The sequence below is a fragment of the Carcharhinus amblyrhynchos genome, chromosome 11 (genome assembly GCF_965287045.1).
Source record: "Carcharhinus amblyrhynchos chromosome 11, sCarAmb.v2.hapA, whole genome shotgun sequence".
NCBI classification, from domain to species: Eukaryota; Metazoa; Chordata; class Chondrichthyes; order Carcharhiniformes; family Carcharhinidae; genus Carcharhinus; species Carcharhinus amblyrhynchos.
The window spans coordinates 47,392,322-47,517,426 of NC_137334.1; the positions used below are offsets into that span (position 1 = coordinate 47,392,322).

The window sequence follows — 125,105 nt, forward strand, 5'->3', positions numbered from 1 at the left end:
CAAGCGCTGGAGTTACAAAACTACTGCAGGAGTTTTGTAAAGAACTATTCAAAATTTGCTGAACCCTTGCTGGAATTGACAAGGGAGAGTAAACAATCTCGGGAATGGGTAGAGTGGAAATTGGAATAGGACTCTGCCTTTGAAAAGATGAAGCCCTCACAGTGGGCTTACCAGACCTGACCAAACCTTTCCATATATATTGCCACAGTGAGGGGGCACACAACACAGCAGTAGTGGGCCAGGAACATGGGGATAAGATGCGACCAGTAGTGTATTATTCAGCAAAAAGGAGTCCTGTAGAAGCAGAATTACGCTGGTGCACGCAGGCATTGGACTGCGCCACGTGGGCAATAATGACCTCAGAATCGGTTACGCTTCTGAAACCGATTATAATCCACGCCCTCCGTAGTGCAGATGCTAGAAGCAGGAAAGTTAAGGGCAGTTTCCCTCAGCCACCGAGCAAAGTGCGAGAGTGTGTTACTCTCCGCAGTTAAGCACATAAAAATAGTAAAGGACTCTGGCCTCAGTCCTGCATCTGTGTTAGTTAGTGAATTACGGAGCATAGTTGTTTGGAGGAAATTGATGCAGGCGAAAGCGGCAGGATAGCAAAAGAACCGTGAGAAAGAAAAGACGTAATGGAATTATATGTAGATAGCTCTAAGAAGTATCATGAGAGGGTCCCATGTATAGCATGGGTGGTAGTGGATTGAACAGGCACTGTACTAAAGGGGAGCCAGATCCCAGGGACCAAGAAGCTCAAGTAGCAGAACTGATTGGAGGCATTGCGACTAGCTGAGGGAAAGAGGGCTAACAGCTATCCCAATAGCCGTAACGCATTTGAGGTAATTCACGATTATATGGTAGCTTGGGCTCGACAGGGATACATAACTTCCTCAGGGGGACATGTATGCATGAAAATTTGTAGAGACAGTTAAAGAACCAGCAGAGGCTGTAGTAATCAAGATAAGTGCACACAGAAGGATACAGGCACCGCAGCAGCAGGGCAACGATTACACAAACAGGGCAAGCAAAACCCTCATAGCACAGACTCAGAGTGCAGGGTGGGAAAGTAAAACTAGTTGCTGCATACGAGCTTGATTCAGATAGCGTAGGGAAAGTGCCACTAGCAACAAAAGAGGAAGAACCAGAGGAGTGGAAGAAAGAGGGGGCTGTAAAAAATTCAGATAACATCTGGAGAAAGGTTGGGTGTATAGTAACACCGCAATATATATGGCCAACCTTACTGAAAGTTTACCATGGGCTAGCACACATCAGGAGAGATAAAATGATTAAACAAATGAGTAGATGTTGGCTGTGAAAGGGCATGGGGAGAGAGATAGCCAGACATTGCCAGCCATGTGTAGTGTGTGCCCAATGTAAACCTGGGAAGGCTCCCAAGATAAGGCTGAGCTATCAGCCCAGACCATAGGGGTCATGGGAGCAATTGCAACAGACATCACTGGACTGCTTCCCCAATACCAAAGCAAAAGGTACTGCCTGGTGATAATAGACCGGTTCACCCGACATGTGGAGGCATTCCCCTGCAGGGACTATTTGGCCAAAATAGTGGCTAAAATATTAGCAGAGGAAGTAATCCTGCGATGGGATGTCCCACTTCAATTAGACTCACAGTAAGGCACCCATTTTACAGGGAGAATAATGAAGCAGGCTTGTGCCCTGCTGGGAGTCAAGTAGTGATTCTATGTCCCACACTACCTGCAAAGTTTAGGAATGGTAGAGAGGATGATCAAGGTTCTTGAAAACAGTCTGATACAGGCTTTAGTGGAGACAGGACAGGGTTGGGTAAAAGTCTTGCCTGCTCTGCTAACGAAAATGCAACTGTGAGTAGAGGGACAGGACTGACACACTTTGAACTAATGACTGGGAGAGCCATGGGGCTTCCCAAGATGTAGTGACCAAGTGCGCAGAGGTCTATAATGCAAGGGTGAGGGTGTTCAATTTCATCTGGCATCTGGCTGTACAGCTGCATAGTTTAAAAGGGGAGGTGGTAGATGTGCAGAGAATCAGGGACTGGGAAAGAGAGAAGGAGAGTATCTGACCCCAGAACCCTAAGATGGAGGATAAGGTAATGGTCAAAGTTCTTCCTGAATGAGCAGGTTTGCAGCCTGGGTAAGACCCCACAAGGTGATTATTTCAGGGGACACATGTGCATTGGTAGATATGAAAGGTTCGCTGATGTACACGATTAAAACTGCATAAATAACCTAAAGAGACTTAACCTTCCCCTCACTGGTGGGGATAATGTTATTCTTTTTCCCCAGATTCATACTTTCATTGGTGAGCCATAAGGGGACTTGGGAGGCACCGACGATCCGCGCGGAGGGGGACACCTGCCTGCGTCCAGAACAATACGTCCAGCTCCCCGTGAGGTGGGACAGGCAAATAGATTAAGAAACCAGACACCTGGATTTCAGACCGAGTGACCCCTGCTAGCCATGGGACATCAGTATGGGGGAAAAAAACTATGCTAAAACGCATTGTCTACACGCCCCTCAAGAGATCTGGAATGCCAATTAGGATCAAAGACCCTGACTGTAGATGGCTGACACAGATTGGGGATCGAATGTTGTGAGACTCTGTACAGGATGGCACTTCCTGCACGAACTGCAAAGGGGACACTGGTTCCTCACAATTTCTGAAGTGGGACTAAAAGCAGAAATGCACTCAGTGGGACACTTGGTTATTAAGGAGTTATATGATGCACACATGGGATTGGATATGTGGGTTTATACATGTAACATTATGGGACCAGGACAGGGGAAATGGATATTTGGGCCATATTTAAATTTAACGGTGGAGTGAGCCAATCTCTCTCCCTTTGCATGGGAACCCGGCCTTGAGGGTCAGTACTGTCAGGAATACTGTATCCACATAATAGATAGACTCAGATGTAGGGGAGATTAGATGTTATAGCCTTAGTACTTATGGATATTAAAAGCCTACCCAATACCTTCAATTTGTTGACCTCCCCTCGGACAGAGTTAGGATAGGGAAACCTAAAACCCTACTACACGATGTCACAATAGTATCCTAGAAATAACGTATAATGTCTCCAGGTTGGTGGACGCTTTACACTCCAAGTGCCACAATCATCTCAGCGCCATTAAATGGGCAAAAATTAGAGACTGCAGGACACCATAGATAACTATAATTATAGGATAACCCCAGAATCTAGGGTATGCAGGCATTGTAAAAAGGAGTATTTTAGGAGACATTGGACAGTTATTTGGCAGCGCAAACTCAGTCATGAATCTGGTGCAGCTAGTCAAGAAAAACAGTTATGCCTCCTGGGTAGCTGCGGATGTCGGAAAACAGCTACAATATGGAGCATATGGACCGAGTTTGCATTGACTGCCATAGACCTACAAGGAGAGGGACTCCTGCGGGCCTTGGACAAGGTATCTGTGGGTATAATTAACACCACCCAAGCATAAACAAAGGGAAAAGCCTGTGATACTCTTGCTAGAGATTCAACTGATAGTACCCAGGCTGACATTGAGAACTTGAGATTCAGGACTATCCTGCAGCACCTATTCATCTCCCTATATGAAGTAAACCTCCTTAACATACACAGGGATAGGCACGAATGGTGATTCGACCAGGCGGCGGGCCAGTAGAGGAAGGATAAAATTTATTTTGGCAGTCCCACAAGAGAACCCATCCAAAGGAATCTTTAGGGACAGCTATAGGTTTGAGTCAATGGGAACCGTACAGGAGGGCTGGGAATAAATAGGTTGGACTAAAACCTGGTGTTGTCAGACTTTTTACTGTGTTTACGCCAGTCCAACGCTGGCATACCCACATCTTTACTGTACTGGATCCAGGGGATATATAGCCCCCCAAAGTGACCTGGCATATATGAGAACTGTGGAGTGCTGTTCAGAGTCAGCACATTACAAAAAGTGTGTCTCTATCAGATCCTTGAACTCTTGTCAAATAAAAGCAAATAGTTGATGTTCTGCCATTAAAAGAAGTTTTCAAAGCCATACAGGTTGGCCCAATGCAGTGGTATTTCATCACACCAGAGACGGAGATAATCACGGGAGGCTTCCTGTGTGACAACAATCACAGCTTCTGTCTGCAAGTAACAGCGTCTTTAACAGTGGGGGAATTTCACCTCTTCGGACGAATGTCAGACTACATATTTGGGGATGGCTCACTGTACATTGACAAAACACCAGGCAAAATAATCCAACAGGCCATGCACCAAGCAACAGAGCTCGCTCAGGAGTATATCAATCAACAGATCAGGTAAGCAAGGGAAGGGTCCAGGTGGACTTAGCTAACCAGACTGCCACACAAATGGGAGTCTTTGAGACACAACTTTGATGGGATATATTCATTCCAGGGTCAGCAGGCAAACAATTGACAGATGGGTGGGAGATAATTAGAATAGGGAATGACCATCAGTGTGGACATAATGCTGGTGTGGACCACGGTTATGTGTTGTCTAACAACGGAAAAATGGGTAAAACTCAGACTGTCCTTCAACATACCCCACTAACAGTCCTTAGCATTCGGGAAGGGGAGAAGCTAGTGGCTGTTACTCACAGCAGAAAGACACTTTCCATGATCTGAAGAGCTGCCACTCAAAGGATCCGGTACCATGTCCTCAACAATGATCAAGGCAGAAGAGCTTCTATGAGGACAGGCAACAATATCCATAAGGTATAGTTTGGAATACAAAAGGATACATGGACTCCAATAGATGTCTGTTAGTGGCTTTCTTGGGTATGACCAAGAGCCATTGGGGGTATTGTTAGAGGGCAATATCGGGAATTGTGTCTTTTATATTTTATGCGTCCATTCATATTTTATTTAATTTCATTATAATATCTGCAGGGATACATAGAGCAAGCCCAGAGAGCCAGGCTTCACCAGCGGGAAGGAAAGGATTAATACAGACAGCTAAAGGCCTGCTCCGCCAACAAATAATGATTAACACATGCTATCAACTTTGGATGTGCAGGAGGTTGTTCTGAATTATATCGACAATGCGAGAACCAGCATTAAGACAGCCAGGCTCCATAAAGCTAGGGAGGGTACAGTCTTCTGTAATACACAATAATCTAGCAGAGGGAGAGGGGGGAAACAATTAACATATCAGTGCAAATCGGTTGGGCAAATACAGTGCTTTTACATTATAATCAGGTAAACAGAACTGTCCAAGAACTAATTAACAAAGTTATATTGAACAAAGCAGTCTGCATAATGAGGTTAGAAGAACCCCCTTGTAGCCAACTCGATGAATTAATACGCTAATGTAAACCTCTCTGACTCAATAAAGTATATGAATCTGTACCAATCTACCAGGGGCAAAGGACTCACAGGAAACTTGAGATTTCAAGCTGGAGTCTAGGTCTTCTTCATGCATGTGGAATAAAAACTTTTCTTGAAATTGGATACAGTCTCCAAGGCTCGACTCGTTTTATTTCCCTCCTACAAGGACACACCCCCATTGGCACTGCCCAATGCCCAGTGTCTCCTGGGCATTTACACTTTGTCTCATGGGCAGTACCAGGTAAACTAGACTGGCACTGCCAACATGGCAATGTACAGGGGAAATCCCCCCAGCCCCTAACCCTCTGGGGAGTGGGGGGGGTTTCAGTGGCACTCCTTCATTCCAGCAGGTTTGGGCCACCAGTTCCCCATAAGTGGGGAGCTATACTAAACCCCGCTGAAATGAAATATTCCTGGCGGTGATGGAGGGGGAGGGGTGTGGGTGTGGAGGGTGGTGAAGGCTAGTAGGGAGATTTCAGTCCCGGGCCCCCTATTGGGATCAAAATCATAGTCAAAATATTGATTTAAGTAAATTATGCAGCTTTGCCAGAAATCAGTACACAGTTTACAGTGCCAGAAATCCAGTTGAGGAGATGTGAGGAGACCATGGCCCCAACGGGCAGCATGCAAAACAGCCTCTCTCTTGGCCCACTATGCTCCAAAAACAGCGCAGCAAGCTGGGAGGATCACCCCCATCTTCTCTTGATTGATGTAAATTATTTGGATATTGGAATACACAGTAAAATTTCAAAAAAAACTACCAATGAAACCAAATGTGTTAATGTGGCAAACAGTGAGGATAATATAATTGCCTACAAGAGAGCATTTATAGATGAGTAGAATGGGCAGAGAAGTGGCAGATAGAATTTAATGCAGAGAAATGTAACATGGTCTATTTGGGCAGGAGGGTCAGGGAAAGATAATCCATACTTATAGGCACAGTTCTAAAGAGCATGCAGGAACATTTAAGGTTGATAACTATGTACAATTATTTTGTACTTTAGTGATGGGTATTAGTCAAATAATCAAAGTACATCAGTCCAATGTGATTTTATGCTGAATTTTGGGACTGTAGCTGATCACATGACTTAAGTCTTAGCATCATATTTAAATTTGACAAGGGAGAAAAAAAGTCAGTGGTGCAAGATGTCATGGTTGAACAGTACTGGTGTGGGACCATTCACCTCCTGAGCAATTAACACGATCAGCTGTGTTATCTAAATTCAGAGATATATTGTGCAAAGAAAAACAAATGTTAAAACTTAAAGTCTTGTGCATCAAATTAGTGCAGTTTAACTTGCGATGTTTAAAAACATCACTTCCTTTCACACTATGTAACCATCTTTGGTTTTGTGCATTTAAAATTAAGCTGTATAATTAGCTTTTGTAACTCTTCAACATCTGTTTGTGGCATGTGTTATTTTATAGTTAACACAACATTCACTTTCAATTATTGACTTTATATGTGTCTTATATATATTTGTGTAATTTCTGTAACTTTGTAAGCTTTGTAAAGTTATTCTGTACTTTAATTGACTTATAACAAGCACTTAAAGTTACAACACACTATGACAAAGCAGTTGTCTCAAAAAAATTGATAAATGCCTGTTTTAATGAAATTCTACAGGACATACTGATACCTATCAATCTATTAGATATTGCATGCTGTCTTACCTCAAATAAAGCAGACATCAAAATCATTCTCACTTATTACATTCTGTACATACCCTATATAACATCTAAGCACAACTCATTTTGTAATCTTCTTTATTTGTTCTAACATTATAAGCAACTTTATCTTTTGTTTAAAAAGTGATAAAATTCATTCCAAGTAACTACAAAGAGAAACACCCAGCAAAATAGCCTCTAAAAATTGTTACTTATAGGGGTCTGATTTAATACCAATTAAATAAGGTCTGAGACAATGAGCTCAGGATATCAGTTATGAGGGCATGACAGCATATTTGCCCCATCCTGAAAAAATGAGCTTGAAATATGTCATAAATAATTATTTTATCTGACCAAGAAGTAACAGAAACAAACTTTAATGAGGGGGTGGTCCCTCAAATAATTGACACCTTTGAGGGCCAGTCAGGGCAATGGGAAATGAAACCAATAGATGATAATCACCTTTGAGAAACCAATTAGAAATTGATTGTGCACCATCTAGACCAGTCACAGATTGATCACACACCTCAAATTAATTCGGAAATAGCTTTGTATCAATAACATAAGTGATGTGGTTTGGAAAGAGTTAATAAGCAGCAGCTTTCACTGACCAATAACACAGCAAGTCTAAAACTGAAAGCTGTAATGCTTGCTATCCACAGGGAAGCAGAAGTTACAGGGAGAGAACAGAGATTTCAGTGGCTGCACCCAAGGCTGGACCAGAAAACAAGAGCTCTAGAACGCTTGTCAAGTCCTGTCCTTGATAAATATTAATCTGCCATTTATTTTAATAAAGTCCTGAGTTACTTCAAACTGTCTTCTGTTGCCTATATGGTTGTAATTTCAAATGAACAAAATAAGCTATAAGTTAAAATAATACTTAGGACTTACAAGAGATCGTTTGAAGATGACTAAACATACAGAGTGGTTAACAGCATATGGCACTGTGGACTTCATGCATTGAGGATTGAGTACAAAAGCAAGTTTTGTGCTGAATGTTTATATAGTTACGTTTTAGGTAACAATTTGTTCAAATCACCACATTTTAGGAAAGATATAAAGGTCCTTGTGAGACTGTAGAAATGATGTACCAGAATGATTCTAGGATAAGGCATTTTTGCTATCAGGTTAAATGGAGATGCTTGGGTTGTTCTCCTTGGAATAAAAGAACTTGAGGAGAGATTTGATAGAGGTGTGCGAGGTTGCTAACGAATTTAGGTAAGGCAGACAAAAGAAAGCAGTTGCTGTTAGTTAATGATCAAGGACTGGGAACATGAAGAATCTTTCACATAATGTGAGGTAATGACATGAAACTCCCTGCCTGTCAAGGTGGAAGCAGAGACAATCAGGGATTTCAAAAGGAAATTGGAAATAAAATTTACCAGACCATGGAGATAAAGAGCAGGGCAGACAATCATTCCAGAGAGTTCTGGCATAGTCTCCTCCCGTGTTTCTATGGCAAGTAATCTCACAACACCAAGTTAAAGTCCAACAGGTTTATTTGGTAGCATGAGCTTTTGGAGCATTGCCCCTTCATCACTCAGCTGATGAAGGGGCAACTCTCCAAAAGCTTATGCTACCAAATAAACCTGTTGGACTTTAACCTGGTGTTGTGAAACTACTTACTTGGCCTACCCCAGTCCAACGCTGGCAACTCCAAATCATGTGTTTCTATGATTATGGCTTTTAGCTAATGCTCTTAGTAGTAATGAATCTGAAGCAACATCCATGAAATCTAAACAGATGCAAGTTTTCATTTCATTTAAATACCATGGTGCTTCGAGTCTCTTTCATGGTAGACAGTGAAGAACTTTGGGGGTGGGGCAGTTGACGCTTATTCTCAGAATTAGTAGTGCCAAGCCCTAAAATCAGCCCTGAAATTAAAGATCTTCAAAAACTTTTTGCAAGTTTTTCATCAGGACTAAAGCCAAGTTCTGTGAAATTCTGAGTTTAATCTCCAAAATGCAATTAAATAGTGATACTTTACTAGGAACAATTTCAGAAGTTGCTGCACAATGTGGCTCATTAATTTTCCCTCGTACATGGTGTATCTTTTTTTGTTACTCGTTTGATCATTATGCATGAAGGTTCGAATATAAGGAAACTGGCAAACTGACCACAATTCAGAAACTTGCTAATACTATTACTTAACGGCCAGAGTCTGTACTAACACACAAGCTCTTTTGTTTTCCACTTCAAACATCCAACTTGTAGGCTGAAATAAAGTCACACGGTTTACACAGCTAAGGTAACCTTGCCGGCCATTAGTCTCGAAAGTTGTGTCTCTGTTCACACACACTCTTTGAAAAGATTACAGAAATTATGCACTATTCTATTGTTGGAAAGTACAGCCCCTTTCCACCACTTTAGGTTTTATTTGGTACAAGTGTTCTAATGTGAAACAATACTCCACAAAAATCAGTTTAAATCACCACCTAAAGTTTATAAGAGGGCTTCGCAATGTAATTTTAGCGAAAGACGAGGAAAATCTGTCGAAGTGGCACAAGCATTAGATGGAGATCTGCAGAAATCCCAGGCAATTTAGCGTTGGCAAAACTGTTTCAAAGTGATGGAACTAATGTCGCCTATCCCTACACAAACATTTGAAAGGAGCAGAATGAGACTCCCGGAGGTGGGTCATTAGTTGTGCATTTGTACGGTTGCTACGCCCCGGTTGATCTGCTTTATTCCGACAGAGTTTGTAATGGAAATACATCCCTGAACACGAGTCCTTTCCGAACAATAAAGCACAGAAACGTCAGTTTAATCCAGCACCACGCTCAAGATGTCGCTGGGTGAAAATGATCTCCAGGACTCAGTGTAGCTAGAAACTGGCTGTGGGATTTAACAAGTCTGTTTATATTCAAAGCAGATCTCAGTCTGCCACCACCATTGCATTGTCTAGTTGAAGGTCGGCATCAACACTTGCGATTTGCTGCTCGACGTGTACGTGCTTCAATGTCCTGAAGTGGAAGGAATGCAGCACGAATTTGACACAGGGCGGGGTTAGAGCAGCTCCTAAAAAACCCAGGAGCGCGGACCACGTGCTCAGTTTTGCTCCGGAGTGGGAAGAGACTGGAAGAAAATCGTTGTGGAAGGAAGATGGCTTTTTGCGTCCACAATCTCCTCCTCAGCGAGCGCGTAGATGCCAGCTGCAAGAAGATTCTGGAAGAAAATGGCATCAAAGTGGTCCAGAGGGAGGGTATGAGCAAAGAGGAACTCCTAGCTGAAATCAAGGTATTTTTCAAAGAATCTGCTGGTCGCAGTAATCACCGCGGGTAATAGGTGAAGTCCGTCAGTTATTACAGACACGGCGCTGCTCTGTGTAAACGGTGAGATTTTTATTTGGGGGAGGATGCAGTCACCACCCCCACCCCCCTCCTGTGTTGCAAAATTAATCTAAAGACAAGAGTGAAGAAAATACTATTCTCCTCTCCTTGTGTCAGAGCTGGGATCTTGGTGTGGGAGCAGTGTACTAGTATTTTGATTTGAGACACATTTGTTGGTATATTGATGTGTACCTGATGGCGTCTCCTGGATTACCAAACCACAACATCCCACTCCTCTTTTCTGATGCAACCGCGCCAAGAGGTTTCCGGGTGCAGAGAGACGGGCTGCAGTCAGGCTGGCGTTTGTCCAAACGCATCAATGAGTTTTTATATATAAACTTAATATTACAAGTGGGAGTTGTATCAAAAAGAAAAATCATTACGAATTGAAAATAAATTCGACTTCTTTCGGCATTGCCGAAGGTAATTTTGAAATGGCTCAGTAGGCCGGGGTTCCAACACGAACAACCGAGCTCTTCACAATCTTCTGGAGTTTAATCATTCCATCTTCGCCTCTATTGTCCGTGAGCGGAATCCTGATCAAGGCGCAGTGAAACATGTATAGTCCATCTTCCAAACCTCTGGAGTTATAATTGCACTTGATTTGGTGTGTGACTTCCTCTCAAAATATCTGCCTGCAATAAAGAAGCCAGTTTGTATGCACTTCTCATTTTAAACTTGCAAGAAAATGGAGACCAATCCCTCTTTCCTTATAATTGACAGTAATTATAATTTCCTGTGAGGAAATAAAGTCTTCCTTTGTGTTTAACTCTTTGATCTTGATTTACACACGCATTCGCAATTCATTTTTATAATGCTATTTTATCTCTGCCTGTACTATTCTTTGGGAAAATGAGTCAATTAATTATGCCCAAAATATTGCTGTAAAAAGTCTGACAACACCAGGTTTTAGTCCAACCGATTTATTTGATAGTAAACGCATCATGAATACTATCAACACCGCTGTGCGTTTACTATCAAATAAATCGGTTGGACTAAAACCTGGTGTTGTCAGACTTTTTACTGTGTTTACCCCAGTCCAACGCCGGCACATCCACATCAAAATATTGCTTCCATGACTGTTAAATTCGTAAAAGTTGATTTGCTTCTCCCCCTGGAAATCATGCAGGTCCTTACCCCCAATCCTCTCCAGGCAGAAGCAGTTGAAGGATCATCCTCTTGTGTCTCGGTTTTCTTCCATATTTGTTTTCCTCTTTTATTTCTTTTTTTTCCCACTTGTTTTCTCTTTCCAAATCTCATTTGATTTCTGCTTTCCCCATCAATGAAAAGGTATGATGTTGTAAGGTCACAATCACAGCTTCAGGGTTCCTCAACATTTAATTGTCACTTGAACATGTGAACTATCATTGGGAACAGCTGTTTAACATTACCAAGCCTTCAATCTTGCAGTGAAGCCAACTAATTAAATAATAGTCTCTCACTTATTGTCGAATAACTGTGAAAGTAAAACTGACTGTGTTAGAAGCAGTTCAGAGAAGGTTCAGTGGAATGATACCTGGGATGGGGAATGGGCAGGGGGTTATCTTATGAGAAAAGGTTGGATAGGTTAGGGCTTCATTGGAGTTTAGAAAATTGAGCACTGCTCTTACAAGATCCTGAGGAAACTTGACAGGGTGTACACTAAAAGGATGTTTCCCTGTGTGGCAGCGTCTAGAACTGACGGACACAGTTCAAAAACTAGAGGTCTCCCATTTATGGTGGAGATGAGAAGACATTCTTGAGTGTTGTGAATCTTTGCAAACCGCTTCCTCAGAGATTGGTGGGGACAGGGGTCAGTGAATAATTTTAAGGCGGATATAGATAGATAGATTCTTAACTAACACAAGTCAGAGGTTATTGAGGTAGTTGAATGTACGGTTGAGGCTGCAGTCAGATCAGCCACTATCTTACTGAATGGTGGAGCAAGCTTGAGAGGCCAAATGGCCTTTTTCTCCTAATTACTGTGTAATAATTTTAAAATATTATAGATATGTGAAAAGTGTACTCTATGATGCTCTTTGGTAACCTTGCAGTAAACACGCAGATCTGGATGTGAGTGACAATGAGTTTTTTATTATAGGACTATGACGGCCTTATTATCCGTTCTGGAACGAAGGTTACTGCTGATGTTATAGATGCTGCAAAGAATCTGAAGATATTAGGTAGAGCTGGAACTGGAGTGGATAATGTGGATGTGGACGCGTCAACAAGGAATGGAATCATTGTGATGAAGTAAGAACAGTTAAATTAATTCTAAAATTGAAAATATGCTCAAAATGACAGATTTGCATAACATGTCTGAAAAAAACTAGTTTTGCTATGTTAGGTTTAAAAAATCATTTTGTGTATAGCATCTATTTACTATCTTTATGGAATATTTGAGAAAATCAGAACTCGAGTGGGGACCAGACAGATCTCTTGCCTGCCATTTGGAATTGGAATCCCTATGGCCCTCCTGCAAAACAGGTGGGAGTGGTAGCAAAAGGACTAAAAGAATTAGGATGATAAAGTCTGGTTTCTGATTCTCTGAGCCCATGTAGAATTAACAAAATGATTGAACCAGTTTAAAAAAAAACAAAAATTACCCATTCCTAACAATAACTGATCAAATTAAAATAATTAGGTTGAGGAAGAAAACAAAATTAGTAGATAAAGTTTAAAATCAAGTTTGGTTGATAGAAGTGTTTTAAACTTGTGTAAAGTAATGTAATTGTGTGCCAAGTTTTCTCTGCTCGCTCCCCCACCCCTTTAGGTTCTGTAAGTTTAGGTTTAGAAAGTTAACCATTTCTGCAGACAGTTGATTTGTTTTAAATTGCCTGAAAACTGATGTTTCTATTTGAGTTTATAATTGAGGATTTATGGGAACCAGTTAAATGTGGAAATTTTAATTGTAGCCTGGAGGAATTTGGAATAACTATGGAATGTTTGAAGATGCAAGTTTTTCTGTGTCATAACCAAAACAATTAATTACATTTTAACATAATTCTGCACAATGGCATTTTTGTGAACAGGAACGTGCTGAAGTGTATCTCTGTCCTGTATTCCAGGTGCTGCTTATGAACTGGAATGGTTTTATTCTTTATATAAACACTGGTTAAAACTGACTGAAAAGTCCATTAGGAAATTATATTAACAAAAGTTCTTCAGAAAACATGTAAGCCCTATGACTAGAGAAAATCACCAGTCTTCCAGCACGTGTCTACTGTTGATAATGTAGAAAACCTATTTTAAATAATTATCTTTGACTTAGCTGTTAATTCTGGACCAGATGTCTAAGAACGTATGATTAAGTTTTCAGGTCCAAAGAAACAAATTCTGGAATCTGTAGGGACCAAGCGGGCAATCTGTGGGTGGAACCAGAGGACAGTGGTGGAGTGTTGAATGAATACTTCACATCTGTCTTCACCAAGAGAATGAGGGCAATGGTATGAAATTCAGGAGAGAGACTGAAGTTCTTGAGCAAATTGACATTGGGAAGGACAAGGACCAGTTGTTGGCAGCCTTAAAAATGGGTAAATCTCCAGGTTCAGATAAATTGTGCCCTCAACAGCTGTAGGAGGAGATTGCAGGGACTCTTATTCAAAGTATTCATTGTATTTGGTCTTGTTATATTTTGAAATTAAAGAAATAGAACTGGTAAAGCTTTATTTGGAATCAATCACTTTACACAACAATATTTCATAACACTTAAATACCAAAGCATGACATAGAAACTGAGAAACACATTTTAATTCATATTATTCTCCCAACAAGCAAATCCATGCTTTTCTTAGATGAAAGCTTACTGCTGCAATCCTCAAAAGATTAGCAATTGAATTAATATTAATCCTTTTTTGTTCTCCAAAGCACGCCAAATGGAAACACTATCAGTGCTGCAGAAATGACCTGTGCGATGATCATGTGCCTGGCACGGTAAGGATTTTCAGCCATATTTGTATTCTAACAAAAATTATTGAACCCAAGGCACTAAGTTACCAAAAAACAGAAAAAAATGTTCTTGCAATTGATTCATTGAAGAGCATACACCACAAATCAGTTTATAATGTGTGTGTGTGTGTGTGTGTGTGGCCTAATGGTATCTTTGACAGAACTGTGGTGGGGCTAGAACCCAAGATTGGGCTGAGGGGAGGGTTGGTGAAACTGGTGGGGTTGTAATCTGGGACTGGAGCCCAGAAGGCCAGGCACAGTGGGGCCAGCAAAGACTAAAGTTTTGTCATTTTGGCAGGACTGCAGAGGAGACTAACTGACTGTGGGAGGAGAGTGGGTGTGTGACTGAGTGTGGGAGGAGAGAGAGTGAAATAGTGACAGAGTGAATGTGTGGAGGGAGCAAGTGACTGTATGTAGAGGTTGTGTATGTGTGTGTTGGTGGATCTGATTTAAATGACAATGTGTTTATGTGTGGGAGTGAATGACTGAGTGATAGTGGGTGGGGATGAGGGCGAGTCTGCTTTATACCCTCTCGTTCTCACTGCCACACACTTTAATACATACATGCATTCCCATCCAATACACTGATCCTCTGACATTCTGGCCATTTTTATTGCATCATCTTTTTAAATTTGACATTTATTGCTATGACATTGGTTTCCATTTATTTGGCAATTGTTTCTTTCTTTAGAACCTCAAATTTTTTTTGAAATTCAGTTTATTCTGCTACACCTTACCTTTCGGATATTTGCTTATAGGCAACTTTAATGAGAACAACTTGCAAATGTGGCCCCCTGAGAGAAAAGATTGTAGCGCAGCCCACTACAGAGTTCCCAGGAGTTTCCCCTCCCCTGATTGGAGCCAGTATTCAACCCCCTCCCTCCTAAGATATTCTAAAAGTATATCAATGGTAAGAGATAAACCAAGGAAAGAGTAAGGCCCAAGCGGGCAATCTGTGGCTGGAGCCAAAGGACTAGTGGAATGTTGAATTCTTCACATCCGTCTTCTCCCAAGAGAGTGAGGACAATGGTATGGAATTCAGCGAGAACTCCACACATACAACAGTCCAACCTTTTTTTGTTAGATATGGGTGGGGAAAAGAAAGGAGCAGGATATGGTCTCATTCTTTTGACATTCCAAATGAATTCACATTTTCACATCTGAAATTTGTTCCACAGTTTTAACTACATTTATTGGGAGTGATAAGTGATGTGCTCTAGTGGGAGATATAGCTTTCCTTTGGCAGTAATGAGACTTGCTCTAATTGCTGCTCAAACCTGATAGATGGTGGTCCACAGAGCTCAAGAAGGGGACAAAAAATTAAGTTATACTTTGTGTTCTTGGCACCAGATTTCAGTAGGATAAACGTAGAACATAGGAACAAATGTAGTTTAATGAGGTCATGACTGATCTGTATTACTACTCTGCTTAGCCAATGTGGTTCCATACTTCTTAATATCCCTTAGCTAATTAGTTTCTTTCAGTTACATTCTTCTTTTCCTCTATTGTAAAGAGTGTGCACAATAATTATTCAATAAGTCTGCCGTTTCTTTGTTTTTATTTGCAGTGTTACCGGCATGTATTTTTCAAAAGATCACCCTTTTCCTTCTAATATAAGTAAAAACGTGTGTTAGTCTTGATTAAGTCTTGCAAGTTTGACTTTCTATTTGTTTTTAGTTAGTATATTTTAGTCTCTGTTTACTCTTTATATCTCTCCCAGTCTCCTGTATCCATACTATTCTTTACACATTTGTTTATCCTACTTCTATCTTTCATCAGCCTTATCAACCAAGGCTGTTTTACTTGATAACTGAAGATATTGTACCATAGTTGATTTTATTATGGTCCTGTATTGATATTGATTATTTTTGAATACTTCCCAGTGTTCACATGTAGTCAGTCTCACCCTATTAAAAGTTAGTTTTAATCTGGAAACTTGGTAACTATGGTGTGTTTCTCCTTTTCAAATCTAACATTGAATCTGATTATGTTATTATTACATAAACAAATTCTCCTTTAATTATTGCTGAAAAAAGAGAAATATTGCCAAAGCTTTTTGCCTTGCACTCATTAGGACAGAGGTAAAACTGCCAAATTTCGAAGGCAGCAACAATTTCCAGAAGAGAGGGCTGATTAAGTTTGAAGTTTATTTATTAGTCACAGATAGGCTTGAAGTTGCTGTGAAAATCCCTTAATTGGCAAGTTATTCTGATGGAACATGTGCCATTTGAATGAAACAAGGTCCTGGGGGAACAATTCCCTGGACTATTCTCTATGACAATGCCTTGAGCAATCAGAGTTGACTTGCTAATCAATCAGCATCCTTTCATGCAATATAAACATTTTTTTTTCCCATTTGTCCTGATGAGTGCAAGACTAAAAGCATGGACAATGTGTCTCCCTTTTTCTCGCAATTACTTTCCCTCATTGTCAGATTATTCTCCAGATCTGGCTCATTACTAATTATCAAATCTAGTGTGACTTGCCTTCTTGGTTCCAGAACACGTTGGCTTTGAAAACTCTTGAGTGCACTCACTTAACCACTCTTCCCATCTATATGAAAACTAAAGCCTCCCAGAAAGTTCATTTCCATGGCTATATCTGTGTCCCTCTGGCTGTAATCATCTGGCACTTAGAACTTAGCAACTTGTGAAAGTTGCTAAGTTCTATCTTTACTGTATGATTTTTGTAAAGGGTTTTCGTGCTGGTTTAAAGAGAGCAACTTCCAAATCTAATTTCTGTCTTGATCTCTAATGTCTCTAAGTTTTGTGTTTTTGCTGGATGTTTGTGATCAGTTTTGTTCACCTCACATACTGTGAATTGAAGAAGGCCCTGGTAGAGATTCAGAGAAGCTCCCATATTAGGGCAAGTTTAGAGAGCTGAGGATTTTGATTCTCAGCAACAAAGACTTCAATTGTGTAAAATTCTATCCGTGCAGACCTATTTATAGAGATAGGCAGTGAGGAATTAGGAACATCAGTATATCGTTATGAAAGAAGAGAAATTGAATGCTGGGAAATAGTTATTTTCAGAGTGACCAGCCTTGTAATAAATTGTCTAATGTGTAGTGATTGTGGATTCTAAAGGGAACTGGGCAAGAATTTGTGAATGGAAGATATTATCATGGGCCCAATTTTACCATCAAGTTGCACCCGTTTTTGGGCATGAAAACTTGGTAAAGTCAAGCATGAAGCGAGTAGTGTGATCCGCGCCCACCTCAACAACTGTTTTCCCCCTTTACCAATGGCTAAAAATAGCTGCAGTTGGGATTGAGCCCGAAACAGGCATGACATCAATTTAAATTGCCTTAATAAGCTGCATGCCCAAACGTACCGGCACTTCCTTCTTTACCACTGTTTGGCCATCCAGATTCAGTGAGAAACAGACTTGGTGCCTGACTTAACTAAAACGCCCTACGCTTCCGGGAACCATATCCCTCTACTCCCATCTCATTCATGTATTTGTCAAGATGCCCCTTTAAAAGTCAGTACCATATCTTCCTCCCCTGGCAACGAGTTCCAAGCACCCACCACTCTGTGTAAAAATAAATAAATAAATCTGCCTCGTATATCTCTTTTAAAACTTGCCCCTTGCACCTTAAACCTATTCATAAGAACATAAGAACATAAGAAATAGGAGCAGGAGTAGGCCATCTGGCCCTTCGAGCCTGCCCCGCCATTCAATAAGATCATGGCTGATCTGTCGTGGCTCAGTTCCACTTTCCCGCCCTCTCCCCATAACCCTTAATCCCCTCTCTTATCAAAAACCCATCAACCCGCTTCTTAAAAATATTTAGCGAGGCAGCCTCCACCACTTCAACGGGCAGAGAATTCCAGAGATTCACCAGCCTTTCAGTGAAGAAGTTCCTCCTCAACTCCGTTCTAAACTGCCCCCCCTTTATCTTGAGGCTGTGCCCCCTAGTCCTACTGTCTTTTTTGAGTGGGAAGAGTCTCTCCACCTCTATCCTATCCATCCCATTCATCATCTTATACGTCTCAATGAGATCTCCCCTCATTCTTCTAAACTCTAATGAGTACAAGCCTAGTTTATTCAGCCTCTCCTCATAGCTCAACCCCCTCAACTCCGGTATCAGCCTAGTAAACCTCCTCTGCACTCCCTCCAAGGCCAAAATATCTTTGCGCAGGTGCGCAAATTTACTCCAGTAAATTTGTCAGACACGACTTCCCTTTAATGAAACCGTGTTGCGTCTGCCCTATCAAGCAATTCCCTTCAAGATGCCTCGCAATTTCCTCCTTAATGACTGATTCTAACATTTTACCTACCACAGACGTTAAACTAACCGGCCTATAATTCCCCGCCTTTTGCCTGGCACCCTTCTTAAACAACGGCGTAACATTAGCCGTTTTCCAATCTTCTGGCACTTCCCCGGAATCCAGCGACGTCTGGAAAATAACCACCAAGGCATCCACTATAACCTCCGCCATTTCTTTCAGAACCCTCGGATGCATTCCATCCGGTCCTGGGGACTTGTCCACAATCAGCCCCTCCAGTCTGTCGCGCACCACCCTGGGAAAAAGCTTCTGGCTGTCCACTCTGTCCATGCCTGTCATAATCTTCTGGACTTTTAACAGGTCTCCCCTCAACCTCCATTGCTCCAGTGAGAACAGATGTTGTGGGGATGGGGCAATGTCTGTGGGGGCCAGGGCAGAGGCATTATCTGCAGCATGATTCAGAATTCCTTCTATTCTTTCAGGCAGAGTGCGTATGGGGGTGCCTGAGAACAGGTCTAAAAGTCGGATCTGAAACACTCCCAGTTTCATTGGCCCAGCACTTAATTAAAATGGTAAAATAGGGCCCCATGAATCACAGATGTAGGCTGGCTAACAGGAATAGTGGTACCAGTCATCATCTCGAAAAGCTTGGTTGGTTGGAGTAGATGAGAGAAAAATTTGCCAGCACTTTTCAGGAGCTTTCACAAACGAAGGCATGGAGTTGGAATGTGTAGAATGATGTGTGTAGGTTACATCATGCAGGGTGGCACAGGCTTGTCAAACAAATTGATCTTGTATTGTCTGCCATTTTTATATGTTCATACAATCTTTAGGCCTTTTTCCAACAATGGATATTAACCACGTGCATTTTGATTCAATTCTATTGTCGTATGCCGATTTGCTGCGGATTGCAGTTTGATTTCAGTAAAGTTTAACAGAATGGTGTTCTGTTTTTGCAGCTGTGGTGAATTAAAATAAGATTTAACTTGTTATTGCAGGCAAATTCCACAGGGAGTTGCTTCCATGAGAGCTGGAAACTGGGAGAGAAAGAAGGTAAGGCAGTGGTGTGGATGGTACAAATACACGCTAGGAAGTGAAGGAAGAAGATTGCAAAGAATACAACAGAATAATAAAACATTCCAAGGTGCTTCACATGTGCACCAGATCTGAAAGGACAACATTAGGGCAGATGACCAAAAGCTTGATCAAAGCAGTATGTTTTAAGCAGTGTCTTAAAGGAGGGTAGGTAACCAGAGAGATCTGGGGAGAAATTCCAGAGCTGACAGCTTGGGAAACTGAGGACTTTGTTACTTTGTTGGTGTGATTAAAATGGGGACACTCAGGAGGCCAGAATTGGAGGAGCACAGGCATTTTGGAGGTTGAGGTTTGAGGAGATGACAAAGATTAGGGAAAGGGACTAGGTCATGCAGGAACTTGAACACGAGAATGTGAATTTTAAAATTTTACCAACAAGCGCAGGGGTGAAAGGTAAATGGAACTTGGCACAAACTATTACATGGACAGCAAAGTTTTGGATAACCTCAAGTTTAAGAAGGGTAGAATATGTAGGCCAGCAAGGATGCGTTAGAATAGTCAAGTCTAGAGGTAACAAAAGCATGGATTAATTCTTTCCTGGGATGTGGGTGTTGCTGGTCTTGTTGCTGATCCCTAATTGTCCTTGAGAGGGTGGTGGATAGCCATCGCCCTACAATGTGGTGTAAATACACACTGTGCTGTTAGGAAGGGAGCAAGGAAGTTACACAAGTGGAAATAACTGGTCGTACTGTTTAGGCAGATAGTGGTCATAAGCTCATCTCAAGCTCAAATATGGAGTCAATGATCATTTATTTGATATAATTTTATGAAATATAATTGATTGCAATTTTGCTAATAGTCACTAGAAATCTCTCAATTATGATATGGAATGTATTCAAGTTAATATTTTTATAAATCTACATTTTAACCATTTTTATCTGCATTAGCAAAAAAAATAATTGGAGGAGTAGTGGTGTATATAAAATGGGTGATCAACACACTGCTAGTTGCTGTTTTGCTTTATTGACCAGATATATCCAAGTTTAATAGCCAAAGTGTGCTGTTCATTGTTTTCAGCTATGCTATATGGGGCATTACATTTTGCCATGGTAATTTGGGGTGAAGGTGGGAATAAAATCAAATCCTGTATTCAGTTGCCTTGCTGAGTTGTGCCTATGTATTGATGTCAGGCTCAATTGTAATGTCCCCAACATTCCACAGTTTAATAGTATGCTGTGACTCATTGCCAAGGCAATAATGTTGAATTCACCAGTAGCCATTAATGGGGAAAGATTTTCCATGTGTTCCATTTCTTTGGAAAAGAAAGGTAGCTCATGAGAAAACACAAACAGCAGAAGATGTATTAGTTCTTTTGGGTGAAATCTTATCAAAAAATGGCATTGTTGGTTCCGGTGAGGAAAAATGACATGTTCTCAGACAAACGCACCAGTTTTCTTTCCAGATATTATCATGCAGTACCAAAAAAAACAGCTTAGCGTGATTCATGCTGGGGGGCTTACTTGACAGCATGAGATCTGGGCACCATGTTTGAAAGGTGCCCAGGATGAGAACAAAGAATAAATCCCTAACCTCCCAGGCCAACGCAGAGGTTTCAGGAGATCCCCACAATCAGAGCCAGCATTCAACCCCCTCTTTCCCAAGTATCAGACTCCCCCACCCCCGAATAGTCAATGCTTGCATTGCCCCCACCTGCAAAATCACCATCGGTGGCATCCCCAGCTTCCCACATCTGCTCCTGAACGCCACTACATATCAGTGGATCTCTTCACACACACACACACACACACACACACACACACACACACACACACACACACACACTTTACTGGGATCTCCCTGCCCAGGCTGGCAGTGCCAGATTGGAATGGACATGGTGCCAACCTGTGCTGGGGGCATTGCCAGGGCACTGCCTGACTGTGTCTCCCTCCACTTTTACACCACCAGGGAGATCCCCAGAACAAGTTGATGTCTGGGTGACATAAAATGCATTGAAGTAACGTCAAGTTGGTTCAGTTTGAACGTACATTGGTGTGGGGTGAATTTAATTTTATTTAAATATTTGAAAATGGGCGTGAACCTGATTGCACCACTCCTCAGTTGTGACAAATCGGAAATCATGGATGGCAAGCAGGGGCTGAAGATTACCCCCATTATTCCTGTTTGAAATTCAATTTAAAGTTCGTGACCTAACCAGATGTTGATCTTGATGTTTTTTTAAAATATAGTTCATGGGCATGGAGCTGTTTGGGAAAACCCTTGGAATTGTGGGGCTTGGTAGAATTGGCAAGGAAGTAGCAACAAGAATGCAATCATTTGGAATGAAGGTAATGCCATTGCGGTAAGACATAAGGTTAATTATATGTCAAATCCTCATAAATGAATAGCTTATGAAGGTTGCAGGGTGCACTTTGTGAAATGGACAGCATCATAAAACCATCTTTTGTTAAGAGATGATTTGCTTTCCTGTGTTACAGTTCAAGGTGAGAGGTTTTTTAACAGAAGGTTGAATATTCAAATTGTTGTGATGTGATTTGAGATTCCTCTGTGTTATTACTTTATATGAAATATAAAGAAGTTAAATATGCTAACGTTTATTTGAGATGAGCAACAGGTGAAACAATAGATTATCAAATATTGCCTGCCATTAAAATAGATCAATGCTTTGAATTTTAATTTCTGCTCTGCAAGTGAAGTATTCCTTTTTAGCCATGCAGTAGCTGAGTGCAGCCAGTATCAATAAGGGAGCATTGCTAAATCAATGGCTGAAATTCATGGGGATATTGCTTATCACTCCCACACTCAGTTGCAAATGTCTGTTGCCAGGCAACTTAAAAATTGCAGCAAGGCTGATAATGCATTGCTGGCAGGCTAAACTTGCAGAGACCAGGACCTCCCAGAGAGTGGAAGTCCTACCCTCAAGAATTGCCAGAGCTTAGTAGTTAGCACTGCTGGAATTGCGAGGAGGCCCTGCAATGAAGAGGACATGGCCACTGGACGCAAGTAAGCTTTTGGACAGGGAGCCTAGGGAGAGGATCTGGGGAGTGGGAATGCCTCTGATGCAAAGTTCACCACCTCCACACCACCCCTGTGCATTATGGCACTGGCAGCATGATATTCTAATTATTGGGCATGTCAAGAAGCTCACTTGATGATTCCTTTTAAATAGCTGGTGGACTGCCAATTTCAGCACTTGCCTGCCCAGTGCTTTGTAGGGACTATGTAAGGGGCTGGCAGGAGGGTGGTGGGCTAGCCACCTGTCATTATCTGCCCCCTGCTGCAAACATGACTGGTAGGGGACATAAAATCCAGCCCTAAATGTTAAATTAATATCCTGATTGTTAAATTTTCATGTAATAAATCTGATTTTGAATGTACTGATCTTACTATTAGCTTCCACACGTCATAAGCTACGAAATTACTTCAAGGTATTTGCAGAAAAAACAAATAAAGTTGTTCTGAGGACCTAACTTCAACTTATTGATTGTCCTGATTCATGTAACCAGCGTACAATGATTAAATGATGCATTACTGAACTTGATATTCTCGTCCCAGAGTTACGTGGAGGTTGTAAGTGCTTGGTAACATTTTAAGGTAGAGATCGATCAGACAGACAAAGCTGAATATTGTTTCTCTTTCATTGAAAAACAAGATGTCTTTCATGATATTGAGCTAAAATTTTGTGTTACCAATGCCCTGTTTTCAAATAGCACTATAAATACTGCACTGTATGTGCAATTGGCCACATTTTGTGGAAACCTTGCTTTGAAATATGTGACTTATAGAACATTAACTGAGTTCTGACCTCAGCAGAGATTCTCAGCTTTCTTCAAACATGAGCTCAAATTTAATTTATAAACAGATCATGAAGTACCAAAATTTTTTACACATGACAGGTTCTAGGTGAACTTGTTGGAAATGGCACCGGCATCATGGCACAGCGATACTGAATATCCAGTGGTGGGTGTGGGTCCCAGAGAGAGTGCTTGCTGATGTGTATTAAATTGAGCTTTCTTTGTGATCCCACAGCATGTTTCGAGCCACTCCACCGGCGACGGGTTGGTAAGATTGGAGCTCAGATTTGCCAGTGCAATTTGTGCCGTTATTTCCACTGAGTGCAGGCTCAAAATCACCCCCATTATGTCTAGAGGCTTAGGAGTTTGGTTGAATCACTCAGGTTGTGTTATTCTCCAGACTGCAGCTGGAATTTTCTGAAGTCTGATTTCTGAAATGCTGTGATCAGCCTTTGTTTTCCCAGTGAAGTGTGAACAATACTACCATTGACACATTATGAACGTAAGCATCCAGTAACATTTTTAATCAGTTGGCTGATTAAAAAGTAGGATTGAGTGATATTAAAACAATTGTTCTATTATTTTGGATGACTGTTGCAAGGGTTCTCCAAAATATAATTCAGCATTCAATACCTCCATTCCCCTGTCTTTGTATAGGCTATTGAACTTAAACCCCCCCCGTCTCTGCTTCTCTTCCCCCGCCCCGTAGCCCCCCCCCCCCCCCCCCCCCCCCCGTCTCTCTCTCTCGTGCACATGCTGCATTCCTCTGCGTGCTCTGCCTATCTCTTGCCATCTTTCTGTCTGTCAGTTTTTGAAGCTGTGTTACTGAATAGTGCAGTCCATATTGAAAGCATTTCTCTAATCCAGTTTATTATTGTCACAAACAGGCTTGCATTAACACTGCAATGAAGATATTGTGAAAATTCCCTAATTGCCACACTCTGATGCTGTTTGGGTACACCTGCAGGAGAATTTAGCATGGCCAAAGCACCTAACCAGCACGTCATTTGGACTGTAGGAGGAAACCTGAGTACCGAGTAAACCCACGCAGACGTGGGGAGAACATGCAGACAATGCACAGTGACCCATTGCTGGAATTGAGCCCAGGTCCCTAATGCTATGAGACAGCAGTGCTAACCACTGTCACCGTGCTGCCCTTGCATTCCTACTGTAAATTGCAGCAAAGCAAACTATGTTTACAAACAGTGCTTTCTTTGTATTTCTGCATGCGAGAGTCACATTCGGAGTGAGTATTTTTAACATTTTGGGCCCGATTTTACCATTTGCTTTGTGCCTGTTTTCAGGCATGAAAACGCGGTAAAGTTAGGCATGAGGCCATTAACGCGATCCACATCCGTGCAGATTTACAGGCCATTCCTGGGCCACTTTACCGGGAATGGCCACGATCTGATTCATACACAAAACGGGTGCAACAACGATTTAAATGCAGTTGCATGCATTTCAGTTGAATTAATGAACTGTCCACCCAACTTTATTAGCATTCCTCCTTTTATGATTTTGCATCCAGATTCGGTGCAAAACAGACATGCTCGGCAAAAAGTTTGTTTTGAGCGCTCCAGCTGCTGAAGAGGTAAGTTCAGAGGTTCTAATGGCTCTCTGACTCAGATTGGTGGTGGCGGCCAGATTTGCCACCACTCTGCGGGTGACCTGTGTGGGGGAAGGGGGTGGGGGTTGCAATCAGTCGGAGGGGGGTGGATAAAGGGGAAAGTTATGTTGTGAGGGTGGGATGATGACTGTGGCAGCCATCGCTCCTGCTTTTTGCTCCCAGGCCACTTTATCCACTTTTTGTGGCCCAGGAGCAATGTGACATGCTTTTTCAAATTTTTTTTCTCATTGTGTGCGCTCCAATCATTTCAGATGCAATAAGCTCTGCCCACAGCACGATTCAGACTTGCAATTTTTTTTTTCAAGCTAAGTGCATATGGGGGTGCCTGAAAGCAGGTTTCCAAGTCCAATCTGAATTGCGCCCAGATTCAGCACTTAGAATGAAAATGATAAAATCAGGCCCTTTTGTTTCAAATTTAGTTTGATTGTTTTGTAATTGGAGTATTCGTATTGCTGATTTGTGAATACATAACCCCAGTGTGAAGAGCTCATGAATTGTTTGGTCTCATCAGTTGAGACCATCTACTTCACTTCATTCCCCTTCCCTCCCATATCTTTGTCCTGACTCTGACTGGAATTTCACCCCTCTTGCTGTGTGGGAGAAGGGGTGGGTGGTGAAACATTGGGTGCCATGGCAACAGCCCTGTACTTCTGCTGGGATTTTAACTGTGGCAAGAAGGGGTCAGCCGGCCTACCCAAACTGGCCCTCTCTTCTGACAGTGTTAGAACTTTCCTGTGGCAACGGGTTCCAGGTTCAAGCAGGCAGTCAGATGGCTTTGTTGTTGGCTGGGAATTGTGTGCCTCCTGTCACTCGCACATTCCCCTGCCAATCCTTGATCCGCAGGGCTGTGCAGCCTGGCACTGATGAAACCTGGACACATGAAATCTGAAGCCATGATATTGCAGCTGATGGCCCTTTTGGGACCAAATAGCTGCCAGCCATATGATTGGTCAGTGGCTCTTGGAGTCTCCCGGCGGTTATCAAATAGTAGGAGGGATTACTATTTAAAGAGCAAAAAGCTGCAGCATGCTACAGTGCAGAGCGACCTGGGGGTCCTTGTGCAGGAGTCGCAAAAACCCAGTCTGCAGGTGCAGCAGGTGATCAAGAAGGCGAGTGGGATGTTGGCCTTTATAGCGAGGGGGATTGACTATTAAAAGCAGGGAGGTCGTGCTGCAACCGTACAGGGCACTGGTGAGGCCGCAGCTGGAGTACTGTGGCAGTTTTGGTTGCCGCACTTGTGGAAGGATATTTTGGCCTTGGAGGGAGTGCAGAGGAGGTTCACTAGACTGATACCGGAGATGAGGGGGTTGCACTATGAAGAGAGACTAAATAGACTGGGTCTGTACTCGTTGGAGTTTAGAAGGAAGAGGGGGGATCTTATAGAGACGTATGAGATAATGAATGGGATGGATAGGGTAGAGGTAGAGAGATTCTTCCTGCTCAAAGGATAGCAGGACTAGAGGGCACAGCCTCAAGATAAGGGGGGGTTCAGTTTAGAACGGAGTTGAGGAGGAACTTCTTCACTCAAAGGGTGGTGAATCTCTGGAATTCTCTGCCTGTTGAAGTGGTGGAGACTACCTCGCTAAATATATTTAAGTCACGGGTAGATAGGTTTTTGGTAGGCAAGGGAATTAAGGGTTATGGGGAGAAAGCAGGAAAGTGGAACTGAGCCACTTCAGATCAGCCATGATCTTATTGAATGGCGGGGCAGGCTCGAAGGGCTAGATGGCCTACTCCTGCTCCTACTTCTTATGTTCTTATTATGTTCTAAATGTCTGCAGGGTGATACACGCAAGCAGTGGAGGGGCTTTCCTTTGAACTTTTAGCCAGGAGGGTGGGACAATCCACAAAGATTTGTTCTTGCCCTTCTCAGTACACAACAACCACTCTTGGCCTAGTGTTTACTGAGTTTGTCAATGCCTCCCTCTGCCTGAGTTCTCATTCTCCATCATCCCTCTGCAATTTTCTACCCTATCTTCACACTCTCAAAACCTTCAACTTCCTCAGTTATGCACTTTGGATTGCACTCCCGAAACTAGTCCTGCATTCCTGTCTCTAGTCCATCCTTCAATATTCAAGTAACCTGATTTTTGCCTTTTGGTCACTATCCATAACCATTCAACACTCCATGGTATCGGAGTTTTTTCATCTTTACTTGGAATGTTTTATTTTATTAGAGACATTATATTAAGTAGAAGAAGTTGTTTTAGCCATTCAAAGAAGTATAGTTGTTGGACCTCTGAATCCAGAACAAAAAATTTTGAATTGGACAAAAATTAAAAAGCATCTTGTGAATTAAAAGCAAATACATTTTGAAATTATTACTTCAGACCATAGGCTATGATCCAGTCACTTCTGCTGAAGTGGCAGCTACATTTGGAGTAGAATTCCTGGATCTGGAACACCTCTGGCCACAATGTGACTTCATTACTGTCCACACTCCTTTAATTCCATCTACCAAAGGTAAGTCTATGGTTGATGCCTCAAAAGTGCTGCATGATGATTTTAAAAGGACATTTTCATTTTTGTGTGAGCTTAACAGTTGATGCAAATGCTATATCATTTATTTCAAATGTTTAACCTCAATGGAGATCTACCTTGTCATCCACTGCAGTAACACCACTAGATCTCTGACTAACTTCATTTTAATGCAATTAAGGTTGCGAACAATAAGTTATTTGGTGGGATTTATTAGTGTCCTTTTAAACAATATCAGACTCCAAATGATCTGGTTTGAAGAGAACAACTGAGAAATTCTAAAACTGAACAAAGAACAACACAGCACGGGAAACAGGCCCTTCGGCCCAACGAGCCTGCGCCGCCATCTTTAAGCATTTTCCTACACCTCCCTTGACCTGTGTCTATGCTTATGGTACCCCCATTGGAAACCAGATTCAGGGGAGAATAGGGACAATTTGTTACACCAATCAGCCTAAGAGCACATCTTTGGGGTGTGGGAGGAAACCGGAGCACCCGGAGGAAACCCACGCAACCACAGGGAGAATGCGCAAACTCCCACAGACACTGGCCCAAATCCATGTATCTGCACAGCTAGCAGTGATAGTCACTGAGCTGTTGTGGTGCCCATCTGCTGGTCCAGTTTTAAGCATACACAAACGACGCGAAGTACTAGGCCACTCTCGAAACATCCAAGAGCAGCCCACGCACGACCCACCATGTGCATGCCCCTCGTTAGACAACAAGGTGGACTGACGCACCTGCGGAATAAAAGAGACAAAACATCAACACATGTAGCATTAGATTTCCAGGAACGTCCCGAGGCTCTGACCCTTATTTAAAACCGTCTCCTGTAACCCTCCATCCCTGTTTCGCTCATGTGTCTATCTAAGTAAACCTTAAACAAGTCCAGCATGCCTGCATCCACCACCTTACTTGGTAGTGCATTCCATACCCCCACGACCCTCTGTGAAAAACCTCCCTCTAGCATCCAAATTATACTTCTCCCCCCCTCACCCTAAGCTCGTGGCTCCTCATGATATTTGTCTCCAATCTAGGAAAAAGCCTGCCACTGTTTATCTATACCCTTCATTATTTTATACACCTCTATCAGGTCCCCCCCTTAATCCCCGTCTTTCTGAGGAGAAGAGCCCCAGTTTACCCAATCTTTCCTCGTAACCCAGTCCTCCCATACCAGGCAGCATCCTAGTAAACCTCCTCTGCACTCTCTCCAGGGTCTCCACGTCCTTCCGGTAGTAAGGTGACCAGAACTGGACGCACTACTCCAAATGCGGTCTAACCAACGTTCTGTACAACTGTAGCATTAGACACCAGTTCTATACTCTATTACCCCTTCCTATAAAGGCTAGCATACCGTAAGCTTTCTTTGCAACCATCTCCACCTGAGTTGCCACCTTCAGAGTCTTGTGCACTTACACTCCCAGGTCCCTCTGCATTTCTATACTCTTAATAGGTCTACCCTTTATCACGTAACTCCTCCCTACGTTATTCCTTCCAAAATGCATCACCTCGCATTTATCAGGATTAAATTTTATCGGCCCAATATACCAGCCTATCTATATCCTGCTGTGTCACCTGACACTCCTCGTCACTATCCGCCAATCCTGCCATCTTTGTGTCATCTGCAAACTTGCTGATCACACCACGTACACCCTCTTCCAAGTCATTTATATATATTACGAATAGAAGAGGTCCCAGTACTGAGTAACTGAGAAAAATCTGGATGTGCACAGTGAGTTAGTCAGCATTTGCAAAGGGTAAAAAACAGATTAATGGTTTGGTGAAGGATGTACTGTCAAATCATTAACTCATCTTTTTATAAGTTGACCAACAAGATGTGTACTGCTGATACTTTTCATTCTGAATATTGTGCTTGTAGCAGCTTGACTCCAAATTTTCTTTTTATTTGGGTAAATCAAGATTACAGTCCAATGCCCACTTGAGCAGTTACACAAGTTTGTAAACAGAAAAGAAAAAGGACAAGACAAGTCAAGAAATGGTGACAAAATTTGATGACAATCTATTATTTTAAAAGCTTGAAGATTGTAATGAAGGCAAGACTGAGGAAGGACAGAGTTGCCTAATTTTGAAATCCAATACAATCATATAGAAATTAAATGGTAGTAAACCTTACTTCCAACATTGTGAGGATATAGAGTGAAAGAAGATTATTTAAAATGGTGCATCTGAAATTGAGGAAAATTAATTTCAGAGATACCGATCATACATTAAATACAGGTGAAGCAAAATGATTGAAAGAATAGAAAAGTGGTATAGAGATTGATTGCAAAACTCAGTGGTACAGAGGGATTGGGGTATCCTGGTACATGAATCATGTAAATTTAGTATTTAGGTACAGCAAGTGATTAGGATGGCAAATGAAATACTGATTTTTATTGAAAGGGCAATGGAATGTAAATTTGGAAAGCTTTGCAACAGTTGTACAAGGCTTTGGTGAGACCACGTCTGGAGTACTTTACACTATTTTGGTCTCCTTTATTTACGAAAGGATATAATTGCATCAGTGGATTGCTGAAATGAAGGAGTTATCCGATGAGGAAAGTTTGACCTGTAACCATTGGCGTTTAAAAGAATGAAAAAGATGTTTCACCAGTGGGAGAGACTAGAATGAAGAGATACAGTATAAAAATAAGGGGCCTCTAATTTAAGATGGAGATGGGAAGAATTTCTTTTTCCCTCCAGAGGGTCATAAGTCAGAGTCTTTGAATATATTCAAAGCCAAGTTAGAGCCTTGACTGAAAAGGGGGAAGGATCAAAGGATTTAGAGGCTAAATGGGGTAGTGAAGTTGAGGCCACAAGCAGATCAGTCATGATCTTACCAAATGGCGGAGCAGGCTCAAAGGGCCGAATGCCTACTCTTAATTCATACATATGTTTGTATGTCCCTGCTTCTGTTTTAACTGGTATCACCTTATTGGGTTTAGCTCTTGGGATGATCTTGGTCTGTATGGCTCAGTGACATATTGGATGAACTTACTGAGTCTTTGGTTGAATTAAGTTATCTTTTTCAGATAAAGCTTCTTAATGAATCCAAACTATCTTAGGATTTTGTTTAAATCAGCAGTTTGGAAGCATTCTTCAAGTCTGACAAAATTATCTTATTGTCTTGCTTTTGTACCTTTTTTAATCTTTAGGACTCCTGAATGATGAAACCTTTGCCAAATGCAAAAAAGGAGTCAAGGTTATTAATTGTGCTCGAGGAGGCATTATTGATGAAGAAGCATTGCTTCGGGCATTGGAATCGGGACAGTGTGGTGGGGCAGGACTTGATGTATTTGAAGAGGTATGAAGAAACTGTATATTTCATTGTCCTTTGTTAGGGTTATTGGTTTTTCTCCCCAAACTTAACATTCTGTAATAATTTTTAAAAATATAATCATTTGTTGCAGTTGCATTTACGTTGCTCTTCAAGTTGAAACATCTTAAAGTGCTTCGGTGAATTTCTGTTGGAGAACAGTGACACTTGAGTGGATCTATTTGTCTGCTTCTTTTAGAAATAGATTTTTGGATACTAAGAATTAAGGGATTAGTGCAGAAAGATGGATTTGAGATAGAAGATCAGCGTGATCATCTTGAATGATAGAGCAGACTCAAAGGGCCAAATGGCTTACTCGGGCTCTTATTTTCTATGTTATTACATCAGATTTTACCATGCCAGACTTTGGGTTGTATTTTTCTTCTCTGACTATCAGCCTGTGTGATGTGGAGATGCCGGCATTGCTGGGAGTTCTCTGGCCCATAGTGGATCGCATCTGGGAGAACTGCCAGCCACCTGACGAAGGGAAAAGCTGTCCCGAAAGCTTGTGGCATTTGCTACAAATAAACCTGTTTGGACTTTAATCTGGTGTTGTGGGATTTCTTTGTGTATCAGCCTGTCTGCCAGTGTCCCACCATCATCATCTTGACACAATTTCTGAGTAAGTGCTGATTACATGTACAGGGTATCCTGTACCAAGCCACTGCAGGGGCTTGGAAAATGCAGGAGGTGCCTCAGCCTAACCATTGTCACAGCATTTAGAAGGTAAGGAAAGTGAATTCAGGGAGTGATGGGTTAAAATGCCCAATGATCTGACAATGGCCTTCATATAATGCCTCAATCAATTGAGGCCTATAGGTCAATGTTTAGAGTTTAAGGAGAACTGTTCACCTTTAGTGCACCCTGGCCAGCTCAGGTTTATAATTATACCAAGAAACCTTATGGTTCAGCATTCATTCGACAAACTTGCTGGAGAATACTATTTAAAAATTGAGACTTTAAAAAACATGTACACAGGCAACAGTCTGTGAATGTAATAGGAAATAATTTGGTAAATATGGTCAAAAGTAATGAAATCTCACGACATGAACATTGTGTTTGCTTTATATCACATTATGTGGATTTTTAGCCTTTGTCAAAACTAGCAGCATGGAGCGGCACAGTGCCAGGGACCTGGGTTCAGTTCCCAGCTTGGGTCACTGTCTGTGCAGAGTCTGCACGGGTTTCCTCCAGGTGCTCCGGTTTCTTCCCACAGTTCAAAATACATGTTAGTTAAGTGCATCGGCAATGCTGAATTCTCCCTCAGTGTACCTGACGGGCACCAGAGTGTGCTGGCTAGGGGATTTTAACAGTAACTTCATTGCAGTGTTATTGTCAGCCTACTTGTAGCACAAATAAACTTAGTGAAATGGACAATATAACCAAGCTGTTGTATCTTGTGGGTATCTGGAGCCTAACCAAGCAAATTTGATCTGCTGCATCCAATGTAGAAGGGACTTTTATAACAATTACAGGCTTGTCTCAAGGTAAGTGGCAAATCATTGTAACAACTATTCTAGAGACTACCCTCCAGCAGTGATGTTATCCTCCGGGGTTCAGGATATGTATCTTTTGGAAAGCTCTGAAAGCAGAAAAGAACAAATGTTCCTAAACAAAATAATGATGAGTTTGATAAGTGTCTGTGTGGATTTATGAAAGCAAAATCATGTTTGACAAACCAGTTGGAGTATTTTTGAGGATGTTACACTCAAAATAGATAAGTGAGAACCAGTAAATGTGGTGTATTTGGATTTTCTTCAATAAAGTCCCACGTAAAATGTTAGCAAACAGAATTGGAGCTCATGGTATTGGGGGAAATATACGGGCATGGATTGAAAATTGGTTAATGGGCAGAAAACGTTGTGGGGATAAACATGTCATTCTCAGGCTGACAGGCTGTGGCTGACTAATATGATATCCCGGGGGCACTTTGGCACGATGCATTGAGCAGGGTTTAGGGCAGCGGCCTCCAAACACCGATCTGGATGTGGCCCACTATGGACCAGATGTGGCATGTGGGCTGTAGTTTGGAGACCTCTGGCCTAGGGCATGGGCCTTAGGGACAATCATAGAAGCATGGCAATCATTCCGGACTAGAGGGAGGCCAGCAATCGGGGGGGGGAGGTGGTTGCTGGCTAGCCCGGCAATGCTGGTGGGGGCCTTGATCGGACTATGGTGAGGGGGCTTGTGGGGGTCAGCACTGCAGGGGTCCTGGACTGGCCAGCGATCGAGATATACACCCAGTTTTCCCACAAATTCAGCAATTACAACTTTTTTGGGAGAATCACCCTCTTTGTACGTTGTTCTCAGTTTGTATTTCCATTGTTATAGCAGATGAAGCTTGTAAGCATTGATGCTTTCTAATAGGGCGCACTTTTTATCTATACTTCAGAGTGGAATTTGCATTGTATTTCAACCATCACAATTGGAAACAGTTCTGCTTTTAATGCTTGGTGTTTTATGTTGCTGTCGTCAGGAACCGCCGAAGAATCTTTCTCTTGTGAAGCATCCAAGTGTAGTCAGTTGTCCACACCTAGGTGCCAGCACCCACGAAGCCCAGGAACGCTGTGGAAAGGACATTGCAACTCAGATTGTGGACATGGTGAAGGGAAGATCTCTTGTTGGAGTGGTATGTATTGCTGCTACTTTAAAGCATTTCGAACAGGAATTCTCATCGAGTAAAAATTGAAGGAAATCAGAAAAAAAAAACTCTACCTAAATTAGCCATGCAAGAAAAGTCGTTCAGCATTAAATTCAAGAGTAGCAGAAAAGCTTAGTTTAGTTTACCTATAACCAAAACAACTACTTAGAGAAAAGCTATTGCGAATGCTGGAAATCTGAAATAAAAACAAGAAGCTGTTAAAACTCAGGTCAGGCAGCATTTTTGGAGAGAGAGTTAATGTTTTGAGTCTGACTTCTTTAGAGCTACAGACTTGAAATATTCTGTCTTCATAGATGCTGCCAGACCTGCTATCTTTTTCCAGCATTTTCTGTTTTTAATCACTTAAAGAAAAAGTTGCCTCAGACCTTTGCAATGTTATGAAATATTTGAGACAACATTACTGTAAAATCTATTACAATTAACCCCAAGTTTTGCAATGGTGAATGGGGGAGGAGATTCTTTGTGATCTGATACTACTTGTTTTTTTTCAGTGGTAAAGTTGACCGACTGGTGTTTTTCTTTTTCTCTTGTCTTTTGTTAGATTAATGCACAAGCCCTTAGCTATGCCATGGCCCCTGAAACCAAACCCTGGATCCAGCTTGGGGAAGCACTGGGTTCATTGGCAAAAGCATGTGCTGGACAGGAAAATGGTCAAATAAAGGCACAAGTTACAACAGTTGGTAAGTAACACAATTTGGACAAAGTGTTATCAGCACTCCTTTTCTCTCGAAGGATTCTGCAGTTTTGGGGGAGCAATCAACTCATGGTTGAAATGAGTGCAGTGGTGTGGCAGTGTTTGAAGGGAATGGCTATATGAGAAATGTGGCATGGCCTAGTTATAAGGTGGTTCCATTCAAGTCTTAGCTTGTATTCTCTGGGTCCTGACATGAGAATAGATTTTAAATACAATATCAATTCTTAGTATTCTTGCAAACTCTGTGCATGTAAGAGTCGACTTGTTTTGAGGTCTGTGATGCCAAGCATTGGGCAGGATCTTGTGTCCACTCTCGCTGTCCACGGGAATGCTGCTGGGGGCTCCAGATCCAGCAAAACCCGGAAATTGCGAATCTTGCTGGCATGATCGCGATATCCAAATATTGAGCCATGGGTATGTTTATAAACCATGCCATTGTTACATCGACAAGATTTATAACAGGTTCACCCAGGCATGAACATGATGTGGGGCTCCACTGGGGGCATAAAGATGAGTCTCTTCCAAGGAGAGAAGGAGGTAGAGGGGAGGCCCTGAGACCTTCATGGTGGTGTCAGTGCAGCCGGGCTTTGGTGGCATGTTTAGGCCCCATCCCTCTCCATGTTGGCATGAAATCAGCAACTTTTTTTGGCAGTGTGTCATAAGATCTGGAGTGAAACACACTTTCTTGCCAGAACAATTGTTTTGCCAAATTCTGGTAAGATTACCCCCATTGTGTTGCCCTGCACTGTTTCACTGGTTACAGCTGGCTATGAATTTCACTATACCTGAGATAATCAACTAGAATTAAGTTTGTCTAATAAGTTTCTGACTGAGATGGAGAAAATTCATGGCTGATTTGTCTTTCTAATCTGTATGATGTAGAATAATCCAATGTGTTTTCCATAACTTTATTTTTTTGCCATTCTTTTGATTGAACTTCCAGGTCCTGGAGTAAGAAAATAAAGAAGTTTAATGCTAGCAAAAAATATTTTTTTTTGCAGTTTGGCTTGCAAATCTAAAACGCAGATCCTGAAACCAATGATGTTGCAGTATAAGGAGATTGGCTGTCTTGGAATTGTGATTAACAGCTGATGACATGAAAACAGAGAAAAAAAATCTGTAAAGGAATATATTTATGATTTAAATTATGACGGTATTTTTGAATTTTCAAGGTGCATCTTTGAAAAATGCTGGGAATTGTGTTGCCACAGCTGTGTTGGTAGGGCTGCTTAAAGGAGACATGGCGAATCATGTCAATCTCATCAATGCTTCATTGTTTGCAAAAGAAGCAGGACTTGCTGTAAGTTAGCTATTTTGTCTTTTTTTCAGAAAATTATGCTCATTGTTTTAGCCTTCTGCATTTAACTGTCCTCCTGAGGATGAATTTTGTATTCATGGCCCAAAAAGCTGTTTCCCTAACATAATAATGGTATAAAGAGGTGTGTAAATACATCTTTTATTGACATGTGTTAATTTTATCAAGGCATTTAAAAAGTGCATCACTAAACAGATTTTAGGATACATTTTCAGCTATAAAATAACCTTTTAATGAAATTGTAGATGCTGCCTGGAGAAATAGTTCCTGCACAGAATGTAAGGTCAGCCTGTTTGCTTGGATTCACAGTTATCCAGCCTATGATCTATATTAATAGAACAAGCTATATTGTGTTCATAACTTTTCAAGACCAGTTAGTTGTCCTTTATCGCTCCTTCTGGTGAGGAGGAGAAAAGGCTGAGGTAAGCAAATGAAGCGGAACAGTTCCATTTAATGAGGCAGCTCAAAGGTGGAAACTGTTTTTTGGCATTGATCCTTCCCTTCAGTAATGGAAAGAACCTAAGCAGCTTTAATGGAGAAAATTGGATGAGTGAATGCAGTCTCTACTGTGCACTGAACCTTGGAGAAAGTAAAGAAGAAATCTCCTGGTAGCTGTTAAGGTAAATTTTGAATACATTGAGCTTTGCTTTCTAATAGTGTAGAAGGCATGTTAACAGCCATTCCATTTTGTATTTGAATTAGAGTAAGTTTACTTATTAGTCACAAGTAAGGCTTGTGACTAATAAGTAACACTGTAGTAAAGTTACTGTGAAATTCCCCTAGTTGCCATAGTCCTGTGCCTGTTCGGGTCAATGCATCTAACTAGCTCGTCTTTCAGAATGTGGAAGAAAACAAGAGCACACGAAGAAAGCCCACCCAGACACAGGGAGAATGTGCAAACTCCATACAGACAGTGACCCAAGCTGGGAATTGAACCTGGGTCCCTGGCATTGTGAAGCAGCAGTGCTAACCACTCTGCCACTATGTTGCTCCACAAAAGGAAAATTCACAGCATTCTGATAACTAGCCAGATGTACAGATTGCATGTGTTACAGAGCACTGGGTATTGCTGCTCAATAATGATAGTTACATTATGGCAAAAACAGTGAACATGTGACAAGCAGCTGTCTGCATACTGTGTGTTCACAGACTAACCTGCAAATTATTGGCTTGGATATTTGGCTGGATAGTTTCCTCTTTCCAGTATGTGTTACTCTTCTATCTACAGGAGAAACAGCAGGACGTACAGCTCGGGTGAGGAGGTGGGTTGCCTAATATTAAATATCTCCATAGAAGCTCCTATTCAAAGTATAACGTATCATCATTTATTCTAAACCTGTCCTTCTGTTATTGTAGGTACCTAAGAGAGGTAAATGGTAGAGACCAATCTGTAGACGCTGTTGAGCATCCTGCAGCACTTTGCATCACCCACTCACACAGCAGAAAGCACATGCATCGAAACATCCACTGCAATATCAGTTAGTGAAACAGACCAGAACTACTGAAGACCAGGCACTGCAAAATTGGAGGAGCAGCAATCCATTGGTTAAAGGATCAGTTTGAGGGCCTCTACCAATGAGTCGAAAATTGAACCTCGGGGCCAGGCTACAGATGTGATTTAATAACTCAGCATCAGCAGATCACAAAGCCATTGTGGAATATGTTTGCAACATACACAGTTTGAGGACGCTGTAGAGTCCACAACCCATAAGTGTGCATTTCTGCTTTATTATTGATGCACTCTACAGATCACCCATGGAATGTTTGAACATTCCTGAGCCCTATACATTTGCTCAGGTCCCTACTTTCAACCATAACTCATGTAACAAATGCTATGTTTGAGGCTTGAGACCTTGAGCAATCTACCTTTGTATTTACTGAGACAGAGAACAAATCATGTAGTGGGCTTCAGTATCTCATCACTGCCTGTTGATTTGATGCCATTCAGATCTCTATCCACACTAAGGGAGTATCCAGTGGCATCAGCCTGGCAGGAGATGCTTGAGATAATGGGGGTGATTTTACCATCAATTTGCACCCATTTTTGGGCACGATGATGGCAATGGCAGCTTTTCATGCCATGTAGTGTGGCACTTAATGCCAAAAACCTTCCTACATGGGTTCCATGCTGTATCACTGATGGGTGATTTTGGATTTGCCCAACTCGCCAACCACATTTAAAGGCCACCCCTGCACGCAGCTATGATCAGTGCTAACACCTTGTGGAAGAGGACAGCCATCCAGTGCCGCAAGAGGCTGAATTATCTAGAATCGGAAGACACACTCCTCCTCAATCTCAACTTTCAGTTACACACCCAGTGCATGTTCACTGGGATCTCATTTACTGTCAGCTTAAGGGTAATCACCACTTTCTCGCGCACACACACATCATCTCCCTTGTGGATTGTGTTCTGGATATTTTGATGGTGGGTATGATTTTTTTTCCATTTGTGGTACATGGGCATCGCTGGCAGGCCAGCATTTATTGTCCATCCCTAGTTGCTGTTGAGAAGGTGGTGGTGAGCTGCCGCCTTGAATCGCTGCAGTTCTGAGGGTTGACCCACAGTGCCGTTAGAGAGGGAATTCCAGGATTTTGACCCGGCAACTGCAAAGGAACGGCTATATATCTCCAAGTCAGGATGGTGAGTAGCTTGGAAGGGAAGTTTATCTGCTGCCCCTGTCCTAGATGGAAGTGGTCATGGATTTGGAATATGCTGTCTTAAGGATCTTTGGTGAATTGCTCCTGTGTACCTTGTAGATTGTACACACTGCTGCTACTGAGCATCGGTCGTGGAAGGATTGATTGGCACCATATCTACAATCAATCAAGCAGGCTACTTTGTCCTGGATGGTGTCAAGCTTCTTGTGTTGTTGGAGCTGCACCCATCCAGGCAAGTGGGGAGTATTCCTTCACACTCCTGACGTGATTTGTAGATGGTGGATAGACTCTGGGGAGTCAGGAGGTGAGTTACTCGCCACAGTATTCGTGACCTTGAAGCCACTGTTTGTGGTGAGTCCAATTGAGTTTCTGGTCAATGGTAAACCCAAAGATGTTGATAGTGGGGGATTCAATGATGGTTACACCATTGAATGTCAAGGGGTGGTGTTTTGAATGTCTCTTATTGATGATAGTCATTGCTTAGCATTTGTGTGGTGTGACCGTTACTTGACGCTTGTTAGCCCAAGCCTGGATATTGTCTGGATCTTGTTGCATTTGAACATGGGCTGCTTCAGTATGTGAGGAGTCGTGAATGGTACTGAACATTGTGCCATCGTTGGCAAACATCTCCTACTTCTGACCTTATGATGGAGGGAAGGTCATTGATGAAACAGTTGAAGGTTGGGCCCAGGACACTATCTTGAGGGACTCCTGCTGAGGTGACTGACCCTCTATAACCATCTTCCTATGTACCAGGTATGACTCCAACTAGCAGAGAGTTTGCCCCCGATACCCATTGATTCCAGTTTTGCTAGGGCTCCTTGATGCTACACTCAATCGAATGCGACCTTGATGTCGAAGGCTATCGCTCTCACCTCATATCTCTAGAATTCAGCTCTTTTGTCCATGTCTGAACCAAAGCTGTATTGAGTAACCCTGGTGAAACCCAAACTGGCCATCGCTGAGCAGATTCTGCTTGATATCACCATTGGTGACCCCTTCCATCACTTAACTGATGATCAAGAGTAGGCTGATTGGGTGGTAATTGACCAGGTTGGATTTATCCTGCTTCTTGTGTACGTTTTTCCACATTGTTGAGGTAGATGCCAGTGTTGTAACTGACTTGAAGAGTTTGGCTAGGGGAGCGACAAGTTCTGGAGCACAAGTCTTCGGTATTATTGCCGGAATGTTATTTTGCAAGCCCAGGCCGTGGGGGTTACAGATAGTGTGACTTGAAGCCATCCTCGTGTGTGGAACTTGACTATCAGGTCCTGGCTGGAGACAATACACATCTCTTTAACCCTCTCTCCACTCACCATTGTTTGTACCTTTAAGACTTGATTACCTGTAAAGACTCACATTCCAACCATTGTCTTGTAAACTGGGTTTGTGTCTATATGTGCCCTGTTTGTGAACACAACTCCCACTCGCGTGATGAAGGGGCTGTGCTCTGAAAGCTTGTGGCTTGTGCTAGCAAATAAATCTGTTGGGCTTTAACCTGGTGTTGTGAGACTTCTTGCTGTGCTTACCCCAGTCGAAAGCCAGCATCTCCACATCATGGCGACCTTTCTCCCTCGTATCTACCATTATCTGGTAACTTATACAGTTGTTGCTTGAGGGACCGTTGCAAATTGGCTCTAACATTTGCCAATATAATTTCATTGATCAGGGTGTGAAGTCTTAATTAAGATGCTATATAAATATACATTCTCTCTCGTAGATAACCACTCAGCACTGCAACTCAATGCCAGGACCTCCCATGAATGTGTGCACACTGGAGATCTCGACTCCTTGTGTCTCCCATAAATTCCTGGGTTCTGTACAAGCAGATATTCCTGTACTACTGGAACTTGATGGGGCAACATTTGGACATATAGTTCCCCTGAAGGGAAACCTATTGATTTACAAAGCTGTGCAAAATCCTCAAACGTTGCCATCTGTTATAGGTGAGTAATGTTCTCATCGTTTAGAAACTTTTCTTACCTTTTTTGACTTTCAGCATTAGTGTTTGTTTAATTGTTTATGATTATTTCCTCTTGATACAGTTAAATATGAAATAGTTTAAATTTAAACCGATTGATGGTAGATAAGAGATATACCTTTGCATCATGTGTATGCTTTGTCCAATCTTAATTTTACTATTACTGGTTATAGTCAATTTTTATTTTATATTGGTACTTTAAGCTAAATCTGGAGCCTTTTCTAAATTCTAGGTTTCAAAATACCTACCTACCTACATAAATTAAACAGATTTGCAGTAGGTAAATGAAAGTGTTGTGCTTTACTGTGTCTAAAGCCTCTAGGTTTAGTCCCTGGTCTGTATTAATTTGGCATACTACGACAAGAACTGCATTTAGCTCATTCCTACATAGATTGTGGAATTATCGTTCCTAATCACTATCCCTTAAGTCGTGAAGAAATTACATGAATGAACTAGTTTGATCCCCGCTGTTACATTTCCTATAGTTTATAGCATGTCCTTGCATATTTTATAAGGAAGTTACTTTTGATTGCGACATAGTTATGAAATAACTTGAATATTTGCTCCATTAAGGTTCTGTCCAAAGTCTAATTCTCCTTAAATGGAAACAAAGGTTACTGAATATATTTTCAGCATCCTGTGAGAGAAACAGTTCATTTGTGCTTCCATCCATTCTGACAAAAGTCATCGACCTGAAACATGATCTGTTTCTCTCTCTCGTTTGATGCTGTCTGACCTGAGTATCTATCAGCATTATTTCAGAATTCTGTGGATGCTGGAAATTTGCTTTTCAATTATTGTCTTTGGAGTTTTAAGTGATGTTAGGGGTTGAGTTGGTATCAGGATGACATGCTTGGTGGTAGAAGAGTTGAACAGAGACTGCCATGTCATCTTGGTTCTGGAACTCTTACATAAACAATTTGTCACTTTGTAGTTTGTAGGGCTGCTTTAAGATTCATAATTGTAATACGTAATATCCCTCTTGAAAGCCAGAGCTTTTTTTCCCTATTTCACTACTTGATCCGAATTGCCCTTCTAACCAGTCCAGTTAGCAGATATTCAAAGAGGTCCATGGGCAGATCTATTGATGCTCTCCTGTGGCCACCATAATACCACCCCCCCCCCCCCCCCCCAGGCCATTTCTCCCCCTGGTGGGGTATTTTCTGCCATTTAATGATTGGCCTGGCTCAGCTGGAGGCAAGAATGGATCAGGAGGCGTCAAACAGATTTTTTTTTGTGTTCTGTGCTGATTGGTATTCATTCAAAATGTTTAAAGATCCAATTAAAAGAACAGTTTAAATGACCAACTTTGAATAATCTTGTTGTTATGCTTTTAGCTGGTGACTGATTCAGGTGAAAATAAAAATGCTGCCTCTTTTTAATTCAGGTGTGCTTGCTTCAGCTGGAATTCAAATCGAGTCATACAGTGTCTCAGCTGTTTTGGATGGAGAACAGTGGAGTATTATGAGCATTGCTTCATTATTAGTAGATCTGAATCCTCTCGGACCATACGTGAAAATGGTGACACAGCTGGCTATATGAATAACCATGTTCCATTCTAAAAACCTGCAGCGTAATTTAGAAGCAGGTTCGATCAAAAAGTGGTGGATAATTTGAATTTACTGTGAGGAAAAACAGGATTGCACTTCAACCGTGATGCCTTACAATTTTTTCAAAAAATAAGATTGTCGTTATGTTGTTTGTCAGATCTATTGCAGTTAAGATAAGCTAATATCAACAGAAGCTATTGTATAAAATATACATTGTCTAGTTGCCAGCTTGTCTGCTTTTCGGCTCCATCATTAAGTTTTTTTTATAAAATCTTGTTGCAGTAATCAGTATCGTTCCAAAGCTGTTGGACTGCTGAAGCTCTTCAATTCTAATTTCCATTGCTCACACTTACTACTATCGCAACCTTTAAGCAAATCATTTTTCTGCCTTGCCAACTGAATCATTTCTGAAGGAGGATCAGGCAGTCATCAGCTTGAATATGACCAAATCTAAATTTGTGAAGGCATTAAATAAATATGTTTAGTGTAATGAATCACTAGTCATTTGGTGTTACATTTCATACTCTTTTCCAGCGCTGTACGTCGCACAAGACAGCTTCTGTGGATGGGCCTGCACTTCCTATTGCTCAATACTTCAGGAGACAATAATGTGAAAGTGAAAAAGACTCATAGGGTGGCACGGTAGTTAGCATTGCTGCCTCTCAGCCAGGGACCCAGGTTCAATTCCCGGTTTGGGTGACTGTATGGTTTCCTCCCACAGTCCAGAGATGTGTGGGTTAGGTGGATTGGCCATGCTAAATTGCCCCTTTAAAGCCCAATTTTACCAAATATTCGTGCCCGTTTTTGGGCGTGAAATCGCAGTAAATTCAGGCATTGGGCCTTTAACACAATCTGACCTGAATCCAAGCACATCACGGCTTTACTGACCTCCAATTCAGAGGCGGGTCCAGTCCGCGCCTGAATTGGGCAGCCGTACAGGTTTTAAATGCATTAGTATGCATTTAAATCAAATTTTAATGAACGACGTGTCCGACCCTTCTTCCACCAGAGATTCATCTATCCCCCACCCCTGCCTTTCCACCAGAGGTCCATTTTGTCCCCCTCCACCAGAAGTCCATCTGTTTTTCTCTCTCTTTCTCCACCCCCCCCCCCCCCCCCCCCCAACTTACCACAACCACCAGGGATCCATCTGCCTCCCCTGAATACACTCACTCCTGCTTATCGCTCTCAAGCTGTTTTCTCCACTTTTTCGGGGCACTTTTTTTCCAATTTTTTTTTCAAGCTGCACACGCACAGTTCAGAGCTCTGATTGTTCCAGCAGTACTAAGCCCTGCCCACAGCACGAATTGGACTGGAGCCAGCAAAAAGCATATGGGTGTGCTGCAAAGAGGATTCCGGGCTCGGATCTGTATTACACCCGGATCCAACCCTTAGACTCCAAATGGTAAAATCGGGCCCTTAGTGTCAAGGGGACTAGCTAGGGTAATAAACGGCCTTACAGGGATAGGGCCTAGATGGAATTGTGGTTGGTGCAGACTTGATGGGCTGAATGGTCTCCTGCACTATAGAGGTGCTATGATTATCAGACACAAGTCTTGGTAGTGAGTCATAAGGTTATGGATTAAAAAGAAAATTGACTGTTGCATTTTCCACTTAATCGTACTTCAGTTGATCGACTGACTGTAAAGTGTTTTGCATCTGAGGAGTTGTGAAATGTACTAAATGTTATGCAGTAATTAGCAAACATCCCCATCTTATGATCAAATGAAAGTTACTAGTGAAGCAGCTGATGACTATTGGTCCTGGGACGCAATCTTGCAATAATATCCAGAGGTTGAGATTAACTTCCAGCAGCCACAATCAGCTTCCTTTGTGCTAGGTGTGACTCCAACCAGTGAAGAGCTTTTCCCAATTCCCATTTGCTTCAGTTTTGCTAGGACTTCATGATGCCGCACTAGTCAAATGATGTCCTGAGATGAAGGGGGCCTTGATCTCTCTGTTACTACTTGTTCAGTTCTTTTGCTGATATTTGGACCAAGGCTAGTGAGGTGAGCACAGTAAGACATCTCAACATCAGGTTAAAATCCTACAGGTTTATTTGGCATTACATGCTTTCGGAGCAGTGCTAAATTGCTAGATGAAGTGTAATCCAGTCTCACCTGAGTCCAGTCCAACGTCAGCATCTCCACATTGGAATGAGGTGAGATGAGTGGCCTTGGCAGAAACCTAACTGAGCATTCAGGGATAGGTTTTTGCTGTGTAAGTGTGGCTGGATAGCACTGTCGACACATTGTGCACAAAGCACAGAGGAGAAGATTGTAGGTGAAGGAGGACAGAGGCTCATGATTCGTCTTTGGAAGAAGAGGAGAAGAGGAAGATGATGTGACACCATTACCAGACCAGGTAATTGCTGCCTGGATTGCCCTGATAATGCTGAAGGTTTATTTAGAATGAAACGCACAAATTAAACCCTGTAGTCATTTCCACCACTGAATCTTCCAAATGAATCTTCTAAATGATTCTTCAACCACTTGTGTACACGTTGCATATCTGCTGAATTAATACTGTTCTGATGTTTCTCATGTCCTTTCAAACTTGTTTCAAGTTAGCTTTCATTGCACAATAACAAGCAAGATGTGGAAGTGGTATTAATCATTAAGGTTTGTGGCACTGTAAAAGAAATGTAACTGAGTCAACTACCCATGTGCATACACTTGCATCACAATTTTTCAACTTGTGCTTCCAACCGTTTGTAAATTCCATTTGGCTTCAGTAGAAGTTGAGGCTGTTGTAGTACCACACAGTATTATGTTTTTAACCTAGCCCCAGATTACTAGGATTGCTAACATGTTGCATCAGAGGAGTTGCTATGGTTCTCTGGAGCACAGACTTCTACAGAATGGATAGCATTTTCCCTCTTAACACTGCCACTCTGCCACTGTCTCTGCTGTTGCCTATAGGTAGTCTGTCCTGCAACCCATATTGTAAAGGTGCAGCCAGAAGCTGAACCTTAAGGCCATCTGCAATTTCCCCCACTGAAAGTCATTGGTGTAGCACTAAGGCCCAAAGCATACTGAAGATGGGCACTAAAGGACTTCATATGGTGACTTAGTTGATGATTGAAGTGGTACAGTGGTTAGCACAGCTGCATTACAGCACCAGGGACCTGGGTTCAATTATGGCCTTAGATGACTATGGAATTTGCATTCTCCCCACGTCTGCATGGGTTTCCTCCAGTTTTCCCCATACTCCAAAGATGTGCAGGTTAAGTTGATTGGCCATCTGAAATTGCCTCAGAGCATTCAAGAATATATAGGTCCAGGAATTAGCAGAGAAATGCATGGGGTTACAGGGATGGACTTGGTAAGATGCTCTTGTCAGAGAGACGGTGCAAGAATGATGGGCCAAATGATGACCACCTGCACTGTAGGGATTCTATGATATTTATAAGCAATATGGCACTGTATGATTTACAAATTTGTTTTGGAATATTTATTTTGTGGTGGCTTTTAGATTGGCATTGCGGCTAAGCAAATGCCATGATGGTCAGTACAGAAGGAAGATGAGGTGTAGGACAGTTGGTGAATTGGGAATTGGAGTTGCATTTATTGGTATCACAGTTGGATGAGTCAGCCATGGACAGTCAGAAATGCACCTAGGAAAGAGATGTACAAGAAACAAGTGGTGGTCTCAAGAATCACTACTCGTGTTGCAGGCTGGGACTTTGACTTCTGGGAGCTGTGCTTCCACAGGACTGAGATTGTTATCAGGTGGTGGGAGATATCTGTGACCTCCTTAGAAGGACCTGACCCCCTTCCCCAAGTAATTCATTCCAGGATTCTTCCAGGGGTGCTAATAGTGACATATCTGGATCTTTCAAATCAGTTGTACATAAATCTGTAAGACACCATTATAGATGGCTTGTTGCCAGGGCTGACAATTATGTACATTTCCTTGTACAGATGATACCAGAAGGAGGGGAACACAGATTCATGCCTCTTGTCTGTGAGCTTCCTATCTCTGACTGAGTGGGTTGCAGATGTATCATTTGCGTCCTGGACATCCTGCTCTACTGTATTTGAGCTGACCTTTCACTTACACTCCATCTCCAATCATGTCCCTTTTGCATTTTGTACTGTTTTGTAAAGAAAAGAAAACAGATCTCCTAGCATTGCTTATACGCTATCAATTTAAGTGCTGTTCCCTTTTGGTTACTCACTATCTGATCTTGCAGTGTTAAGGAAAGTGAATAATGTGTTTGATGTGGTTGAATATCTGGTTGTATGTATAAGCTGGAAGATGTAGCTATGAGGCAATGTGTGAGGGTGGAATGAATCTTAGAATTTTAGATATGAGTGGGGATTGATATCATGTGAATGGTAGGGTAATTGGTGCATTGAGCAGTATGTGAGCCTCATAGTATGTTCGGTAGAATATGGTATTTGAAGATGCATTCATTGACCTTGACATTTGAGAACACAACTTTGTGTGGCATTGCAGCCACATCCTTGGGTCTAGTTGCCTAATATGACCATCACAGATATCTGGCTCCACTCAATTTTTTACTTGTGAGCATCCTGGTCTCCTATAAATAGATCACATCTCTCCACCTCCTGCAATAAGGCCTCTGATGCAGAACTGGAAAGTCTCGGAGTGCACACTCTGCCATGTTGTGCCATTACTGAATGCTCCTCGTGTCAAACTCAAATCCTTAAAGACTTGCAGCACTAGCTGCAACCTCAACATACCTCCCCTTTAAAAGGTGCAGAGCAGTAAAGATGAAACACTGTAAAACTCCAAATATCACAGCCACTGAAGAAATATATGTGAGGTGATGTTCATTTGCAGGCTCTGACTCCTTCGCTTGACCCTAGTCACACACATTTCGTACATTCCAGCAAGTCAGTGATCCACAGAATGGATATAAATCAGTGAGTGACGCAGCCTCATGCTTACATTGTGTTTGTATTTGCTTGTCTCAGGGTAAACATACTGCCATGGCAACAACATACCTTGGTAAAACAAGTGCATGCTCCTACTTTTAGGAAGTACGTGAATATTTGCCAGTGCGCAGTGCATTTTTTATTCATACTGTTCAACCAGGTTGATAGTGAAGATTATGATTATAATGGTTCCAGACCACATTTTTTCAACCTTACCATTTCAAATGCTGTTGGAGATGGAATGTTTAGACCATATTTTTTATCCGGACAGACAAATTTGAAGGATGAAGTTAAATAACAATTCTGTGGCAAATGCACTACATAAAGTGCTAATGATCAACATGGACCAGGAAAGAAAAAGGGTGGGATTTTCTGGCTGCTCCAGTGGTGCAATGGTGGCACAGTGTTACATTTGCTGCCTCTCAGCACCAGGGACCGCAATTCAATTCTTGGCTTGGATCACTCTCTGCAGAATCTGCATGTTCTCCCTGTATCTCCATGTGTTTCTTTTGGGTGCTCCGGTTTCCTACCACAGTCTAAATATGTGCGAGTCAGATGGATTGGCCATGCAAAATTGTCCATTTGTGTCAAGGTGATTAGCAATGTAAGTATATGGGGTTACAGGGATAGGGCATAGGTGGAATCATTGGTGCAGGCTTGATAGGCCGAATGGCACCTCCTGCGATGTAAGGATTCTATGAATTCTATGACCCCGCTGTGGGTTTCCTGTGGCAGATTGCGCAAATAGGAGACCCTTTTGACAATAGTAGGACAAGAAGATCTCGTCACAAGCCAATGGTGGGCCAACTCCCCGAAACACACAAGGAGATTTGGAAAATCCCACCTGTTTGCTGGTTGGGTTTTTGCTGAGTCTGGTCTTAAAGAATATGAAGATGCAACAAAGCCTCCTTCTGGCCTTCTATACTTGAATGCCATGAGGTATTTTGACAATTGCAGTTCTAATGTTGGTTGAGATCAGGATTGGGTTCAGTGGGGTGATCTGACTGCCACATAATTTGATGATATTTGAGGCAAGATGTCCTCTTTTTTGGGTGAGCCAGCATAAAGTTGGTGCTAACTTTGTCCCCCACCCTTTGTTTGGGGTGACTTTGTTCCCACCCTTCTGACAATGATCCTGGTGAATATCCATGGATCTCAATTATATTCATTTTTGGGGGGCATTAGCAGTGGTATTGTATTTCCACCTGTGCTAAGGGTGATGTGAGGAGGAAAATTACTGTTCCTGCTGGACTCTGATATCTGCAACAACTTAATGAGGTGCTAGTAGTGCTGTATTCCACATTTCTGGGTCCCATCCATTACTGCAGTAATTTCATATTACACCACTTTAGAACTATTCTTGTGACAGAATAAAGGTAGTTGTAACGAGACTATTTAATTTTGGAATTCCAAGAACATAAGGGCTTTGGAAAAATCATAGGACAATAATTTGCAACAAAGGGATTCCCTATATAAAAATGCATGTTCCAGCAGCTTGGGTTCATTTAAATCATTGTTTATAAATGTATTGTACTTGCATAATGAGGTCAAGTCTTTATATTTATGTATGCAAGAAATATTGTTATACCAGTACATATGGACTATTCTCTTTCTCTCTTCTGTAGAGGTTGCTGGTATATGTTTGTTGGAAATTTTGAGCTGGGATTTTCACTCCTGTTCCAATTTGCCCCCGGTTCTGATCTACTGTAATGAAATACTTACAACATACTTCAGCCAGATAGTGGACCTAGCACATATCAGGCAGATCAGGTCACCTGGAAACTTTGTGTAATTGAGGCTTAATAATTAAGTAAATAAGATGTAGCTATTAAGATCAGTAAGGTCTCCATGTTTCCAGATACTGTGAAGTTTGGGTTTCAGTTGTGCTGTGTTAGTAAACATGAAGTCAGGGCCAAATTTCCAAACAAATGTTTTGGTGCCAATTGGATGAATGGGGGAGCAAACTTTTGACATGTTTCTTTTTTCAGTGCAGAATGTAACCTGGTCCCACCTTTTAGCAGGCAAGGCAATGCTTCATCACACAAAAATAATTGGAACTTCAAAGTGCTCTGGTGTATCCTGAGTTTCTCAGTGGCAATCTGCTGAAATTGAGCATCCAATTATAACACATGGTAGAGTCACATCGATGGGTTAGCCATTTTGGTGAATGCATTCTTAGAAATAATTTTCATCAATACCTTTTGAAAAGTTAATTTTCCTCCATATTCAATTTGCTGTTGAATTATTTGCTTGTTTTGCTTTTTCTGCACTTCAGATTTCACTTTTGACCTCATTTGTTATTGTTTCTTCTTCTGGGTTTTATTTTTGTTCCCCTTGCAGCTGAAATTTAAACTGCTGCAAGAACAATTTAAGGAGATAGCTATCTCTCTTAGTATATCTGTTTTATTATATTTGAGTGAGGAGGAAGGAAAGACGTACTGTCAGGCTCAGGCAGACAGAGTAAAGTACATTTACCAAGACTTAGCAAAAGGTGGATCTTGTCCTATCTGCATTTCAGCAGCAGTTTGGTGATGGAATTATGTCTCGATTGAGACCAAATTACACAATGGGAAAAGCTATGTCAGTTACTGTCAAGATGGCAACTGTCCTGAACTTTTACAAGACAGCATTATTTCAAGCAGCAGATTTTCCCTGAGAAACCCAAGAAATACCAGAACCAAGTATTTTAAAGTTCCACTTATTTTGTAAATTTTTTTAAAGCTAAAATACTACCCCTATTACCTTCTGTGAAAGTTCACCTCTGTTATCCTAATATCAAAAATGCCTACTGCTCTGATTTACCATCTACTTTGGCAAATCAGACCACAAGGCTGTGCTGCTGCTCCTGGCTTATAAGCAAAAACTGAAACAGTAGAATCCATCAAAGAAAGTCGTGCAATGTTGGTCTGAGGAATCGGATGATCTACAGGACTGCTTAAAGTCAATAGACTGGTCAGTAATTAAAAGCTGTGCAACCAGCCTGAATAAGTACACCACTACAGTAACTGATTTCATGAGTAAGTATGTAGAAGACTATGCCAAGGAAACAAATCCACTTGTTTCCCAACCAGAAACCATGGATGAATAGGGATATCCATTGCCTGCTGCAGAGCAAATGTGAGGTGTTCAAGTCAGGCAACCCTGTCCTCTACAAAAAAAGTCAAATATGACCTACAGAGATCCATCAAAGATGCCAAAAGACAGTACTCGATCAAGCTAGAATCCCAGGCCAACCACACAGATGCCTACTGACTATGACAATGTTTGGTAAAATAGTTGGCTCCAATGCTTCCCCCACTCCCCGATGAGCATGCTATGTCCATTTTGAATAAGAAGTCAGCAAGAGCACACCCTCCATCCTGGAAGAGTCGGACAAACCTATATCACAAGTCACTATTGTTGATGTCACAGCAGCCTTCTCAAAAATCAACCCGTGGAAAGCAGTTGGCCCTGATGGGGTAAACACAATAAGAAGTCTCACAACACCAGGTTAAAATCCAACAGGATTATTTGGTAGCACATGCCACTAGCTTTCGGAGTACCTTCAGCAGGTGAGTGACAGGGCATATAAATTGAGTTTGTGTCTTTACAAAATAATGATTGGAATGTGAGTTTTTACAGGTAATTAAGGCTTAAAGGTATAGACAATGTGAGTGGAGAGAAAGTTAACAGATAAACCAGATGGCATACCTAGATAAGCACTTAGGTCCTACATGGACCAGCTTGTGTGAGGTATTTGCAGACATCTTCAACTGCTGTTTACACCAACCTGAGGTCCCTACCAGTTTCAAGAAGACAATCATCATCCAGGTACCAAAGAAAAGCCAGTTAGGGTTTCTTAATGACTATCGTCCAGTGGCTCTGACATGCATCATTAAAAGATTAGTCACAGCACAAATCAATTAATGCCTCCCAGACTGCCTGGATCCACTGCAGTTCACCTACTGTCCACAGCAGATGCCATTGCCCTGGCCCTTTACTCAACCCTGTAACATCCAGATAACAAAGACACCTATGTCAGATTCCTGATGCCTACAGCTCAGCCTTCAACACCATTATTCCTATGAAACTCATCTTCAAACTCCATGGCAACTGGGTCCTGAACTTCCAAACCCAGAGACCACAATCAATAAAGATAGGCAACAACACATCCTCCACAATTATCCTCAACACTGATGCCCCAGAAGGCTGTGTTCTCAGTCCCCTACTATACTCTCTTTTTTTGTACACCTATGACTGTGTGGCCAAATTCCCCTCCAACTGGATTTTCAAGTTTGCTGATGACACCACTGTAGTAGGTCAGATCTCAAACAATGACAAGACAGTGCATAGGAATGAGATAGAAAAACTGGTCCGGTGACAACAATCTCTCCATCAGTTCAACAAAACAAAGGAAATTGTTATTGACATCAGGATGCATAAAGGAGAACATGCCCCGTCTACATCCAGGGGAACAAATAGAAAGGGTCGATAACTTCATGTTTTTAGGTATCCCGATCACCAACAACCTGTCCTAGTTTCACCACCCCCCCCCCCCCCCCCCCCATGATGACATTATAGTTAGGAAAGCCCACCAACTTTCTCAGAAGGCTAAGGAAATTTGGCATGTCAGCTACAACTCTATCCAACTTTTACAAATGCACCATAGAAAACATTCTTTCTGGTTGTATCATAGCTTGGTATGGCTCCTACTGTGCCCAAGACTGCAAGGGACTACAAAAGGTAATGAATGTAGCCCAATCCATTACACAAACCAGCCTCCCATCCAGTGACTCTGTCTACGCTTCCCATTGCCTTGGCAAAGTAACCAGCATAATTAAGGACTCCACACACCCCAGCCATTCTCTCTTCCACCTTCCATTGGGAGAAAAAGATAAAATCTAAGGTTAAATGTCAACCGACTTGAGAACAGCTTCTTTTCTGCTGCCATCAGACTTTGAATGGATGTACCTTGCATTAAGTCGATCTTTCTCTATACCCTATCTATGACTGTAACACTACATGCTACACTCTTTCATTTCCTTCTCTATGAATGGTATGTTTTGTCTTTATAGCATGCAAAAAACAATACTTTTCACTGTGTACTAATACATGTGACAATAATAAATCAAACTTTTCTGTTGCCTGGAGTTGAGCGTCAAACATCAACTGCCTTTACTTTTCTAAGGTGTAAATGTCCTGTGTTCCAGTGGCTTATGTGCAGTGAGGATTGTGCTCAGACCACTCCCTGGTTTGGGTTAACTTGTTCTGTTCTAACCTTGGAAGGGATCCATATACTTGCACTTTAACAACCTGCTGCTACAGGACACTCTGTTCTTAGACTCATTCAGTTCCCTTATTTTGGGCTGCCTGGAGAAAGCAGGGAGGCTCCCCTTCCTGAGGCTGTGGTGGAAAGTGGGCAAGACTCTTTGTCTGAATCTTCTATTGGGGTTCTATATGAACAGGTCATTATAGAGGTGGAAATCCAAGATTGAAGAATTGGAGAAGGAGGTGCTTGACCTGGAGACAGATCTCGTTCAGTGCTGTGGTTGGTGTCTGACAAGTGGAAGTCAATGTTTGTGGATGAGATGCCACTCAAGCAGGCTACTTTCTTCTTGGATAGTTTCAAGCTTCTTGGGTGTGACTGGAACTGCACTCATCCAGGCAAGTGGAGAGTATTCCATCATACTGCTGACTTGTGCCTTGTAGCTGGTGGGCCGGCTTTGGAAAGTCACGAGGTGAGTTACTCACTGCATAATTCCTAGTCTCTAACTATTCTTGTAGCCATAGTATTTATATAGCTAGTCCAGTTAAGTTTCTGGTTAATGTTAGCCCCTAGGATGCTGATAGAGTGGGATTCAGCAGTGATAGTGCCTCTGAATGTCATGAGGCGATGGTTAGATTCTCTTTTGTTGGAAATGATCATTGTCTGGCACTTGTGCAAATGTTACACCAAGCCTGGATATTGTCCAGGTCTTGCTGAATTTGGACATGAACTTCTTCAGTATTTGAAGAGTCATAAATGGTGCAGAACACATGCAATCATCAGGGAATATCAATTGGGCCAAAGGGACTTCTGTATGTTATGTAGCTATCTATTACCAAGTGTCAAAGATGAATATACAAATCATCAAGCAAGGTCAACTAATTTAGAGATTGTAGTATCTATTTTTCTTCCCTCCCTTCCCAACCTCTACCAAAACCAACCGTGTCACACGGGCGCATTTGATACTTACTGTCTTTTACCTCTGGTGGATCAGAGCACAATAGTGGAGCTTGAGACCTCTGGAAAACTGAGAAGCAGTGGTCAGAAACCACAGATTCATTCCATCACCCAACTGGTTTACATTAATTTCATTACAGTGATTGTCATTATAAGGGTAACACGGCAGAGTAGCTGGGACTCAAAGCGGGGAGTCACCCTAGGGGGCGGAATTCTCCTAGTGCAAAGGTATTTCAGAATTAGCTGCAAAATAGCTCCTGAAAATCACTGTAAATAAATTCTTAACGAATTAAGTCTCAAAGTGCATCATTACAAACAATTTGTGGAACATTGGCAAAATGAACAAACTGAACTACAGCGTGAAACAAAGATGGGCAGATGTTGCCTTTTGGATAACTATTTAACTTTGCTGTGATCTTGTAGGAGTTGCTATGGTAATGATCATGAGCATTGCTTCTATGATTTTCTCCTCAAACATTCATATTATATGAAAATGTTTACTTCAGCAGAACTTCTGAATTTTTTTCTCAGCAGTTATTGAGAGAAAACTATTTTGGAATGGAACAAGCCGGATTAGTACAGTACAGGTTTACAAAACGACAATCCATTATCGCAATATGATCTGAGGAATCAGGTATATGGAGAACACACGGGAATAAATGGCTTGGAGAATATGCTAATACTAAATTCCACAATGCTGCTGCTGAAATCCAACACAAATTCCACTTCATCAGCCTCGACTTCACAAAATACATAACGTTATGAAACAAGTAGGACTTCACAGCACAACTGGATGTGCGTGAACTGATTAAACATTCTCCATAGTTCACCATTAAACTCTCCTTAAAGTGCAAATTGGCTCCCAGACATCTTTTGAATATTCTTAGCTGGAACGGAGCTGCTGTCTGCTCTCAGTGAACTGTGGCAGCTGAGCTGCTCAACTGACTGCTATTCCAAAATAGAACAGGAGCCCTCGAGTTCACTGGATTAAATAGACCCCATCTGCTCCGCGGGGCCTCCACAACCACTTAGTGTATGCCTCTCGGTCAGTGTAAGCTCTGCAAACAATACCTTCTGAAAATGTTTATCTCTGTGTGGTGGCGAAAATAATCGTTCGAAAGGTATACTTAATTATTGCTGCCTATGTATGGATGCTGTGTTTTGAAGGTCGACCCATAACTGTGTGTCTTTGTGTATGTGCACTGCCTGCTTCGTGTCTATTTATAAACAACTGACTTCGTCTTTATGTCCGAACAATAGCTACAATTAAGCTCATGTGCTGAAGTTGTTACTTTTGGGAAAAATAAAATACACATGTAACATATGATTCAGAACATTCAGGAAACGAACGATGTTGCAATCTTAGTATCAATTAAACCAGCAATGGTCAGTGAAATTTGATATTAAGAAATATATTTAGTAACAAACATCAACAGTTATGGTAGATCCAAATTTTCACAAGTTCTTGGCACCAAAGCTCGCCGATACATAAAAGAGTTAATGACAGTGGATACCTGAAAAGATCGCAGAATTGAAAGCTTTCTGTAATGCTTGTTATTTCAATCATTCCCATTACCCAAATATATAAGAACTTGCGCATCTTCCAAAAAAACCCCACACGCACTTGCTGTGATAGTAAAACTATTGTAAGTGGTCACGTAATATTTGGTTAATAATTCATTTTGGCTATTGTGTTGAAAATTAACAACAGTACAGTTCCGAAATATAACTGACCCGCATTTTACTTAGCTGACGATTGAACTTTTGTGTTGATCAGAGTTTAGGAAGACATCACTGAGAACGGAGCAATTTTTCATTTTGGACTCCTAAAAGAATATTTTATGAAACTAAAGAAGTTCCAAAGAAGAGTGGTTTTGGACTCCAAACCTGAAATCTGTTTTTTTTTCCATAGATTCTGCTAGACCTGCTGAGATTTTTTTTCACAATTGCTCTGCCTGTTCTTTAGACGTAACATCTCTCTGTGAGGGCCTAATATGATTAACTGGGATGGGAGCAACACTGTCTAAGTATGATTGTTGATTTAACCTTGTTCCAGTCCAACTTTTCTTAACAATAAAACCAATATATTTAAGGATTCTCTTGAGAAGAGTGATCATAGCATGCTAAAATTTCAAATTCAGTTTGAGGGCGAGAACCTGGAGTCCCACACTAGCATTCTGGAATTAAACAAAGGAAATTACATACGCATTACAAGTTTGTCCGAGTAGATTGGGCAGGAAGATTGAGAGTTAGAACAATTGATGAACAGTGACAGATGTTCAAAGGACATATTCAAGTCCTCCCACCTAAAATATATTCCAGAGAGAAGAAAAGGCAACAAGAGGGGTGAAAGACTTCCGTGGCCAAGCAAGGAAATAATGGACAACATAAAGACAATAGCTCATACATGCCTTACTGCAAAGGCACCAGTGGCAGGCTCGAAGACTGGGAAGCTTTTTAAAGATCAACAAAGTCTCACTAAAAGTAATAAAAAGAGCAAAGGTAAATTATGAAAAAAAGCCAGCACAAATTACAAAATCAGACAGCAAAAGCTTCTATAGGTGTATAAAGAGGAAGAGAGTTGCCAAAGAGAATGTTAGTCTCTTGGAAGCTGGTAGTTAATAGTAGGAAATGCAGAAAAATAGCTAAGACACTAAATCAATGTTTTGTCTCAGTTTTTATGGTGGCGGACATGAGTAACATCCCAGTAATAAAAGAAAATGAAGAGGTTATATAAAGGTAGAAACTTAGAACTATCATCATCTCTAGGAAAAAAAGTACTGAGCAAACTATTGTGATTGAAGGCAAGCAAGTCCTCAGGGCCTGAGGGCCTACATACTCAGATCTTAAAGGAAGTGGCATTGGAGATAGTGGGTCCACTGGTTACAAAATATTCCAAAATTCCCTGTATGTGGAAATGGTCCCAGTGAGTAGAAAAGATATTAATATAATGTCCTTATTCAAAAAGGGAGGGAGGCAAACTATAAGAAACTACAAGCCAACTGGGAAATTGTTAGAATGCATTATTAAGGAAGTAATACCAGGAGATTTAGAAAGTCAAAATGCAATCCATCAGAGTCAGCATAGTCTTAGGAAGGGTAAATCAGGTTTGACTAATTTGCTTGAGTTCTTCAAAGATGTAAATAGCAAGGTGGATAATGGGGATCCTGTAGTCACCAGAATTCTACTGCATTGCCCACCATGGAATCGGCAAGGGGCAGACAACAGAATGTCTATTCACTTTGGGTGGCAATTTCCAGTCTCACTTGAGTGAGGCCATAAAATCCTGTCCAGTATATCTGGACTTCCAGAAGACATTTGATAAGGTGCCACACACAAAACTAATATGCAAGGTTAATTGACATGGGAATAGAGGTAATTTATTAGCTCGGATAGAGGATTGGCTAACCAACAGAAAGTTGAGGGTTGGTACAGATGGTATTTTTCTGGTTGGCAAAACATAACTAGTGGGGTGCCACAGGGTTTGGTCCTAGAACCCCAACTATTTACAATCTACATTAATGACTTGGATGCAGGGAAAGTGGGTACCATAGCCAAATTTGCAGTTGACGCTAAAATAGGTGACAGTAATGAAATAAGAATTTTACAAATGGATATGGATAGTTTAAATGAATGGGGCAAACTTTGTCTGATGGCGTTTAACATGGATAAGCATGAGGTCATCCATTTTGGTAGGAAAAATACAAAGGCCAATTGTTATCTAAATGGAGAGAATGTTCAGAGTGCTTCAATGCAGAGGGATCAGGGCATCATCATGCATGAATAGCAGAAAACTAGTATACAGGTACTAAGGAAGGCAAATGGAATCTTGGCATTTATTGTTAAAAGATTGGATATAAAAGTAGTGAAATGTTGTTTCTACTGTACAAAGCATTAGTGAGGCCGCACTTAGAATTTTGGTCCCCTTACATGAGGGGGATGTAGTTGCATTGTGGTTCAAAAGAGGTTAACTAGATTGATTTCAGAGATAAGAGCTTTGTCTTACGAAGAGAGACTGGACAGTTTAGGCTTATAATCCCTGGAGTATAGAAGAATGAGAGGAGATCTATTTGAGGTGTACAAGATGAAGAAGGGGATTCACAAAGTAAACATGGAGAGGCTGTTTCCTCCTGTAGGGCAATCTCGAATGAAAGGTCATAGTTTTCAGATATGAGTAGCAAACTTAAAACAGAGGTGAGGAGAAATTACTTTTCTCAAAGGGTCATGAGTCTGTGGAATTCACTTCCCAGAGCATGGTGGACGCAGGACATTGAGTAAATTTAAGGAAGAGGTGGACAGATTTTTAATCAGTAAGGGTTTCAAGGGCTGGGTAGGAAAGTGGAGTTGAGACTGAGATGAGATCAGCCATGATTGTATTAAATGGCAGAGCAGGCTTGAGGGGCTAAATTGTCTATCCCTGCTCCTAGTTCTTATGATTCTTATTTAAAAGCTTCATAAGCCTGACTCTAAGTTTTAAATTCTACTTCAATATGAATAATATATTTCTCAAATTTTGCAGTACTAACATCAGAAAATGGGATTTATACCACAGTGGATAGCATCCTTGCCTCTGAACCATTAGCTCTGGATTTGAGTCCAACCCCAGAACTTGATGCAACCTGTCTCTGGAGATTCGGGTGATAGGAATGGATAAGAGGATGTGAGAATGTGCTTTATGTGCCTCACATAACTGTAGGCACAGAAGAGATGAAAGATGGAACCTATAAGAAATCATTACGAAGATGCCTTTGAACATTTGCAGAGAACCTGCATTCTCCACCTGAGTGAACAATAAATTGCAAAAGTCAACAATCCTCTGCAAAAAGAAAATCCTCCTTACTGAATCACTACAGTGCAGAAGGAGGCCATTCAGCCCATTGAGTCTGTACAGACTTGCTGACAGAGTTTCTTATCCAGGCTCTCTCCCCCACCCTATTCCTGTCATTCCACAAATTTACCATGGCCAATAGACTTAACTGCACATCTTTGGACTGTGGGAAAAAACCAGAGCACCCAGAGGAAAGTTATGCAGAAAGGGGGAGAATGTGCAAACTCCACACAGTCACCCAAGGCCAGGATTGAACCTAGGTCCTTGGTATTGTGAGGCAGCAATGCTAACCACTATGACACTGTGCCACTCCTGACTGTTTTTTTGCATATGTAGCTTTATACATGACCACCCTACATTTAGCAAATGCAAGTAGTCTCTCTGCATGTCTACCCCCTTTATTCATAATATGGTGTGGGGAAAATATTTCCTCATCTTAACTTACTAGTATAATTCTGGATGTTGTCTATATTCTGGTGCAAGTTGGCACTGAATGTTTCACTATTGTGAGTAGAGCTCAAAAATATAGACCCTTCCCAAGTTATTACAGAGGGAATGGAGTCATAGATTTTTACAACAGAGGAAGTTGTCCTTTGGTCCATCATGCCTGTGCCAGTCATCAAGAACCTCTTTGTTCTAATCCCACTTTCTAGCACTTGGTCCATAGCCTTGTATGCTACATTGTTTCAAGTGCTCATCTAAATGCTTTTTAAATGTTGTGAGAGTTCCCACCTCCACCGTCCTTTCAGACAGTGGGTTCCAGATTCCCACCAACCTTGGGATGAAAAAGCTTTTTGTTAAATCCCTTCTAAATCTCTGGCCCCTTGTCTTAAATTTCTGCCCTCTGGTTTTTGGCTCTTCACTAAAGGGAAATATTTCTTCCTATCTACCCTAGCTATGTCCCTCATAATTTTCTTCACCTCAATCAGGTCCCAGGTCCCCCATCAGCCTTCTCTGCTCTATGGAAAACAACCCCAGCCTTTCTTTTTGAAACTGAAATGCTCCAGTCCAGACAACACATCCTTCCGAAAGTGTAGTGAACAGAGCTGCAGACAGATACTCTAGCTGAGGCCTAACAAATATTTAATACAGCTCCATCATAACCTCCCTGCTCTTATATCCCATGCCTCAGCTAAGTTAAATATCCCATATGCCTTCTTATCCACGTTATCTACCTGTCCTGTTGCTTTCAGGGATCTTTGGACATCCACCGCAAGGTGCCTCTGGTCCTCTGTACTTCCCAGTGTTCTACCATTCATTGTATATTCCCTTGCCTTGTTAGTTCTCCCAAAATGCATCACCTCACATTTTTCAGGGTTAAGTTCCATTTGACACTGTCGTCCCATCGGACCAGCCCATCTATACCACCCTGTAATCTAAGGCTTTCCTCCTCGCTATTTACCACACTATTAGTTTTTGTGTAACCTGTGAACTTAGTGATCACATCCCTTACATTCCCATCTAGATCATTAATGTACATTACAGACAGCAAGGACCCAGCATTGATCCCTATAGTAAACCACTTGACAGAAGTTTCCAGTCACAAAAACCTTCAACCTGCATCCTCTGCCCCCTGCCACTAAGTCACTTTGGATCCAATTTGCCAAATTGCCCTGAGTCCCATGGGCTCCTACCTTATTGATCAGTCTTCTATGTGGGAGCTTGTCAGAAGTCTTACAGCAGTCTATGTAGACTACAGTCTATGTAGCCGCACAAGAGGTTATTACAGAAGGTTAGGGGGCATGGAGTTGGGGGTAGGGTGTTAGCGTGGATGGGGGATTGGCTGTCAAATAGGAGGCAGAGAGTGGGGGTCAATGGGTGCTATTCGGATTGGCGGTTGGTGACTAGTGGAGTGCCCCAGGGATTGGTGCTGGGGCCTCAGCTATTTACCATTTGTATAGATGATCTGGAGGAGGGAACCGAGTGTATGGTGTCAAAATTTGCTGATGACACCAAGATTGGTGGAACGGCAAATTGTGCGGAGGGTGTGGAAAGTCTGCAGAAGGATCTAGATAGGTTGGGCGAATGGGCCAGGAACTGGCAAATGGAATTTAATGTTGGCAAGTGTGAAGTTGTCCACTTTGGTAGGAATAATGGTAGGAAGGACTATTACTTACATGGTGAAAAACTGCAGCATGCAATGGTGCAGAGGGACCTCGGGGTCCTTGTGCATGAGTCGCAAAAACCCAGCCAGCAGGTGGTCAGGAAGGCGAATGGGATGCTGGCCTTCATAGCGAGGGGGATTGAATATAAAAGTAGGGAGGTCTTGCTGCGGCTGTATAGGGCATTGGTGAGGCCGCAGGTGGAGTACTGTGTGCAGTTTTGGTCGCCGCACTTACACAAGGATATTTTGGCCTTGGAGGGAGTGCAGAGGAGGTTTACTAGGCTGATACCGGAGTTGAGGGGGTTGAACTATGAGGAGAGGCTGAATAAACTAGGCTTGTACTCGTTAGAATTTAGAAGAATGAGGGGAGATCTCATTGAGACATATAAGATGATGAATGGGATGGATAGGATAGAGGTGGAGAGGCTCTTCCTGCTCAGAAAGGACAGTAGGACTAGAGGGCACAGCCTCAAGATAAGGGGGGGGGTGCGGTTTAGAACGGGGTTGAGGAGGAACTTCTTCACTGAAAGGCTGGTGAATTTCTGGAATTCTCTGCCCGTTGAAGTGGTGGAGGCTACCTCGCTAAGTATACTTAAGACGTGGGTGGATAGGTTTTTGATAGGCAAGGGGATTAAGGGTTATGGGGAGAGGGCGGGAAAGTGGAACTGAGCCACGACAGATCAGCCATGATCTTATTGAATGGCGGGGCAGGCTCGAAGGGCTAGATGGCCTACTCCTGCTCCTATTTCTTATGTTCTTATGTTCTTACATCAACTGCACTGCTCTCACCTCCTTGAAAAATTCAATCAAATTTGTTAGATTTGATCTCCCCTGATAAAGCCATGCTAACTATCCTTGTGGAGATTAATTCTGTCCCTCAGAAGTTTTCCCAATAATTTCCTTATCATTGATGTTAAGTTCACTGGTCTGTAATTATCAGGTCTATCATTACTTACCTTCTTGAGTAATGATACCACATTAGCTGTCCTCTAGTAGCTTGCCTGTGACCAGAGAAGATTTGAAAATTAGCATCAGAGCCTGTGCAATTTCCTCACTTGCCTCACACAACAACATAGGATACATCACATTTGGGCTTGGGGATTTATCCACTTTTAAACCTGCCAAAACCACTAATACCTCTGCCTCAATGCTAATTTGTTCAATTATATCACAGTCCCCCTTCTTGCTTTCTACACCCATATCATTCTTCTCCATAATGAACACAGATGCAAAATACTCATTTAAACCTCACCGATGTCTTTTGACTCCAGACACACATTGCAGTTTGATCCCAAATGAGCTCTACCCTTTCTCTGGTTACCCTCTTGCCTTTAAAATACTGACAAAACACCTTTGCAATTGCCCTTATTTTGCCCACGTTCTTTTTTCATGTTCCCTCTTTGCTCTGTTAATTTTTTTCTCTACTTCTTGAGGGCATCCACTGTTTTGAGTCCCTTGTATCTGCCATATGCCTCCCATGTATTTGTGATCCAGTCCTGTATATCTGGGGTTTAGGGTTCTCTGGACTTTTTTGTCCCAGCCTTTAACTTTATGGGAACATGTTGGCTTTGTCTTCTATTTCCTTTTCAAATGATTCCATCTGCCCTGATGTGAATTTCCTTAAAGTAGCTGCTCCCAGTCCACTCTGGTCAGATCTTATCATATTAAAATCAGTCTTTCCCCAATTCAGAGATTTTATTTCTGGTGCATATTTGTCTTTTTCTATAAATGTCAGTAAGTTATGGTTACTATCACTGAAATACTACCCCCGCGCACCCCCCCCCCCCCCCCCCCCCCCCGCCCACCCCTGACACTTCTACCACCTGCCCAGCCTCACTCCCAATAATCAGATCAACACCACTCCTCACTTATTGGACTTTCTACATGCTGGCTCAAAAAGCTCTTCCGGATGCACTTTAAGAATTCCTCCCCCACTAAGCCACTCACACTTTGCCTATCCCAATTAATATTGGGGGAGCTGAAATCCCCTACTGTTATTACCCTATTCTCTGAGATTTACATAAAGAACAAAGTGAACAAAGAACAGCACAGCACAGGAACAGACCCTTTGGCCCACCAAGCCTGTGTCGACACACGACATCTTTCTAAATATCTTCTGCCTCTACACAATCCAATTCCCTCTATTCCCTACCTATTCATGTATCTGTCAAGATGTCTCTTAAATGTTGCTATTGTATCTGCTTCTACCACTTCCTTTGGCAGCACATTCCTGGTACTTACCAACCTCTACATAAAGAACTGTGGACATATCTGCTTTTCTATCTCTCCTGACTGTTTGGGGGCCCATAGTACACTCCTAGCAACCTGATTATCCCCTTTTTGTTTTTAAGTTTTACCCAAATGACCTGAATTGAAGAGCCTGCTAAGGTATCATCCCTCCACACTGCAGTAATTGAATCCTTGATCAATACTGTAACACTTCCTCTTTTATGCATCCCCTATTGAACTGGCAGTCCAGCCCTTCCCTCACCCATGACAGCAATAGTATTGTATTCCCATGTGTTAGTCGAAGTCCTCAGTTACCTGCCTTACCTGTAAGATTCTTTGTATTAAAATAAATGCCACGCAGCCATGCCATGTTCTCTTGTGCCTTATATCTTTTCCTCTGCCTTCCAGGCTGACTTAGTTTTTCTTCTATATAAATAAAAGCAAATGACTGCAGATGCTGGAATCTGAAACCAAAACAGAAAATGCTGGAAAATCTCAGAAAGCCTGGCAGTAAAGCTTTGACAAAGGATCATCTGGGCTCAAAACATCAGCTCTCTTCTCTCCTGCGGCAATTTTCCAGCATTTTCTCCCTATGCTTTTACTTCTATATTTGGCTGTGCATCACCTCCTACTGTACTGCCACTCCCTAACCTATCCACCTGTCAAATTTGTTTAAACGCACCCATATCAACAGAGCTAGCAAACCTTCCTGCAAAGACGTCATTAATAAAACTGCAGGATCTCTGACAGTGCTGTTCTGGATACCAATAGTCACCATCCTTGTTATGTATGATTCCAGCGACTTCATGTTTTTCCATTGATTATGCCACTTCCCCACCACATTGAATTTCGTTTGGGCTCTTTAATCCATTCTTAGTGAAATGCTGCTTTGATTTTTGAAGGCATCTGTAATTCATTTGTGTCCATGCCTGGATCAAAGCAATGACAATATCTGGAAACCAAACTGAGTAGCAGTGAGCTTGCTATTGATGAGTACATATCACATCATGGTAGTACGATGACTTAATCACATCACCTCGCAAATTAAACATGATCTGACTAGATATATTCACTTGAGACTGCTGAAGCTAATTATGAGAATGTCAGAAGTAAAAATAATTTTATTTTACAGATATGGCTGTGAAAGAATGTGAACAATATACTTACGAATTTAAGGATGCAAATCATTCAGCTGAATTTCTTGAAGCTTTTAAAGAATTCTACTGGAATGAATTATTCACTGACATTACTTTGGAATGTTTCTCAGGACGGCTATTTCACTGTCACAAGGTTGCTTTAGCAGCTTGCAGTTCTTATTTCAAAGTAATGTTCACAGCAGATATGAGAGAAAAAGCCACCAGGATTATTAAACTTCCTAATATTGATGACAACATTTTGGATGCTCTTGTAAGGTACGTATATACATCGGAGGTGTTCATAACAGAAAATAATGTCCAGAGCCTGTTAGAGACTGCAGACCTCCTACAATTTGTATCTGTTAAAAAGGCATGTGAAAACTTTCTGATCAGGCATCTAGATGTGGACAATTGTCTAGGAATGCATTCTTTTGGAGAATTCCATGTTTGTAAAGACTTGGAGAAAGAGTCTCGAAGGATGATCCTCTCTAGGTTTGAAGATGTTTCAAAACAAGATGAATTTTTAGACATCAGCAAAGACAAACTCCTCTTCATTCTGTCCAAGGACAACCTTAATGCGTGGAAAGAAGACATACTTCTAGAAGCCATTATTAGATGGATTGCATATGATGTGAAGAACAGAATTGATGGTCTGGAGGAATTATTAAAGTATATTCAAGTTGATCTGGATGAATTGTACCTCAGAACTGCACTCGAGTTGAACGGGCAGTACCTTCTCTCAAGTGATATTAAGATGCATTCTTTAAAATACCATGTTCTAAAACCAAAAAGTGATAATATGACTTCACAGCCTTGCAAAAGATCAACATATGCTATGTATATAGTTGGTGGGTATTACTGGCATCCGCTTTCCGAGGTCCACATTTGGAATCCATTGACTGATTTATGGACACAGGGTTCATTAATGCCTGATCACAAAAGAGAAAGTTACAGTGTTGCTGTTTTGGGACCAAATATTTACGTAACAGGTGGTTACAGTTCAGATAATCTGGAGGCCTTGGACACAATGTGGATTTATAATTCTGAAATGGATAACTGGATAGAAGGGAGCCCCATGTTAAATGCTCGCTATTATCACTGCTCAGTGGTGATGCATGGTTGCATCTATGTAATGGGCGGTTACAGAAGTGGAGCGCCAACAAGAGATGCTGAATATTATGACCCTTTGAAAAAGGATTGGATTTCTATTGTAAGCATGCTAAAGGGTATGTAACAAATTTCACTGCCAGTAGACGTAAGCCCTTGAATTATTTCTGACTGAAATTTTAAAATAATCTGAAATGATAGCCACAATCTTAACCAAACCCACCATGTGAAAATGGGGATTTATTGACTGGGGGTCCATTTTATAAATTAACCTGATGTTATTCTCTACTGAAGTCAATGGACGATAAAATCTGGCTCAATCTATCTTTAAACATGATGCTTGAATTTGAATAAGTGATTAGTATAAGTGATAAAGGAAGAATTTTCCAAGTCAATTGGAGACAGAATTCTGTGCATGCAAAGTGATAAAGTCAATGATATTGAGGTTGAGTCAATATCCTGAAGTCATTTGCCCTCTTTTGGCTTTCACCAGGGTGGTTTCCAAGTCCAGCGTTCCTTTATTCTGGAAGAAAACAATTAAGCCAATTAAAAAGGCAATTAAGAGCCTTCTTGAGAAACATTACAAAGTAACGCTTTCCAGAAACACACTGGTTCCATGTTTTGTCTGCACCTCACCCCAGGTGAGTGCACAGCTGGCAAAGATTCTTCAGTAAAACTGACAAGCTGGGAGGGCTTTGATCAGATACACTGAAGAGCTTCAGCCATGGCCAGGTAAAAGACTGTTGTTCAAAAACTGCTCTCAGAGACTGCTATCACTGCTTAATAGGTGACTGCTAACTTCTCAGAAGGTACTTCATCTATCTAGTACTTCACTTGTTTTCAGCTGCACTTTCCTGATGTCAGCCTTCAACATACTGCAGGAACAATTAATGCAGTTCCAGCTTCCACTTCTGAGAGGCAAGAGCAGTGCCACATCAGTGTAAACAGCTCCACCAGCAGCTTCTTCCCTTCATTGCATGTCCCTCCACGGGGCAGAAGGGATGGATACCAAAGATCAGGTGGAAGATGACTAAAAACAGAGGATCTGATTTCTCAACATGTTTGAGATCAGGGAAAAGGCCTCAGCAAAAGCCTCCCCTCAGGAAATCAGGTTCCTGAGCTAAATATGATCCCACTATTCTGGCAGGGACCACAAGATTCTGCCCATTCTCTCTATTTATGTTTAGAATATTCTGATACATATATTTCAGTTTAAAAGCAATTACATTGGTGGATAATGTATATCCATTTAAACACAATGTTGGAGTTACTATTTTCTCAGCAAGGTTTTAGTTCTTTTACTGTACTGTTACTAATAGAAATCTCATGGATAGGGGTTGGAAATGCAACAGCTTGTGTCCTCCGGGATGTTGTCTATGTGACTGGAGGTCACCATGGTTACCGAGGAAGCTCCACTTATGATAAAATACAAAGCTATAGATCGGACCTGAATGAATGGACAGTGATAACCATTACTCCACACCCAGGTACGTTACAAAATTTTTAATAAATTATAATTAATAAAACTTTTTATTCCTTTTCAATTTTGGATCAGCTACACACAATGGCCTGGATTTGTCCACGTTTTCTATGTATTTTTGCACAGGAACTAGTGGACATCTATGTTGAAGACATGCAGTGGCATATTTTTTCAGTCAATTAAACTAAAGAGGCACACAGAGTTTAAATGAGAAGTGAAATTTGGGTAGAATTTCACAGATCCCCGCCGATGGGTTTGCAGGTGGGGGCACTGTAAGGTTCCCCCAATTTGCTTCTCACCACCTACCCACCCAGAAGGAAATGAATATTAAAAATGGGAAACTAAGAATACTGGTCTGAACTGGTCTTGTATATTTTAAAATGGAACACCAGTAAAACATGGAAATAAGAATATTGGTCCAAACTGTTTTTTTCCTTTCTGGGGGCCCATCCTTGACCTGCCTGATATTTTATGTGTGCAGGCAAGCCCCCGCCTCCCCCCACCCCAAGTGAAACCCTTAAGTGGCCAACTTTGAGGCCATTGGGAAGTACTCTGTCTGCCCTCCCACAGCCTTTCCAACTTAAAAGGCCCCTAAAAACCTAAAGATGGATGTGTTTGTGGATGCCTTACCCAACTCCTCCATACACACAGGAAATGGTTTGGGAGTGGGCAGGAAGGTGGTGAGTTACCCAAGGACCATATTTTATGTTCTGCCCAATCCACCCCCATACTGAAAACGTGCTGTTAGGGATTCATAACGTTCAGCTCGAGAACTTAGATGTGCTGCTTTTTTTCCCCCTAGAGTATGGGCTGTGCTCCGTGCCTTTACATAACAAGATCTACCTTGTTGGTGGCCAAACAACTATCACCGATTGTTACGATGTAGAAAAGAACGAATGGAAACAGATAGCCCAAATGAATGAAAGACGGATGGAATGTGCTGCTTTGGTGATGAATGGATGCATTTACGTTACAGGTGGATATTCTTATTCAAAGGGAATTTACCTGCAGAGTGTTGAGAAATATGACCCTGACCAAGATTCTTGGGAAATAATTGGGAATCTGCCTAGTGCCATGCGTTCACATGGCTGTGTAAGTGTTTATAATGTATAAGTGTAATTACATTGTTGTATTTAAAATCTGAAGTGATGCAGACCAATGGATAAACTAGAGAATGTGTGGTGGTAAGTTACGACCGTTGTTTCATCCTTGGAAATAACCATGACCCACACGTTCTGTAGGCAAAAAGCAAATCAAGGGATATGGGTATAGAGGGGAAAGTGGAATTGATGAAGAAGTTTAGCTGTGCTCCCACTGAATGGTGCAGTGAGCCTGATGAACCATATGGCCTATTTCTGTTCTTAAATTTTATGTAATTAAAATGATGAACAAAAGCCTGAAATTCACTATAAGACAGAATATAAATTCAGTGGGAAACTACATGATATGAGGGTGGTGTGTTATCTTTGGGAAATAGTGTTAACAGGGAATTCATTATGGGCTGTGTGCCTGCAGTTTTCTTAAAAATACCTCCTGTGGACACTGCCCAAAGTGTCAAATTGTGGAATCACCTCTCTGAGGCTTATTCCATAAGTGAGGAAGTTCGGAAAATTTGTAAGTAATGATGTCTCCAATGTAGCACATTCAGCATTGATCCTTAATTGCACTGCTTCCTTTTTTTTTGCTTACATCACATAACTTGAGATTATATTAATTGTTGAAACTTTTCAGAGGCCATTGCATGTTTGTGAAAAATGGAGAGAAAATCGCATAGTAATAATGTCAATGAATTAGTAATCCAGAGACCCAGGCTAATGCTCCAGGAATACAAATTCAAATCCCATCACAGCAGCTGGAGGAATTTGAATTTGATTCATAAAACCTGGAATTGAAAGCTGGTCTCAGTAATTGTTCCTCTAAGCTGTAGAGTTCTGCAGTATCTCTCCATTTAAATGATATATTGCTCTTCTATTCTTCTTGCCAAAGTCGACAAGTTCACACTTTTCCACATTATACTCATTGGCCAGATCTTTGCCACTCACCTAATCCAAATGTAGATTTATGTTCTCCTGACAATTTATTTTCCTACCTATCAGTGTCATCAGCAAAGCTAGCTACCATACATTCAGTCCCTTCATCTAAGTCATTGGTAGATTGTAAATATTTGAGGCCACAACACTGATCTGAGATATTCCACTAGTTACAGTTTGCCAACCTGAAAATTACTCCTTTATTGCTGCTCTCTACTTCATGTTGGCTAATAATCATCTATCCATACTAATATGTTACCCCCTACACCGTGTGCTCTTATTCTGAGAGTAACCTTTGATGTGGAACCTTATCAAATGACTTTTGGAAATCCAAGTACACCACATCTACAGGTTAGCCTTTATCTACCTTATTACTTCCTCAAAAGAACTCTAATGAATTAGTCAAGTATGATTTCCTTTTCACAAAACCATGTTGAATCTGTCTGAATTTATTATTTTTTTTTAATGTCCTGCTATTGCCTCCTTAATAATGGATTCCAGCATTTTCCCTCCGACAAATGTTTGGCTAACTGGCTTGTAGTTTCCTGCTTTGTATCTCCCTCTTTATTTGAATAGAATGCTTTGTGATTTTCCAATTTACTTGGACTTCTCCAGAATATTGGAAATTTTGGTAGATCACAACTATCTCTGCAGCCCCTTCTTTGAAGACCCGAGGGTGAAAACTAGGGGACTTGTTAGCCTTTAATTCTGATAGTTTAAGAATTTTCCAAGCAACTTTTCTCTAGTGGTTGTGATTGTTTTAATTTACTCCCTCATTTTTACCTCTTGATTTTCAACTATTCTTGGGATTCTGTGTCCTCAACAGTGAAGACAGGCACAAAATACCTGTTTAAAGCTTTCACCGTTTCCTTTTTCCCCCAAATATTAATTCCTCTGACTTACTCCCTAGAGAACTCATGCTCAAGTTATTCTTTTCCTTTTTAAATGCTTGTAGCAGCTCTTCCTATTTGTTTTTAGCTAGTTTTTTCTCATTCTCTGATTCTTACATATGTTAGTCATTTTTTGCTGATTTCTAAACATGGTCCAATCTTCTAACCTACTATGAACCTTCACAGTATTTTGTGCCTTTTCGTTTAATACAATGCTCTCATTAATATCCTTAATTAGCCATGGATAGTGCAACCTTTTCATAGAGTCTTTCTTTCTTAATGAAATATACCTTTGCTGAGAGTTATGAAATATCTCCTCAAATGTTTGCCACTGTTCCTTTACTGCTCTGTCATTTAAGCTATTTTCCAGTTCACGTTCGTAACTTCTGTCTTCCTACTCTTGTAATTGCCTTAATTTAAGTTTAAAACAGTCTTAGGCCTACACCTCTCATCCTCAAACTGAATGTAAAATTCTACCATGTTATGACCACTGTTGCACAGAGGCTCCTTTACTGTGAGGTGATTAGCTAATCCTGTTTCATTATAGCTTATGAAATCTAAAATAGCCTGCTTCTGGTTAGCACTAGAACTTCTGTTCTAATAAATTGTCCTGAATACACTCTATTAACCAAACAGACCTTTTAAACCTTTATACTCTGTCCTATTGTGTTGCTACTGTTAGGAGCCTATAAACTTCTCCCACAAGTGATTTCTTACCTTTGTTATTTCTTGTACCTACCCAAACTCTTCTATATCTTGATCTTAGGAACTAAGGTTATCTCTCACAACTGCACGAATGTCATCCTTGATTACGAGTTATCCCTCCACCTTTTCCTAACTTCTTGTCCTTCTGAAATGTCAAATGTCTTTGAATATTTAGGTCCCAGCCTTGGTCACCTTGCAGTCATGTCTCTGAAATGACTATCAGGTCATGCATTCTACTTCTAGTTATGCTATCATTTCATCCATTTTGTTACAAATGCTGTGTGCATTCATAAAAAGCGTCTTTAATTCTGTCCTTTTACCAGTCTTGCAAGCGCTAGCCTTAGTTGTTGGTACAATCTTAAACTTATATGCTTTGCCCCTTCCTGCCACACTCCAATTATCATTACCCCTAGAACTACCCTGCCCTGTTGTCTAGTCCATTCTCTTTACTTTTCCACATCTCCCCTCATGTGATCATTTCCCCACACTATTTAGTTTAAAGCTGTCTTTATGGCCTTAGTTATATGACTCAACAGAATACTAGTCCCATCATGAATCAGGTCGCAAATGGTACAGTTCCCATTTTCCCCAGTTCTGCTGCCAGTAACCCATGAATTAAATCTTTAATCCTATTTATCCTATGCAAATTTGTTCATTATTCAGGTAGTAATCCAGAAATTATTACCTTCATGGTTCTGCTTTTTAGTTTAGCCCTAAATTGCTCATTATTCCTAATCAGAACCCCTTTCCTTGTCATATCCATGTTATTGCTTCCTACTTGGACCATGATAACTGGATCTTTCCTCTCCAATACAAGTTTCTTTCCAAATTGAGTAATGTCAGCAATGGGCAGGCAACACAGCTCTCAGCTGCAGAGTCTGACCCCTGCACCACAATTCCACAATTTATTTTCCCCACTTGAATGGCTCCCTGCACTACAGTGCCATTATCAGTTTTGGTTCAACTCAGAAACTTCAAAGTATTTTGTACAGCCCATCTAGATCATAAGTTTTGCCTCTTGGATTTTGTTAGAATAAGCGTGAGATATTTCACTTCAGGTATGATTCAATGACTTATTAGGGAGTTTTTAAGAAAATTAATAAGACCTTTTATCAATTACAAACAACAAACAGAAGAACTGCTATCATGTATAACCCTTAACAAAATACCTAATGTGTTCTAATCAAACCAATCCCATCGTCAAAAGACTTTTTTCACAGGTTTAACACAGTGAAGACTAATGCTCACGTGATACTGGACTTGTGACTTCTGGATGAAGTATGCAATTTTCTGGATAAACTCAGAACAGTTTGAAATCAGAACAGCTTCCCAGACCAGGGAGACTCCCTATTCAAGCCACCAATAGCAGATTTCCACTCCAGGAATGCTTTCAGCTAAACAGCAGAATTTCCCAAAACTGGGAGAGCGAAAGAAAAAAAATTTGGTCTGATATCCACTCCCTTTTAAACTAAAACACTGCTGCCAGCCAAAAACAGAAAAAATCTTGAGTCCCCATGGAAGAAAAAAAATCTGACCAGAACCCATGACCTTCCTCTTAACAATGCAGGGCCATAAAACCAATCCCAGAGTAAACACAGACAACACCTATTTAAGCTATTGAAGTAGTAATAAAAGGACAGTCAAGCCAGTAACAAATGACATCAGCTGAGGTTGTAAGAACTGTAGGGATCATGATTTTTAAAAAATCTTTCTTAAAGGTACACTAACATCACACGGCTCACTCATCCATCCTGCAGCTCCCTCTCTCATGCATCCAAGCTGCAAAAATCTTGAAACTACTGGAGAATTGGAGGGGCTGAGGCTCTTCTACTTCTACCTTCCGGGTCACCATACCTGCCTCACTCTCAATCACACCCTCCTGTCTCCAACATGGAACAAATCAGAAGGCCGTAGCCTACAGAGTGTGACTGTCTTCTAGAACCAAGTGTCTAGATAACTTCCCCTTCCAGATTGCATTGCAATGTCTGAAGCCAGGCCACCAGATCATCAACAGTGACCCAAAGTTCCTCAAGCTGCTAAAACTTATTGCAGATATGATTACTGTGGATCACACAGGTATCCACTAGCATCCACATACTCCAGCTGCAAAGCATCAACTTCCTGCCATCTTTTTTGTTTAATTTAACTAATTAAGTTTAGAAATAACACTCAATTATTATTTGTCGTTTTATATCACGTGGTTTAACTGGCTAAGCTGAAAATTTGCAACAATATTTTATCTTCCCAAAACAACTGCTTCCCCTTGAGAGAAAAAAATCTAAAACTTCCTAACTGCTCACCTAATTAATGCTTCCAGGCTTCAACTCATATCTTGCTGCTGGTCTCTGGCTCCCTCTCTTGGTACGGAGATGCCAGTGTTGGATTTGAGTAAACACAGTAAGAAGTCTCACAAAATCAGGTTGAAGTCCAACAGGTTTATTTGGTAGCAAAAGCCACTAGTTTTTGGAGCGCTGCCCCTTCATCAAGTGAGCTCTGAAAGTAGTGGCTTTTGCTACCAAATAAACCTGTTGGACTTTAACCTGGAGTTGTGAGACTTCTTACTGTGTGTCCCTCTCTTGGCCCACTCTCCTTATGTAAAAGGTCAGAACAACATCTTCTCCCTCACTCACCAAATTCCCAGACTCACAACTTTTGCCTGGCTCACTTGTGAGCTGCTTTCATGTTTTTACATGTTGTTTTTTGCTATACCAAAGCTTCATGGTTTAATTGATCATTTCCCTACCTATGGTGGAGATCACAGGGCTATGAGTTGAATCTGCCTTCGGGCAGAGAGCACAAGAACAATAAGAAGAATTGTCATAAATTGCTAATTACAAGCTCCTACAAGTTACCATAAATTGACCTTTTTCTACTCGAGCAAAAGTTATATATTTTTCTCAAGGTTTTGCTTTGGTAACAGAATTTTTACACTTAATCATTGCACATGGGAAACTTAACAAAGGATCCTGTTACAATGTTCCCCCCTGTAACAGGGCTAAAGTAAAAGTCTAACAGATCATTTGCAAATACATGCAGCATTCATGATTGGTTCAGTTCGTATTTGATTGATAACTTTTCATTCAATTTGATTAGTCAGTTATCCAAAAGAAAACAAAACACTTTGCTACATGACATAGCTGCATTTAAGGAACATTTAACAACATTTGGGAGAAAAGAGTAGAACTGGTAAGTTTGGAGTTTTGGGCAGGGAGGGTTTTGGATGGTCAGGGAGTGAGACAGAGTGTTGGGTTTAAGACTGAGGTATTTAGATCAATTGTAGTAGACAAAGCGTAGTCCCCAAAGATCAAAAACTTCACTCTTTCCTTCTTTTGAAGAATGTGAATAAAAAATAGGTCTGCCCATGGCAAATGTTTTATGGCATAGGCAGGAACAGTTCAAAAATCTCAGAAAAGCAAAAAGGAGACAGTTTGAATGTTCCAAAAGGCAAAAGAAATATTCGGCTGGATTTTACATGGCCCTGGTGGATGTGTTCCTGGTTGGGGGACGGTCACACGAAATAGGGTGGGTGCCCTTTTTCTATCCATTCCAGAGCTCATCCCATATTGTGGGGCGTGAACAGGCACCAAAATCGGCAGGCTGCCCAACATATTCAAATGGATAATCAAAGGTCAGTTAGACTTGTTACCAAGCCAATCAACCTTGATAATCTGCTGCCTATGCCATAAAACATTTGCCATGGGCAGGCATATTTTTTAATCCACATTCTTCAAAAGACGGAAAGGGTGAGGTTTTTGATCTTTGGGGACCATGCTTTGTCTACTACAATTGACCACACTGCTTCCTAAATACCTCAGCCTTAAACCCAACACTGTCTCACTCCCTGACCATCCAAAACCCTCCCTGCTCAAGACTCCAAACTTACCAGTTCTACTCTTTTCTCCCAAATGTTTTTAAATTTTCCTTAAATGCAGCTATGCCATGTAGCAAAATGTTCCACATTCAAACAATTGGCATGAATAGTTCCTCATGAACATCTCATTGGATTTATTGGTGACATTTCAGCCTTTTTTCTCCAGAGTATATGTAGCTGTCTACATATTTCATTTTCCACAGCAGATTTTCTCAGGTATCAAAAGTTGCCAGGCTATGCCATTTGTTCATGTTGTGAGCTGTTTTATACTTAGGTCCACGTTGACTCAAGTATGTCAAAATTAATTTAGGTGAGATTCAATCCACTCCCCGCCAATATAGTTGAAATTCTATCCAATGAGGAGGCAAAACTACTGTTTGGGCAATAAAATAATCTGATATAAAAATAAAATGTATGGTTTGGAAAAATATGTTGTAATTATATAGTTAAGAAGTAGTGTACCTCGACTTTATTTACAACATATTGAAAGGCACTTGATATAACATTTTTACATCTAACTTGCAGAATTTACACTATTGAAGCAACACAATAAGACTTTTGTTAACATACTGAAAATTGTGATGTGTGATTGTGTAACACACTTAATAAAAGTAGCAAACAAAAATTTCTGTCCATCCATATCGTTAAATTTCAATTTACAGCGTTTATATGACACAGAAACAGGCTACCTGGCCCATTGCATCCATGCCAGCATTTATGCTCCACTTAGGCATCATCCTGGCCTATCTTGTTTAAATCTATCAGTGTAATGCATTATTTTTTTTCTCCCTTATCTGCTTGTCTAGCCTCCACTTAAAAGCACCTATACTATTCATTTCAACCAATTCCTGTGGTAGTGAGTGCCACATTTTCACCATTCTTTGGTTGAATAAGTTTCTTCTGACTTACTTATTGGATTTCTTGGTGACTATCTTATGTTGATGGCCTCTCGTTATACTCTTCCCTACCAGTGAAAACATTTTCTCTGCATCCATTCTATCAACATCTTTCATAAGAAATCTAAAGAATCTGTTAGGTTACCTCAGGCTGCTATTTACAAAAAAAAACAAAACCTTTTTATTCTTTGTTTATATGTAACCTCATATTTCTGGTATTATCCTTGTAAATCTTCACTGCACCCTTCTAGTGCCTCTACCCTTTTTATAAAATGACAGCTAGAATTGCATACTTTACTCTAAGTCTCATTCAACCAAGGTTTGGTAACTTTCCTACAACTCTATCTCTCTAGAAATAAACATTGGTTTGCATTGACTGGTCTTATTAACCTGTAGCACAACTTAGTGATTGGTATACTTGTACTCCAAGATCCACTTGTTCCTCTATCTCACATAGACCCCGCATTGCCTACCAAGTAATATTAATCAACCTCTCTATTCTTTCAACAAAAGTATGCTCTCTCAGATTTATGTTAAACTTCATTGGCTACTTATTTGCCCATTATGCAAGTTTTTTTTATAATGCCTTCCTTTCATTTGTCCTCTTCAGAACCACCTCCATCTATTAGTTTGGTGTCAACTCTAAATTTAGAAATTATGGCCATGATTGCCTGGCCTCACCATGGCAGGTTTCCCCTATGGCAGATGTGGCAGACTTTCAAATCCCTGATGACTTCAGCGGACTGGAAGATCCCACCAGTGGGTTGGGGCTGGAAAATCCAACCCTATGTTTCTGATCCCGAAATCCAAATCATTGATGTTAATTGTAAACATCATAGCACTGATCTTTGTGGAATACCACTTCCCACCTTGCACCACTATAAACATCAATGCTCTACTCCCATTCTCTGCTTTCTGTTTTGAAGACAGCTAGGATTCCACACTGTCATTTGTCCCTTGACTCTGCATTCTCTGATTTTATTTATTGATCTATTAAAGAGCACCTTATTAAAAGGATTTTGAAAATCAATATATTCTTCTATTCTCTCCTTTAATAGGAATTACATTTTTGCTATCACCCATCCTAAGATGACTGGTCTATAACTCCATGGACATGTTCTATTGCAGTTCTTAAATATAGCTATTACGTCAGCTACCACCAGTCCTCTGGCACTACACCGTTTTCTAATTAGTTGCTACATGTGTTGTAATGCCTCAGCTACCTGTTCCCTTAATCCCTTTAAAATGTGTGGATGCAATTCAGCTGGCCAAGGATTTTACCCTCTTTGACTTCAATTAGTTTGTTTAATAAATCCCTTTTTTCCGTTTTAAATACATTTATCTTATTACTCATCTAATCACCCAATGTCATATCCACCTGTTCCATCTTCCTGGTAAATACCGAAGTCAAATTGTTATTTAATATTTCTGCTATCTCTCTACCTGTGGTATTATCCTATCTGCCCCTTAATGGCTCTATTCCCATCCCAGCCTTCCATGTTTTAATTGCTGTATTTGTAAAATATTTTACTATTTTGTTTTCCTTGATGATTTCATAGTTTCTATTAGCATTCCAAATGATTTTTTTCTCTTACCTCTCTCCTAATCGCTTTGTGTTCTATCTTGTTATGCACTTTTTTCCTGTTTATGTACTTAATGCTTCTTTCCTTAGACTCAATGTTCCCAAATGTCTTTATTCATCCATGAAATCTCATGTGTTGTTTGTGCTTTCTTTAAGTGAAATATAGAATATTTTTCCTATACCCCATTGAACAGTTATGTTTCCAGCAGTTTTTCTACATTGTTGTATACCAATATGTTGCCCACTCTTTCTTCCATGTTCTATTCTCAGTCTTTCAAATTCAGAGTTACTCCAATATATTAATCTGTTTTTTTGTTATACTTATGTCCTTCTCTATTATAATTTTAAAACATATTACATTATGGTCACTATTACCTATGTCTTCTCCTACATTTACTTTTCTTATTGTTCTAGTTCATTCCCCAAAACTCGATTCAATAGCAATTCTTCCATTTTTGGGCTGTTTCCACATTGTAGGAACCCCATTATCCCATTTGCCATGAAGAAACTCTTGTCTACAATTAATATTGTGGCAGTTGAAATCCCTCATGATTATTATTGTGTTTTTACTCAATTCCCTAATTTTTCTGCATATTACTCCAACTTTTTTTCATTATTAGATCATCCATTGACTATACTTCTTAGTGTGAATGATCTATTACCATATTTTATCTCTATAGTATATGGATGTCAATTTAATCTTGCAGATACCTGCATCCCTTTTTTCTACTGCTATCTTTCAATCCATAATATGTACAGCTACTCTGTCTCCCCTTCCCCTTTTCTACCTTTTCAAAATGAATTAAACTGAATTATGTCATGAGGACACCTCACAAGAATCATTCACTATCCAGTGTGTGTGCTGGTAATACAATATTTGAGCATTGCTGAGAATCTACAAAATCTGGCAATACATTACTAAAAGAATAAAATTTGTTTCAACTACCGGTTGGAGATCTGGAAGAACCATTTGTATGAATTAAAGAGCGTAAGATAGATATGGGTATTTACTAACATCAGTACACATACATTATATTTTTCTCTCCTTGAGGACAGATGATGGAATGCAAATGGAAAGGAATCATTTTCTTTCAGCAACAATTAATTACTTCTCAGGATTCTAACTTGAGTGTTTCTTTTTGAAAACCATATTATAATTTACACAGTGCAAGGAATTATCTTGTATTTTCAAAGACCAGGTGAAGCTAGCACATGGAAAACCTGGAAAAGTATGGCACACACATTTGGAAAATGCAAAACATCTGATTGTGAGATATAAAAATTGTGAATAATAGCAGGAGAAGCTGGTGTAGAATTATACAAATGCTGGGAGGCACACTTAAATGCAGGAAAATTGTAAATATAGGCAGTGAAATTGAGAGGTGCAGGACATGAAAAAGAATAAAATAAACTATATGTGTGCAGTAAGTAGAACTCTATGTGCACTGTGGGTTGGTTATATGTGTGTTGTTTAATAATGTGTGATATAAATGCATGTAAACAAGGAAATACTTAGCCCATGAAAATATTTTAAAATCGCTGATCTGGAGAATAAATATCAATGCAGATTTGTTTGGCTAAATGTTTTTTGTAATGTGTTTCTAAATGTTTCTGTGTTGTAATGTTGTAAATGCTGTGAATCACAATGGGACATTTTTGGCTGGGGGCTGTTCAACTTCTTGTTCCACTTCAGTCCCACATTCCTGATATTTGACGAAGGGGCTGGCAAGCCAGAGGACTGCCTCATGGATCTGCCCAAGTCTAATCCATGGGTACAGTCTCCCTGCCTCTCTCCCTCATTTTCATCCATGCCCATTTGGTCCTTGATAATGTGTATGTATTGTCTGTTGGTATGCTGGAGGGCTCCCACAATTAATGCATACTGCAGAGATAAGAGCTTTTAGTGAACTCAGGTAACAATATCATTTAAGTCTATAAATTTTCTGTTTTTTTTATCCTGAGTAGAAATTGTCTAAGCTTAATTTCAGTAGGAACAAATGCAAGTCTTACGATGATTGTGTCAAATGCAAAGGGTAACCAATGACTCAGGATTCAGGGCATGGCCTGATGATGGTTCTGCAATAGTAGAAAACTATGTGGCTAGGTATCTAAATAACAACCATATTATGAAGTTCCAATAGGACTGTCCTTTAATCTTGTTTAACAAAGCTATTTGCTAAAATGTTATGTTAACCAGTGTGTTAAAGTGAAATAGCAGATGTTTTATAAACATGATGAATTATTCCATGGTAACATAATTCTGATAAGGGCCTATGAGTAGCTGCAACGATAACAACTGCTAACAGACAGAAAGTAACAATGGGGATATTCAAAGCAAGAAGGCTGGTCTGATGCTATAGAATTGTGAAATTGATCAGAGAAATAGCACAAAATTGCTAATGGATAAACAATCCTTGCATGCTCTAAGCACATGATACAGTTGTGCTTCTCTCCATGGTTTAAGCAAAGAATTCAGCTTACTATTGGCACTTTGAGCGGAATTTTCCTGTCCGGCCCATCTGGGAATTGTAACAGACAGTACACAGACAATGCAAAGGTCCTTGACCTTGGGTGAGATTTTCTGGTCTTGGTTGATTGGAAAACCCTGCCCTTTGTGTTAAAGGGGAACCTCTGTAGGACAATGGAGCCTTGTCAATAATGAGCACCAGATCCACCCTTGAAAAAGAACAGAAAATTTAGTTTGGAAGGGATCCTGTGCAATATACAGTGGAGAGAAAATCCCACGGGTGGATCCATGTTGATTTTGATCTAACACTCATGGATAGTTGGGAAGACTTCAAGCAGAAACATGGCATCAAGAAGACAGAAAGAAAGAAGAGTTGCTTGCATAAGCCAGGCATCCTGCCCAATCTGGACAAGTTATCACTTGTCATGACCACATTTTTTTGCTCTGTTTTCCTTATTATACTATGATTCAACTCAACATGAAAGAAGGTGCTGCCCAGTCAAATTGAACGAGAAGATAGCTGACACATTGGATAGGCTAAAAAATGGAGGAGATTAGACTGGCTGGTTGTACTTAAAGTTGATAAGTTGCTGCAAGATGCACCCATGGATGCTGAGGAAAGTAAGGGAGGAAATTGTGGAGACACTAGACATAATCTTCCAATTCTCCTTAGATATGGGGATGATGCCAGTTCACTGAAGAATCCCAAATGTTACACTCTTTGTTCAAAAAAGGGCTTAAGGATGAGCCCAGCACAACTGGAGATCAGTTTAACCTTGATGATGAGAAAACATTTAGAAGACAACTTGGGACAACACTGACAATCAGGTGGACAAATGTGGATTCATTAACATGGATTTGTTGAGGACAAAATGTGTTTAACTAACTCACCTGAGTTTTTTGATGTGGCAGCAGGGAGGGTTGATTCACATTACGTGCTGAGGTACTGCACATGGACTTTGTCAGCAAAATTGAAGCTTGTGCAATAGAAACATACAGTGGCGTCATAGATACAAAACATGGCTGAGTGTCACGACACAAATTGTAGTTCTGAATGGTTGTTTTTCAGATTGGAGGAAAGTTTAAAGTGAGGTTCCCCAAGCGTCATTGTTTGGATAGGGCTTTGGCAGGACAAACAAATCTAGAGCTCCTTGGATGACGAAAGAGATAAAGATCAAGATGCAGAAGAAAAAGTATGCTTATGCAAATGTCAGATGGATAATTTAAATGTGTATCTGATTTACACTTCAGTTAGAGGCAGATTTACAATGAAACACACCGTGCCCTGGCACAGGGCGTCCAAATAACAGGGGGCTCCAAAATGATGAGTGAATCACTCACAGTCAATCAGAGGTCGAACTACCTTGAAGTCCCTTTCAGAATTTACATGCCAATCATAAAGGAGAAGGCAGCCTTTTCTGATATAATCATCAGTTGGAACTACATTGTCTTGTGGCACTGTGAGCCTGCGCGTTGAAGAGCTGCAGCATGGAATCAGGGGAGACCCAGCCTACAATCCCACAAGGGAGTTGTATTTGTGACATGTGGCAATGGTTGGTGCCCCAACGTTGGGGAGTTTGAATCTGAGAAAACACAAGCCTGAGTGGCTATCATGTGGGCAGGGCTGGAATTGGAAGTGCACCCCTGTAAATCCCAGACCTGGTGGCTGGAACAAGGATTGCTGCTGTTTAAGCCCCTCTACTCATTCTTTCTTCCTTTACTTCATTCCTCCTCCCTCACCCACACACAACACCCTTCCTATCTATCTCCTTCACCCTGACTCTCCCTTACCCCAAACCCTCTCCTTCATCATCTTGCCCAATAGGAAAAAGTCAATTGCCATCTGTGTGTATCAGGGTGATCTGTTTGTATCCAGGATATGGGCCCACTCCTTCAAGAGTGACCTGAACATGACAGCAGCGTTCTCTTGGGGTGGTGCCACCTAGCATTCCAACACAGTTGGCGACTGGAAATATTCAAAGGGCAGTGGATTTCACAGTAGGATGTGGTACTCAAAAGAGTGTGCCACCAGTTCCTCAACAGAGAAGCACATTCTGTGGGTAAATCCCTCATCCTAGCACTGAGATGAGGCCAAGTCACTTCAAACCTGTATTCCCGCAAAAAAGAACAATGTATTCTGTTTTTGATTAATGCAGTTGTTTTGTGTTATCGTGAGTAGGAGCAAATCAGGCAATGACTGCTATTATAAAATCTCAGCACCAGGGCTGTGACCTCATTTGGCTTTCAAACCTAATGAATATTTTGGTCACGTAAAGCCAAATTCTCTAGTAATTATAGAGGTTGTGTTGGACCCTATGAGAGGGCGATCTTACCAAAAAAATTCTAAGTCTAAAATGGGAAAACGGGAGAGTTTCAGGTCCATTTTTCTGGCGTGGCCCCCAGTTAAATCTGATGTACGCTGAGCAAACGAAAATCCCGTAAATCTGTTTTCCATTTGTAGGCGGGGTTGGCAGGGCCTAAATCTCCATAAAGCAAATTGAAAGCAGCATGTCTCTGAAGCTGGAACTTGGTACTGCCTCTGCAGTTACGGCTAGCCTCTGTGGTCTAAACTTGGTCCCTCCCACCTCACCTGCCCCCTCCCACCCCATGCTACTGCAGGGCTAAGTGGCCATTCGCCACTCCCCCCCCCGCCCCACCACAACTAATCATTGTGCAAAATCACAGCAATCTGTCCTCCCCTCACTGATCGCCGTGCAGAGTAGCAGCATCCACCCCCGATCAGCCTGCCTCGGTCTGGCCCCACCCTCTCAGTTCCCACACCTTGACACTGTCTGGTGGGTAGTGCCAGGGTGGCACTGCACAAGGGACAATCCCCTTGCCCTTGACCACCTGCAGAGAGGGGGTGGCCTCAGCCTCACCAGTGGGAACCAATCACAAGTCCCCATTCATGGCACACCATACATGATCCTCACTGGAGAGAACCTCCTCCAGCGAGGTCACACAAGCAAGCGAGCTGAGTGCACAAGGGATGGGAGGAGAGTATATGTGACGGATGGAGGAAGAGTGTATATGAGAGAAAGAGTGTGTGTGAGGAGGTGGGAGAAGAAAGAGAGTGGTGGGGGGGGGGAATGTGAGGGGTGGGAGAAGAGAGTGTATGGAAGAGAAGTGTGCGTGTGAAGCGTTGAGGGAAGAGAGTACGTGTACAAGGAATGGGAAAAGAGTGCGAGAGGGAAGAGAGTGTGTGTGGAATAAAACAGCATGTGTGAGGGGGAGACAGAGTGTGCGTGAGAGGGAGAGAGTGTCCGAGGGGGTGAGTGTGAGAAAGTGTAAGGGGCGTGCTTCCGCCTTCACAGGGGATGAAAGCTGAGCACAGGGCTACTAACAGTAAATCCACTAAGATAAAACCAATTGATTTGCGACGTTGGAATTTGCAAGAAAAATCACAGCGCGTCTAACCATCTATGGAAGAGAGCAGACTGAATGGTTCAACTCTGGATGGCTCTTCCTCAGAGCTAACAAAAACTGCAAATCCATCTCGGCTGTCAGTAATAATCAATACCTGTTTCAAGGATATCTCTGCGGACAAAATGTGCTAAGCTTTGAATTCCACAACATTATTCAGACTCTGACGTGGTTACTTTTGAAAAAAAGCTGGGGCGGCACACTAGCGCTGTGCCACAGACCTGGTGTTGTCAGACTTTTTACTGTACAGACCCAGAGCCAATTCCGGCCTTGAATGACTGTGTGGAGCCTCCCCTTGTGTGTGCGGGTTTCCTCCTTACAGTCCAAAAAGATGTGTGGGTTAGGTTGATTGGCTATGCTAAATTTCCGCTTCGTATCAGAGGGATTAGGAGTGTAAATATCTGGAGGGTTACTAAGATTGGACCTGGGTGGGTTTGTTGTCGGCGGGAGGCTCCACGACCTAAGCGGCTCCCCCCGGCTCACTGCCGTGGGAACTCACGCATGCGCGCCCGCCAGCGTCATAACGTCAGCGCGTATGTGCTGCCGCCGTGGTGTCTACTGGGATACGCAAGAGGCTTTAAATAGAGGCGGCGGCGGTGAGTAGGCGACTGAAGGTGGCATCGGGCTGTGTGGAAGTAGGTGAGGAGGATGGCTGGGAGTCTAGTTGTTAGGTGTACAGTAAGGCTGAGTAGGACGCGACACGCTCTGGGTTCTGAGTGTGTTTCTCCTTCTCTGGGCCTAGCTGAGAGGCGGCCGCGACAACCTCGGGTCGTGCCAGGCCGGGCGGGTTTCCAGTTGCTGTCCTGTCGGCTGCTACTGTCGACTCCTCGCCTGGGTCATGCGGCTTTGGATAGCTCAATCATCCTGTAGCGAGGAGCTTTGGGGACCTCGTGGCTTCGCCGCCATGCCTTGGCGGGGGAATGAGCAAACTCTAGGTTGCACACAGAATGTTGGTAACAGCAAGGAAGTTTCATTTAATTTTTCAGAGATACGATGCATTCGGAATGATGTTTAATCAGGGGAACTACTTTTATTGACATTTGTGATTGTTATTCAGTAACTAACCCTCAGTTGGAGCAAGGACGCATGTGTATTTAATCCGCACTCCTTGGGGTGGGTCACACTTTATTTTGCATCAAACATGATCTTGTGTTTCATCCACTTGTATTCCGTTTTCGAAATTTATTCAATATTTTCTTGCAGAAGTACATAAATGTACCTGTTCTGACAAGTGTGGAGTCAAAGCCCCAGTCTAATACCACATTCATTTTTAATTTTTCTTTTTAACTGCAAGTTAATATTTTTGTCTTAATGGTTTGAGAAAACATTCGGCATCTTTCCAGTCTTAGTATATGTCTGTATACTTTGAATTCCAACTAATGCTGAAAAGTTGCTCTGATAGCACTGATTTCTATTAGACTATTAATGTCCAGATGAGCATTTATCTTGAATTTTGAAGGACGTGAAATATACAAAGAAATTGAAAAGAGTTAATCTGAATTGGGTACAGGTAGCCAATGAAGCTCATACTTTGTGAAGTAGCCATTTGCCTTGATTTGTTTTGTCTTGGGGAGCTACATGTAAGTTTAATGTTGTCTTGATCCAATATCCACAATTGCACCTGCCAGTAATAATCAGTAGTGGAATTGTGATTGGTTGCTCATCGTAGTTAAGCTAATTGGAGGACCTGCAATTACTAATCTGACTAGGTTCAGACTGGAAGTCTGTTGCTGCGTTGCTGGGTCAAAAGCTTGGAATTTGTTCAGCAGCATCCCTGTGGGTGTACCTAAGTGACAAGGACTGCAACTGTTCAAGAACTTAGCTAACTGCCATCTTTTGAGGGAAGTTAAGGATGGACAAGTGTTGATTATGTCAGTAAGAAGTCTCTCAATACCAGGTTGAAGTCCAATAGCTTTATTTGGTAGCACAAACCTTTAGCGTTTGGAGCGTTGTCCCTTCAGATGAGTGGGAGTTCTGTTCACAAACAGGTCATATAAAGACACAAACGCAATTTACAAAATAATGGTTGGATTGCGAGTCTTTACAGGTAATCAAGGCTTTAAAGGTACAGACGTTGTGAGTGGAGAGAGGGTTGAGCACTGGTTAAAGAGATGTGTATTGTCTCTAGCTAGGACAGTTAGTGAGATTTTGCAAGCCCAGGCAAGTCATGGGGATTACAGACAACGTGACATAAACGCAAGATCCCAGTTGAGGCCATCCTTGTGTGTGTTGCTATCAGTCTCTGTTCAGCAACTCTGCATTGTCATGTGTCGTGAAGGCTGCCTTGGAGAGTGCTTACCTGAGGATCAGAGGCCAAATGTCCATGACCACTGAAGTGTTCCCCAACAAGAAGAGAACACACTTACCTGGTGATTGTGGGGCAATGTTCATTCATCCGTTGTCGTAGTATCTGCACGGTCTCCCCAATGTACCATGCCTCGGGATATCCTTTCCTGCAGCGCATCGCACTGTTTGTGAACAGAACTCCCACTTACCTGATGAAGGGACAGCGCTCCAAAAGCTAGTGGCTTGTGCTACCAAATAAACTTGTTGGACTTGAACCTGATGTTGAGAGATTTATTAACTGTGCTTATCCCAGTCCAACGCTGGCATCTCCACATCATGACTTTGTCAGTAACAGACATCCCAAGGATGAACTGAAAATTAAAGTTTGTTGTGTTTCTGTCAATTGTTGCATTTAAAAACTTGAGTCAGTTGTCCTTGGTGTAGATTTTACTCTCCTGATATTGGGGGGGAAAGAATTTGTTTTTGGAGTGCTATACTTTCAATTAGTGGAAACTTTGTTGGTCTAAGCCTCGCTGTGTTAAGGCACAATAAACTTGTTTATCGGCAAGGTTATGTGGTGGTTGGAATAATGTATTTATTTTCCCCTGTATAGGTTGCTAAGATGGCAGAAAATGGAGTGGCTCAAGAAATAACTCCGCTGGAGAAGAAAATATGCGAACAGATTGAAGTATGTAATACATGTGTAATTGGGTTGATGTTTTGATAATGTGATGAGGAATTTTGAAAAAATTGGCACTCCCAACTCCATTTTGTGGAAGTGGTGATCTAAATTGCCAGCAACTCTACATCAGAATTAAATCTTCCTGTGCTTAGCTTTGTGTTGCTTGACAGAATATATGGAACAAATTCATACCCACTCTACCTTGCGTGAGTAAAGTTTCCCTTCTGCTCATTTCCTTCAACATCTATAGCATCCTCTCGAAGACTGCATTGAAAATAAAGGTAGTTGGACAAAATGAATCTGTTAGCAGCCAGAATCATTAAGGTGTGCAGCACAGAAAAAGCCCTTTGGCCCGTCATGCCTGTGCTGATCAAATACAAACCACGTAACTATTCAAATCCCATTCCCCAGTACTTAGCCCATGGCCTTGTATTCCATGGCATTGCACATTTAAATATTAATGAAGTCCAACAGATAGTAGTAGGTAACATGCACTTTTTTTGCTCAGCAAGTTTTAGTTAATTAACCCAGTAGGCGTAGGAAGGAGGAGAGGTAATAAACCTTGCTGTGTGGTGAAACTCCAAGTGTCTGTTGCTGTGCAACAGTTTTAAATATGACACCCACTTCTGAAGCATTATTGACTTGCTGAAAGAATAAACATGTGGCAGACTTGTTTTACAAATGCTGCATGTTTTGTTCTTTAAATCCATCATTCTTTTGCAAAAGTATGAAACTTCTTTCAATCTTCCAAGTTTCCTGTCCTGCCTGTGGCTAAAGGTGTAGAATGGACAATTTTATTCAGTGATTTTACAAATACCACTGTTTGTAGGAAACAGGTGATTATTCCTATTACTATTGGAACTCACTGAGTACCTCATTAATCTTGTACTGCTGCTGCTTGCTATTTTGTTATTGCTGCAACAAAGTTGGACTTGATTGCAAGCTGCAGATTTACTTCCAAAGTGGAGCTTTCATTGAACGTACTGTTCTGATTATTCTAAACAAGTGGATGCTCAACTTGTGTAGGAATATTTGAAGTATAAAGGACCCTTTGAGTCCATCTGGCCAGCCCCAAAATTCAGAAGTTCATTGATAAAGTAGAAAGGCATCAAAGAAAGATTGCAACATCGAGGCAGGCCATCCATCAGGTTCATGCTGGCTGTCTGCAAATGCAATCCACTTGTCCCATTTTCTTGCCCTTTTCTGCGAATCCTACAAATCTTTTTTCATATAATTATCCAATTCCCTTTTGAAAACCATAATTGAAACAACCTTCAATGCACTCTGCTTTAAAAGTTTTTATCATGTCATCTTAGTTCTTTTATCAATTACTTCAAATCTGGTGTCCTCCTCTTGACTCCTGCCAGTTGGTACAATTTCTGCCCAGCTGTAACATGACTTTGAACCTCTATCAAATCTCCTCTTGACCTTCTCTTCTGTAAGATGGTCCTGTTTGATCATCTCTGTAACCAAAGTCCCTCATCCCTGGAAATCCTATGTCCTTTCTGCACATTATTTAATGTCTTTACTACTTGCCTTTAGTGAAGTTGAACATATGATTTATAAAGGTTCACCATAACTTGCTTTTGTATTCTGCCTTTACATGTATCTGGGATCCTGTGTTTCTTACTAACTGCTTTCTCAGCCTGCCCTGTCACTTTTAAAAATTGGTATATCTGTGTCATGAGATTTTTGTTCTATGTGCCCTTTAGCACTGTATCCTTTATATTGCCTGTTCTCATTCTTGTACTCAAAATCATTCAAAGCTGCTTTTAATTTTGTCATATATCCACCCATTTCATTGGCCTGTTCCATGACCTCTTGACACGAAGATAAGTGGAAAAGCAAATTCTGCAGCGGGATCTAGATAGGCTGAGCAAGTGGGCGAGGACCTGGCAGATGGAGTACAATGTTAGCAAGTGTGAGGTTATCCACTTTGGCAGGAATAATAGTAGGAGGGATTACTGTTTAAAGGGTGAAAAGCTGCAGCATGCTACGGTGCAAAGGGACCTGGGGGTCCTTGTGCATAAGTCGCAAAAACCCTGTCTGCAGGTGCAGCAGGTGATCAGGAAGGCGAATGGGATGCTGGCCTTTATAACGAGGGGGATAGAATATAAAAGCAGGGAGGTCTTGCTGCAACTGTACAGGGCACTGGTGAGGCCGCTGCTGGAGTACTGTGTGCAGTTTTGGTCGCTGCACTTGCGCAAGGGTATTTTGGCCTTGGAAGGAATGCAGAGGAGGTTCACTAGGCTGATACTGGAGATGAGGGGGTTGGACTATGAAGAGAGGCTGATTAAACTGGGTCTGTGCTCGTTGGAGTTTAGAAGGATGAGGGGGGATCTTATAGAGACGTATAAGATAATGAAGGGGATGGATAGGGTAGAGGTAGAGAGATTCTTCCTGCTCAAAGGACAGCAGGACTAGAGGGCACAGCCTCAAGATGAGAGGGGGGCAGTTTAGAAGAGAGTTGAGGAGGAACTTCTTCACTCAAAGGGTGGTGAATCTCTGGAATTCTCTGCCTGTTGAAGTGGTGGAGGCTACCTTGCTAAATATATTTAAGACGCGAGTAGATAGGTTTTTGGTAAGCAAGGGAATTAAGGGTTATGGGGAGAAAGTGGGAAAGTGGAACTGAGCCACTTCAGATCAGCCATGATCTTATTGAATGGTGGGGCAGGCTCAAAGGGCTAGATGGCCTACTCCTGCTCCTATTTCTTATGCTCTTATGTTCTCTTGAAGTCTATCATTAGTTTCACATTTCATCTATAGATTTTAAAATTGTGCCCTGTACATTAACTCATTAATGTAGATCAAAAAAGCATTGGTGTACTTCCAATCTAAGGAGCAACTGATCATTCACTACTGTGCCCCCTCATTTAGCCAACTTCATATCCATGAAATGGCCTGGGAGTTGTTCAGTTCAAGGACACTTAATGGGTAATGACCCACAACACCCACATTCCACGAATGAATTTTTTAAAAAAATCTGTAAACCTGTTTATTGACAGACCTAAACAACTATTTGTTAAATTGGACTCCTTTCTGACAATTTCTTGACTGTAAAGTTATTTTGTTGTCTTCGTGCAGTATTACTTTGGTGATCACAATTTGCCACGTGATAAATTTCTCAAAGAACAGATCAAGTTGGATGATGGTTGGGTACCCCTGGAAACGATGATTAAATTTAATAGGTAAGGAAAATTGTTCTTGCTCAAGACAAATAATGACACAAAAATGGTGACATGCGTAATCTGAGTTTTAAATGCCTTGTAGGTTAAATCGTCTCACAACAGATTTCACTGTAATAGTTGAAGGGCTCAAGAAATCAAAAACTGGACTTCTGGAAATAAGTGAAGATAAAACCAAAATTCGTCGTTCTCCAAGCAAACCTCTTCCTGAATTTGAGGAGTACAAAAACTCTGTGAAAGCTAGATCTGTGTATGTTGTAAGTATTCATGTCTTATGAAACTTCTGATTTTAGCGTATTTTCTTTTCGCGCACTTTGACAAAGACCAATGCTTCCAACTTAATTAAAGGCAGTTGCAATAGTTTGAAGAAAGAGCTGGCTAAAGTGGTGGCAGGCATTAGAGAGATATTTCATAACACTCAGTAAAGATGCAAACGAAAGACAAGAGATAAATGCACCATTTGTGACTATCTAAGAAAGTAAAAGCTAGATTGGAGATAAATCAGAAAATTGGATATCATTTAAAAACCAGCAAAGAATGACTGACTAAACAAAAGGAAAAAATATTGTTAGAAAACTAGCTGGTACGTTAAAACGCTAAGGGTTTTTACAAGTATTTAGAATAGGGGGGAAAAGTCATTAAAAGGGATGAAAGCCTGGTAATTAATAATGGAGAAATAAGAAAATGGCAGAAACATTGAACATATCTGTTATTACTTTGGAAGACACTAACAACATCCAAGAAATACTGATGAAACGGATGGAAAAACTTAATGTTAGAACTGAAGTCTGGCAAGTTGCTAGGAGTATTGAAGTCTTTCAATGATGAAGGAACTAAATGTATGGTTGCTAAATTTGCTGGTGACAAAGATGGGTGGGAGAGTAAATTGTGAAGAGGGAGGACATTAGAATCTGCAAAGGGATATAATGAATGGGCAAAAATTTGGCAGATCAGGTGGCAGTGGTTGGCATTCCTGCCTCAGTGCCAGAGACCCTGGTTCAATTCTGGCCTCGGATCACTGTCTTTGGAGATTGCACATTATCCCCATGTCTGTGTGGGTTTCCTCTGGGTGCTCCAGTTTCCTCCCACAGTTCATAAATGTGTAGTTAGGTTGGTTGGCCATGCTAAATTGATTTGAGTGTCAGGGGATTAGCAGGGTAAATATGTGGGATGATGGGAAGAGGATCTATTGGGTTTGTTGTCACTGCAAACTTGATGGCCTGAATGGCCTCCTGCACTGTAGGGGTTCGAAGGTATATAATGTGGGGAAAATGTGAACTTGTCCAATTTTGGCAAGAAAAATACAAGTGCAGAATATTATTTAAATGTAGAGAGAGCAGAATTGAGGTAGAAGAGTATCTGGGTGTCCTAGTACATGAATTGCAAGATATGCAAAGTAATTACAAAGGCAAATGGACTGTTTATTGCAAGAAAAATGAAATGCAAGTGATATTTTGCTGCATTGTACAGGTCATTAGTGACATCATATCTGGAGTAGTGTACAGTTTGGTTTCACTTCAAACAGGATATAATTGCATTAGAAACAGTTCACTTAATTCACCTGACTGATTCCTGAGGTGAAGGGGCTGACGTCTAAGGAAAGTTTGACTAAATTGGGTCTGAATCCATTGCAACTTGGAAGAATGAGAAGATAACCTTATTGAAATGTACAAGATTCTGGGGACTTGGACTGTGTAAATGCTGAGAAAATGTTTCCCTTGGAAAGACTAGAGTTGGAGCACAGTTTAAAAATGAGTTTTCCTAACTTTTTTGGAGGATTGTTTTGTGGCACAGTAGTTAGCACTGCTGCATCACAGCACCAGGGACCTGGGTTAGATTCTGGTCTTGGGTCACTGTGCACGTTTTCCCTGTCTGTGTGGGTTTCCTCACTGTTAACTTTTTGTAATTTGTACAATGTGAAATTTCAGTGGCAGAGCTTTTGCTTGAAATAAGAATCTGAATTTGGATTTTTAAAATTAATTTGCTTGCTTTATAGTTTCCCACTTCTGTCATTTATCTTGATGCTTCATCTTTGCATTGAACAGAAAGGCTTTCCCACTAGTGCCACGCTTGATGAAATTAAGGGCTGGTTTGATGAAACTGGGCCTGTGGAAAACATACAGATGAGAAGGACATTGCAGAGACAATTTAAGGTCTGTATTTTTTTTCCTTTATCTTCCCAAATCCCACAATTTGCACTTAAAATACTGAATTGTTCCCTGTCTTTTCTGTTAACAGGGTTCAGTATTTGTGGTTTTTGACAGCACAGATTCTGCCACAAAATTTGTAGAAACGCCGGGTCTGAAATACAAGGACAATGACATGATTGTGCTTTTCAAGTACGTGTCAATTTTTGGTGTAGCATAGTCTTGAGTATTTGTATGCTGATTTAAAAGGAAAGTCAACTTATTTGAGAGCCTGACTGGAAAGCAGAAGTTGCCTTGATCTTGGTTTCTCAAAGACAAGCACTTGGTTTGGTGGTAAAGACTTGTGTTTATTTATAATTGTAATATACAAATCAGTATTTTAGCAAAACGCAATTAAATCATCCCATAAAGTTCCTTTTTAAAGAAATATACTAGTCTTTAACCAGAACATTGGATGAATGTGTGGTTTGATTTTATATCCCATTCTAGCTGATGCAAATTTATGATCTTCTACTAAATCTGAATATTCACCATTATATGATTCAGTACAATTTTCTTGTCTGTTCTTCAGCAAGGTGTGCTCTCATTTAGTTTCCAAACTTTTTTTTTTGCCATGATCTATTTTCAGGTGAGTCAGTCTAGTTTTGTACAATGTTTGCCTCTTGGCCTTCATTTTGAGATTGGACAAGGAGACTACTTTTGCTTTCCCAAACTGAAAATACTGAAGTTTCTCTTAACTAAAGATGAGTGGCAATGGAACGTCCTGAAGTATTATGTAATCTACCTTCAAGAATTTGCAGATTTCAGAGTTGGCAAGTGTTTGATAGTGTCAAATTTTCAGTTGAATGAGGCATTTCCTGCTTTAATACCTAGTGTAAGGGTGCTCCATCAAATCAATATTGAAGTGTCCAATTTCTCAAATATTCATAGATAAAAAAATTTGTATTTCCCTCTTTGAATAAATGTATCTTCAAGCTTGATCTGATTGGCCAGTGCTCAATGAGTCAATGTACTTAATCAGTTCTTAAATTTATTTTTTTTCTTGAAGAGAAGCTTATTTTGTAAAGAAATCTGAAGAAAGGAAGCAGCATAAAACAGCAAAAAACAAAAAAAAGTAAGTGATAACAAATTTGTGATAGCTATAAAATCTTTATACTATCTCTTTTGGCAGGGGAAAGAAATGCAGATTGGAGAAGAAAGTAGTAGTGCATTCAATACTTCTGTACCTTAAATTGTGGCAGTGGTCAGCACTGCTGCCTCACTGTGCCAGGAACCCAAATTTGATTCCCAGCTTGGGTCACTGTGGAATTTGCATGTTCTCCCTCTGTCTGCATGGGCTTCCTCCCGGTGCTCCAGTTTCCTCCCACAGTCTAAAGATGTGGGTTAGGTGGATTGGCCATGGTAAATTGCCTCTTAGTGTTAGGGGGAGAAGCAGGATAAATATGTGGTGGCTACAGAGATACAGGCTGGGTGGGATTGTGGTTGGTGCAGACTCAATGGGCCAAATGGCTTGCTGCACTATAGGGATTCCATGAAATGGCTGAGGCCAAGTTGCATTTGTCACAGTGAAAGTTACACCTTGAGCTTGGTTGTACTCAGTAGATGGAATGGGTGCTTTTATCAGGAAACCTGAAGGACACTAAATGATATGGCTGCTTGTGTACTCAGTTTGCATACTATCTAATGGGTATTGTCAATGTGAGTAATGTTAATCTAACTTTCTAACATGCGTGAATTTTTAATTTCAAAGAGACATTTGTTTGGATTTTGCTATCTTCCCCACTCCAATAAATTAGGCCCAAGCATCCCTTAATGTCTTTTAAAAAATGGTGATTTAGGCAATGCTAGTTTATTGTTTGTGCTATCATGAGAACATCTATCCACGTTGTGCCAAGCACCACCACTGACTTGATCTCTATTCCTCTCTTGTACTGTAGTGAGAAAGAACAGAAACATGTGGAGAACCTTGATGGGCTTGACATGGTGAGTTTTCTTTGGCAGATAAAAATTAATGAATACAAATGTATAAAAAAGCTGTTAAATTTAGTAAAGAATTAGGTTATTTTCTCCATGGTTCAGCAATTTTATACAACAAAAACCAAAAACACACACACCAAGCTGATTTCAGATAGGGTATTGATAGTGTTCATAATGGGCCTGGGTTTCTGAGGGGTTACTTGCCGTGGTTCTTACCCCTGATTCTTATCTCTGTCCAGTGAAGATTATATATAGTTTGGCTATAGTTCAGATAATAAGCCAAAGTTTATTATCCAGTCTTGTATTTACAAAATTAATCTTGAGCTGAGAAGAAAATGATCTAGGTGCTGTATAGATTAATATGAAACAGTAGTTTAATTCCCCATCACGTTTCTCCAAATGGGGCAATTTTTAATACTATCTGCAAAATAACACCACTATCCTCTGCTTTATACCATTCAGACAACTTATTTTATATTCAGTCTTTGCTTTGAAGCTGGCTAGATGAGTACTCGTCTAGCTGTGGTTACTTAAATTGGCAAGCTGATTTAGAAGATCAGCTGCAGAGAACCTCTAGAAATTAGCAATGCAGAGGTTGATTTTTAGATTGCTGTTTCCTACTACACAAAATGAATTACGCTTTGAGATTGTTCTTGTTATTAAAGGAAGACCACCATTTACCCCAGGGTCTTGTTGGTGTCCTTTGAGGGTTGATTGTGGCAATTTGTTTCAATATCGCTAAGCTTAGGACTGTCTGAATTATGATTTAAGCCAAAAACCTCTTTCAATGGGTTTCATAATTTTATGTTCAAGCAGAGCGGGTACACTATTTCTTTTCCTCAGAGCTCTGTCTAATTTTCCTGCTTTTGCTATATCTTTCAATGTTTGTCTTTTTAATTTTGATAGGCAGGGGTTTGGCCTGTATCCATTAGAGTTTAGAATGAGGTGAAGTTATTGAAACATGCAAGATGTTCTTGAATGAAATTGACACTGGATACTGAAAGGATATTTTCCTCTTGTGGGAGAGACCAATACTAGGGACAATATTTTAAAAATAAGGGGACCCCCATTTAGGACGGAAGTGAAGACAATTTATTTTGGAGCTGAGTTTGTGGCACACTCTTCCACACAGAGCACTAGAGGTAGATGAAGACCTTGGCTTACAAGAAGGCTGAAGGGTAGGCAAGAAAGTGGTCTCCACTCCAATCAGCCATTATCTTATTGAATGGCTGAGCAGTTCCAAGGGGCTAAATGGCTTATTCCTCCTGATTTGCAGTCCACGTAACATTACATTTCCAGTATTTTGCCCTTTTATCTGATGCTGAAATTAAATTTAATGCTCCTTATTTCTGACTCTTGTTAGTTTACCTCATTTCATATTTTTAAACTAACTTCTATTAACTACATCTGCTGTTAATATAGCCTGTTTTGATGTGTTTAATTGAAAGCACTATTATAAGATGTCCCACAGTGCTTTAATAATTCTAAACAAAACTGGAGGAGATATTAGAACACCTACGCAGATGAGTGCACAGTTGGCCATGGTGGCACAAAAAACTTGAAGTGGATAAGAGGCTGGATTTGGAATGGAGGATGGGGGAAGCCATAGAGGAATTTGGAAACCAGGATACATTTTTTAAAGTCAAAGCATTGGCATGATGGCTGATTGGGATGTGGTGAACGTGAGTTTTTTTGAGGATGCTAGATGGGAGAACAAATGTTTTGGAGTAGTTGAGTCTGGAGGTAAAAGGCAGCTGCAGATGAGCTGAAGCAGAGTGGGAGGTGGAAGACTACAGGGTCAGAAATATTCATCTGGGTCAACCTTCCTTGAGTGAATAATTTGGTTCTGTCTCTGGCAGAAGAGAGGGATGAGGTTGATTGTCCTCCAAAGTTAACAATGTTGGAGGATATATCTGTTCATCCAGTACTGGATATGAGATGAGCAGCATGACAAATTCAAGGCAGCATGAGCTGTGTGTGGTCTACCTGTAATCTCTTGCTGCCCCTATTGAACTTGGGTATCTTTAGTGCAAATCATTAATGCCACTTGCTTGTAATCTGTTAACCCTGTCTTTAAATTGGCACCAGGAAATGTTGATATTGCCAATGTACTGGTGCTCAAATCGTTTGTCTGGAGAACAAGAGGTTTTGCTACTGATCAAGAAGCAGGTCATAGCTATATCTTACCAATTCAATCCAATCCCTTTATCCTTCCATTATACTAAGTACCATGGGTCTTGCTGTTGGTAATAAATCTCTCCTACTTTTAGAAAGTCTAAATATATCATTGACTGCATTTTTTTTTGTATATTGGCTCAGTAAATTCCCTTGTTAATTTTTAGTTGTGCATTATGTGCCCTTTACATGCCATGTTTATACACAGCTGTCCAAGTGTTACTTTTTTATTATAGTCTCACTAGAGCTAGGCTAGGCAGAAGTGAAATAGGGAAGCATTCTTCACAAAGGAAATCTGGAACTCTTCCTCAGACTTTGGATGATAAGTCAATTAAAATTGAGACTGAAATTGATGAGACCTTTATTGGGTAAAGATGTTGATGGCCATGGATTTGAGGTGCAGATCAACTGTGATCCAAGATTGCCTGAACAAGAATGGAGTGACTGAGACTTGCAAGTGGATCTCTGCATTAGAAGTTATCAAATTTTATCTTCTGCTCTGAGGTCTTGAATAGCATTCTCTAGAAGTGAGGTGGAAGGCATGGGATATTTAAACTACTTTTATTTTTCTTTTAAAGAAATCCTTCAAAGAAAAAAGTGGATGCTTGCTGAAGTTCGCTGGTGACCTTGCAGATCAGACATGCAGGGAGGATATTCATGAAATTTTCTCCAATCACGGTGAAATACAATGGATAGATTTTATAAGGGGTGCTAAAGAGGTGAGTATTACTGTTAGAAGATTAAGTTAATTCTGATTTAAACTTTTCTACTGTAAGGATTCATTGTGTAATTTGTAGGGAAGCATCCTTTTTAAAACAAATGCAAAGGAAACACTTGAGAAGGCAGAAGCAGCCCATGGAGGAAAATTGCAATTGAGAGACAAAGATGTGACCTGGGAATTGGTGGATGGTGAAGAGGAAAAAGCAATTTTGAAGAAAATAATAGAAGACCAGCAGGAGTCTCTGAACAAACGAAAGGGCAAAGGTAAAGCTTTATTAATAGTGATAACACTTAATTGACATACAATTCATTTTTTGAGTCTTTTTCAAAAATACTAATGTCTTGTTTACTTACAGCTCGAAGAGGTAGAGGAAGAGGTGGTAAGGGAAGTTGGGGACAACAACGGGTGCATTTCCAAGGCAAGAAAACAACATTTGAAAGTGATGATGAAGATGCTGGTCAGGAAATGGAGGAAACTAAAGACATGAGTAAGTGGAAATTGTTAATGGTCACTAAACCAGGAATTGAAAATATTTCACTGGATGGCCCAAACCAATTACATAATTTCTGAATTAATTTCATGGGATGTCACTAGCGAGACCAACATTTGTTTCCTACACCTAGCAGTCCTTAAAAGATGGTTGTGAACTGTTCTTGAACCACTTAAGTCCATCTGGTGTGGGTACATCTACAATGCTGTTAGGGATTTTGACTTAGTGACAGTGAAGATATAGGATTATAGTTCCAGGTTGCTGGTGTGACTTGGAGGGTAGTTTGCAGGGTATGATATCCCCTTTTGCCTGCTGTTTTCATTTATACTAGGTGGTAAGAAGTTGAGAATTTGGAAGGTGCTGCTGAAGGAGCCTCTAGTTGTTGCAGTGCATCTTGTATATGGTATGTAACACTACCATTGTGCTGTTGGTGGAAGAAGTGAACATTTAAGATATTGGATGGGGTGCCAGTCAAGTGAGCTCTTTCGTCCTGGATGGTGTTATCCAAAAATGTTGTTGCTAATATTCATCCAGGCGTACTTTTGCCTTGTGCTTTGTACATGGTGGGCAGGCTTTGGGGAGTCAGGAGGTGAGTTACTTCCTGCAGAAATCCAGTCTGAGACCTCTTGTAGCCACAACGTTAATGACAAATAAAAACAGAAAATATTGGCAACATTCAGCAGGTCTGGCAGCATTTATGAGGAGAAACATCATTAACAATTTGGGTCAGGGCCTTCCTTTGCATGACTAGTCCAGTTTAAAGTTCTGGATGGTAGGGTATCCACAAATGGCAATTCCGTTCAAAGCTATGGAAACTGTTATCGATTCTCCCTTGGAGATGATCATTGGTCAACACTTCTATGACATGGATATCACTTGTCAACCTAAACTTCACTATTGTCCACATCTTCCTGCATATATACTTCAGTATCTTGAGTTGTGAATGATACTGAACACTCTGCAATCATTAATAAACATCCCTACTTCTCGCATGATGGAAGGAACGTCATTCTTGAACATGATTAGGCATAGAAGGCACTAATGAAGAAATCTCAGGGCTCCTTCATGAACCATCTTCCTTTTGTGCTAGATAACTTCAGTCGGGGAAAGCTTTCCCTGATTTCCATTCACCAGTTTTTCTAAAGCAGTTTATGCTGCCTTGATAGCAACAGTACTTGACACTTATCTCTCCTCCCATAATTCGGCTCTTACCTCAGGCTGTCCATCAAGGCCGTGATGAGGTATGGAGCTAAGTTGGTCTGGCAGAACCCAAACTGAGCAGGTTATTGATGAGTAAAAGCCACCTAGTAGCACTTATTTTGATCACTTTGCTGATTAAGGGCAGTAGTTGGTCAAAGGATTTGTCTAGCTTTTTCTGGACAGGATGCATCTGGGTAATTTGTCCCATGGTGTCAGTAGATACCAATGTTATAGCTATATTAGAACAACTTGACTGGGTACAGTTAACTCGAGCAATTCAGTTGCAGTCTATGACCATCAGGTGCTTCATGTGAAGTGAAGCAAAATTGCTTGAAGACCTCCAGAAGCAGCAACCAAGATGCAAATTGGATCATTTACCTTCTGTTTCTGACTGAAGAGTTGCAAATGATTCAGACTTATTTGCATTGATGTACTAGGTTTTGCCAAGTGGAACCATTCTTCACTCTAATCCAGACTGAATGTGACAGGGCTATGATCTAATGGTTGTGAGATTGTTTTGTTCAATCATGCTGTTTCTATTTAGCATGTATGTAGTCCCATGATACTCTCGCCTTGAGAGTAATGGTAGTGAGGTATATTCTGGACTGCAAGTTTACAAATTGTGGACTAGTTCTGCTGTTGATCTGCAAACCTTTTGGATGTCCAGCTACATCTGTTCTGAATCTATTTCTGTGGTAATGATGCAGACCAAAAGCTATCCTCTGAAGACAGGACTTTGTTTCCACAGGGACTGTGATAGTTAATCCATGATAATGGACAGGTGCATCTGCAAGAAGTAGATTGCTCTTGTCCTTCAGGACTCTTGTCTGCAGTGATACTATGGAGCTATTGCTATATACTATACTAGTGTGCAGTTCATTTCCTGTCTTGGATAATGTGTATCTTCCAAGTGGTGTTCAACATGGTGTACTTATTCATCCAGAGAGATAGATAATCTGCAGGAGTTTTCCCTTACCCATGAGATGATATAAGATTTTGTGGATCCAGAGTCAATGTTTAGACTTGGGGCCACTCCCAGTTTATGGCATGCCACCACCGCTGCTGGAACAGAATGCACCCAGTGAAAGTGTTTAGGACATTAGTTGCAAGGTGTGATTTGGAGGTGTAATTGTCAGGCTGTCACTGAGAGCTGTCCCCCAGACTAGTCAATGTTAGTAAGATGACTTTGCAGGGTTGACTGAGTAGGTTGTACCTATTCCTGGTGTTTATGCCTGTGTTGGGTTTCATTCAAATTTTCTGCTGTACTTTTGATGCAAGTGAGGTAGTTTAGGCTATTTCAGGAGGCATCATTGGAAGGATGTGACTTGCACTGGAGGGATGCAGAGATTTACCAGGATGCTGCCTAGGATGGAACATTTAAGTTACAAAGAAAGGTTGGATAGCCTTGTGGTGTTTTCATTGGAGCAGAGAAGATGAGGGGTGACCTGATCAAGATGTACAAGATTGTGAGACATGGACAATGGATAAGGAGCAGCTATTCCCCTCAGTCAAAGGGTCAGTCAGAGGATTCACAAGTTCAAGGTGAGGGGCAAGAGGTTTTTGGGAGTGAGGAAAAACTATTTTATTCAGAGAGTGTGACTGTCTGAAATGTGTGCCTAGGAGGGTGTTGGAGGTGGGTTGCCTCAACATCCTTTTAAAAGTATCTGGATGGGGCACTTAGCCTTGAATATGCCATGGGATTAGATGAGAGTTGTTTCTAATGTGGTGGTGTGGACTTAAGCCAAAGGGCTGCTTCTTTGATTCTATGATTTGAGTCAACCACAGACTAGATAAATATGGCTAGATAATAATTCCTTAAGACATGCAAACCAGATTTTTTTGACAATTTGGTATTATCATCAATAACTGACTAGCTTTTTATTACAAATGTTTCCATTGAATTTAAATTTCACCTGTTGATATGATGACATTCATTAATTTGGGCCTCTGCATTACTGGCCCAGTAATATTCTCAATACTATTCTTACTATGTTTTGTGCAAGTGAATGATTTCAGTTGGTTCTAGAATCAGTGCATGCTATCTGGACAATTTATGCACTTGAGGAACTCAATATTACCTGATTTGATGTGCTTACTAGTGTTACCAGGGTTATTGTGAAATTTGGCAATCAACTGCCCCATAACCTGCTCGTTAACAGATTTTGTTTGAGATCCTTTAAATTTGTTGACAAATCTCCACTTGCATCTCCTCTCTGTGCCTTTTAGAGAAAGGCCCAGAAGGCTCAACTCCTTACTGGATATAAAAGGACCTTGCCTGAAGCCTTGTCTCAGTGGAGTTGCATGTTTTTCTTGATTGCAATGAACACTCATTTTCACTGGTCTGTTTCCTTACAATCTAAATGCTCAACATCTGGTGAGAATATTCCTTTAAATATGCTAAATGCTTTTGCATCTGAAATAATTCTGGTTATATTCAAATTTTGATGTAGCACAGACATTGGATTCCATCCTAACTACTTAGTTCTACACTGAATATGCTCTAGGCTTGAGAACGAGTGAATTGTTTCCATTAGAATGAACCTGAATATTGAGATATGGTGGGATTGAGGGGAGATTTTGGCTGGGTGTATCGCTAGAGATTCATTCAGTAAAAGTATCCAAAATGAGTAGGATCTCTAACAGAAAGTTTTGTTTTCAAATATTTTAACCACCTTGTTTGATCTGATGTAGCTGCTACAAGTCCAAAGAAGCGAACCCTTGAAGAACCTGAATCTATAGGTGAGCCTGCATCAAAACAGCTGAAGACTGAACCTGTAGATGAGCCTGTATCAAAACAGCTGAAGACTGAACCTGTAGATGAGTCTGCACCAAAACAGCTGAAGACTGAACCTGTAGATGAGTCTGCACCAAAACAACAAACTGAACCTGTAGATGAGTCTGCACCAAAACAACAAACTGAACCTGTAGATGAGTCTGCACCAAAACAACTGAAAACAGAAGGTCAATCTGGTGATCAGTAAGATTCAATTTGTGGCTTGCAAACAGAACAATGTCCACGTGACCTGATTCAAGGAGTTTTAACTACATTTAATTTTGATCTCTGCATTTCTTCTGTTGAATATCTTCCAGAGGGCCAGAATTTATTTGAACGAAAACCGTACAAAGTCCACTTCAATGTCAATCTAGAAGTTAAGGAAAAGTATTAACTATATACTTGGAGATGCCTTAAATGCATGCTTGTCTAAAGGTTTATGTAGATGGTTTTTAAAGCATTTTATCTCTGTTAAACTATGGTTTGTTACATTATTTGAAGTTTCCTTGCAGCGTACACAGGACTGCTATATTGTACCTGGATATTTGACATCAATTTTAGTCTTCAAAAGCATATCACTGTAAATAGCTTGCAAATTCATGAATAAAACATCACCTTGAACTATAAAAGATTTGATTTTGATATTGATCTTGTTTTAATAAGTTAATTGCAGTTGATGTAATTGGACCAGACACAGATTATAATTTTAATATTTCATTAAACAAAACCGTTCTGAACAAAGTCCTTCATCTGTGTCTGCATCTTTTGACATTAACCACACCCACCAGCTGGGTCAGACTGCTCTTGCATGGTTACATTCTTATCTAGTAGTCAGAATAGCTTGCAATGGCTTCTCTTCCTGTTCCCCCAGCGTGTCCCCCAAGGATCTGTCCTTTGCACCTTTCTACTACTGACCAAAAGCACAGCATTAGTTTTAGCCGCTATACTGATGACACCCTCCTCTACCTTGCCACTGCCTCTTGAATTACTCCACGGTTGCTAAATTATCAGACGACTTGTGTAACATCAGTAAGTGAGCAGAAGTTGTCTAAAAATTGAAGTCTGAAGCCATTATTCTCATCTATCTTCAACTACTGACTCCATCCTTATTCTCTGGTTTTGTCAGTCGAAGATTATGCCCATCTATTACTGCCACATTTGACCCAAAGAAGAGCTTCAGATCTGTTTGCACAATTAAGGCTATTTATTTTCAACTGTTGCCTGACTTCAGACCTGTCTCAGATGTGTCACTGAAACACTTATTCATGCCTTTATTCCTCTGGACGCAACCACTCCTGGCTGGTCCATTCTATCCTCTGTAAACTTGGTCACCCAAAATAATGCTTTCCAAGTTTTAACTTGTAGCAACTCTTATCATTCCACGCTATGACCTACATTGACTTCCCATCATGCAACTAAATCTTAAAACACTTGTCCTTGTTTTCAAATTCTCCCTTAAATCTCCACCAGTCCTACAACTGAATATCTGTACTCTATTTCTGTTATTCATGCTCAATTATAATTACTGCACAGTTGATTGTTCTAACTACCTCCACTCCAAGTTCTGGAATTTCACTCTACCTTGCTTTCCTCATTTAAGACACCTTATCTTTTTGGTCATCTGACTTAATCTCCCTTTGCGGTCTGTCATACTTTGTCTTTTGCAGGAGCATGATAAAACATCGAAGATGCTACGTAAATACAAGTACACTTCAAGTGGGTTATCACAAGCAGTTGATGCAGGGGTTAGATTAATTCACTTGAAAATGACTGATTTTTAAGGCTGGAAGTCTTGAATTTCTCGGTGAATGGTGTCAAGTCTGACAGACTAGATTGAAAATGACTCCAAACTAATAAGATACTGGAAATCAAAGATTTCAGTTTTTTTGAAAAGTTTTTCTCAAGTAAAATTGTTGGAGCACAGAAGCTGAGGAACTTGATAGTCTCCATGTGCTTGCGTCACAAACTCAGGTTCTAACTTTATCCTGAAAGTATTTCCCTACTCATTGCAATCAGGAACAGCTAATTAGCATGCACATAGAAATGTGAACTAACTTACCGATTTCCTCTTATGGAATTTGTATGATGCTGGTAAGTCATATTTCAGCTCTGTTTCAAAATAAAAGTTTAAACTTAGAAATTTTTATTCTTGGTGCTGGACCTCTAGGTAATCCTCCCCCCTCCTTTTATCCTTCCATGGGTTGTAGGCATTGCTGGCATGGCCATTTGTTGCTAATTGCTAATTGGAGTGGCTTACTGTTAACCACATTGCTGTAGATCTAGAGCAGGTGTCTCCAAGGCCTCACCCTCGCCCACAATGCATTTGCAAGTGGCCCATCACATACTCAGTATAGGTAGCCATTCAACGAAACATCCCAGAAGGAACATTTTAAATGTGCAGTCTGTGTGGCAATTGCAGGTTGGTTTCTCCATGCTGACACTAGCAGTCAGTAATCAATGTAGGGTGAAACCAACATGTGATTAGACTGGCAGTAGCATCATTGCCAGGCAAGCTTTTAATTTTGTTTCTGGGTCAGAGCTGTGTAGGGGTCTCTTGTTCCTTCCTTCCTTCCTCCCTCCTGCTTTTGCAATCCTGATGAAAAGCTTATCTCAAAACATTAAATCTGTTTCTCTCACCACAGTTGCTGTCTGAGTTTCCAGCATTTTCTATTTAAAATATATTCAGGTAGACTTACAAAACTGCTCTCTAGTTTTTGTACTAATAAACATGATTGACACTGGTCAATTCTCAGCAGGATATTGATTCTCAGTTTTGACCCTTTCGTAAAACATACAAAACAGTAAAAAAAGTCAAGGAACAGACTGGCTTTAAATCAGCATGTTATTTACTGACCTTGTAAGCAACATAAAATGAAATTTTACTTTGCCAAACTAGTATTTCTTACCAGCAATTACTTCCATTTTTACCTTCCATTCTTCAGCCTTCTTCTGAATATGCTACAAGAGATGAATTTTTAGAGTACACGTAAAACCAAGCATTCTCCTTTTGATACAAAATCTTCAGTTAGCGTTTATATTTATGTATTTTGCTTCAGCTGACTTTTTTTCCACCCGAAAGATGGGGTGGCATGGTAGCACAGTGGTTAGCACTGCTACTTCAGTGCCAGGGACCTGTGTTCGATTCCCAGCTTGGGTCACTGTGTGGAATTTGCGCATTCTCCTTGTGTCTGTGTGGGTTTCCTCCCACAGTCCAAAGATGTGCAGGTTAGGTTGATTGGCCAGGCTAAAATTGCCCCTTAGTGTCCTGAGATGCGTAGGTTAGAGAACCAGGTAAATATGTAGGGATATGGAGGTAGGACTTGAGTGGGATTGAGAGTGCAGACTCGATGGAACAAACGGCCTCTTTCTGCATTGTAGGATTTCTATGAAGATGTTGACTGGGTTTAAGTGGCCATTACTGGAGGTTGGCTTGGCTATTGAAACAGAAATGTTGCTCATTAGAACTGAGCCCTATCCTGCCTGTATTTGATTTATTGTCAGGTATTAACACAAAAGTATTGTTTTAGGTACAGTAAGGGGAGGAAGATGCTGGTGGGTGTGGTCCATAGGCCTCCAAATAATAACTTGGAGGTGGGGTGGGCTATAAACAAGCAAATAAATGATGCATGCAGAAGTGGAACGGCGATAATTTATGGGGTATTTCAATCTACATATTGATTGGTTGACCCCTGTCGGACGTGGTGGGCTTGAGGAAGAATTCTTGGAATGCTGCCGGGATAGTTTCCTTGAACAGTGTGTGACGGAACCGACGAGGGAGTGAGCATCTTAGATCTGGTGTTATATAACGAGGCAGGTAGAATTAGGGATCTTGTTGTGAGGGATCCTCTTGGGACGAGCGATCATTGTACGGTTGAGTTTTTGATGGAGGATGAGAAAGTAGGGTCCCGGACCTGTGTCCTCTGTTTGAACAGAGGGGAGTACAATAGGATGAGAGAGGAATTGGCAAATGTAGATTGGGGGCGCAGATTGGTCGGTAGGACTGCTGAGGAACAGTGGAGGATCTTTAAGGAGATCTTTTTCGGTGCTCAGCAGAAATTTATTCCAATGGTAAAGAAGGATTGTAGGAGAAGGGATAATCAGCCGTGGTTATTGAAGGAAATAAAGGAGGGTATTAAATTAAAAGCTGATGCGTTTAGAGTGGCTAAAAGTAGTGGGCGAGTAGCAGATTAGGAGAGGTTTAAAAATCAACAAAGATTGACTAAGATGATGATAAAGAAAGGAAAGTGCTAAACTAGCACTAAATATAAAAAAGGATAGTGAGAGTTTTTATAAATATAAAGAGGAGGCAGCTGGCTAGAGTGAATGTTGGACCCTTAGAGGATGAGAGGGGGGATTTAGTGGTGGGGGATGAGGAAATGGCTGAGGCCTTAAATAAGTTTTTTTGCCTCGGTCTTCACGGAGGAGGACGCAAATAGTTTGCTGGGTATTAAAGATAGAAGGATGGTAGTTGAGGGCCTGAATGTGATTACTGGCACTAGAGAGGTAGTGCTTGAGCGGTGGACAAGTCCCCAGGACCGGATGGAATGCACCCCAGGGATCTGAAGGAAATGGCAGAGGTGATAGTAGATGCCTTAGTGATTATTTACCAAACTTCGCTGGATTCCGGGGAAGTGCCGGAAGATTGGAAAACGGCTAATGTTACGCCGCTGTTTAAAAAAGGTAGCAGGCAAAAGGCAGGTAATTATAGGCCAGTTAGTTTAATGTCTGTTGTGGGAAAAATACTTGAATCCGTCAAAGAAGAAGTAGCAAGGCACCTTGAAGAACTGTTTGATGGAGCAGACGCAGCAGGATTCGGTAAGGGGAAGTTGTATCTAACAAATTTATTGGAATTCTATGAGGATGTGACTAGTGCGGTAGACAGAGGGGAACCGGTGGATGTGGTGTTTCTCGATTTTCAGAAGGCGTTTGATAAGGTGCTGCACAAAAGGTTGCTTCAGAAGGTTAGGGAGCATGGAGTTGGGGGTAAGGTGTTAGCGTGGATAGAGGATTGGTTATCTAATAGGAGGCAGAGAGTTGGTATCAATGGGTGCTATTCTGATTGGCGGTTGGTGACTAGTGGAGTGCCGCAGGGATCGGTGCTGGGGCCTCAACTATTTACCATTTATATAGATGATCTAGAGGAGGGGGCTGAGTGTAGGATGTCAAAATTTGCTGATGACACAAAGATAAGTGGAAAAGCAAATTGTGCAGAGGGTGTGGAAAGTCTGCAGAGGGATCTGGATAGGCTGAGCAAGTGGGCGAGGACCTGGCAGATGGAGTACAATGTTAGCAAGTGTGAGGTTATCCACTTTGGCAGGAATAATAGGAGGAGGGATTACTATTTAAAGGGCGAAAAGCTGCAGCATGCTACGGTGCAGAGGGACCTGGGGGTCCTTGTGCATGAGTCGCAAAAACCCAGTCTGCAGGTGCAGCAGGTGATCAGGAAGGCGAATGGGATGCTGGCCTTTATAGCGAGGGGGATAGAATTTAAAAGCAGGGAGGTCTTGCTTCAACTGTACAGGACACTGGTGAGGCCGCAGCTGGAGTACTGTGTGCAGTTTTGGTCACCACACTTGCGCAAGGATATTTTGGCCTTGGAGGGAGTGCCAAGGAGGTTCACTAGGCTGATACCGGAGATGAACAGGTTGGACTATGAAGAGGGGTTGAATAGACTGGGTCTGTACTCGGAGTTTAGAAGGATGAGGGGGAATCTTATAGAGACGTATAAGATAATGAAGGAGATGGATAGGGTAGAGGTAGAGAGATTCTTCCCGCTCAAAGGACAGCAGGACTAGAGGGCACAGCCTCAAGATAAGGGGGGTGCAGTTTAGAACGGAGTTGAGGAGGAACTTCTTCACTCAAAGGGTGGTGAATCTCTGGAATTCTCTGCCTGTTGAAGTGGTGGAGGCTACCTCGCTAAATATATTTAAGACACAGGTAGATGGGTTTTTGGTAGGCAAGGGAATTAAGGGTTATGGGGAGAAAGCAGGAAAGTGGAACTGAGCCACTTCAGATCAGCCATGATCTTGAATGGCGGGGCAGGCTCGAAGGGCTAGATGGCCTACTCCTGCTCCTATTTCTTATGTTCTTATGCGCTATATAGACAAAACATATCGTTCATAGGATGAAAGGAGAGAGTGCAGAATGTAGGGTTAGTCATAGCTAGGGTGTAGAGAAAGATCAACTTAATGCAAGGTAAGTCCATTCAAGTGTCTGACAGCAGCAGAGAAGAAACTGTTCTTGAGTCAGTTGGTATGTGACGTCAGACTTTTGTATCATCTTCCCAAAGGAAGAAGGTGGAAGAGAGAATGTCTGGGGTGCGTGGGGTCCTTAATTATGCTGGCTGCTTTGTTGAGGCAGCAGGAAGTGCAGTCAGTCAGTGGATGGGAGGCTGGTTTGCATGATGAATTGTCATTGGATGATCATGTGCACTCAAAGTACCACATAGCTTAAATGGAAATTCTTCCCTTTGTACAATGCTTACGAGAACAGGAGAAAGTTCTGTTACAGATGAAACACACTTGTATAACATAAGGTTGCTTTGATGTAGTTCATGGCTAAATGCACAATTATGCCCATCTTTTTAAAAAAAAGGCAAGATTCAAATAATTTAGTTTTGTCAGCTGGGAAATGGTGACTGGCTTTCTCTGGACAGGAAAATTCATGTCTGATTGAGTTAGTGTGTCGATTTAGTTACAAGAAGAATGGTTGGATGAACTGAAGTCATAAAAATTGAAAGAGAATGTATTTGGGCAAGTAAAGTTTTAAATCACACTTCAGAACACTCATAGTTCCATTGTCCAAAAAAAATACCAGAACTGAGCAAATAAGCTTATTTAAAGGCTGGACAGGTTGGCTTCAAGTTTATTTATTAGTGTCACAAGTATGCTTAACTTGGCAATGAAGTTTCTGTGAAAATCCCCTAATTGCCACACTCAGGCACTTATTTGGGTATACAGAGGGAGAATTTAGCATAGCCAACCTAACCAGCACATGTTTGGATTGTGGGAGGAAACCTACACAGGCATGAGAACATGCAAACTCTACAAATGACCCAAGCTGAGAATTGAACCGGGTCCCTGGCACTGAGGTAGCAGTGCTAACCATTGTGCTACTGTGCTGAAAGGTTGAGGGATGATCTGATAAGAGGTTTGGATGACAAATGTTTGATGCACAGAAAATGTTTCCATCTTATGGAGTTCAGGTCATAAATATAAGGCTGTTGGTATAGATCCTACAGAAAGTTCTTTATCTGAAGAGTGATAAGAATGTGAAACACCTGACCACAAGCAGTAATTAAGCAAAAAGGACCAGGGATATATCAATAAGGTTTGTTGAAATAGGGTGGGAGGGGGCTCCTGTGAAGCATAAATGCCAACAGGGACAAGTTGGAATGAATGGTCTGTTTCTTTCTGTGCTGTATACTCGACTAATGAATTAGCACGCCAAAGTCTCTCCATAAACAATGTTTCTTTTGGCAATTAACACACAAGGTAAATGAAGCCAAACTGAGATTATTGGTCCTATTCAGTTTTATATTGAAGTGGGGATGGGCATTAGAGTAGTAGATAGTATAAACTTTAAAATGTGCTGTCTCCTGCAATATAATAAATAGATTTGAAAAATGCTTGTTGCTGTGCAAATGATTATCTATAAAGTGGTTTCTTTGACTGCAGAAAATAAAAGTAAATTCACTTACATTTCTGGTTGATGTTTTGTGCAGGGAATATACAGCTGTTCTGGCCATATCTAAAGCAATTCTGAGGAATGTCATATCCATACCTTTTGAGGGAAACATAAGTTAGTTACTTCTGAAATAAAGATCTTTATACGGTGAGAATCTTAGCTACATTTACTTATAGCTCCAGAGAATGGATGAGGTTTTATTTTGCTTGTCTAAATTTGATGTAGGATCTCTTTCTCCAAAATCCAACTTCTTCATAGTGCAGCTGATAAAGGGAACTAATTGCTGGAATCTTGGAAGAAACTAGATGTAATAGTGGATCTGTGTTAGCTGTCAGCTGGATGGCATTAGCATCACAGCAGTTGGCTACTGTGTCCTTGGATTCCCAATTTTCATTGCATGCCAGTCATCCAAGTGTATTTGTTGGATGAGCAAAAAGTTAGATTTGATTCTTCCAAGATCTATCAGCCAAGCAGTACTCAGTTTTGTTTCCTATAAGGTAGTTCATTCATCAGACAAGAGAAGAAACCTAAATTTGTATAGGATATGTCATATCCTCAGAATATCCCAAAGCACTTGAAAGCTATTGAATTACTTTCACTGGGTATTTAGTTTTGTATAGGCAATTTTGGTTGCCAGTTGGCTGCTGCTTTTACATTACAACAATAATTGTATTTAAAGTATTTAATTGTCTACAGTATTTTGGGAAATGTGCATTTATATGTCCTCCATTCACAGTTTTAAAACTTTTGGTGGTCAGTGTATACAACAACACAAACAATTGCAACTAAGATGCTTATTAAGCAAGTTTGGACACCTGAAAAAAAATGATTAAAATACATTGTCTTCTGGTTTAGTTAGTCTTGAGGGAATTTAAATCGAGATCATAGAGATGAAAGGATAGTGCACATTTGCTTTGTTACCTGGTCTCTGGTTTAAACTTGCTATATTATGTAGAAGCCGCTGTTGGAATTTGTTATTAATGAGTTACGTTTGGAAATTATTTTTAGTCCTGTTTCACTTTGCTCTCTTTTTTAAACATGTACTGCTACTTAAATGTAATTGTGAAATATTAGGCTTTGACATCTGCTTTCCAAAAAGGAAATTTAAGGACATGATGCAGTAAGTAAGATGATGATTAAATTGATTTGTAAATGTATATTGAATACCGCCTGAAAAGGTGACTGAAAATCTAATGCCGATTAATAACTGGATAGCTAACATCTGGATTCAATCATATTTAGCTTAACAGTATAATGCACATTTATTTAAACTTCTACTGGACAATACTTACAACTGTAAATTATGGAAAAGAAACTTCCAAACTTTACACTTAAAGACATTTCAGAACTACGTTATATTCAATTTACCTTTATTGTGCTTTGTTCCAAATGGTGGATTCATTATTACAGTGTCAAATGTCTTTGATAATTTGCCAGTCCCTAAAGAACAGATATCACACTGAACCATATTAACATTGGCCAATTCAAACTCCTCTGCATTTCTGCTAAATATGTCAAGTGCTCCTTCATCAATATCAAATCCCACGCATAATCTGCAAAAGATAAAAGCAATCCGGTTTGTGAGGAATGTTTCTGTTTTGATCCTTGTATAAAGGTTTGACCTTAACCTTCAAGGTTGAATACTTCCCTATCTGAGTTTGCCTGCAAAGTACAACTAACTCCAGAATGGTTTCTCCAAGTAATCTATGTAGGTGTACTTTGAAGCAGATAACTATTTTAATTTTATTTGAAGATATATTAATCCTAAACAGCAAGTGTGGTTAAGATACTAAATCTACATAAAGAATCTAGGAATTGGTTATTTGATGCCACATCAACTAAAACTTTTTCTGGGAACTACTTCCTAACTTGTCCTCTTTCCATCCCTCTTTCCTCCCAGTCAAATTAAAGTTAGTGTTTCCTCTGCTGGTCTTATCGCTGATGGAGGTCTACAATAATTTAATAATTGATAGTATTGCAGAAAGTCAAACAGAAGTTGAAAATAAAATGTGAATCAAACACAGACTGCTGGAGACGGAATAGTTAGAAACATAGTAAAGCAAAAAAAATCAATTTGATAACATCAACTAAAATCTTAGACATTTGTCTAACTGGATATTTGTTCATGGATGCTATTAAGTCAGGGTGGTTCCAACATTAATCATAGAGCAACATAGCACAGAAGATGGATATTTAGTCCATCAAGTCTTTGACTCATTTGCAGACTTTTGATAGTGTACACCTGTCTTGGCAGAATTGCTTCAGCAATCAATTTGTGATATTTTGCAGTAGTAATAGAATACTGTATTGTCAGAAGTGACCTCTTTCAGGTGAAAGGTTAAATTAAGTTAGTCTTTTTGGCCAAGATCCCATGACACCAGAAAAGCAGTGAAAGCTTCTGATCTCCTTGCCAAAATCATTCCAAAAATGAGTTGTTTGTTATATTAAGTGTTTTGTTTAATTGTGTGAAGGCAGTGGACATTAACTGGGGATCACTTTTGCCCCTGTTAACAGACACAGACTGAAACTATGGTTGTTGGGTTATGGGGTGCACGCTTGTAATCTCTATCTCTTGTAAATAAATGCTTAAAGTAGTGTGTAAAGCTTGGCTCAGTCATCACTCAAATAGTTTTTCTGGGGAATTAACAGGTCATTTCATCTTGCTTGCTTATGGAATGTTTCTGTGAACACACTGGCTGCTGAATTTATCTACATCAATGACTGCACCCAAAATAAGTCACTGGCTGTAAAACTCGTGTGGTAGTGAGAATATGCAGTAAGATGTAATACAAATAAGTGTAAATTTTAAATCTGCGCCCAGAAAATAGCATTTAAACTGCAGAAAGAATGGATCAGTATTATCACTGCCAAGATAAGATTGTTTAACTAGGAGAAAGAAGCTAATTCTTCCAGAAGGTGTACACTAATAGTTCCATATTTGAAATTGGAATTACTTTAAAATCAGACAATCCAAAACAAAAGCTGCAAAATGAAAATAGTTGTGATGGTAATATTATAATTGGGTTTTAAGCAAAATTTGTGAAGTTGCATTCAAGACATTTCAATTTTTTCAAATAAAAATAAATTTTGATTACTGCTTTTTGCAATTCACATACCCTGCATCTAGCATAGCTGCTCCGATACTCAGAACTCCACATCCACATCCAAGATCTCCAATTAACTTACTCTCAATGTCATCGAATGTTGTGTGTATTGTATATAGCATATGTGCTAAAACGAGAAGATCATAGGATATCATTCCATACATAATACAACAGTAAGAAAATTTAATAGTATAGCAAATTACATTAAGTGAATTTCTTTAATTCACCATCTACAAACACTATGACTTTCCTATGAGGAAAAACAACAAGTTCACTGGCTGCAGCAGCAAGAACAACAGCGGGATGAGACTACAAGGCAAATTTGTGCCTGCTCGTTATTGATCCTTTTACTTACGGGAACAGTTTCTCCCTATTTACTGTCTAGTGTTATCATTCTGATCATCATTATTAAATCTCCTCTTAGCCACCTTCTCTCTAATCAGTCCTCATAACAAATTTCTATCCCTGGAACCATTCTTGTAAACCTCTTCTGCACTGTCTCTAATGTGTTCACATTCTTCCTATAGTGTGGCACCTAGAACTGTACACAGTATTACAGCTGAGGTCTAACTAGTGTCTTCTACAAGTTCAGCATAATCTTGCTCTTGTTACCTATGCCCCTATTAATAAAGCCCAAACTGCTACACACTTTATTAATTGTTCCCTCCCTCAGTCCTTTTCAATTATCTACGCACATATACCCATGTCCCTCTGCTCCTGCATTCCTTTCAAAATTTTACCTTTTTTATAGTCACTCTTTGTTTTCTACCAAATGCATCAGTTCGTTTCTCTGTAATGAACTTCATCTGCCCACCCCATCAACTTGTTTATGTTCTTTTGAAATTGTACACTGTCGTCTTCAGTTTACAATCATCCGTAAACGTTGAAATTGTCCCTTGCACATTATATATATATTAATGATCTAGCTCTTAAATCAGGAAAAGCAAGGGTCCCAATATCGACTTGACAGCTGGGCAGCATTGAGGTGGTTATAGCATCTCCAAAATATATCGTAAACATACGTATCAAAACGAGGGGTAATGAGGAAGAAGAGGGGTCTAGAATAGATCAGTGGTCGACACCGAAGGTGACACGACAGGCAGAAAGAGCCATTTCTGAATACATACTGACCGTGTTCTATTTGAATTCCATTAAACCAGATCAAAACAAGGGGGACGAATATTACAGCTCGGTCCACCAAATCAAATGTACTTGAGGGACTGAGGGATAACACACGATGGTCACAGTCATAAAGACATGGGGGGGGGGGGGGGCGGCGGTGGTGGAATGAGGGGCCATTGAGCGATCAACACTGTTAGCACCGGGGAAAAATATATGCGTTTAAAACGGATTCAGGAACAAAGGCTGAAATCAACTCAAAACGAGCGCCTGTTACAAAACACGGCTTCGCACCAATGTTTCCCAAGATAAGCATAACTAAATCTAAACATTTTATCTTCCTTCACGGGAGGTAATCTTCCAGCGCGATGCTGCAGTGGGCAGGCCCTGGTTAAAGAAGGTCAATAATCCTAAAACATTTTAAAGGAAATTGTATTCTGGATGGAAGTCCTTTACCTGCTATATGGGGGCTAGTGGGATATTGTTCAAGTAGCAACTTGGGCTGTGTAAACACATCCACTCTTTGCAACAAACTCTCCAGCTCCTTCAGCTTCCCCATGGCTACTCCCCGCCGTGTGCAGCCGGATTAATCCGCCGCCCACAACCACACTCCAATCCTCTCGTTCCGGCAGCACGAACATCGGGCATGCGCTTCACTTGGGCGTTTCAGGAGGTGGAGGGAAAGGCGCAGCTTTTAAATAAGGAACAAACTTCAGAGAAGAGGTGGGTGTGAGGGGAGCAAGAAACAAAATTAGTAATACGGATTCCTGAGGATGAAGAAGTGATACGGATTACATTCCCTTTTGGAGCTGCTCCACCCCATTGACCTGATCATTGGTCATGATGTGGATATGCCGGCGTTGGACTGGGGTAAAAAAACTGGTGTTGTCAGACTTTTTACTGATCATTGGTCACATTGACTGCATCCTTAGAGGCAGCTGGATACTAAGGTCTGTGGTTATAAAGTAGGGTTTCAGCTAGAAAATACCCTGTCCGTGTTTTTTTAACTACTGCCTAACAAGAGACTTTTTTTCCTCAACATTTAAATTTTACCTTAGGATACTTTGTAACCCAGTTTCGATACTAAATCTGCAGTGAATCCCATGTTAAGTTCTCTACTTCAGGGAGTCTTGTTCTAACCTGTAATCATATTCATTCTTCAAATGATAAGTTAAGCATTGGTGCAAATAGAAAATCTTCACTCACTGTAGCTGGCACTCTTTAGATTAAATACTGGATTGTCCACAAATCCAATCACTATCACAGAGTTTGTTTGTTGCATTATATATACTACGAATATAACAAAAACCTGACCAAAACATTTACTACAAAACTTTAAATTTCTTTTAAAAAGAGCTTGCATTTATTGAGCATTTTTCACATTCAATTGTATTCCAGATAATTAATCTTCCAATTAATTATTTTAGAAATGTAGTCACTGAGCAAAAATGCTGGCAATCAGAACACTCCATTAGCTAGATGTACGAATGAGAAGAATGTGTTTATTCTGCTCCTGGTTGACTGAAGAATGTTCATCAGGATACAGGAAAAAGACTGCTGCTGTTTTTTTTTATCAGAAAAGTACTATGGGATCTGAACAGACAGCTTATTTTAAATGGATTAGTGATATGAAACTAAAGTAAAAGCAAAATAGTCTGAATGCTGGGGGTCTGAAATAAAAACAGAAAATGCTGGAAAACTTGGGGTTTGGCAGTCTCTGTGGAGAGAGAAACAGTTTTGTTTCACGTACAGTGTGAGTTATTCAGAACTGGAGACAGGTAGAAATGTCTTGTCCTGCTGAGAAAGGGGAAATGGAGGATCAGGTGGAACAAAAGGGAAGATCAGGGATAGGTGAGGGTATTTTCCGGAAAAGGGAAGATCAGGGATAGGTGAGAGCACAATGGGAGATGAAATAGCAAAGATGTCATGGAACAAAAGGCAAAGTGAGTGGTATTAGTAGTAGTAAAGAATCAAAGCATTGGTCCAGAATTGGTGTTAACAATAGAATAAAGGTCAGCTCTGAAAGCAAAAACATGAAAACAAAGTACAAACTGCCACTGGAGGGAGGTGAGGTGTGAAGGAATTCAAAATGCAGGACAGAGTTCATGGTCTGAAGTTGTTGAACTCAATGTTGAGTCCAGAAGGCTGTAAAGTGCCTAATCAGAAGATGGCATAATGTTCCAGTGTTGGGCATCACTGGAACATTGCAACAGGCCAAGAACGGAAATGTGGGTATGAGAGCAAAATGGTGAATTGAGATGGCAAGCCATCTGAAGTAAATTGCTGCTTCACCTGGAAGGGATACTTGAAGAGAGGGGAGGTGAAGAGATAGATGTGTTTCGATGGGAATGAAATAAGGTGTTGGGGGTGATAGAGGAGGGGACCAGGGTGTTGTGGATCAAACAATCCCTTTGGAATGTTAATAAGGGAGGGATGGTGGTGGCATCATACTGGAAGTGATGGAACTGATGGTGGATAATCCTGTGAATGTGGAGACTAGTGGGTTGTAAAGTGAGGCCAAGAGGAACTTACTGTGGTTCTGGGAAGGACTGGAAGTGGTAGGGCAGAAACGCAGAAAATGAGTTGGATGTGGTTGATGGCTCTGTCAATCACAGCTGGAGTGGGTGTGGTGGAATTCCCAGCTCAAGAAAAGGGAGGACATGTTGGAAGCACCATGATGAAAGGTAGCTTCGTCAGAACAGATGTGATGGAGATGGAGAAATTGGGAGAATTGTGTCCTTGCAGGAAGCAGGGTGTGAAGAGGTGTAATTGAAGTAGCTCTGGAAGTCAGTGAGCTTGTGGTGCATATTGGTGGACAGTTTATCCTCAAAGGGATATAGAGAAATCAAGCAAAGAAATGGAAGTGTCAGAAATGGACCATGTTGAGGTGAGAAGAGTGTGGAAATTGGAGGCAAAATTAATATATTTTTCCAGTTCTGGATGAGAGCAGGAAGTGGCACAAATACAGTCATCAATGTGCCAGGGGTTGAGTAAGACTGGAACAAGGAATGTTCCGCATACCCCACAAAAACAGGTATAACTAGGGCCCATATGATTATCTGTTGCCATATCTTTTACTTGGAGGAAGTGAGACAAGTTATAGAAGAAATTGTTCAACGAGAAAACAAGTTCAGTCAAGTAGAGAAGGGCGGTGGTATTTGGGTCTCCATTTGCGGAAGAAGCCAAACACACCAAAACTGTCCTGCTGGAGGATGGAAGCACAGATGAATTGGATATCTGTAGTGAAGTGAAGGCAGCTGGGGCCACAAAACTGGAAATTGTTGAATTGATGTAGGGTGTTAAGAGGGTGGAAAGAGACCGAACAAGGGGGGAAAAGAAAAGTCAAGCTAGGAAGAAATATGTTCAGTACAAGAGGAACAGGCTCAAACAATGGCATTACCAGAATAGTCCTGTTTGAGGATTTTTGGAAGGAGGTAGAAGCAAGCTGCTCAGAGTTGAGGGATTATAAAGTATGGAAGGAAGAGCTCCAACTTGATGCATGTTCTTCTGTCAGGTCTAACCCTGACTTTGTTATTAAACCTGCTGACAAAGACAGTGCAGTTGTCTAGCATATTGATCTCTGCCTTGCAGAGGCTGACCGCCAACTCTCAAATATTTCTTCCCTGGATCATGATCCCACCCCACTGAACATCAAAGCATTATTTCCAAAACGTCACTGACCTCATCTCCTCTGGAGACCTTCCTTCCACAGCTTCGCACTTTATAATCCCTATGCTGCGAATGTCTTGCTTTTACCTCTGGTATATTGATGACTGTATTGGCGCTGCTTCCTGCACTTGTTTGGAGCTGGAAAGATTAATCAATTTTGCTTCCAATTTCCATCTTTCACCATAACGTTCTATTTCTGACACCTGCCTCCTGCATCTCTTTTGTCTATTTTTCTGAGGAAAGACTGACTACTCCATTCCATTCTCCAATCATCTCATCTGTTCTGATGATGCTACCTTCCACCGTGGCAATTCTGACGTTTTCCTTTTTTCCAAACAAAGGATTCCCACCCCACTTCCTATGGTTGACAGGGTCCTCAACTCTGTCCAATCCATTTCCTACTTTTCTGCACTCACTCCTTCCCCTCCTTTCCAGAACCACAGTATGGTCCCCCTTGACCTCACATTCCATCCCGCAGTCTTCTACATTCAAAAGATCACCCTTGGGCATTTCTGCTGCTTCCAGCATGATGCCACTACCAAATACATCTTCCCCTGTCCTCTCCTGTCAGTGTTCCAAATGGATTAGAGTTCCCTCCATGACACCATGGTCCATTAATAATCTATGTTGTGAATGTGGGAGGTATGAACAGTACATTCGCAGATGACGTGAAAATTGGTGGTGTGATAAACAAGAAGACCTTCAATTATAGAATGATACAGATGAGATGATCAAATTATTTGGAAAATCAGCCATTGTTGTGCTATCTGGCGGTTCTAATTTTATAAAAGTTACAGTAAAAAGAAGCAAAGATATAGTGATATATCAGAGAGGTCAGCAGTAAGGTTGTGGGAGGAGTCATAGACTTGAGAGAGAAACCAAGTAGCGCCAATGGGCCAGGAGATGGCCAGCTTTATCCCCGTATTCATTAACGTTCCCCTGGACTATTGTAACATATACTTAGCTTTATTTGTGGAAAGTAAGTCAAATTGAGCCTGAAGTTTTAGCCTGTCTGCATATAATCCAGGAGTGGGGATGATGGAATATTGATGGTCTATTTCTAAACTTAAACCCACCAATTCCTGTTGTTTTAATTTTGATGATATATGCATTGTAAGAAATCATGTTCCTCAGAGCACCAATTGGATGGTCTCCCATGTTATTGATGGAGTAGTGGAATCAGATTTATTTGTTTTAATAAAAACATCTATGCTTGTGGATATAGATTTACAAAACCCTTTCAGGTACAAGATTGTGTTAAATCTCCTTGGGGTCTAAGCTTTAGCTTAGGTGTAAGATCCGGGTCGAGGGATTGGGACACGTGGTCTGATCTAATAATGACAGAATAGTCAACTGTGTCAGCATGATGAAAAATCATTTTTAAAAAATAATCAGGAGAAACACCATGTGTGCTTCCTCTACAACACTCAACTGAAAGTTCCATGAAGAAGCATTATAATGGACTTGCATTAACCCTGTTTCTGTCTCCACAGGTGGTGCCAGAATTTTAAGTAACAACTGTCTCCATCGATCTATCTTCATTTTTTGTTCATTTCATTCAAAACTTCATTTGTATTTCTAGTCAAGTAGGAGCCATGAAAATAATAGTAAGGTGAATTATCATTTGGTAAATGTGATTTTCTAGTATGCGGAGAGTGCTTATTTTTTAATAGCTGTATATGATAATAGTGTTTAACATAATGCAGTTATTTAGATAATGAATAGAAGTTATATTTCATCAATCTCAGCTTTTGTACCTATCTAATGGAAGTAAAAAGAGAGATGATGGAGGAAGGAAAAGTAACGATTGTAGAAATATACACAAAATGGATATACAAATGTCATATCTGTATGAAAATTCAAAGCTCCTCCTTTCTATGACAGATTGTTAAATTCAGTTGCCATCCTAGAATCAGTGGGTCTTAGCATATTGGCATTTTATGAGGTATTACTATAGGTGAATCTAGAATTATCCTGGGTAAATAAGAGATATAATTGTTCACGAGCTGGCAGTTCATAGGTTGGAATACAATTTCAAATACATAAATACATAAAATGGGGAGAAGGACATTAAAGAGAAGTCAGCGTATGGTACTTTTGCCAGGTGAAGATCATTTGTGTGGTAGGGGAGGATTCTAGTGAAGAGTCAGAACTATCACTTTTGCAGAACTTAATGGGTTGCTTTAGTACATTTCCAACCCAATTTTTCTTTACTCGTTCACGGAATGTGGGTATCATTGGCGAGGCCAGTATTTGTTGTCCATCCCTAATTGCTCTTGAACTTAGTAGCTTGCAAGACCATTTCAGAGGTCATGTGAGAGATAACCACATTACTGGAGTCACATGTAGACTGAATTTCTTTCAACATTAATGAACAAGATGGGTTTTTAAGACAACAACGATTTTGTGGTCATCATTTGACTTTTAATTCCAGATTTTTTTAATTGAATTCAAATTTCACCATCTGCCATGGCAGAATTCAAACCCAGGTCCTCAGAGCATTGCCCTGGGTCTCTGGATTACTAGTCCGGTGTCCCAGCTTCCCTTGGGAACACAGTTTATTTATACAAATCTAAAAGAAAGTTATGAATTGTCCTTGTGAAGGATTTTGACCTTCTTGAGAATTTTTTTTCTGTCTCCTGTAAAGGAACACTAAGTTAGGCCTATGGAGCAGGAATGACAGATGGATAAATCATTAGACTTGAAACTCTGATTTTTGCAGGGTGGAGATATGGTTAAATAGTGCAATGGATTAAAGTGAAAACAGCAGAGGAAGAGTATCTCGTGTAGTCAATCCAATTGAAACAAGTTTGCAGATCAATTCATTTGGCATCAATAACCTATCAAGGAATGGATAATTTATAATGAACTGACAACTGCCCAAAAAGGCTCGACCAAGATTGACAAGTGTCATGGACTTGGACTTGGTTACAACTCCAGCTGCTTTGAGAAAGAATATATAACAGGCTTATTGCATATTGCTAAACTGTTCCAGGACAGATCTTAATCATTCTATTGACAGCAAAAAGCAAACAAATAAAGCAAATGGACAGATAAAACAGCTGCTGCTAAGTGGTGAAATGAGAAAAGAACCAGCCTATCCAGACTCACAATGAAAAATATAAATTATGCAGGGCTGCAGTGTGTTTCAGGAGAACTACAAAACGTTTAAGAAAAAGCATTTGGAGAACATCTCCAACTACCCTAAGACAAGCACTTGGCTCTTGCGTTGTGTTCTCAGAATAGGTCACCAGGACTATGTTATCTGGTAAAGCTGTTACACCTGAATGTCAATAAAACTTACTTAATGCACAATCTTTTGGGCCCTTGTAACAAATTTGACTCCTTACACCAAATATGGATGTGACTACTATTTATTATATGGGACCACATTCATATACACTCGACTAGCAACATTTTTCCAGCCATGTGGATGAGGTTGGAGGAGTTCCCCAAAAATTGGAGGAACCTCTTCAGAATGGTTCCCTGGTGCTGTTGGAAAAGTTTCCTAGGAGTGGGCTGGGTTGCAAATTGGTTGTACACACCATGTAGACAAGAAGCTAATCGGGCGATTTCCAGGCTCAGTGCCATTTTGCTAGCAGCTGCCAGTTAACAGAAGTGGCCCCTTTGTGACAGGGTGGGGTGATATTGGAGCTGGAGGTCCTGTGCTCTGTTGAGGGCCGCAGAAAGGAAAGGCTGACCCTCGGGTCTCCTCTTTCCCACCAGAGGGCTTTCCCCTCTATTCCACTGGGTTTTTGCTTTTATGGCTCTGCATTATGAATTTAATTTTATAACTCTGAAAATGCCTCGCGTTGAATTGGCCTCACAGTCTCTTTCTTGTCTCAGCGGAAGCCACTTCTGAAGGGCTGGCAGTGTCAAGAGCTCATCCATCATCCTTTGTAAGGAGCAAGCATGCAGGGCGGCTAAATAAAGAGGGTGTTTCTGGGAATTCTGGATCGTTGGTCTTGCTACATGCAAGTGCAGGCTTAGGATCCTCATTTAGTCCTGAGTCAAGGTCCCAAAGCCTGCAGGGAAAATCCTGCCCAACAGTTCTGACAAATAAAGAAATAAAATAAAACCACCATGTATTCTTGTCCCATTTAAAGTGTTGTCATTGCTCCTGTCCAAGCCTGTTTTTCTCTACGACATGATCAGAAGAGTTTCATAATTTTATAATCTGATTCTCACAAAATGTTGTAATTTATTATGGCTTGACAACTGTTATTGCAAACAAAACCCTAGAAAGGATGTATTTTCTACAGAGCAACAGATGCCAACTCTGCCATTGAAGGTAAGCAGAAATAACATTTTCACTCTTTTATTAGTCTGTTTGAGCATTATAAGCATAATATCTGAAAAACTAATAGATTTCAAAGAAACTTGGTACACAGGGTATGACCCAAGCAAGAGCTGATAAGTTTTTCGGCAAAATTGCAGATCCAATAGAAGATTCTTTTTTAAAGTAACCATTAATATTGGGAGATGGAGTGAATTGACTTTTTTTTAAGATGGCTTTAGGTTCACAGAATTATAGAACCCAACAGTGCAGAAAGACGCCATTTGACCCATCGAATCTGCACCAACCACAATCCCACCCAGGCCCTACCCCCATATCCCTTTAACCTACACATCTCAGGACACTAAGGGGCAATTTTAGCAGGGTCAATCAACCTAACCCGCACATCTTTGGACTGTAGGAGGAAACTGGAGCACCCAGAGGAAACCCATGCAGACACGAGGAGAACGTGCAAACTCCACACAGATAGTGACCTGAGCCGGGAATCAAACCCAGGTCCCTGCAGCTGAGAAACAGCAGTGCTAACCACTGTGCTACCGTGCCACCCAACTGTTTTATTATTCCACCCCTGATGGTGGGTGGAGGTAATGAAAGATTTCCCCCCTTTGTTACTCTGTTTATAATATATCTCAATAACTAATGGACAGATTTCAGCAAAACTTGGAATGCAAGATATTGCCCTAGGAAAACATTATTTATTTGTTTTTGGTGACAATGCAGATCTGGATCCTGGAACCTTTAAAGGATTTGTTAACATTTGGAAATAGGGCAAATTGGCATTTTTTAAAAAGAATGTTGGTTGTTTTATTTATAATGTTGTGATTGTCTAAGCTACTATGTTGCAATTTGTCACTGTTCTCAAAATGTGAGCAGAGTTTTCAGAGCAGGTTTTTGGATATGGATCAGCCTGAACCCTCCACAGTGAAATAGAAGCTATTAATAAAAAAAAGTTTATCCAGTTTTGTAGTTAGAGCTTCAACCAGACAGGGAAAAGACTCAAGGAAAATTTGCATAATTCTAATTTTGAGCTAACACAACATGGCAGAAGTATGCGCCACTGAGTGCCCGCTTCACTTGTTTTCAGTGTTCCATCTCTTTATCGCAAAATTGCCTTTATTTTCTGATGTGGCCATGGTAAGAGAGATTAATCATATATCCTATATTTTCAGCAACCAATTAATGCACAGTGCCAGTTAAAATTGCACGCTGACAAATCAAGCACAAAAACATTGTGGAAATTAATTATTTTAATATATCTAACTGGGGTACAAATTAGCTGAGTAAAAAGAAATCTAAAATGTTAATCAAATGTGATCTAACTAAATCCTAATCCTGTGTGCATTTCTGCCTGTGTATGCACATATTTGTGTAACTTCCACCCAAGAAAAGGAAAAATCCTCTATTTGTGACCCAAAGTGGATATTTGTGTCTCCAGCATGTATTTTTCCTTCAATCTCCAAGTGGACTAAGCTGACATTTTGGTCCGATTTTACCATTTTGATTCTAAGTGCTGAATCTGTGTGTGTTTCAGATCCAACTTTTAAACCCATTCTCCAGTGCACCCATGTGCCATCTGCCTGAAAAAAAAATCAGTGATTCCAAATTATGCTGCAGAAGCTGTGGGTGGGGCTTAATGTGTTCGAAACACTGCAGCTCTGATCGGAGCCTTCAATTGCACATGCGCGGTAAAAAAAAATCCGCTTCCCTGCCACATCACTCTCAGGCCCAATAAAGCCTCCCTCCTGGCCATTGCTCCATCCCCACAACATAACTGACCCCCTTATCTCCCCTTCCCCTGGCAGAGTGGCAGCAGGTGCCCCTGCCCCCCTCCACCCCACCAGAGAGCGATGTGCCCCACCAGACAACCATCTGACCCGCCTCCATCTCCCCCAACCAGAGATCCACCTGACTCAACTCCCTCCTTACTCCCAGTGAGCAGTCTGACCCATATTCCTCCCTCCCCCCCGCACTAGAGAGTGATCTGACCACAACCCCCCCCCGCCTCCCTCCCTCCCTCCCCCCGCCTCCCTCCCGCTCCCCTCCCCCCGCCTCCCTCCTGCTCCTCTCCCCCCGCCTCCCTCCTGCTCCCCTCCCCCCGCCTCCCTCCTGCTCCCCTCCCCCCGCCTCCCTCCCGCCCCCCCTCCCCCCGCCTCCCTCCCGCCCCCCCTCCCCCCGCCTCCCTCCCCCCTGGTAAAAGGGGAACGGGTGCAATGGTGGGAGCAGATTGCACTACTCGCCTCATGCCCACCTTTACCAAGTTTTCACACCTGAAAAAGGATGCAAGATTGTAAAATTGGGCCCTTTGTGTACCAAGCCTTAGCTCACCACATTAAGCTGCATTATTTCATAACCATTGAACATGCACAAAGGTTATAATTAGATTCATTTACTTTGATTAATATAACTGATCTTCACATATATTGGAAAATAATAGACCTGCTATGGTCTCCTACACTAATTGGTCAATTTACTTAACATAAATAGAATAACTTCTCTGAATTTTGTTCTACAGCCCAGGAATGAACCTCCACTTTTGACAACCTCCTGTAATATTTCTGAATCTGCCTTTTGCCATCTGTACAACATTCTGTTAAAAAAATCCTCACTCCCTACATATGTTCCAGACCCTCATTCTTCTCAAACCAAAACAGAGATAAAGGCTCTTCCAACGTAAAGAACATAAGAACGTAAGAACATAAGAAATAGGAGCAGGAGTAGGCCATCTGGCCCTTCAAGCCTGCCCCGCCATTCAATAAGATCATGGCTGATCTGTCATGGCTCAGTTCCACTTTCCGGCCCTCTCCCCATAACCCTTAATCCCCTCTCTTATCAAAAACCCATCAACCCGCTTCTTGAAAATATTTAGTGAGGCAGCCTCCACCACTTCAATGGGTAGAGAATTCCAGAGATTCACCACCCTTTGAGTGAAGAAGTTCCTCCTCAACTCCGTTCTAAAACGCCCCCCCTTTATCTTGAGGCTGCGCCCCCTAGTCCTACTGTCGTTTTTCAGTGGGAAGAGTCTCTCCACCTCTATCCTATCCATCCCATTCATCATCTTATACGTCTCAATGAGATCTCCCCTCATTCTTCTAAACTCCAACGAGTACAAGCCTAGTTTATTCAGCCTCTCCTCATAGTTCAACCCCCTCAACTCCGGTATCAGCCTAGTAAACCTCCTCTGCACTCCCTCCAAGGCCAAAATATCTTTGCGCAGGTGCGGCGCCCAAAACTGCACACAGTACTCCAGCTGCGGCCTCACCAATGCCCTATACAGCTGCAGCAAGACCTCCCTACTTTTATATTCAATCCCCTTCGCTATGAAGGCCAGCATCCCATTCGCCTTCCTGACCACCTGCTGCACCTGCAAGCTGGTGAGTACTATTTTTGACCATTCAGATAAATAACAAATTATTTATAATTTACTTCATGATGGAAAAGCAATCCCTCTTTGGCATATATACTCACCGTTATCCAGGTGCCCTTTTTAAACTCAAGTATGCATTGTTTAAAAAAACACATCTTTCGAAGGAACTATTTTTTTCAAATGTTTTCTGGCAAAATAGTCATGAAATCTTAAAATAATAAGAAAGGCAATAGAAATGTTAACCAGTGGAAGAAAAAACAGGAAGAATGAAGAATTACCTTTAGTAAATTAGGATTACAAGAATGAAAGAAATACAAAGGTTAGCAGTAAAGTACTATTGTTGTCTGACTATTCCATCATATGTTATAGTTTCCGTCCACAAAACATATTTCTTTGCACATCAAACAGTTATTTGCTGATTACTAATGAACTGTTGTAAAGGGTGGGGGGTGGCATGGTGGCACAGTGGTTAGCACTGCTGCCTCACAGTACCAGGGACCCAGGTTCGATTTCTGGCTTGGGTCACTGTCTGTATGGAGTTTGCACATTCTCCCCGTGTCTGCGTTGGTTTCCTCACTCAGTCCAAAGATGTGTGGGTTAGGTTGATTAGCCATGCTAAATTGCCACTTGGCGTCGGGGGGACTGGCTAGGGTAAATGCATGGGAATATGGGGATGGGGCCTGGGTGGGATTGTGGTCGGTGCAGACTTGATGGCCAAATGGTCCCTTTCTGCTCTGTAGGATGCTATGAAAATGGATTTTATTGTTGGACAAACTGTGCACAACAATGTCTAACTTGAAGGTGGAACTCAGAACTGAATGGGAGGAAAAATAATAGGTGAATTTAAGTGTGATAGCCAAGAATGATGGAATCTAGCCGTGTGCGGAACTTGGCTAGATAGCCAAGTTCCGCACACGTGAGGGCGGTCTCACCCGGGATCTTGGGTTTATGTTGCACTATTTGCAACCCCCATAACTTGCCTGGGTTTGCAAAACCTCACTTACTGTGCTGTCTGGAGACAATACACATCTTTTTAACCCAATGCTCTCTCCACTCACATTGTCTGCATGTTGAAGACTTGAATAGCAGGTTAGCTGTGAAGATTTGCTTTCTAACCAGTATTCTGTAAACTGTGTGTGCTGTTATATGCTCTGTCTGAGACCAGAACACTCCACTCACCTGACGAAGGGGCAAACCCTGAAAGATTATGTGTTTACTATCAAATAAACCTGTTGGACTTTAACCTGGTGTTGTGAGACTTCTTACTGTGTTTACCCCAGTCCAATGCCAGAATCTCCACATCATGACCATTTTGGAGACAGTGAGCATAGTACGGTTAGATTTAAAGTATTTATGGGAAAGGATAAAATTAGAACATAAGTAATGGTTCTAAATTAGAGAAAGACAAATTTTACAAAGCTGAGAAGTGATGATCTGACAAAGGTAGACAGATTTCAGCTACTTGAAGGGAAATTGATGACAGATTGAGGCATTCAAAAGTGAGATTCCACAGACACAGTGTAGACAAGTCTCCACAAAGAAAAAACGTGGTCCTGCTAAAACTTGAGCCCTGGTTATCCAGAAACATGATGTGGGGATGCCAGCATTGGATGGGGTAAGCACAGTAAGAAGTCTCACAACACCAGGTTAAAGTGCAATAGGTTTATTTGGTAGCACTAGCTTTCGGAGTCCCAGGCTCCTTCATCAGACGAGTTGCCTGATGAATTCCTGATGAAGGAGCCTGAGACTCCGAAAGCTAGTGCTACCAAATAGACCTGTTGGACTTTAACCTGGTGTTGTGAAAATTCTTGGAGCAGAAAAAGGCTTATGGCGATTGCAAAAAAAAGCCTGGAGGTTTATAGAAAATACAGATAGACAAGGTGGTTAAGATGGCGTATTCGATACTTGCCTTTATGAGCTGAGATATCAAATATATGAGCAGGGAGGTTCTGTTGAAGCTGTATAAAACACTTGTTAGTTCTAGTCATATTACAGGAAGGACATCATTGTTGTGAAGCAAGTAGAGATTTAGAAGAATGTTGCCAGGGCTTGAAAATTGCAGCTATGAAGAAAGATTGGGTAAGTTGGGGTTGTTTTCCTTAGAACAGAGGAGGCTAAGGAGTGACTTGAGATGTACAAAATTATAGGGTCTAAATAATGGACAAAGTTTAGTGGAAAAGTCAGGGGACACAGATTTAAGGTGTCTGGTAGAAGGATTAGAGGGGCTAATAAGAGAAAACTTTTTTACCCAAAGGGTGATAGGTGTCTGGAATTTCCTGCCTTAACCAATGACTCTATAACCCCTGTTGAAGCAGAAACTGGCAACTCATTTAAAATGTATCTGGATCTGCACCTAAGGTGTGTTGTAACCCTGCAAAGCTACAGACTGGGTGCTGGAAGGTGAGATTGGAATGGTCAGCTCACTTTTTCAGCTGGCACAAACATGATGGGATGAAGGGCCTCTTTCTGTACCGTAACTTTTCTATGGAGTGCACATCATTTGGTAAATAATGTGCATAGAACTTTATTTACTCAATTATTAAGCCCACCTCCTGTCAGTGTCCCTTATTTCCTCACAATTGGTCACCGTCTCCCGATCCCACTTTCACCTGCTCAGAACCTATTACATTTCTAACTCTCTTCCGTTCTGCTGAAAATTCGGACCTGTTTATTTTTGCATAGATGCTGCCTGACCTGTTGAGTATTTGCAGAAACGTTTTGTTGTTTTAAGATTTCTAGCGTTTAGTTTTTTAAATTTTTTTTGCTGCAAAAAAAGGTTAGCCTGTGTGT

The 125,105-nt window shown here is 41.0% G+C and overlaps 4 protein-coding genes across 7 annotated transcripts; 3 read left to right on the forward strand and 1 right to left on the reverse strand.

Moving 5' to 3' along the window:
* The first annotated feature begins 9,917 nt into the window (after positions 1–9,917).
* Positions 9,918–42,080, forward strand: phgdh (phosphoglycerate dehydrogenase). The gene is made up of 12 exons (XM_080199018.1): positions 9,918–10,206; positions 12,379–12,530; positions 14,145–14,210; positions 19,456–19,510; positions 21,739–21,837; positions 27,262–27,394; positions 30,565–30,713; positions 33,202–33,354; positions 33,929–34,067; positions 35,254–35,381; positions 39,776–40,001; positions 41,424–42,080. Exons 1-12 carry the CDS (start codon positions 10,072–10,074, stop codon positions 41,576–41,578), a joined length of 1,590 nt encoding a protein of 529 aa, XP_080055144.1. The 5' UTR covers positions 9,918–10,071; the 3' UTR covers positions 41,579–42,080.
* Positions 42,081–53,569: 11,489 nt separating this feature from the next.
* Positions 53,570–71,606, forward strand: klhl23 (kelch-like family member 23). The gene is made up of 4 exons (XM_080199019.1): positions 53,570–53,813; positions 62,986–64,215; positions 65,431–65,583; positions 66,379–71,606. The coding sequence occupies exons 2-4, from the start codon at positions 62,988–62,990 to the stop codon at positions 66,687–66,689; spliced, it is 1,692 nt and encodes a 563-aa protein (XP_080055145.1). The 5' UTR covers positions 53,570–53,813; positions 62,986–62,987; the 3' UTR covers positions 66,690–71,606.
* Positions 71,607–81,984: 10,378 nt separating this feature from the next.
* On the forward strand, positions 81,985–99,284 carry ssb (small RNA binding exonuclease protection factor La). 3 transcript variants are annotated; one of them, XM_080199022.1, is made up of 12 exons: positions 81,985–82,036; positions 84,340–84,414; positions 87,493–87,596; positions 87,679–87,850; positions 89,639–89,746; positions 89,832–89,932; positions 90,789–90,854; positions 91,678–91,723; positions 94,471–94,611; positions 94,690–94,876; positions 94,969–95,100; positions 98,995–99,284. In XM_080199022.1, the coding sequence occupies exons 2-12, from the start codon at positions 84,349–84,351 to the stop codon at positions 99,282–99,284; spliced, it is 1,413 nt and encodes a 470-aa protein (XP_080055148.1). In that variant the 5' UTR covers positions 81,985–82,036; positions 84,340–84,348. The 3 variants fall into 3 exon arrangements, with proteins under 3 accessions (XP_080055148.1, XP_080055146.1, XP_080055147.1); XM_080199020.1 differs by having other exon boundaries at positions 81,997–82,079; XM_080199021.1 differs by lacking the exon at positions 81,985–82,036 and adding an exon at positions 82,051–82,075.
* Positions 99,285–99,332: 48 nt separating this feature from the next.
* Positions 99,333–111,573, reverse strand: mettl5 (methyltransferase 5, N6-adenosine). Of its 2 annotated transcripts, none has more exons than XM_080199023.1 (7): positions 111,442–111,573; positions 109,879–109,993; positions 108,131–108,315; positions 106,776–106,858; positions 101,983–102,034; positions 101,136–101,185; positions 99,333–99,446 (listed from the first exon to the last, which is right to left on the reverse strand). In XM_080199023.1, the coding sequence occupies exons 1-7, from the start codon at positions 111,542–111,544 to the stop codon at positions 99,405–99,407; spliced, it is 630 nt and encodes a 209-aa protein (XP_080055149.1). In that variant the 5' UTR covers positions 111,545–111,573; the 3' UTR covers positions 99,333–99,404. The 2 variants fall into 2 exon arrangements, with proteins under 2 accessions (XP_080055149.1, XP_080055150.1); XM_080199024.1 differs by having other exon boundaries at positions 99,423–99,446; positions 102,005–102,034.
* Positions 111,574–125,105: the final 13,532 nt, after the last annotated feature.

Bases quoted from the DNA above. Each gene is read 5' to 3' on its own strand.
- phgdh (XM_080199018.1), top strand. From the start codon at position 10,072: ATGGCTTTTTGCGTCCACAATCTCCTCCTCAGCGAGCGCGTAGATGCC. The intron at 10,207-12,378 runs GTATTTTTCAAA...TTTTTATTATAG, and splicing joins AACTCCTAGCTGAAATCAAG to GACTATGACGGCCTTATTAT. The intron at 33,355-33,928 runs GTATGTATTGCT...GTCTTTTGTTAG, and splicing joins GAAGATCTCTTGTTGGAGTG to ATTAATGCACAAGCCCTTAG.
- klhl23 (XM_080199019.1), top strand. From the start codon at position 62,988: ATGGCTGTGAAAGAATGTGAACAATATACTTACGAATTTAAGGATGCA. The intron at 64,216-65,430 runs GTATGTAACAAA...TCTCATGGATAG, and splicing joins TATTGTAAGCATGCTAAAGG to GGGTTGGAAATGCAACAGCT. The intron at 65,584-66,378 runs GTACGTTACAAA...TTTTCCCCCTAG, and splicing joins AACCATTACTCCACACCCAG to AGTATGGGCTGTGCTCCGTG.
- ssb (XM_080199022.1), top strand. From the start codon at position 84,349: ATGGCAGAAAATGGAGTGGCTCAAGAAATAACTCCGCTGGAGAAGAAA. The intron at 87,851-89,638 runs GTAAGTATTCAT...TGCATTGAACAG, and splicing joins AAGCTAGATCTGTGTATGTT to AAAGGCTTTCCCACTAGTGC. The intron at 89,933-90,788 runs GTACGTGTCAAT...TTTTTCTTGAAG, and splicing joins GACATGATTGTGCTTTTCAA to AGAAGCTTATTTTGTAAAGA.
- mettl5 (XM_080199023.1), bottom strand. From the start codon at position 111,544: ATGGGGAAGCTGAAGGAGCTGGAGAGTTTGTTGCAAAGAGTGGATGTG. The intron at 108,316-109,878 runs GTATGTGAATTG...TATCTTTTGCAG, and splicing joins GCAGCTATGCTAGATGCAGG to ATTATGCGTGGGATTTGATA. The intron at 101,186-101,982 runs GTAAGAAATACT...ATTTTGAAACAG, and splicing joins AAAAATGGAAGTAATTGCTG to AGCTGAAATATGACTTACCA.